The sequence below is a fragment of the Dermacentor variabilis genome, unplaced genomic scaffold (assembly GCF_050947875.1).
Source record: "Dermacentor variabilis isolate Ectoservices unplaced genomic scaffold, ASM5094787v1 scaffold_12, whole genome shotgun sequence".
Classification (NCBI taxonomy): Eukaryota; Metazoa; Arthropoda; class Arachnida; order Ixodida; family Ixodidae; genus Dermacentor; species Dermacentor variabilis.
In genome coordinates, this window is record NW_027460280.1 from 35,176,176 (window position 1) to 35,320,354 (window position 144,179).

The 144,179-nt window shown below is 44.8% G+C and overlaps 3 protein-coding genes across 6 annotated transcripts; 2 read left to right on the forward strand and 1 right to left on the reverse strand.

Annotated features, from left to right (window-relative positions):
* The first annotated feature begins 29,927 nt into the window (after positions 1-29,927).
* On the forward strand, positions 29,928-64,374 carry Pus1 (Pseudouridine synthase 1). The gene is made up of 12 exons (XM_075677067.1): positions 29,928-30,083; positions 34,347-34,514; positions 34,639-34,727; positions 41,875-42,113; positions 50,045-50,173; positions 53,623-53,701; positions 57,154-57,199; positions 57,280-57,444; positions 57,996-58,115; positions 62,724-62,794; positions 63,501-63,627; positions 64,253-64,374. Exons 1-12 carry the CDS (start codon positions 30,078-30,080, stop codon positions 64,355-64,357), a joined length of 1,344 nt encoding a protein of 447 aa, XP_075533182.1. The 5' UTR covers positions 29,928-30,077; the 3' UTR covers positions 64,358-64,374.
* A 2-nt stretch (positions 64,375-64,376) lies between these two features.
* Positions 64,377-70,302, reverse strand: LOC142566231 (uncharacterized protein ZK1073.1-like). The gene is made up of 14 exons (XM_075677072.1): positions 69,955-70,302; positions 69,463-69,513; positions 69,292-69,358; positions 69,098-69,215; positions 68,636-68,698; positions 68,486-68,546; positions 67,982-68,068; positions 67,834-67,914; positions 67,711-67,755; positions 67,519-67,637; positions 67,286-67,324; positions 67,054-67,186; positions 65,371-65,422; positions 64,377-65,303 (listed from the first exon to the last, which is right to left on the reverse strand). The coding sequence occupies exons 1-14, from the start codon at positions 70,018-70,020 to the stop codon at positions 65,260-65,262; spliced, it is 1,026 nt and encodes a 341-aa protein (XP_075533187.1). The 5' UTR covers positions 70,021-70,302; the 3' UTR covers positions 64,377-65,259.
* A 34-nt stretch (positions 70,303-70,336) lies between these two features.
* On the forward strand, positions 70,337-105,802 carry Ublcp1 (Ubiquitin-like domain-containing C-terminal domain phosphatase 1). Of its 4 annotated transcripts, none has more exons than XM_075677071.1 (7): positions 70,337-70,630; positions 71,736-72,035; positions 76,325-76,423; positions 85,066-85,202; positions 96,142-96,255; positions 96,356-96,514; positions 105,254-105,802. In XM_075677071.1, the coding sequence occupies exons 1-6, from the start codon at positions 70,474-70,476 to the stop codon at positions 96,488-96,490; spliced, it is 942 nt and encodes a 313-aa protein (XP_075533186.1). In that variant the 5' UTR covers positions 70,337-70,473; the 3' UTR covers positions 96,491-96,514; positions 105,254-105,802. The 4 variants fall into 4 exon arrangements, with proteins under 4 accessions (XP_075533186.1, XP_075533184.1, XP_075533185.1 ...); XM_075677069.1 differs by having other exon boundaries at positions 96,356-96,491; positions 105,254-105,426; XM_075677070.1 differs by lacking the exon at positions 105,254-105,802 and adding an exon at positions 101,623-105,244 and having other exon boundaries at positions 96,356-96,486.
* The last annotated feature ends 38,377 nt before the right edge of the window (positions 105,803-144,179 follow it).

Consider the following 144,179-nt stretch of genomic DNA (forward strand, 5'->3'; position numbering starts at 1 on the left):
GGCGAGTCCGCCAAGGGGGACGTTCATCATCATCATCATCATCATCATCATCATCATGTACAGCCGCCGCCTCAGGATCCACCTACTGACGCTGGCCAAACACTTTCGTCCTAGGGCGCTATAGGGTAGGGCTGTTTCATTCTGATTTTATTCCGATTTCCTTACGTCAAATTTTCGCAACCGCTGATGCAAGCACGGACAGTGACCCGCAGCATGGTGCTTCTAGTTTTCCTTTCGAAAGTACGTGTCCCGCAAGCATCTTTATTGTAGGTTTGTTTACTGCCCAAGATCACGAAAAAACGTGCACTGGCGCGGAGTCATTCTCGACACTTTCGACGGTGCAAAGCCACACCCGCCAGGGTAAATTTCGTCCGAGCTTGCGCACACTCATACACGTGCCCAACTCCGGGGAGCTGCATGCAGACCAAGTTCCTGATTAATACGCCTCACATTCTGGCGCAAAAATTCAGAACCGAGCACTGGGAGACCTGGTTCGCCAGCTAGGAAACAGGTGCACAAGTGGCGCTCCTCGACCAAGCACGTCAGGCTGCTGTGGCCAATGAAGCCCTGGATTAGGGACTCCACCCACCCGCTTCCCCAATCCTTTCCTTTTACAGTAAATGTTTTTCAATTCAACTCCCGAAAGGCACAAGGACACCTGCCACCTCAAGTGACTACATGGCCAGTATGCCTCGCGCGCCAGCTGCCCCCGGCATGCTGTGCCCTGTACCGCGCCCGTTGCCACGTGCGCTGCACGTGCACAGCCTTCGCTTACAGGGCCGCCGTCACTACTCATCATCATCATCATCATCAGCCTGGTTACGCCCACTGCAGGGCAAAGGCCTCTCCCATACTTCTCCAACAACCCCGGTCATGTACTAATTGTGGCCATGCCGTCCCTGCAAACTTCTTAATCTCATCCGCCCACCTAACTTTCTGCCGCCCCCTGCTACGCTTCCCTTCCCTTGGGATCCAGTCCGTAACCCTTAATGACCATCGGTTATCTTCCCTCCTCATTACATGTCCTGCCCATGCCCATTTCTTTTTCTTGATTTCAACTAAGATGTCATTAACTCGCGTTTGTTCCCTCACCCAATCAGCTCTTTTCTTATCCCTCAACGTTACACCTATCATTCTTCTTTCCATAGCTCGTTGTGTCGTCCTCAATTTGAGCAGAACCCTTTTCGTAAGCCTCCAGGTTTCTGCCCCGTAGGTGAGTACTGGTAAGACACAGCTATTATATACTTTTCTCTTGAGGGATAACGGCAACCTGCTGTTCATGATTTGGGAATGCCTGCCAAACGCACTCCAGCCCATTCTTATTCTTCTGATTATTTCCGTCTCATGATCCGGATCCGCCGTCACTACCTGCCCTAAGTAGATGTATTCCCTTACGACTTCCAGTGCCTCGCTGCCTATTGTAAATTGCTGTTCTCTCCCGAGACTGTTAAGCATTACTTTAGTTTTCTGCATATTAATTTTTAGACCCACTCTACTGCTTTGCCTCTCCAGGTCAGTGAGCATGCATTGCAATTGGTCCCCTGAGTTACTAAGCAAGGCAATATCATCAGCGAATCGCAAGTTACTAAGGTATTCTCCATTAACTTTTATCCCCAATTCTTCCCAATCCAGGTCTCTGAATACCTCCTGTAAACACGCTGTGAATAGCATTGGAGATATCGTATCTCCCTGCCTGACGCCTTTCTTTATTGGGATTTTGTTGCTTGCTTTATGGAGGACTACGGTGGCTGTGGAGCCGCTATAGATATCTTCCAGTATTTTTACATATGGCTCATCTACACCCTGATTCCGTAATGCCTCCATGACTGCTGAGGTTTCGACTGAATCAAACGCTTTCTCGTAATCAATGAAAGCTATATATAACGGTTGCTTATATTCTGCACATTTCTCTATCACTTGATTGATAGTGTGAATATGGTCTATTGTTGAGTAGCCTTTACGGAATCCTGCCTGGTCCTTTGGTTGACAGAAGTCTAAGGTGTTCCTGATTCTATTTGCAATTACCTTAGTAAATACTTTGTAGGCAACAGACAGTAAGCTGATCGGTCTATAATTTTTCAAGTCTTTGGCGTCCCCTTTCTTATGGATTAGGATTATGTTAGCGTTCTTCCAAGATTCCGGTACGCTCGAGGTCATGAGGCATTGCGTATACAGGGTGGCCAGTTTCTCTAGAACAATCTGTCCACCATCCTTCAACAAATCTGCTGTTACCTGATCCTCCCCAGCTGCCTTTCCCCTTTGCATATCTCCTAAGGCTTTCTTTACTTCTTCCGGCGTTACCTTCGGGATTTCGAATTCCTCTAGACTATTTTCTCTTCCATTATCGTCGTGGGTGCCACTGGTACTGTATAAATCTCTATAGAACTCCTCAGCCACTTGAACTATCTCATCCATATTAGTAATGATATTGCCGGCTTTGTCTCTTAACGCATACATCTGAAACTTGCCAATTCCTAGTTTCTTCTTCACTGTTTTTAGGCTTCCTCCGTTCCTGAGAGCCTGTTCAATTCTATCCATATTATACTTCCTTATGTCAGCTGTCTTACGCCACTACTAGCGGTTGCCAAACTCAAGCTCTTCGCGGACATTCTACCTGCAGCAGATATGCTAAAAATTATTTTTGCGTGCTAAGACGACATGACCTCCGACCAAAGAAGACCGCTTCCTTGTTATGCCTCAATGACGAGGCAACATTTTCGCATTTGGCTAGAGGTCTGTGTCGTAGGATACCCCGAACCGCCCCTTCCCATGGACCCCGAACCGCCCCTACCTGTACGCCACGCGCAGCGACGTCCGCTGGAGACCATTTATGACCTTAACAGACTGCCATTGTACATATCCTCCACTGTACAAAGCCTCCACGTCCATCCTAGCCGTTAGTGTTGTCCGTGCATTTTTTCTGTTTGCTCGCGTTCTCTTCCCGTTTTTTTTTTCTGTGGTTCTTTCTGTTTGTGGTTTTCGCTTTCTTTCTTTCTTCCTTTTACCGCAAAGAAAACTGAGGGGGAGTATACAGTCTTTTTGGTTTACATCGCATCTCTCTAAGACATAGAAAATTTCCTCGAATGACGTCACTGCAGACCAATTATCGGCCCAGGCGGACACCATTTGCATGAAAAACCAAAGCAATCCATTTATTGATTGCATGAATTACGTAATTTAACTTCTTAATTAGATACCTTACGGCACATGTTGTCGTCGCAAAACATGCCTCGTACCCACAGGGGGGATTGACCACATTAGGCTGATTGAAAAGTGCATCCAACAAAATATCAAGGGGGGGTGAAGGCAAAACATTCAAACGAAGCATAGGCAACTAAATGACAACGAAAATTTTGAGAGGTCATATGCATAAGTTTAGGAAAAAATGAAAATAAAAGTGTCTCACGGTCGGTACCCTAATAGCGAAGCCTTCCTAACGCTTCAATGAACCTGTTAGAGCAGTAATCATCGAACCATGGCTTGTGCCTAACAGACGGGCACCAAACGACAAAATGTTTGGTGTAGTATAACCGCCAACTAATCCAAGCTTACTAGTTGGAAATATGAGGAATGCATTGTTCATCCAAGACAAAATCCATCCATCACAAAATATGACTGGAAGTCCCTATTATCTACGTTCTCTCCAGCTAATTTATACCACCGCTGTGTTCAGGTACTCCATAATCATAGAAACAAATGTATCCGCTCTCTAAAAATCAGATTACGTCGCGAAGAGAACAAATGGCTGTCGCCACAAATATTAGCAGCAGTCAAGAAAAAAATACCTCATGTGGGCCAATCAAAGCCGGCTCCTAACCATCCTGAGCTGCTGCTTAAATTTAAGGTATGTAGAAATCGAGTGAATTCCATGATTCGGTTGGCAAAGCGAAATCGCATGCGCGGCAATATCACTGAGGCTCGCTCGGACATGAAAAATACCTGGTCTCCCGAAAATGCATTAAGAGCTGTATCTAAACGTGGTGGCCATTAGGTATCACTTGTTTCACATTTTTCTGTAAAGATAGCAACTATTTAAAATGAATTTAATAGATTATTTTCGCGCGTCTCTGGTACTGCTAAACCGTACCCTGATTTCTGCACTCTAAGAAACAGCGTCTGCCCATCTACTCACCTTCCTTCTCTTTCAGAATGTGATCTCAGATGAATTATTTTTAATTTAAAATCTAATAAATCACCTGGCGATGACGGCATTTCTGTGGACGAGTTTGGTGCTGTTAAGTGCTGCTAAGTGTGCACTATTTACATCGCTAAACCATATTGTAGCTCGTGGCATTATCCCTGCAGAAATGAAAAAAGGCCATAGTAATTCCCCTGTTCAAGGTAGGTGTACGAAATAAGTACGAAAATTACCGGTCAATTTCAGTTCTACCGTGTATCTCTCAAATATTAGAAAAACATCTGCTGCACTGTAAACGGAAATAACTCCGAGGTGGGAGTATACTGCTTGTCCTATAGCGACCCCCCGGTTCGGAGTTTTTTTTGCTCCGTATGATCGGAGTAGAATTTTTACTCCGTACGAGCGGAATTTTCGCGTGGAATTATGGGAGTTTTTTTTCTGTCTTTTCTTTATTTTTTGCTTTGCTATTGACGGAGTTCTTTCGAGGTGCAATGGGAGTATAAAAAGAGCCATCGCGTGAGTTTGCGCGAACATGTTTACATGCAGAGGCTGCTGGTCAAATTTCGAAATATGCACACGAGACCGCGTCGAATTCGACGGAACAAGTCAATGAAAGCACATATATCATGACATACATAAACATTTCAGAAACACCCAATGCAGAAATTTGAAAGACATCACACGTACACGCGATACTCAAGAAGCAACGGTGCCAGTATATATAGCCACGATATTGTGTGCCTCGAAACCGCCTAGGGAGCAGCTGTGCTGTTTTCAGAATTACGACTCACATGCTCGTTCATACGAGATCTCTCTCTCTGAAATTAACAGAATACCTTAAGCAACACAAAACTGTTAATTCAAAATAGTGAGAGAGAAAAAGTTAATGGCGTAATTTTTCAAAATTATCATGCCATTCTGTGAGTGCTGAAGCGACTTCGCACACTGCCGGCGTTCGCGGCCAAAAAGTAGTGCGTTAGTTACAGTAAGCAAGAAAAATGTAAGTGCATGTGTTGCATAGCAAAATTAAATTTTTGCGATATAGTGTTAGCGTAGCAAGAAATTATTACGTTTGAGCATGACCCGCAGCAGCCGACATAATTAACACCGAGAAATGCGCAGTCATACATTTTATACACCGCACTACTTGCTCTGCGTCCGAGCAATCTGTCTCGGTTGCGAAAAGGAGCTACATCGCTGATCTGTCGAGTGAATCCCTAAACTCGGAGCCAGCAGGCATGCGTCTAAATCAATGTCTCGGATAGAGCGTAATGTTAATGCAATATAGGAAGCAACGACGTGACCAAAACATATATGCGCGATAACAATTCGATTCACATCGCTCAATAAGAAGCTTTATTTTCAGTACGCATACTTATGTCCTACCGTTTTTCTTCGGGCGAGGATATCCGTTCACAGATACATAAAAACAGTTGCTTGCACTCCGGTCTTTCTCACTGGCAACACAGCACCGCAACGAACTTGGGTTACGCCATTCATGCGCGACTAGCACGGATGTCGTCGCTCGAACAGTGGCTACTGTTGCCATTGCTACGCGGTCCTTTCAAACACTACACTGGACGTTGTCAGCATGTACTAAAAGGTCATAGAAGTCGCATTTCACGTACTGAAGAACACAAGACAGGGTGACGCAGCACGAAAACACAGCCAGAACGTGAGCCGACATCACGAGCCAGTGAGCAGCTTCGAGGTATACCTAAGCCTTTTTCCGCACTTGAAAACGTGGTTCTTGCAATCATCGTTGTCAGCAAAGCGATCACAGCTAATGTACTTGATGCTGAGATACAGTGAGCTTCAGGCATGCCAATAACACTTTCTGGAAGGAAATACGGGAAACAAATTGACGAAACGCTGTCGCGGAACGACACTTCACAGACGTAAACAAACCGTCAGCCATGAGCACTGCCCGCTCCGCCGAACGCGCCCGGTCGCTGGCGAGGCGCACAGCCTCATGGGAAGCGCCACGTGACCAACCTGTATCGGCGGATGGGAGTTTTTTTAAAACTCCCTGTCGGAGTTTCACGGGAGAACAAGATTTTTAAGCGGAGTAAAATCGCGTCATGTCGCCTTAATACTCCCACAGCTAGCCAGCGGAGTGAAACGAGGGGATGGCGCTGTTTTGCTCCCAATACATCGGAGTAAATATTTGAGAGGGGAGGTTTTAGGGCACATCACCTCTTAAAAACTCCCAGGTGGGTTTATTTTCGTTTACAGTGTGCAAGTCATGTCTAACTGTCTCGATGCCAACAACATTATTTCAAGTACGCAGTATGGTTTTATGCTAGGTAAAGGCACACAGGCTTTTTGGAGGATATCTCAGACCTTATAAATTCAGCTTTCGAAGCTAACCAGGTTGTATGCGCTCTCTTTCTTGATGTTAGCAAAGCTTTCGACAGTGTATGTCATAGTCTTTTGTTAACTAAACTCTCACTGGTTGGATTTCGTGGGCCTTTTCTAAAACTGCTCATTAACTTTCTAGACGATAGAACGCAATCAGTCTCCATACGACAGTACCGGAGTAATATAGCCTTGATAGCAGCTATACCCGCCGCGGTTGCTCAGTGGCTATGGTGTTAGGCTGCTGAGCACGAGGCCACGGGATCGAATCCCGGCCACGGCGGCCGCATTTCGATGCGGGCCAAATGCGAAAACACCCGTGTACTTAGATTTACGTGCACGTTAAAGAACCACAGGTGGTCGAACTTTCCGGAGTCCTCAACTACGGCGTGCCAATCAGAAAGTGGTTTTGGCACGTAAAACTCCATAATTTAATTTTTTTATAACAGCTGGAGTACTTCAGTAATCGATATTAAGTCCCCTCCTTTTTAATCTATGTCAATGACTTCGCCGCTGCTATTCCTACCTATATATTTGAGTACACAGACGACACAGTTATTTTGTCTCAACATTCCCATTTTTCAGATGCAGCATCGCTTTTGCAAGATGCAACGAATAGTGTTATGAATTCGTTCGATAAAAATGTGATTAATGTGAATGTCTCCATAACCAGCTTATTTGTTTCAACAATCCCTTGAAGAAAGTTTAAACCTTCCACTACTGGCGCACCCTTCATCTCGTACTCCTTGTACCTATACGCCCGTTCATTTGTTTCATCGGTTATATACCTGGGTGTGTTGATTGATAGCGGCTATACTCTATACACGAACACATCACGCATTCAAGAGGGCTATACCTCGGTAGTTTTGGATGGCACCGAATCCCTGAGAGACTCTGCTGCAATGCGCGGAACAAATGCCGCTTACGGAGAAATTCTCGGTGTTGCTCTTGCAATTCGATACGTCATCCGTGTTCCTGAGGAAGTGTACATATTGACGGACTCGCAAGAGGCATGCCGGGCGTTCCTATCAGGACATGGCATCCCGAGAGCGGCGCACCAAATTCTCAAACAGATCCCGCAAAATACACCAACCACATCTCCCCGCATCCACTTACTCTGGACCCCTGGTCATACCTCGCTGCCGGGTAACGAACGCGCACATGCGGTTGCCCGAGAAATTTCCCTCCGGGCGACTCGGCGTGGTGAGGCGACTAGTTCAGAGTGGGGGGATCCCTTGCTCCGTTACAAAGACATACTCCGTCATTATACACGCATTCGTCGCACCCACGCCGCACCACCGCCTTCCTTCTCGCGGGAGGAAGCAGTGGCATTACGCCAGTTACAAACCGCAACTTTTCCAAATCTTGTCTCTCTCAATAAATTCTACCCACACTGTTATGCAGATCGTTGCCCTGGCTGTGGCAGCTCGCCCACAATCTTCCACGTCACGATTGAGTACACTGCAAACCTCTTTCCTCCCTTGCCAACTCTCATTCACCCCCTACGCAACAAAGAGCTGTGGGACGATGCCCTCCGCGACGGACCTCCCGAGGTCCTCCGAGCTGTGATACAACGGGCTCGAAACATGGCCGGAATCATCTTAGGGACCCTGGACTGAGGGTTCCTCAGACACTGCTCTCGCCATTCAAGTATTATTAATAAAGATGTTTTACTCTCGCCAGAATTCTCGCCTGGCTTACGTAGGCTCAAGGCTTCGTGCAGTTTCTGGTACATTACACGCGTACATTACATTAGATACATTAGGTATTATATGCCATTATTCGTTCTTAAAATGATTGTACAAGCACTGGGTTATAGCATGCCTCGCTATATGGTATTACGGTGTTCGGTCACTGCGCGATTCAATGGAAAATAGAATAAACTCCATCATTAGATCTATTCAGAAAATTATTAGCTACGATATAGAACTAGCCTTCGTCACTAGCCTTTTCAAAACCCTAAAGTGCTCAGATTTTAACGCCCTTCTCATAGAAACGACTATCCTGAGGCAATTTTGGTCACACAAGTATAAAGTCGAATATGTTCTTGCACTTTGTCTCCGACCTAAAGACCGTTTTCGGGTGACTCGCTGCTCTACTAGATACGGTCAGCGCACTCGTAATTACTTCATACCCTCCTGTCTCAATCAACTACCAGCAAGTGCCTTTCGAGCGAAAACAAAATGTAAACTAAAGCCAATTCTTCGTCGCGCTATTATCTAATTATCCTAGCCCTTGACATTTTCTTTCAGGTTTATTCCAATCATACATAATTGTCTGGTATCCGAGCCTTAAGATGGCGACATATTGTCATGGCCATTTTATTATATAGTAGCTGACGTGTAAGAATAGATCGTGAAGCGAGTAATTTTATTTTGTTTTATTTTAGTGTGATGGTACCATGCTGTTATCATATCTACATTCCTATGCTGTTTTTTTTAAATGCTATCGCTGGTTCTGAACATGTAAAAACGACGGTTTTTTACTATTACATAACTGCATGATCACTATTTGGTTGCTTTATATCATAAGTGCTACCTCACACTACATTTCAGCGTAAGTTACGTGGTTTGTTTTTCTTTTATTTCTCTCCTCATTGCTGTTCGGGCTTTTTTTTTTTCTTCGTGTTCCTGCTGAAAGCATTCTTGCATATTCTGCGGTGTCCGCAATACTGTAGTTTGCAAACGCTGCCTGTCGGCCAGGCACTTCAAGCCCAATGCGGGTTTGGGAGGCATATCATGTGTTGATGCTGGTGAAACTCTTATGTTAATAAATTATCGTCCGTATTACTCTTATTACTATTATTATGTGTAAATTGTAGCAGACAGAAAGCATACCGTAAAGCGCTTATCCAATCATTTGACCGTTATCCAAGGACTGCTCCATTTTTTGTGGTGTAAGAACTAGCTGCAGTCTCTATTAAATTTTAAGGAGATTCTCTAGCTGTAACGAACGTAATTAATGAAGGTAAAATGAGACATTCACCCAAACGTAGCTAAGTGCTACAAAGGAAACCCATACGGGTTCCTCGAAAGAACAGTTTTGCAGTTGAAGAAAAATTCGTCCTGGTCCGGAACTCGAACCCGTGACCACCGCCTTTCCAGGGCAGCCGCTCTACCAGCTGAGCTAACCAGGCAGCTAGCAGACGGCAGGCGAAGTCAAATTTATCAACAACTCAGAAGCAAAGGCAAGAGTTTGACGTAATAGTTCTGCGGAAATCCGCAAATTACTTCTCTCCACCTTGCGGATTTCCGCAGAACTATTACGTGTAACGAAGGTTACACACGCTAGTTCTTCGTTCTTTCCTCGGGCGCCGTACAAGCAATGGTTATGCAGCTGCATAGTCATCGCACATATCCACCGGGTAGGAGAGCCCCAAGTGTGTGGTTCTTTCTTGCTCCGAGTTTTAACGAGAATGCTTGCGTGCGTGCGAGTGAGCAAGAGAGATCGATATGCGCATATATTGTCCCAGTGGCGTCGAGGCTGGTGAAGCAACTATAGAAACGGCGGAGCGATGAAGAAAAGAACAATGTCCAATACCGTCTGGCACTCACCCTTCCGGCCTCTTGAAAAAAATTTTTTCCGTGCCCACAACAATTTAGTTGCGGCTGCTTCTCTAGCAGACAAAGCCCTCAGGCGAGGAGTCAATCGGACATCCGCCGGGTAGCGCCTACCACCGGCGTTAGGAGTGATATCCTGCAATTCATCTCGTTAAGACGATCGATTACAACGACTGGCTGCTCTAGCAATGGATCGTCGCATAGGTCGTCGATGTGCTTAGAACCAGCGTGAAGAAGCGAGTTCTACGAGCAGCAGGCCGCTGTTCCAACCAACCAGCCTTTGCAACCACGACACTCTCCCGCCTCTGGGCGACTACGGCACATTCCTGGAAGAGCGCAGGCGACACCGCGCGGGAGAGCCATAAATCCGGCGTCGGCAGCAGCTGAAGCGGCAAACTGCCACCGCAAGTGCTTACAGAAGCGCACACCTGCGCAGGCCACCCGGAATGGGTGTCGAGCAGGACGGTCGAACCCACTGCCCTGAAGACCATCAGACGACGTCGTGTCAACACGAAAGAGGGACGGCGAGCCTACGACAGTTTTGCCGTGGTCCGCGTAGAGGAGGCCGAGACACCCCTTACAAAAATTTTTATAGAAAGTCCATAGACAGTCTATAGACATTTGTCTATGAAGTCTATAGACTGTCTATAGACATTTCTTTAGACTAGTCTATAGACAGTCTATAGATTTATGGCCATACACTTTTTATAGACTAGTCTATAAAAAGTCTGAGTCTATAGACTGTCTATAGACATTTCTTTAGACTAGTCTATAGACAGTCTATAGACTTATGGCCATACACTTTTTATAGACTAGTCTATAAAAAGTCTGAGTCTATAGACTGTCTATACACAGTCTATAGACAGTCTATAGACTTATGGCCATACTTTTTATAGACTAGTCTATAAAAAGTCTGAGTCTATAGATTGTCTATAGACTGTCTATAGACTTATGGCCATACACTTTTTATAGACTAGTCTATAAGAAGTCTGAGTCTATAGACTGTCTATAGACGGTCTATAGACTTATGGCCATACACTTTTTATAGACTAGTCTATAAAAAGTCTGAGTCTATAGACTGTCTATACACTGCCTATAGACAGTCTAGAGACTTATGGCCATACACTTTTTATAGACTAGTCTATAAGAAGTCTGAGTCTATAGACTGTCTATAGACTGTCTATGGACAAGTGTATAGGCTTACAGTTCTACTTTTGTAGACTGAAGTCTATAGAATGTCTACAGATGAGATTTGTCCGTAGACATTTTATACACTTCAGTCTACAAAAGTAGAACTATATATACAGTTCTAATTTTGTAGACTGAAGTCTATGGAATGTCTATATACAAATGTATATAGATAGTCTATAGACATTCTATAGACTTCAGTCTACAAAAACAGAACTTTATAGTCCGATACACTTTTTTTCTATGACATTCTGCAGACATTTGTTAACAAATATGAATTTTTTTTAATCTATAGGCACTCTATATACACAGACATCTTATAGACAAGTCTACAAAGAGTGTATAAGGCCATAACTCCATAGCGGCTATCTACAAGTTAGTTTACATTTTTGTTTACATGCGGTAGCAAAAAGTTTTGAATGTATTTATGCATGTGCACCTGTTCCTTTTCATCTGCACTTATGCATTACCGTTAGTAGATTAATAATGCTTCTGAACCAGCTGTACTTTCATATATGTTGCACAAACAGAAAGAATTTATATAGTGCTGAATCATGCAGTGCGAAAAATAAAACAAATGCGCCAGCAATGCATTCACCGTTTGTATTGCTCGATATAATAGATGAATTCCTTAAATTCATGTCGTATGCTATTATGGAAACAGATTAAATATTTACACTACTCCTTGGCAAGCATGGTCGCCAGGCTGGCCTTGACCTTTGTGTCATTAGTCCCAAAGGTGCTGCAGGTGTATGCTGCAAATAAGTAGATGCAGCAATATGAGGCAAAAATAACAAGTGTATATTCTTTGTGTGTTCATTAAGCAGCTTAATATATTTGCTCAAACCATCGAAGTCAATACTTAATGCGGTTTAACTATGACTAATGGCTGCTTGTCAATACAAATCAGCACCTTTATAGAATGTTTTATTGCATGGTATGGTGAACAATTAAACAGTCACAACTGCTGCTCGTGCCAGCAACAGTATGTTCCCTTTTATGACACGTTCATATATGATGCATTATTGTACTTATCCCAAATGGTCTCTATATTTATTGCTGAAACGTTACCCAGTTGGGCTGTCTGTACATTTTTTTTTGGCTGGTAGTTAAGTATGCCCGTGCAGAGGGATATTTTCAGAAGACGTGACTGGAATATTCACAGTATCATGCCTAAGATTGTAATTTATTTTGCTTAATACACATTTAAATGTCTTTCTCATACTTTTAAATGAATGGGTGATTGGCCATAACTTCAACGGAAGGCAGATGGGCTGATTGTATCGATATGGTCACTTAATTTGTTACAGGTAATGAGGCCTCTTGGGCGTGCTAACAGGTTTCCAAGTTAGGTATACCACATGAGCACCCGAAATACCACACGAGCACTTTGTGTCATGGCACGACAGATATGCACCTCCTAGGAAACAGAACTGATAGTATAGTTCGAATGAATTCTATTACAGTAAATTATTTAAGGTGCTTTGAAAGATGAACATTTTTTCTAGGCTATCGAGGTTCAGGACGTTTAGTTAACGCAAAAAAAACACATATTGAGTAAGAAATGCCTTATCAGTAAGCTTGACTTTCTTTTATTTTTCAATAAATGGAACCAATTTCCTTCAATTTTTATCAGGTGAAACGTTTTAAAAATATATTTAACTCAGAGATTCTCTGGAAACTTTGTATGACATATAACAAGACAGCATACCTATGTGGCCATTTTAAAATTTCCCGATCTTTTTCCAAGCCTTCCCTGGCTGTTCTCATGAAAATTTTCTGGCAATCTATGACGCCATGCAGCTTAAGTGCAATAAAAAAAATATTGTGGTTTAATGCTTGCCAAGTACTGCCAGTCCATAATATTTAGATAAAACTAATAACACGTCAGTCGCTTGACATGCAGTGTTAGATTCAACTGACTTGAATCCCTTGATTAATAAAGCTGACAAGGGCTTCGGCAAGTTCGTAATTGATGGCCACACGAGTACAGCACGGAAGACACAGAGACACACGTAAAGCAAATGCAACAATGTGAGGAAATACTATACAATGAGTTATACAATTAGTTATTTTTACGCTTCAGTAGTACTTTTCAATATAATTTGCTCTCATCACTTATGCCTCTAGTTAACTTTGTTTACCTCTGACTAAAGACTACATGGCAATATTAATCAGTACCATTATGATGTTTCGTTATACTACAGTATGATAAGCAGTTAGACAACCGTAATGGTCGCCGGTGCCAGCAACGGTACGTTTCGTTTTAGGACAGGTTCATGTGACACACAGTGTACTTATAAAAATAAAAGAAATGCGAGAATCCCAAACGATTCCTATAATAATACTTGTTGAAACAAAGATACCCGGCTGGACTGTGCACATTTTTCAGGTGTTAATACAATATGCCCGTGCCGAACGAACATGCTCAGCATACTGACTGCAGTTTTGAACAATCACGTTAAGATTTGCAATTTACTTCCGCTTAGAACAGTCTGCAATGTCTCTTTTCTCATACTTCGAGATGAATACATTTGCCACACTTTCAGTAGAATGCACATGAATGGGGGCGTACTGATCAGGTTACTTATCAACTAAAACATGTTACGATCTCTTAGGTGTGTTGATAAGGGTAGAACAAATGCAATGCCCACTGAATTATTTGAATAATCTGTGCGTTATCTACTTATAAAAGACCACCAAATTGATAATCTGGCTCTTTTTTTCTTTTGTACAGCGCATATTGTATGCAGTCTGTCCAAGACGACGGCGCTACATGCAACAGTAATGAAAACCGGAACACTTATTACGCACGACAATGGCTTCATACCATGCACGATTAGCACAATGCGAATCTGCGCCAGCAGCTGCCTTGTGATTAAGAGCACGTAAACTACAGAACGCCGAAGCATCGGAAGCCGCTTAACGCTTTTCATATAGCTCGAAAGATAACTTCTGCTGCTAAATTGTTTAAAAAAGAGACAAAAAACAAATCTTCCAACTACCGTCAAACGCAATGCCTTCAGTTTGAAACGTGTAAAGGTGTTCCCGGAGCGACTAATTTATTGTTCTCTAATTTTTTCGGCTAAGTTGCGGAGCTGCAAGTGACTAAGCTTATCGCAGGTTTCATGCTCCAAAAGCGTTTGTGGTTGCATATAAATAGATTGGGTGAATCTAGAGATTTCTACTAGATATTTCTTCAAGTCTCGTGTTTTGTTGCTGTAACTTCCCAAAATTATTTAGATTGGTTGCCAGGAACCTTAAAAATACTGCTACTTTTAAACTATGCGAAAACGGCAGCGCACACACTGCTGATGCATGCCCCGCAAACACGGCCTTTCATCCTAGTACGCTAGCAGTTATTCAACTATGCCTGTCTGTTTGAAAATTCTTGATGCTAACACAATTTCGAGATATATGCGTAAAGCGTGTCACGAGAATTTCGCTACACATACGGTGCAGCATTCATCGCGGCCGGATCAAGCGCCACTAAATGAGATCTACCACACTGGCTGCCCAACACACACAATCCGCTTAGTGGTAGCTCAGTATCAAGTTAAAACATGGTGTACTTCCTTTTTTACGCACCTAAGCTATAATGATAAAATCAACAAGCACGAGCGATCGCTCGCCGTAAAACATTCCGTATAGTAGAAGCGAGAACAGGAGCGCGTTATCAAACCATGTCAACGACAAACCGACACTATACCCGAGTCGCCTGCGCTACGTGCAGCCGGTTCGCGCTACGAAATGCGCTCACATAATCATGAGGTATTGACGCAAAACGTCTTTGATAAAGCTTACCATTCAATGTAGTTGACTTGTGATGCCACAAAGAAGACACGCATACACAGACACCAACGTTCAGGGAGACACCGCACACCGGCACAACCGTTTACGTGCCTGGCGCGCTCGTTGAGACGGCGCACCGCCGCGCATGCGCAAGAACTCCGAGCATGCGCAGGAGCTCCGCGCGGAGGGCGTGCGCGCTCGGAGGAGTGTGAGCGCCTTTTCCTCCTTCATTTTTTTCTTTGTCTCTTTCTCTCTCTCTGATGCGCCATGCGCGCCGGAACGGGTGGCTTTTCTTTTCCGTTATGCATTTTTTTCGTGGACGAAGGATATGCGCTGGCAGGTTGTAAGACAAACGCTGTGGGCTATCGTATCAGACTGGAACGCTAACATGAATGCGCTGTTTGTAAAAGCCGTTACGGTGCCCTTCAGACGTTTTAGACGCATTATTGTCAGCGTCGATGAGTAATACAGCGTATTTGTAGCATATCTTCCAGCGTACCGCTAAATGTGATGCCCGCACGTATGTTAGTGCTAATTTTCTGTTCCGATGATAGGTCAAAGCAATCAGTACAGCATTGAGGTACTCATATGCGTGGCTGCGCAGGCATACCGCCGGCGAAATACTGGGTGGGCTCAGAGAATTTGGCACCTATTTTAAGTGAATGAGAAACGTTGATGAGTTTATAGTGCAGGATATTAGGCAACAAAAGTCGCCCGATGTTAGTGACGCAGCCGAGATATGAAGACAATGTGAAAAGTATCCGAGAATCGGACGACACACAACGCGAACACCACATGCGCGACATCGGTTCATGGCACATTCACAAAGTCCGCGTTGTCAGCTACAAACATTACGAGTGTCTTTGCTGTTAGCTTGATGCCTGTTTCGAATCCACTTGTATCTGAAGCTGGCGTTCATAACATATATTTTAACAATTGGATCGGCGTTTTGCTTCCGTTATTCTACTGCCGCAAAAGTGATGCGACAACTGTGAAGACTGTCTTGGGATTGCCGAGAGTGACTACGTAGATCATATGTGGTCAACAAATGCGGAGGTATACACTATGTGTATACTAAAGTCTACAAATAGGCTCTATAGCAATCTCAGCAGTATACAACTTTAGTGGCTTATATCAAATGCAGCTATGTATTATCCACCGGTACCTGCGCTTGGTTACAGCGTACACGGGTTGGGCCCAGATTAACGATGTTTGTCTATTATTAATCTATAGACATGCAAGACCACGACAACTCAGAGGTGGTGAATTCACCACCTGGTCTGCGGGCTTTCGCCACTTATTCACCCCCTTTGCCACATCTTCACCATCTGACCTTCACCACCTGGTTTTCGCGAAGTGTACGTCCGGGAAGCAGCCAGGTTTAGGGCCTTCGGGTGCCTGGAAGACCTTGGTGACTCGGACGGTGCCTGCTCCGCCGCGATCCTCGTTCGGTGCAGCTGCACCGAACGCAGACTAGCAGTCTGCACGGTTTGCCCGCCGCGCCGGGGTTGCGGTGCCGTCGTGCATGAACCAGTGCCATATCATCGCGTTCGCAGAGGGCGGGGGGTATGGGAACTAGGAATTACATATTATCGACTTTCTTCTATAGACATTCAATACACCAGGAGTAGAGAAAAAAATAGAAACCTTGTCGACTATTGTCCATAATATAGAGAGTCAACAGACAAAGTATGGACAAAAATAAATAGAAACTGTATCGGCTTTCGTCTACAGGTAGCCCATATAGAGGGGAAGTAGACAAAGAAGAAACAAACTCCCTATCGAATTTTTTCTATAGACCGTCTATAGACTGCGAGTAGACAAAAAGAAATAGAAATCTTATCGACTTTCGTCTACAGAAAGTCTATATACAAAGTATATGGACAAAAATAAATAGACACTGTATCGACGTTCGTCTAAAAGTAGTCCATAGAGGGGAAATAGACAAAAAGAAACAAACACCTTATCGACTTTTTCTATAGACCGTCTATAGACAGCGAGTAGACAAAAAGAAATAGAAACCTTATCGACTTTCGTCTATAGAAAATCTATAGACAAAGTATGGACAAAAATAGATAGAGACTGTATCCACTTTCGTCTATAGGTAGTCCATAAAGGGGAAGTAGGCAAAAAAGACACAAACACCTTATCGACTTTTTTCTATAGACCGTCTATAGACTGAGAGTAGACAAAAAGAAATAGAAACCCTATCGACTTTCGTCTATAGAAAGTCTATAGACAAAGTATGGACAAAGATAGATAGAGACTGTATCCACTTTCGTCTGTAGGTATTCTATAGAGGGGAAGCAGATAAAAAGGAAACAAACACCTTATCCACTTTTTTCTATAGACCGTCTATAGACTGCGAATAGACAAAAAGAAATAGAAACCCTATCGACTTTCGTCTATAGAAAGTCTAAAGACAAAGTATGGACAAAAATAGATAGAGACTGTGTCGACTTTCGTCTGTAGGCATTCTATAGAGGGGAAGCAGACAAAAAGGAAACAAACACCTTATCGACTTTTTTCTATAGACCGTCTATAGACTGCGAATAGACAAAAAGAAATAGAAACCCTATCGACTTTCGTCTATAGAAAGTCTAAAGACAAAGTATGGACAAAAATAGATAGAGACTGTGTCGACTTTCGTCTGTAGGCATTCTATAGAGGGGAAGCAGACAAAAAGGAAACAAACACCTTATCGACTTTTTTCTATAGACCGTCTATAGACTGCGAATAGACAAAAAGAAATAGAAACTTTATCGACTTTGGTCTATAGACAGTCTATAGACTTTATATCAACAAAAGTCCAAATCTATAGAAAGGAAAGGTCGTCTATGAAAAGTCTATAGACTTTCTATAGACAGTCTAAAGTCATTTTTGTAAGGGACAGCCGCCATCCAAGACGATGATGATGATGAAGACGAGCTTTGCTGTCCAGGAGGTACTTCCTCGCGACGCAGCGGAAATAGAAAACAAGCGCAAGAGGAGAACCGCGTGGAAACAGGCGGCTCGTACACCGATGACGTCGACAGCAAGAAACAGTCCTGGTTTAAAATTATAAAAAGGAATAATTATTTTTGCCGCGGCGATATTTTCACCACGGGCTGTGCTCAAGCGCTATTACTCTTTGCATCAGGAGTCTGTGGCGGCGGTCGGCCACATTGAATGTGTTTATCGAAGTGCTTTTAGTTGTGGATAATTGGCGTCAAAATGTTTTCGTCCGTTTTAAAAGTACTCTCAAAAGTTCCTTAACGCGTTTAATAGGCACAAAATTTCTTTGAACTTCAGAAATATTGTTCCAGATCGTCATTGCTATCATTTGCGAATGCCATTACATTTTACTGTGTAGCACCACAAGAGACCGAGTGGCATTCGATGCATCGAATGCCATTCGATTCGAATGACATTAAATCTTCCCGTGTGACAGGGGTATTAGTGTGTATGGAGAGACTGTTCATAATTTAAATAAGCGAGGAAGTGCGATTGACGAAGCCTCCCCTGATAGATTTTCTCAAAGCCTGCGGCAATAAATCGACGCATGAATATTTCTCTGTCAACAGCGTCACGCGAGTGCGGGAAGATATACGTTCTTAATGGGTTTCTTATTTTGCAAGCTGTACCGTAAACACAATGAGCGCCGCGCGTATACCGTGGCCGCCTATGCTGGAGCCGCGCTTTTTTCGATATGATCGCCGCCGGCTTCACTCACTCCTGTAGGCGGCGGCTGGGGCGGCCACTCCAGAAGTTTTATACGATGGACGTTCTGAAAATAAGTTTCGTCATTTTTTTAAGAGAAGATGGCACACCAGGTGAAACAGCCGCCATAAGAAGCCACGCCCGTTGTTGGTTCAACGACGGAAGGAGCGTCAGCGGAAAAGTGACGCATGCGCAGGTCGCCGAAGAAGAGAGTAGCAGCAGACCGGCGGCGCCCAAGGTTATTCGAGTACAAATCACGATGACAGACAGACGTGTGCTGGCAACGTTGTCGCTAATGGAAGTGTGTGCTGTTTTCCGGTATTAATGGACACCTGTGACTAGTGTGTCCGTCATCCATTAACGCCTACACATCGTGTATGGTGACGAGGTCATGTCTCAGGCCTTGCATCGCAGGGCACCAAGTTTTACCAGAGTGGGTTCTTGTCTGTGTGTCGGTGGCGACTATGTGAAAAAATAGTGCATGGTGTATAGTTCATGATGTCACGGTATTTTTTTTGCAATAAAGTTTCCATGTGAAAATAAATGACGAAACTTACCTTCGGAAGGTCCCTCGTATAACCGCCTTGACTAAATCTTCAACAGAAAAACCAGTTGTTCGGTATCAAGCTCCTAGATGTGAACCCATACTTAATGGGTTATCGTGGTTTAAAAAATCCGAGAACGCCTAAGCAAACCTTATGAGCTGTGAATGCGAAAGTATTAATGTCCAGTTGAACGCCACAGAGCCGGTCCTTCGATTTTTGCGCTGCGAGTAATGTACCATAGTGGTACGTGCTGCACGAGCTAAAAAGCAGCAGCGGCCTGCGATGCCAACGCCGCATGCCATCGATGTCCTGCGCGATGAGATCTCGAGGAAGCAGCAGCGGCCACCAAGGCCGGCAGGCGCACGCAAAACCTAAGCACAGTGGGGGTGAGAGCGAAAGTACGGACCGCGCGCCGGCTTCCGAGAGCGAGAGCGAAGGTGGCGTCGCGGCGATGCCCTCTCCCCTTACGCAACACCTAGCGAGCTCGTGACGTGGCGTCGCAGCCAATGGGAATTCATTTATTTATTTATTTTTTATTTCAAAGTACCTTACAGGCCCCAAGGGGAGCATTGAGTAAGGGGGGCGTCATTGAACAAATGACAAGAGAAAACAGATATATGAGCGCTAAAAAATGTGAGAGTTAAAAATGTTTGTAATGATCACATGCTTCCAAAACAGTGTTAAAAAACGCTAAATCAATACAAAGAGTTATCGGGAAAGGAATGAAAAGTACATTTCACCCTAACATAAAAGGCGATGTAACACTTGCGCAAAATAACGTACATAGCGCGAATACATAAAGCAAACAAAATTGAAACCACAATAACAAGAAAAAGAAAGTCACGTATTATATGACATGACATATGTTCATGTGCCGGTTCACTGCTTCAGACAACAGAAGCCGGATTGTTTGCTCAATGTGCCATTTTACGCATTCGCATAAAAAAATTCGTTGTTCTCTTTCATATTGATGACGACTGCACGTGATGGACAATTTTCTGCAGTGTCGATGTTAGTGAAGCCTAGGGCAAGCCAGGAGCCGTAATCGCCACGTCAAAATAAGAATGATGGTTCTGCTTGCGTGGCGCAGACCGTAAGACGTCATAATTGACGTCCACAGCTGACCTTACGGGGTCCGGCCCGGTCCTTGAAAGGAATGTGCATCGGTTGGTGGCAGAAGACAAAGTTTATTTTCTACAAAAGACGCAGGCGAGCGCCGTATGTCTTCGAGGGGGCAAAGCCTCGGTCCCTGTCCGGTGGCCGAGATGCTAGGGACGGTGGAGGATTCCCGGAACTCGACTCGGTGTGGTGTCGCTTCCTGTTTCTTTCGCGCTGGTGCTTCCTCCAGCCGAGGAGCGGTGTGCGTCACTTGCACAAAACACTTTCCTCCCTTCTCAGATGGAGTCGCCGTAGCGATCCGGGGGGCGTCGTTCCCGCCTCGGTCATGACGCTGCAGTCGTGTTCAGCTGTCTCCACATTTGTGGGATCAGGGACAGTGCCGATATCTTGTTCGGTCGCTGATGACTGCGACGGCTCCAGCCTTCCTGTGAGAGTGGCCTCCGATGACATCAGGTTATCTGCTTATATCCCAAATATAAATGGGAGCGGGCCTCTGCTCGTGGTTGCGTACGTAAATGTCACGAAGAGGAGGTCTGCTGATCCCGGATCCCCAGAAGTCGCTCTTCTGTCCGCAGTCTTCCTCGATCTTGTGAAGTTCGTGTCTCCCGAAGCCACCTACACAGGTTCGCCGATCCCATATCGTGAGGACTGCCTTCTTGATCTCACCGCTGCCAACCAGTTTGTTGCGGCTAGGGTGGTGTTCAGGGCATGAAATCCACCAAGCCCATGGACCACCACGCCAGGTTTTAGAAAATGAAGGAAAAAGGTTTATTTCGCTTAATTACACGGCTCCAGTACGGAAGTCCATTCCATGCAGGGGTTAGTTAAACGTCTCAGTTCACATCAGGACCCTCTGTTCTCACTCTCGAAAAGACTCTGCTTTTAATACCGTCGTCTTCGCTAGGTGAGTAGACTAGGGAATCTGAAGACTGTCCAGCAGCGAATCACCATCGTCGCCATCGCCAATCACCATCGTCGACTCCATTGCAATACCACGCCCATGCTATTCATAATCCGCAGTAACTCCGCCTCGAAGAAACTGGTTTGGAATCTGTGGAAGAAAGAAATCATCCAGCGACACTTGGTTCGTTCGACGTTGCCATCCCTTTCATCTTCCCTCAGTCTGCCAGGTGAAGGGCGGCTGAGGGCCTTTCGTGGAACCCTGCAACAGCCGGTTTACACGCTTTCTTCTTCAGTCAGTCTGCCAGGTGAAGGGCGGCTGAGGGCCATTCATGAAACCCTGCAACAGCCGGTTTATACGCTGTCTTTCTTCTTCGCTCAGTCTGCCAGGTGAAGGGCTGCTCAGGGCCATTCGTGGAACCCTGCAACAGCCAGTTTACACGCTGTCCATATTCGCTTAGTCTGCCAGGTGAAGGGTGGCTGAGGGCCATTCGTGGAACCCTGCAACGGCCGGTTTACACGCTGTCTTTCTTCTTCGCTCAGTCTGCCAGGTGAAGGGCGGCTGAGGGCCATTCGTGGAACCCTGCAACAGCCGGTTTATACGCTGTCTTTCTTCTTCGCTCAGTCTGCCAGGTGAAGGGTGGCTGAGGGCCATTCGTGGAACCCTGCAACGGCCGGTTTACACGCTGTCTTTCTTCTTCGCTCAGTCTGCCAGGTGAAGGGCGGCTGAGGGCCATTCGTGGAACCCTGCAACAGCCGGTTTACACGCTGTCTTTCTTCTTCGCTCAGTCTGCCAGGTGAAGGGCGGCTGAGGGCCATTCATGAAACCCTGCAACAGCCGGTTTATACGCTGTCTTTCTTCTTCGCTCAGTCTGCCAGGTGAAGGGCTGCTCAGGGCCATTCGTGGAACCCTGCAACAGCCAGTTTACACGCTGTCCATATTCGCTTAGTCTGCCAGGTGAAGGGTGGCTGAGGGCCATTCGTGGAACCCTGCAACGGCCGGTTTACACGCTGTCCATTTTCTTCGCTCAGTCTGCCAGGTGAAGGGCGGCTGAGGGCCATTCGTGGAACCCTGCAACATCCGGTTTACACGCTGTCTTTCTTCTTCGCTTAGTCTGCCAGGTGAAGGGTGGCTGAGGGCCATTCGTGGAACCCTGCAACAGCCGGTTTACACGCTGTCTTTCTTCTTCGCTCAGTCTGCCAGGTGAAGGGCGGCTGAGGGCCATTCATGAAACCCTGCAACAGCCGGTTTATACGCTGTCTTTCTTCTTCGCTCAGTCTGCCAGGTGAAGGGCTGCTCAGGGCCATTCGTGGAACCCTGCAACAGCCAGTTTACACGCTGTCCATATTCGCTTAGTCTGCCAGGTGAAGGGTGGCTGAGGGCCATTCGTGGAACCCTGCAACGGCCGGTTTACACGCTGTCTTTCTTCTTCGCTCAGTCTGCCAGGTGAAGGGCGGCTGAGGGCCATTCGTGGAACCCTGCAACAGCCGGTTTACACGCTGTCCATTTTTTTCGCTCAGTCTGCCAGGTGAAGGGCGGCTGAGGGCCATTCGTGGAACCCTGCAACATCCGGTTTACACGCTGTCTTTCTTCTTCGCTCAGTCTGCCAGGTGAAGGGCGACTGAGGGAAATTCGTGGAACCCTGCAACAGCCGGTTTACACGCTGTCTATCTTCTTCGCTCAGTCTGCCAGGTGAAGGGCGGCTGAGGGCCATTCGTGGAACCCTGCAACATCCGGTTTACACGCTGTCTTTCTTCTTCGCTCAGTCTGCCAGGTGAAGGGCGACTGAGGGAAATTCGTGGAACCCTGCAACAGCCGGTTTACACGCTGTCTATCTTCTTCGCTCAGTCTGCCAGGTGAAGGGCGGCTGAGGGCCATTCGTGGAACCCTGCAACATCCGGTTTACACGCTGTCTTTCTTCTTCGCTCAGTCTGCCAGGTGAAGGGCGACTGAGGGAAATTCGTGGAACCCTGCAACAGCCGGTTTACACGCTGTCTATCTTCTTCGCTCAGTCTGCCAGGTGAAGGGCGGCTGAGGGCCATTCGTGGAACCCTACAACAGCCGGTTTACACGTTGTCTATCTTCTTCGCTCAGTCCGCCAGGTGAAGGGCGGCTGAGGGCCATTCGTGGAACCCTGCAACAGCCGGTTTGCACGCTGTCTTGACGGCTGGATAAGTGCCAAGGGATGGGTGGTGATTTGACTCGTCTAATTAACACGCACTTATCAATTCGTTGTCGTGGTTTCCTCCCTTCCATCCTTTTCTTAGGTTTCTAGGTAATGGTGGCGTGAGCGCTTTTAGTCGTTGTCCACACAGCGTTGACGTCTGGATAGGAGGTGCAGTAGTTTGACACGTGGCAAGCGTTCAGTTAACACCCTTGGTGGTGTTGAACCCATTACGTATGTGCAGGAATTAGCAAGTGAAATAGTTTTAGCATGGGCGAATCACTAGTTGAGGTAAGGTAAGAGCACACGGATAGTGAGTAAGTAACAATAGCAGCTTTTGTAGTCATTTGGTATAATTTACGTAAAGCAAATATTATTGCAATAAATTTAGCAAGAAATATAGGCGCAAAATCAGGCAACATTAAAGAAAAGGACCAGTCGGGTGCAGGGCAAAATATTCCAATGCCAGTGTTTTCCTCGCCACTGCGATGGATCTGTCGCAATGATAATGTTTGTTGCTAAAGTGCTTGGATGGTCTTGTAATATGCCGTTCAAGATGCCGTAAGGAAGTAGTTTTGCGTGGTTTAAGAAATTGTCGTCGAACCTATTTAGCGGGGAACTTGAATGGCGTATTGCTGGGAATCACATCGCGAATTTGTACATTAAGTGGATCAAGTAATGTTTACACAAACATAACCTGTTGTATATGAAACCTAGGCCAATAAACGAGAAAAATATTTCTAGAACCGAGATGAAAGTTATTTGAGGACGGCTGAATGGTGATTGTACAGTGCTAAGAAAGTCTGAACCGTCAGAAGGTGCAATTGGCATAGAATAGGTGGGATTCTCGCTTCCAGTTATAATACAGCATTTCCAACGCATTTTGGAAGTCCTAAGCACAGACGTAGTGCCTCTAGTTTTAATAAAACTAGTGTCCGAAGCTTGTATGGTGGCACACTTGAGAATAAAACACAGCCAAATTCTAATACCGGGCGAACGTACATTTGGTGTACCATCAAAAGTGATTTTCTTCGCATACCTGATCTTCGATTGCTCAGCTTGCGCAAAATTTCCATTGCGCGAGCTCCTTTTGTCGCAATATAGCCAATGTGAGGCAGCCAGTTTAGAGGTCCGTTATAAATAACTCCAAATTACTTGAGTGACTCTACTTTTGGGGTATCTTCTAGGCGATAATTAAGTGATGTGTGTACTGTGTCATTAACGGGAAAAACAAGGGTAGCACGCTTATTCGTATTCAAGTTTAAAGGAGCGCTAAAGGGAGACACTAAGTCGACGTGGACTGTTTAAATACCATTCCAGAAACCTCGCAACGCCTGCTTCGTGGCAGGAAAAGACCTAGTTTACAAGAAAATTGCCTCTGAAGGGTCCGAGTATACCTGTATCGCAATCCAAATCTCCCGCCACCCAACCGGGGAGTGGTGACGTTGCATACGCCATCTCCGCCCTTTGCTGCTGTTGGCGAGTAAAATGGCGCCCAACATGCGCCCAACAAACGACAGTCCGGTCTTTTGCACAAAACGCAAACGCGCGGCCATTGAGAAACCGAGCCAAGACAAAGCGGTGGATTCCCCGCTGCAGCTGCTTTTGGTCAAGTGGCGTGGACCGTTCGGGCATCCCGCAACATCACATGAAAGTGGAATTTTCTGCTACGTGCAGTCTGTGCGAGTTTCGCACAGACTGCAAGTAGTGTCCGCCTAAGCACACACTGAGTGCACGTAATGCACTGTAGTCCACTCATTTTGTTCAGCCATTCTCAGCCTTCGAGCACCATGCCTATAAATAGTTCTACATTTTCAGAGTCAGAAAGAGCCATTGGTTTGTGATACTAGTGGATTAGTATTATCATACTATACCATAAATTCCGGCTATAGCAGTGCACTTAATAAGTATATCTAGCTGACACAGTGCAACAAATGTACGATTCTATTTCCCTCGTCCCATCAGTAGGCCATGGGTAGGTTCCACTGCATGTGCATCTTGTGTGCCAGCAGACTGGCACTGCTATGCAAATGCATGGATCCATATGCAAAAACCACATATACCATTTCCACGACCGAATACAGCCAATAAATGCCACTATCACCTCAGGTAAACTGCTCTCTAAACGGTCGCATATAGTACTAATGGCAGCAGAACTGAGTGCAAGTGTGGGGAGAGTGCATATTAAGCAAGATAAAACAGCATGCAGAAAGGCTGTTTCCTGTCTCTACACAGACACAATCTTGCATAACTGCTCATAGGTGCTTAATAAGAGAGCAGTAAAAAAATGGTGTTTCATAAACACAAATTTGCTTCAGTAGGGTTCCTATGAATATGACTGATGGAGCGGGTCCATAGTAAGTGCAACCTCGTTACACATAATTTAGACATTTTAATTATCAATGCACCAAAAATAAAAATTGTCCTGTTAACATGGTAATTAAAATACTTATAAAATGGGTACAGGGACCAAATAGCTTTATTTAGAGCATCACTAAATGTAGCAGACATTATTTTCAAATACGGGGCCAACAGTGCAGAGAAAGAACAGGCTAAGACTTGGACAGAATTATAAGCATAAAAGGCAGCAAAGGGGCATTCATAACGCTCTCTTCATTATATCTTTCAACCAATGTTCTAAAAGACATTTTGTCTAAATCATGGCTGCAAAAAATTTTACCATTGACACACCACACACACACGTACACACACACACACACACGTACACACACACACACACAAAACTGATTTGTGGTGCTTTCGAAAGTTACCATTTGGAATTACAACTGAACTGTGGCTGGCCTACCATAAAAAAATCGTTGTGGGCCCTGGAGCCATGTTTTAATTAGAAGGCCCACCATTTCACGACACTTTCATTTCAGGGATCGCCAGCCGTTTGTGCGCAGGGGCGAGTAAGAGCGGGCGCGAGAGAGAAAATCTGGGGGCTTTTGCTCCTTGAATATTCAACTCTGCCTAGGCATTACGGAGGAGGTTTCTTAGCGCGCGCTGTATGCGTTTGCCCCTAGGCGTGCCGGCATTGCGGAGTGGGGCCGAGTTTGTTTACGATCGGTCGCAGGCTGCCGGCGCGGCGAAATAGGTAAAGCAGCGAACACTGACAACCCCTCTTGGCAACGGCAGTGTCGGAGTGACTGTCTCGCACATGCGGCGCTCGTGCTAAGTCAGTCGTGCCGGACCATAGCTTTATTGCCCCTTACGGCCATGTACCTTGGATATAACATCACAGATGTTTTCGTGGGAGCAGTAGAGACCGTAGTAGAGGCTGTCCCGCTTATATTCAAAATCTATAAGCCAGAGCGTCTTAGCAACCGCGTGTGAATGCAAGTGGCTGAAAGGCCGCCGGTGACGCTCGACGCCCCTGCAACCGCTATGAGACTGCGTCGCGCTACTCTAACGCCACTTACGCTAACATTACCTAAGCTAACGTTGACCTAACCTAAAGTTAACCTAAGAAAACGTGGCCGAGACGAAAAGACAATCATCCGCACGGTGTAACCACTGTGAGAATACACCACGCTACCCTAACGCCTTTTACGCTAACGTAACCTAACCTAAGGTAACCTAAACCTAACCTAAGCTAACCAAACCTAACGTGGGGCAAGCGCGCTGTGGGCACGGGACGTTCATTTGAGGCCATGCCTCCTTTACTATAATTTTATAGACAAGAGAAGGCCTGAGCGCTCGGCGAGTGACGTCACAAAGAGGCCGACGGCGTGCTCGGGGATACGGGTTCAACGAAGGGATCGCGCCCTTATGGGCAACACCAGAGCGCTGTTATTGTCGCTTTTTACCCACAGTTGAGAAGATGGCCCGCAGAGAACAGAGGGTGTTCCAAGATTATTTTTTTATGCAAGACTATTTAGGCGCTGCATTATTAAAAAGTCCGTCCACAAAAAAAAATGATATGGTTCAACCTTAGGATTGAGAACGAATTTCGGGTAAATGATGACAGGGAGCATGGCGTATATTGAAAAGTCAGTGCTGCCCTCTTTTTCGGAGTAGCTTCTAGATTATGCTCTAAACGAATAATTTCGCTTTCGAGGCATTATTACATACAGTACCGCAGTCCACATATTTACGACACCTCAAATGAGTTTAGCAATGGAGATACAAAACAATCGTGCAACTATTTACAAAGAAACAGTTGCCTTATTCCGCAGAATTACAGCTTTTCTCTTCTTTGCCTTAGCATTGGCACCCAATATTCTGTCATTGATCTTGCGGAAACATGAACGCGTGATTTTTCGGCCCCGATTTCCCCAGCAATTGGGCACGCAGCACTTATTACGCATATCCTGGCATGAACGTAATCCGCATTCCGCGGCAATGAAGGCAGCCGGACACAACCGCAGAGTCAGTTCACACGCATGCTCGGAAACATGTCGCAGCATGCCAGGACTTTTCTAACCCCGAAGCTATCCAAGGAGCGGCAGGGTTCCCAGAACTAATCGAATTGTTATCGCCGTCATCACCTGTGCACTCAGTCTTCCGCGTCTCCTTTTCAACACAGGTGCGCCGCTCGTAGCTTCGTAGCACGCTGCACGGAACTTCTATGTGGGCCTCTTTTGCGTGACGTAGCTCAAGGGGAGAGGGTACGTGTGGGTAAAGTCGATCGAATTTGGTTTATCTTATGCTGCATTTTTTAGGAATGGTCGATATTTCGCTGACAAACGTCGATGTCTATATTGAACAAAGCTAGGTGTGGTTCACATAGCTTGAATGAACTCGATGCCGGTTCTACGTTCGCACTTGTAAGCGCAGAAATGTCCAGCAATGCACAGTTCGTCACTAAAATTCGAACGAAGTCCCGCTCGGGACACGGGCAAAATGTCCAGCACGAATGGCCTAAGGACGTCCGCAGGAGGTTAAGAAATGGATGTTAAGAATTAATCCGATAATGATATCCACTGGATGTCCCCAAGACGACTGCTCTTGGACATGGATGTCGGGATCTTATCCGGACGTCCGAGGGAGTTTCAATACACATTGGGCAGCTGCTAGTCCCACTCAACCGTATTCTAGTACACTCTAGACACCGCATACAAAGTCCTGCATATTTCGCTGCGTACGTTTGAAAAAGATTTTACGCTCACCGTAGTACTGTTCTTGCTCAACTTTTGCAGAAAGATCTAATTTTGAAGTTACGTCGTTTAGTGTAACACTGGGCATAGTTAATTGCCTGGTTTTTAACAGCAGAGCTGTTTAAGCTTTCGTTCCGCCGTGGAGCGTTACCAGACAGCTCAGCCCAGCTGCGAGCCGCCTCGCATTGCCAAGCAACCACCTGCGAGAGCACCAAGCCACGTAACCTCCGCGTACCCCACTGACCCCACGCGCGTAACAGGCGAGGAACAGCCGGCGCGGTGACACACCTCTCGCCTGACCAGGAAGAGCGTCGTACTGCCAAGCGAGAAGGGATGTGTCGCTGCCGAGCTGATCCGGAACACAGCGCCGAAGCTGCGGCTCAGAAGAGGCGACACCGAGGACGCCGACGCGAGAGTCGGTGCCTGAACGCTCGACGTCGCCGAGAAAGCGATTCCGGCCTGCAACTGCTCGAAAACTTCCAACGTCAAGCCCGCCGCGACAACTTAGCAAAACCTAGCATAACCTCGCAAAACCTAGCAACAACTTAGCCAAGCCCATAGAGTTACTATACTGACTCTATGGCCAAGCCTACCATAACCTCGCAAAACTTACAAACTTAGACAAGCCACGTAAAAGCTAGTGATCACAAGCTCCGCTGTTCACGCCAGCCTTGCACCACTAGTGCAAGCTACGCACGTTTTTTTAAGAAAAACAAGTGCAAATTTGCTTGCACATATGAGGATGCCAGTTTCTGCCGCGACGTCGCAAGCACAAACTTGTTCGCCGCCTGCCGGCAGCTGCAGAAAACAGCACTTCAGGGAGGGCTGCTGGGCGCTGCTAGATCCTGGAAGCATAGGGTTTCTCGCCTGGAACCACCCTGTCTGGAACCACGCAACTGCCCTATGTGAAACGCTGCTTTCTGCAGCTGCCGGCAGGCACCGACACAAGTATACGCTTGCGCCGTCGCGGGAGCTCGCATTCTCTTAGGTGAAAGCAAATTTGCGCTTTTTCTTTAAAACCAAGTAAGCAACTGTGCCTTGTGCTATACTAAACGATGTAAACTCCAAAATGAGATATTTCTGCAAAATTTGAGCAAGAACAGTTTAGCAGTGAGCACAAAACTTTTTTTTCGAAGCGATTGCAGGCACCAAATGTGGCACCGGAAGCGATTGCAGACACAAATGTGTCAACGTTGCAATGTGCGTCATTGTCGCCATGGAGTTAAAATTTACTTTCTTAATGCTCAGCATTAATGCTTACTTTACGCATGCTCATTAAAAATTATTTTATATTTTAAATAAGTGGACTCACAGTTCAACTTGAATGTAAGCAGTGATGGTTATGGTCCTGTTTCAGGCTTCCGTCATAGCTTCCGTCTGCTTCTGTTTTTCCTCTATCCGTTCCTCCTCCAAACCGCATGGCGAATGGTTGTGCGCGATCGTTTGGACGACAGTTCTGCTTGACGTTTGCCTCGTTATCCTGGTGACCACGGTTCTAGGCTGGTGAAGGTCATATGAGTGTACGTTGATATATGTAAAGATTTGATTTTCTCTGGCACCGCATCATTGGGATGAGGACTGCTTTGGCAACCGTGCGGTGGGGACTCGTGTTCATCCGGATGCTGTGGATATTCGACGCTCATTTTTGCGTGTTATGAGCATGCACCTGCGAGTACAGGAGTGCCTTTTTAAAATCCATTTTTCAGTATTGTTTTTCACGGAAATGCTATTGGAATGCTGGGTCGCGAAACTCGTGTGTGCGATGGCGTACGGGTGAATACACGTGTCCACACGGGTAGAAAATACGTACGGGTTCCCGGCGTATTATAAAATAACGTTTTCCGCATCGTGGAACAATAAGGCTACCTGCGTCGGCAAAGTTTTCTGCCTCTTGCTTGCGGCATGCATGTAGAATGAGACCTGTTAGAGTTGTAGTCTAGCTAACGCAGTGTTAACGCACTCTTACACGAGTGGTTTTTCATCGTTCAATTATTTTCGTGGATGCCAATAGCGATCTGCTCTCTTATAGCGACCTGGTCTTCGCGTCAGTACAGTTAATATTAAATGCGGTACAGCGGTGTCGCGACAGCACGTCTGTTAATACCAAGACACGTAGACGTAGCCTACAAGCTTACTCACCGGAGCTTGGCAGGAGAACATGTTCGACGCACAGCAGAGCGCTGGCTCCGATCATGAAGACAATTTGAACTTGGTCACTTGAGTAGAGCGTATTTGACTGGTTTCAGAGCGCCGCCGCAGCGCTTCGAAGGTCGTCTAATACAGCAGTCAAGCATTACTGAGAGCTTACGTAGGTGGGCACAAATAGAGATAATGAAGCCTGATTGGCATTATTTGACCCATTTATTCTCGTCATAATGTGACTTTAAAGTTATCTGACACAACTTGTGCACAAACAGAACACACTCTGAAATGGCAAATTGAATATGCCAGTACACTGACCACTGAGTGAACTTACAGTACTAAGAGGGACTGCGTAATTTCTGCACCTAATTGGCTGGCTAAGACAGCTTTCACATCAAACAAGTTCGAAAGTGAAGCTAACCTTGAGACAAATTTCCAACAGAAATTTGTGGTGCTGTGATTCATAGGCAAGCATGTATATCCTGGTGAGCCTTAAGATTGAGATTATTTGTTAGGTGCTATTTAAACTGCCTGAAATAAACACTTGTGAAGAAAGTAGCCAGTAGCAATGATCCACAAAGCTTGGCTATCAAAAAGGTTAAGAAAGAGAAAAATGGTGATACTTCACAGCAGCACAAAGCTGCGAAGGAAACCCATGCAATTTCTCAGAAAGATAGCATGGCAGTTGAATAAACATTAATCCTGGTTCGTGGGTCAAACCTGGGACCAAAGCCTTACCAGGGCGGGTGCTCTATCATCGGAACTAGCCCTGAGGCTACCGGATTTCAAAGTGAGACTGAATTGGCAACTCAAAGCACAGGGAAACTGAATGTGGCAGATGAGTTCTGAAAAAATCCACGAGGCAAAAAATTTGTTGGTTCATGCTACTGTTGGATGACAATTTTGCCCTTTCATAAAGATTCCTCCACCTTATGGGTTTCTTTGGAACTGAACGACCATTCTAAAAAATGTTGCCTTGAGGTAAAATGCAACTGACGATTTGCAACATAGTGAGTGCCACCTGGTGTTTTCTAACCACATACGCTTGTTCACAGGCTGCATTTCTCCCTCTGCGTCCCTCCCTCGCCTTCCCGGGAGGAAGTGCAAGCACAAAAGCTTTTTAAAAATTAGTGCGAAAATTCCAGACCCTCATAGTTACCCCACATCCGCAGGCTCTGGCAAAGTAGAGGAATGTGCCAAGTTCGCCGGTGGTATAGGGGAAGATGTTGAATGGGAACTATAGTTCATTCTGCTGGTCTGTGGTCGAGGTTACATGGTTAGAAATGCCATTGCTTGCACATGCACAGCAACATTTTTGCAAATGGTCAATTATGAACCCTTACAGCGGTTCCTCTTGCACAACTAAGCCGTTCACAGTATGCAAGCGTGACTTTTAATATCAGGTGGCCGCATAGCTCTGCTTCGATAGTATTAGATTTATTGACAGGTCTTATCTAGTACCTTGAAGGGGCCATGAAATACCTTCCGGGAAAAATGTGGAATGGCATTATAATGAGAGCACTTGTTAGCAATCAAGTGTTGCCCCCGCAATGCCGTTCTTGCTTTCCCCTCATTTTCATTGTTCCTTTACAGTGTGGAAAAATGTCTGACAGTCTATAGTGATGCGCATCAGGCTCCTTCCGGCTACACATAATTGTGCTGAGTGTTCATATTGGTACTGAATACCTATGAAGTGCTTAAGTGCTAAGATTTTTTTCGTTTCAGGAGGCCTTGCTACAGCTGTTGAGCCATAGTTGGCTGACATTTAATCCAGCATGTGTTTCCTCTTGTTAAACAGGTTGTTGACCTACCATGAATCACAAGTGAAAATGCACCAGTGAAGTGTACATGACGAATATGTTGGTCCATGTTAAAATGGCCCCACAATGCATGGAAGAAATCGAGGTCGTGGGTGCGATCTCTGCTGCGACAGCCACATTTTGATGGGGGCAAATTGGAAAAATGCTTGTGTGCTTAGATGTAGGTGATGTTATAAAACCCCAGGTGGTAGAAATTAATCCGAAATCCCCCACTACTGTGTGCCTTGTAATCATATGAGGCACGTAAAACCTCAGTTTTGTTGCTTGTATAGAATGCATAGACCTGAAAGGCACCCAAGTATGCATACACACAAGCAGACAGATGAAGACAAACTTTCGTGATGACAATGTTGTTTGCCAAGAAGTAGGCTGCTTCACAACTTGAATGACGACTGCTCTTTGAGGTGAGGGGCGAAAAGTTGTCTTGCCACTTTTGGCTAATGAATATGATCTTTTATTCAGCAAAGTCAAGTTGAAAAATAATCGCATTGCTAAGTACCTTTAGTGAAAACAGGGGCACTAGTAGTAACAATGTGTACCCACCGCGGTTTCTTGGTGGCTATAGCGTTGTGCTGCTAAGCACGAGGTCGCGGGATCAAATCCTGGCCGGGGTGGCCACATTTCGATGGCGAAATGCACACATGCCTGTGTACCATGGATTGAGTGCATGTTAAATAATCCCAGGTTGTTGAAATTAATCCGGACACCCCCGTTATGGTGTGCCTCATAATCGGATCATGGTTTTGACATGTAAAACCCCAGAATTTATTTTAATGAACAATGTGTAAATTCAGCTAGTAATCATCCTTTTTTTTCTGTGCCCATATAAGCATTAAAAGTAGCAGGAATTTTAAAAAAGTTGTATACAAGGGCAGGTTGTTTGTTGTTTCTTGAGCAATTTTATAGGCTCTCTGTTGTGTGCATGGGAATAATTTTGGGCTTAGGTGCTAATGACAGCATTGTCTCTCTAGTAACTGGGCAGGTTTATTTACCACGTCCGCAAAGTTTTGGAGGGGTCCTTCAGCATGGATGTTCATGCTTCTGTTAAGTTTTAAAGGGGCCCTGAACCACTCTTTATCAAAGTGGAGAAAGGCTTTTGAAGTGAAAATATGCTATTTGAAAAATACTTTGCCACAAAAAGTACTTCAATGCATTCAGCAGAAGCAGAGTTGTGGGAAATCAAATGCGGCCTCCGCTCTGCTCCCGTTCCTTCTTCAATGTCTTGTGCATTGAAGAAGGAACGAAGAAGAATAGGCTACGGCGTAGTGGGGAATGCTCACAATGCTCCACCTTCTAAATGTTACAGTTGAAATTTCATTTTGGATGTTAACGTAGGTGCCACAGCTTCCGCCTTTGGTGCCTACGACACGCTAAACGTAAGCCAAACGTGGTTCTCCTCAGTGCACCGCAGTGCGCTCAGCCAGTGGACTCGTGGTGGCACCCCGGAGTGGCAGCAGTATCTACGCCATGTAGCCGACTGCAGCTTGATGTCGGCTATTGGCCAATGGCAGCTGTCTAAGGGAATGTTGAAATAAAGCATCCGATAACGAAATAAAGCACCCAGAAGAGAGTGAGGAGGGCAGTAGCTCCTGTTGAAATGAGAGCATTTGAGAGAAAGCTTCACACACCGCGTATGACAGCAAAACTTGGCTGAGATGTTCACAGCAGCGTATGCTACCCACGGACTGTTATTTCACCAAGCCCGAGGGGCAGTTCAGGGCCAGTTTAAAGGACACTGGCAACTCAGTTTAGATGGGCAGTTGTGTTATTAATAGATAGAGTTGTGTTATGGTTGGCTGATTGAGATGCTCTAATTTGCAGGGGACACTGCGGCACCTTTTAGGCTTGGCATTTGGGAAGAAAGAATCGGTTAGGTGGCCCTTCATAACCAGCATCATGTCAGAACTGCAGAACGTCATAGAAAAGAAACATGCATTGGACGACAACGGTGAAGAAAAAGATGCCAAGCGGCTGAAGTCAGATAGTGAGGTATTGTTGCCTTGTCTTTATGGTCTACGAATTTCTTGCTTTTACACGAAATCGATACTTGCTCCTCTGCTCTGTACTGTGTTCTGAGTTACAAACCCTATGTTTCTTTTCTTGTTCACCCAAGGCACAAAATGCAGAATTCCTAAGAGTGAAGGCAAAGAAGATGGCCTTGTGTATGTGTTACAATGGAAAGGACTATCTAGGAATGCAAAGGTAACTACTGTATTCGAGCAAATTACCCATGGCATACACTAATGGATTTGCACCCATGTATACTATCATTATTTGCTGCAGACAGTGCATGTACTTTGAAACTGACACATTTTGTTGAGTCACTTGGTGGGTCATGACAATCAAGCAACACTTGAGGCAAGGACACAGGAAGATGGCGCAGCACTAGGTTTGCAAGCTATCTCAGATTTGGTGGGACAGTCCTGGCTTTTGAGTAAATGGGATCCCAAGTCGACCCAATTGGTGCAGCCAAATGTTCTGACTTTTAAATTCTTCTTTCTTTTTCTTTTTACAGTGAAAGCTATATATGACTAACTTTCCGTAGTTTTATCGGCCTCCAGCAACAGAAACAAACTGAGTGAGTTCTAACGAAGCCATGTGGGTGCAGTGTGGTGGTGCAGATATAAAAATGCGGAACAGATTAGAACGCTCGCCGTGAACAATAGCGTGACGTCAAGATTATGGCAGTATATAAGCAGGAGAGATATCAGCGTTAAAAACAGCTGCAGTATCGATGGGGTGCACATGTATAGTTCGTACACCCGAAAAATAACATGCGTACGAAGAGCGCCGGAGCGAACAGCAGTGAGAATGTAAACATTGGTGGCGTGAAACAAGAACCGACTAAGAATGTTCCCGCGATGCTGAATGAAAACGACAATTGCGAGCCCGGACACCTCCGAACGAGCAACGACGCCAGACACGCAGCGCAAAAAATGACAACCATTCCACTCCGCGAAGATGGAATGGCAGCTAAAGCACTTTGCTTTCCATTTCAGAGCTTTGACTGTCATCAGCTTTCGCTGCCATTTCATCTTCACATAGTGGAATGATTGTCATTTTTGACTGATTAACAATCGATAGATAATTTCCTTTTTATGCCTGACAGCTTGGTTACGCAGTCTTCTCTTTTGCCTTCTGTTGCATTGTCATAACTGCAAAGGCGTTTTTGTAGAGGTGAGCGAATATTAACATTCTTGAATATCAATTTAATATGAATAGTAAGTGTCAAATATCAAATAGTTAAAATCATACTCATATATTTAGAGCAGGAATATTTATTTTCGCATAAGTAGGTACCATACCTCTAGTGACTAGTGCAAAAAGACAGCGAACTATTTAGGAAGAAGGATCAGTTTTAAACATAGGATCCCTAATTGTTATTAAAAAGAACTGCACGAATATCCTCTCTGTATAATTTAGAGCCTGATTGCACACAAGCCTCTCAAGAATAAATGGCTGCTTAATGACTAACATTCAGTGCTGATACCATTTTATGTGAGTGTTGTTCAAGTAAACAGATGCTTCGCTTGCTTCTTGTGACGCTTTTTGTCTTGTCTGGTTCTCCGCTGATTATTATTATTATTATTATTATTATTATTATTATTATTATTATTATTATTATTATTATTATTATTATTATCTTGAAGGCAAGGCTGAAAATTCGCGTTATGGCTTGTGCGTGAGTAAGGAGTAAGTAAGTAACTTACAGTGTGTGCAGTCATCGACAAATTGTTGTCCTTCTGCCTTTTCACATCAGCTTCTTGTTGTTGCTTCTGGCATTCAGCAACAATGAGTTGCACCTGGCTTCCCTCAAAAATCGTAGGAATAGCTTCCTTTCGAAATTGATCAGGGTACTTTCTTTTCGTGTAGTGGGCCATTCCCTTTATGTTTGCTGCAGTACTTATCAAAAATTGGGTGCTGCTCAAAATGTCGCACTCATATTTTGTCTTTTGCTGTAAGCAGTTGCTTACTTCCAGGAATTTTCTGTCGCGACTGCTGCAGCAGTGCGGATTAGATGGTGCTGTGAACAGAGAAGACTTCTCCCACCCTTTGCCATATCCGTACTTATAGCAGGGCACAAAACACTTCAGGAATTAATTTTCTGTTCCACTTTTTCAAGCACCAGTATCAACAGACTGTTCTCTCAGGCATGATTAAACATACCGCACACAAAGTAAACAAAGCGCCAAACACAAACAGTACGTAGCACATAATCTTCACTTTCGCACTGATGTTCTGATGTCAAAAACAATGTACTTCTGCTGTATGTTTACGTACCACTTTATTTTTTGTCTGCTTTCTCTAGGGAAATGTGGAAATGATTTGCATACATGCAGAAAAAGCAGAAGAATGTGTTTGCTTGAATTTTTTATTTATGTGCACATAATTTTTTGCTTGATTGCTGTCAAATGGAGATGCCTTGGTTCCAAGCTTGTACTAGGCGACAAGCTCGATGCACGCCGCCGTCGCCGTTCTTCGCCACTATAGCGCATGCGCATATGGAAGGGACCTGTGAAAGGGTTTCCACATGTCTCTGCAGATGGCGCTGCGCAAGAGGGTAGTCAGCCGGGCTCGGAAAGAGAGAAAGCATGTGCAAATACTAGGAAGTGGAGTGGAGGGTGAGAGCAAAGAAGTGAACTAGACATCCGGTGTCCCCATTTCACGATTTGTCCTGAGTGAATGTGTTACACGGCAATGGAGTTGGCACTCCTGTCTATCTTACTCTGTGGCTGTGAGAGACAAATTTAGGGACTGCGCCTATGTACTATTGAGGAGTACACATTTAGGCCCATTTGTCCCTAGCCGAGCTCCACTATGTAACCGCAGATAAATATTCCAGAATAAGCTCTCCCTCCTCCATTTGTCTTTCGTGGTGTAGCGGTCACAGCACCGTGCTCGTGATTGGAAGATCCATTGTTCGGATGCGTGTTTGATTGACTTCTCCACTTTTTCTTCTTTTAAATTTGCATTATTATATTATTTCCCCATTTCACTTCTTCAGCAGTTGTTGTTTACCTATGCTTCAACACCAGGCCTGATGTGGAGAGTTCCTCCAGTGACCTGGCGCTAAGCGGGGAGGTGGGGGCTTAGTTTACTGTGAATTTGTTATACGTTACTGTGAATTTGTTTTATATTATGCTTCCCCATAACAGACTGTTGACCGCTGTGATCTGGTTCGAACGGAAGTTAGGCGCCTGTTCTCACATAGTGCACATTTCTATTTGCTAGGGACGAACGGAGCAAAGGGTGACCTCCTCTGTAGTACCTAGGCGCAATCCCCATTAGGCAAAGGCGGCGCAGCTCTTGCATGTCTATGCCCTTGACAAAACGGAAATATGTGTTGCAACATCCAGTTAGATGTAGATGACGGAAACTAGAAATTATATTGTGACGCCAAGTCTCGTGCTCATGAGTGCCATTTAAGGTACATGTGTCTCATCCAGGTGAGGGCAGCTTGACATCTTATAAGTACCTAACTACTAATTTGAAAGTAGGGCATTTTCTGGTTCCAAACACTGACATCACTTGCCTGATACATGTTCACTTTCACATATTAGTGCATGACTTTGAATAGTGGCACAGGTGAGGACACATGGAATGAAGCTACAGCGCGAGCATGTCTCTAATGCAGTGTTAACTCATATTCATGTTCTGTGTTTAACTTGCTTCACAAGTGTAGGTGAGACAACTTATGATGGCTCTACTTATAGCGAATGATACATATAGTTTGCCTGCACCCTCCTTAGTGGCTATAGCGTTGAGCTGCTGAGCATGAGGTCGTTTGTTTGATCCTAGTTGTGGTGGCTACATTCCCATAGGGGTGGAATGCAAGAATGCTTATTGAAATGAATGCACATTGAAAGAACCCCAAGTGGTCAGAATTAATCCCGAGCCCTTCACGTTCACATCCCTCATAACCCACTGTGAAGTTTCATGACATTTGACCCCGCAATTTAAAAAAAGATAGTTTGCATGCAAGCAATGACACCGTCTCAGAACGGGCATATACAGACATAAGAAGTTTGATATGAATGCGCAAGACCTCCGTACTTGCCCGGGAAAGCAACACTTGGTTTAATGTGCCTTGTTTCTTCCTCAGCTCTTGGATTTTGCTCAACCACTGGACAGTGCTTGAGGTCAGATTAATCTAACCAGACGTGAAAACATAAACAGTGCAGCCGTGCAGTTAGCACTTTCAGATTTTGCCTTATTCTTGCTATAGTCACATGTGTTTCTCTTTGCTGAACTGTGTGCCAAAGTACTTGGCTGTCAAACACTGTCAGTTCACCACTTTACTCTGCAGTGTATAAAGAATCATACACCAAGTTCTTCATTGACCTCAAGAAGAAAGGCTGTGGAGTTCTCAGTGAAAATTACTATCGTAAGCAACTTTGTTTAGCCCATAAAACAAACTTATCTTTTAAGGAAATTTCAGTTTGCTAAAGCTTCTGCATTGTTTCTACAAAGCAATTGGTCTGCACCAGAGCCCTTAGTGATGACCATTTGGCTTCACTGAATATTCCAGAAGCCATGGTTATTGTGTCCACTTTCAATAACAGTTGCGTCACCAAAGTGTCTTTAGGTGAACTTTAAAATAAATAAAAATTCAGTCATTGGGGATATCAAAACATAATGAAGTAATCATGTGTGATGCTCGGGTTTTCAATAAGTGACCTTGCCTGTACTTGGTGTCATTTTATATGTGATGCGATAAAGATATTAGACTGGGACAGCACAGGTAAATACTGTGGTATTTTATGGGCTTCCTTTAACGTATCAACACTGCACATTTGGGGACTATAAACCCACTTTTATTGCCCAATTGGTTATTATAGAAACAAGGTTGAGCACACCTTCTTAAAGAGTCATCTTTAGAAAAGGCAGTTGTTGAATGTCAGGGTTGTTGCACACGTCTCTCCATATCCAAATTATGATCATGGGTGCTTCTATTTAGAACTACACAAAATGATTCAGAAACATAGTGTCCTTCTAGTGGACTGTCCATTTTGGCCGCCAATGATTGGCTAGAGCAGTACACATGTGAAGGAGGCAGGGTGGGGGCACAAGCTTTGTTCTTACTCGTGCCACAGCCCAGCCAATCAGCTATTCAGTACCAGCCGAAATGAACAGTCAGTCCACTAGGTGGACGCTAACAGAATACGTCCCTAGCTCTACCATAAACTATCAAGAAGGTCTGAACAATAACTGAAATAAAGCATAACACAATAAAGCAATCAAGTAAGAGTTAATTTTGGTGCCACTAACCAAAGGCTATCAAGACACCAGTAAAGGTTGTTTTGAGGATATCTCAAATATACAGCTCACAAGACAGTGCAATGACATGAGAAGTGGTAAATCAACTTTAGACAAGCAGTTAGCATATATCTCTGGCACTTGTTTTGGAAAAATCTTCTAAGCCAGCTTTCAATAACCATGTAAACCTTCCTCTGAACTGAGTGGTGATGCCAGGCAATGTAGCTTTACTGAGGCTGGCTTTGAAGAGCACTTGTCTGACTTTAGCCACCAAATACTAATGCTGACCATAGTCTCCCATTCTTGCATTAGTAAAATGCTGCAGTTATAGTGTCGTAGATTCCTAATTGCCACCAATATTTGAATAATGATCTCAGTAGGGGGAAAGACTAGGAAATCTAGCATGAACACAGACATTTTTTCGACCCTGTGATAAAAGCATGCATCGACTGAATAGCCCATCCATTGTGCATGTTCTTTTTAAACCCATCATACGTCTGCTGATAAGCAACTCACCGTGCCTACATTTTTTGGTTTTGCCAACTCCTCAGTACGTGGGATCCGCACATTTTCTTTAAATTGTAGAACAGTGCATTTTTTTCCTAGCCTGCTGGTATCAAGTGAGAAAGAGAGCATCATTTAACATAAGAAAAACAGATAAGCCAGCCAGACGAGTTTGTCTCTGGCCTACTGCTTTGTGTGAGAAAGGGGGTTAAGGGTATGGAAAAGCAAACAGAGAGAGTGCAGATGATACAGTACAGTGAACTATGGGCATGGTGCATTGTACATATGTATGCTACATTATGCACGTCACAATACACAGGCACCTGTCAAGTGGGGCTGCTATCTGTTGAAAACGCTGAATGCTCTTGCTGCTCATAGGTAATTTTTAATGTCATTTTGCACCCCCAGAATCTTTCTTTCTAAAAGAGCTCTGTCGTTCCAACAAGGCAACATGGCATTGAGTGTCTGACATTCCATTCTGTGCTATAATCAGAGAAGTTGCAGAGGATGCACAAAATTGTTTCTGGAATCTCTCATGCCTTACAGTCAAGGTCATCTTCACGACTTGTGAAAATACCGTTCGGTAAACTTTACCCCAAGTCTGATTCTGTCCTGTGAAGTTTTGTCACTTCGCTTTGTGATTGGTGGAATCCTGGTTGTTAAGTCTGGGCATAATGTGAAAGTGCAGTCTTAGTGATAACAGGATTTTGCCAAGTTCAGAATAGAGGTGCTTCGTATTACGCAGAAGAGCAGTGGCACAACGCATCTGTATGTGGAAGCTTTGCTGCCTCATCTGCAAACTTATTGCCTAAAATTTGGTATTCACTCGAACAAACACTATAATGGGGCCCTTTTTGTGTCCTTTGGCATACAAAAAATCTGTGTCTATGGCAAGTTGCTTGTTTGCTCCTCTCCATGTGACATCCAACTCCTTGCAGGGACGACTTAGAATCTGAAAATATTGTGTCCATTGATGCAGTACACCGATAAAGATTTGTCTTAGTACCTCTCGGATAGTTGTTAATTCCATTGTTGTTGAAGTTTGACTGATTCGGCCAGCATAACATTGCACTAGCCCTGATTCACTAGCCCTGCAAAATACCACGTTGATGTTAAAGATGATCTGTAGTCTACTGTAGGCTTCATGACTGCTGATGTTGTGGAAACATGAGGGGTTCAGCTGTCTGCATACACAGGGCAAGTCTCCAAGTGTTTCTGGAGAAATAATGTACTCTAGAGCGCCCCTAGGGCTGTGTTATCCATTGAGCTGTGTTCTTCGTTGAGCTGTGTAATCTATAGCACAGCCAGCAGATTAAACATATCATTGAGAGATGACTTGCTCCTCCTCTCTACTGAATTTTGAATATGTATACCTCCTTGAATGTTAAAGTATTGTTTTTCTATGAAAAGGAAAATTACATTAACTTCTGTGATCTGAAAGTGGAACTCAAAAGATTTATTAATAATATAGCTTAAGCTTTTATATATAGCATCTTCTACACATGGCACTTATGACAAAACATTGTCACTTGCTGGTGCCAACCCTAAAGCACAATTCCTGATGAGTGATTTGTAAATGCTTTGACAGGAATCCAGGAACCAAGACAATAGAGGAAGACCTGCTCACTGCTTTGTACAAGGGGCAGCTTATACAGAAGGAGCACATAGACATTCCACAAAATGTGAAGTTTCAGCGTGCAGCTCGTACAGACAAAGGAGTCTCTGCTGTGCGACAAGTGGTGTCCCTCAAACTACCCACCAATATCAGCATTGATGAAATGGTGACCAGAATCAACAGCCACCTTGTGGATCAGATAAGAGTCATTGGTGAGTGGTAAACAGCCTTATCTTCAGCATCGTCAGTTCCAGGATTGTGATGCCTTTTTCTCACATTACAGGGTGTCTAACCGGAAAAACCGGTAATTCTTAGGGATATTGAATAGTCTGGATAAACTCGGGGAAAACTCAGGGAATTTTTGCTTCAATCAGGGAAAATTAGCTGTCATTTTATTGAAAGGGAACGAAAGTCGCCCTACTGCTGGCTCGAGTAAAAGAGAGGAATCGTAACGAGTTGTCCTTGACGCCGTGTGGTCGGCTGGAGAAGGTGCCAGTGTACAGTCAACACCCGATTTTCGTAAAATGCCCGATAATGCTGACGGACACGCTCTCCTGGAGAGCGTGTCTCTAGCCTGCTACTCCTCACTGGGGAAGGGGAAGTGGGAAATACAGGGAGAGTCAGTGTATAAGAACGTGTGTAATTTCAGACGCGAGAACCCTTCGCTGTCCGATTTTCCGGTCGTTTTGCCGTGACCGCAGGACCGAATCGGCATTAATTAAAGCCAACATCGTCGTTTTATCTCGCCGCGTCGAACCAGCGCTCTCGCACGCAGGTCCGCTGGCAGCCGTAGCCACCACCGCGGCAACGCTAGGCTTAGCTTCTTCGACGTTCGCTGTTAAGGTTCTTGCCGTTCGGTGCCGTGTTTTTCATTGAAAGAATTCGCCGCTGTCAGTAATAGCACCGACTCTGCCTCTGTAATCCTCGCGATTGTCTTCGAAGCTGAGAAAGCATGGCGCGTTGCATAAAGCCGGTTCCCGAAAGGCAGCTTCGCCTCAACACTGCAATGTTACGCGGTGAAGCGTACGTGAAGTCTTGCGGTGAAGCTTAAGCGTGGGAAGGGGGCAATCGTCACAGTACGTATTCCATAATTATACACGCGTGCACTCGCCATCTACTGTCGCAGTACGAGCACCGATATGCTTAATAAATGTACTGGCAGGTCTTCAGAGCGTTTTGGTACGTGCCTATGAGGATTTGAGTCCTTAAGGGCAGTAAAAGACGCATTCATTTTTTTCGGGCAGCCTGATTTGGTTTTTCGGACGTTTTCGTGGCCCCTAGGAAGTACGAAAAATCGGACGTTGACCGTACAACTGCCCAAGAGGATGCTTCAAATGGACCGTGGGGCGAACACCCGGCGGAACGAGGACAAGAACAGAAATGACCGTCGCATTAAGGAATGATCGAGAAAGGAACTGTGCCGCCTCTTCTTTGAAGGAGCTTGAGCTCAAAAAGCAAAGTTTTCGCTGACGCAAAGGTGCAGGTGACCTTCATCCAAACCAAGATAAACTCTTGAAAGCAGTGAAACACAAAACAGGCATTGTGCATGGGCTAAGAGTATGTGAGGAGAGTTGAGGTTGACTTTCCAACTGCTGAGAAGATCTCACTTGTGACAAAGTTCCGGCCTAATATCAATGATCTTGCTGTCACTTGATAGAAATAGCTCATTTTCGAAAATATTTGCTTCTGTATGCATCTTTTTATTCGTATTGAAAGTGTTCCAACTCGATTTACAATGGGCTTTATAATTTTTCTTCTTCGAGGATATTTTATTTGCTGTTCATTTTAATATCCCCTACCTTCAGTTTTCTATTTCGAATAAAATAAGCACTACTCCTTAGTATTAAAACTAGATTAAGTTTCTTTTTTTAAATGCTTACTTGAGAGTGGCAGCATCGGGCGATGTGGTGGCAGCCTGTCTTGACATAAAATAAAGTTCTGTGTCGCTCAGGGATAACCTGGAAAACTCAGGGAATTTGAAAATGTCAACTTGGTAGACACCCTGACTTTAGCAGCTAGCAGCTGCCCTGCATTCAAGCGGCTGCAGTAGTATTCGTGTTAGTTAGCTTTGCCAGCATTATAAGATGCTCAAGTGCCATTGTTCTGATGGTTTTTAAGAGGTCAGCTGTAGTTTTAGTCAAAGTTTCTACAAAAATTACTAGAGGGCACTCTGGTGCTGCAATTAATTAGCTACCTGGTGCTGCGATCATTCACCCACCAGGAGATTAATGGGTAGTACATAGATTTGGCTAATCTTCGTGCTTGTGGCTTCAGACATTCTTTTGACATTATCTATTAGACTTATAAGCTTACAAGCACTCACATTTCTTTAAATGCATGAAGGCAATAAGCTTCGGTGCACATGCATAATCATTGCAAATTGTTGGACTTATAATGCAATACAGTCACCTCTCGTTACAACGGACCCTGATAATCCAACAAAAAACGTCCGTTTTATCCAAAGTCCATAATATCCGAAACGCTTCACTTCCGAAACTTTCGTCACTGTGCCTGACAACTTTATTGCAAAGAGCACTGACGAATGTCCAAAGTAAAAAACAAAAAAGTAGCATTCTCACCCAAAAGGTGAAGCATTGATTGTGATAGCAAATTAAGCAAGATAAGCGCGGCAGCAGGTGCAAGCGAATTGACCTTCATGCTGTCTCTCACTTCAACACGAACTAAACGTCGAAACCACGGCGCATACGAAGCTACTGGCAGCACTGGGCGCACTTTGTCCATATCGCAGATCGCTTTGAAGATAGTGCGCCTGCTTGCAGCGTACGCTAAACTAAAACCAGGCACGTACGCAGGATTTTTTTTCGGGGGGGGGGGGGGGGGGGGGGGGGGGGGGGGGGGGAAACCCAAGGTAACATATCTATGCAAATGAGGTGGAGGGTACTTTTACTAGTACAAATGTGAATAATGCCCACCATTTGCCATAAAGACGCGTAAAGCCGCAAAAGAGAATTGAAATAACGTGTATTTCACAGGTACGCCTGTGAGATACACTTCTTCTTTACTTGGCAAACAAAGAACCACGTCAAATGGACTCGCGCATGAAAGGTGCACGGGAAGAACCTTGCCAAGAACAAGTTAACAAGCAAGAGTGCAAAATAAAGATTTCTAGTAACGTTTTTTGAGTTAGCCCTGGAAGAACTTCAGATAAATGTATATTTGCGCAACAGTCACAGTTCTTTTGCATCCCTCGTTTACTGCTCTACCAAGTAGCAAAACCAACTCGTGTCGTTCTTTTTTGGAAGTTGTGTTACAATGCGTGGTCACCAGTCTCGTACAACCGCATAGAGCGCAGGACGCTGCGGTTCTAGACATACTGCGCCCACCTTGGAAGGTTATAACCCCCCGTCCTTTAGTACAGCAGGGAAGTGGCTACGTCAGGTGGCTCGATTGATAACTGTAAAAGCGTAATTCAAAACACACGGAATTATTCTCCAGTTCCGGCGGCGTTTTCTCTACTTCCATTCTAAATAAGATGTTGATCCATAAATATTTTCGCAAAAAATTTTCACTTTTCCTCCCTGTTTGGCTGTTGCCTTGGCTTTCTCGCTTAGTAGATCGCTTAATTTCTCATCTCATTGCGACTCTTGTTTCCAGTTGCCAACTTTGCTTGAAATGTGCTGTACAAAAAGGGAAAAGCCACACAGGGTAACAGGTGACAGTCATATTGTTTATGGGTTTAAGGGTTATTGCAGGGTCTGATGATGAGCACTTTTTTGCAATATCTTATTTTCCACCTTATCTAACCCATACCGCTGATATATGGTTCCGAGGATCTGCCAGCGTCGCAGTGAGGTGTCACTCGAGGAAATAAGGAAGCAAAAAGAAAAGTTAAGCGCAACTGGCGTTTTCCTGGCCACAACTTGTTTCACGAGCTTACAGACCAGCCGACTATGAACCGAATCCCTTTCCTGGCCCCTGGATTAGTCTAAACAAAGAACATTGAACTAACGAAGCAACAGGGATGCGCGTGATCGTTGAATCGATGGTGACATAAATATTGTGTTGAGCATTATAAATAAATAAAAATATTATAATTGAAACAATAAACGACGCCCTGCCTGCTGCAGTAGATAGTGACAACTGAATTCATCTTGAGTTTATCGTGCAGGCACCGAATCGATGACAAAACTGGCCTCCACACCCCAGGAGATGCTGATAACTACCGCCCTCCAAAAGGAGTGAAAAAATTGACAACTATTCCACTCCATGAAGATGGAATGGCAGCGAAAGCTGACGACAGTCAAAGCTCTCAACCGAAAGGCAAAGTGTTTCACATCCACTGCCGGACGGCCTGAATATAGTGTAATATCGGGCCGACCCGCGGCGGAGTGAATCAGGTGTTAAGAACTCCCCATACCTAGGCCGATGCCGAAGATATTGCAATACCGGGCCCACCCGTGGCGGGGGTGAAGCAGGCGTTAAGCGCTCCCCACACGTGGGTCCATCCCGAAGTGCAATGCCTGGCCAACCAGCGGTAGAGGTGATGCAGGCATTAAGAACTCCCCATACCTAGGCCGATCTCGAAGATATTGCAATACCGGGCCCACCCACGGCAGGGGTGAAGCAGGCGCTAAGCGCTTCCCACACGTGGGTCCACCCCAAAGTGCAATGCTTGGCTGACCAGCGGTGGAGGTGAAGCAGGCATTAAGAACTCTCCATATGTAGGCCGATCCCGATGATATTGCAATACCGGGCCCACCCGCAGCGGGGGTGAAGCAGGCGTTAAGCGCTCCCCACACATGGGTCCATCCCGAAGTGCAATGCCTGGCCGACCAGCAGTGGAGGTGAAGCAGGCATTAAGAACTCTCCATACGTAGGCCGATCCCGATGATATTGCAATACCGGGCCCACCCGCGGTGGGGGTGAAGCAGGCATTTTAGCGCTCCCCACACATGGGTCCACCCCGAAGGTAGTGTAATGCCGGGCCAACCCGTGGTGGAGGTGAAGCAGGCATTAAGAACTCCCAATACGTAGGCCGATCCCGAAGATCTTGCAATACTGGGCCCACCCGCGACGGGGGTGAAGCAGGCTTTAAGCGCCCCCCACAGGTGGGTCCATCCCGAAGGTAGTGCAATGCCGGGCCGACCCGCAGTGTGGGTGAAGCAGGCATTAAGAACTTCCTATACGTAGGCCGATCCCAAAGATATTCCAATACCGGGCGCAACCGCGGCGGAGGTGAAGCAGGCGTTAACCCTTTGAGGGTCGATTTTTTTCGCCATATGCGACTGCCCAGGGTCGATTTTTTTTTATTGCAGATTCCGATTCTTCTTAGGGACATAATTCGGAAAAAAATTACTGTAATTTTTCTAGGGTGACTGTAAAGTGAGAAAAAAATATTTTGCGTTGGTATATATGCACTCTTCATTCATGAATAACAACAATAAAAAAGGAAATAAACTTATCCGAATTAAAAATTTGATGCATATTTAAGCACATAGTTCAAGGCTTTAAAAATCCGCACACAAGAATATTTCGCAAGCCTCAAATGTTCCTGCTCTTACACTAATACAAACGTCCATAGCGTAATCGAACTGCATAGGTGCGCGCACTCAAGAAAACTGCTTGTGCCCATCAAAAAAAGCAACACGTGTGACAAACTTCTGCTAATCTTCATCTTATCACCAACAAGCTAGGGCAATTAGTTTTCGCGAGCCTTAAAAAAGAAAAGAAAAGGAAATGCATGCACAGCGGCATCCTTCTTATGCGCACCCCTGTGATCACTAAACGAGCGAGAAACAAGCAGTCGCCCTTTGAGCGATTAGGAACGAGATAGCCATCAGTTTTGCAAGTGCAAAAAGCCAAAACCGCCCGCGAAACAAAATCCAAACAGCCGCCCGGCCGCGCGCTTGCCAATGCGCGAGCGGTAGTATATAGATGCGTGGGAGCAAGCTAGCATTAAAGCAAACCATGCAACGAAAACCAAGAGAGGGAGTCGTGCGAAAAAAATTCCCTGTATCCCCACATAGTGGCAGCACATGACAGAAAAGGAAAAGCTAGGAAATTGGCGCGCTTTTTAAATGTACAGACGGCGCCGTAAATATATGGCATTGACCATTTTCGGACTTGTTCGCGGCGCCGTATATTTACATTATTGACCGTCAAAGGGTTAAGCGCTCCCCTTACGTGGGTCCATCTCGAAGGTAGTGCAGTGCCGGGCCGACCTGCGGTGGAGGTGAAGCAGGCGTTAAGCACTCCCCATATGTGGGCCCATCCCAAAGATTCCAAAGGGCGCGTTATAGGCTCCCGAGTCCACAGGGGTATGTGCCATTGATCTTGGACCCTTTTTCCACTATCACCAGGATTGGCCCACATCATGATTTTTTCTGTTAACGGACACCGAAAAAAACTACGGAAGTTAGTCATACACTGTTTTCGCTGTAAAGGGCAGCAAAATGTTGACCGCCAAGTAGATTGATTTGTCAAAGCTTTAGGAATGTGTCTAAGGAGTGGTGCTTTGGGCGGATAAGGGGGCGGGGCCTGGGCCCCCCCGGGCCCCCCCTTGGGTACGTGCCTGACTAAAACTGTCTACTAAGGCCGGAGTTCCCTCTAGTTTTTTTCAGAACCTTTCATTTTAGTCAAGTTCAAATGTATTGGAGGTGTTATATATTTTTCTGAGCAGCTTGACACGTGACAACAGGAGTACAACAAGGGGTACTGATGTTTAAAAACTGACCAGAACATGTCTCTTGTATTTCCTAGCCACATCTGCATTTGTACATCCTGACCACACTACAGGTCAAGTCAGCTATTCTTAAATGGCAACTTAAATGAGTATGCTTTGGTACACCTGTGTTTGGCTAGAAATTATCTTATTCAGTAGATGCACCACATGGTGATAGTTGTGAGCAGATCTGATATGCAATGCAAATGTAATATTAACCCTTTAGACGAATGTTGTCTACAAGCAACATACCAGAAAACGTGTTTTTTTCTTGCCGAGTTTTGGTATGGAGTACAAAGTTTCTGGCTATATGTCGTTGGCCAACACTGAATGACAGGCAGCAAGCATCATTTGTTGGTTTATAGCAGCAAGACAGGATGAGGTAGAAGTTCAGCATGCAACTCGCTTTCTTTTGAAAGCATGGTCAGATGAGACAGATCTATGCATGATCTCCGGCTGTAGTGGTGTCATACATGTGATGTAAAGCAGTTGAAACGTGCGCCTATGGTTGTTTAACAGAGCTAGTGGCTTTATTCTTCAAGGATTGTAGCAGCAGAAATTGTAGAACACAATTTGCCAGTACTCTGAGCTGCAGCTATGTCCGTGTCTGTTTGTTCCTTTCTGTGTCCGTGTTCTACAATTTCTGCTGCTACAATCCACCTATGGTTCACATATAGCAACTGTCTGTACAAATTCTAAACAAAGCCATAGGCGGCTTGGAGTGGAACCCACTTCAAGTTTTCTGCCTGGTGTTTTCCCACTATTGCTGAAAAAGCTTACACAAAATGGTAACATGTGTTGGTACCTAGCATGTAAAACAATCAAGATTGTAGCAGTGAAGACGTTGTACTATATACAAATTGATCATAACCACTCACAAATTTTGTAGGTACTACACAGCTCTCTGTTATTGCTGGAACGAATTGCAGCGGCTATTCATCATGAAACAAATGCTCTAAACACTACACCTCATGAAAATCTCTGGTGCCTCCCTATTACAGAATGTCTAGCGCCGTCCATGCTAATTATTTGTGTGCTGTGAAAACTTTTGAACTGTTATGCAACAATATTTTGGTACTTGTGGACAGCCTCACCAGTATCCAAGATGCAAAGCATTTGGCAGTTATGAACAAGTACAATGCAGGCTAAAGTGGTTGCTCAATTGGGTTGCGTTTACATTGCGTGACCATATCTACTATTGGACTGTGTTCTGAAACCCTGTAGAACTTCAATTGCTCCAAAGCCCCGAACATTGAAAAGTACACTGCTGCACACCTTTCTGTGCAATTGAACTCTAACTGTGCAGAGGTCGCTGTGAGCCCTACAACAGGGCCCAGCAATAAACTTTGTTTGGAGTGACTGCAAAACTTTTTACGAAGGCTGTGCCCCTCCACCTTGTCCACACTGCTGCCTTTATGTTGTTTTCTTGTGGCCCTAACAATGTTGCAATTGCCATTCTAGATATCAAGCGAACAACAAGGGGCTTCAACTGCAAAAACAACTGTGATTCCCGCACCTACAGTTACATGTTACCCTCATATTCATTTGCACCACCAGGAGTTACGCCTGATGAGTCCTACCGCATTACAAGTATGTTTTAATTTCACTGTGGCATTAACATTTGAGGATGGATGAATGTTTTAAGCAACAAACAAGCTTGCAAGCAGAAACAGTGGTAACAAACTGGGAAGTTAAAGGGCCCCTCACCACATCTGGCCATTTTGAGCTGACAAGCACAGAGCATACAATGTGTGCTAATGATTGTGTTTGCAAAGTATTACATCGCTAGGTGCCGCGGAAAGGTCTGAAATTTCAATCCGAACGCCGTTTTTCCTTTCCCTCGCGGCAACTGCGCTCCAAGCCAGACAGTGACGTACTCGTGTCCCTGCGCCTACATACTCATGTGTGCAGTGTGGCGTCAGTCATCGAGACACGTGACTTCGAGAATTACTCAAGGCAACATCTGTTATTTATGTGATCTGTTGCTTGAATTGACGAATTGAAGTTTAGAGAAATAATAAAACACGCAAACGGAATGTCTGCGTGTTTTTTGTTTTACTTCACACCGAAGCAAGCGAGATATACTTCCGCTTCCTCTGCTTGTTCCCACGGTCGTGCAGTCACGTGCACAGGTACCGAAACTATGCCATTTTCTACTGTGTTCCAGCGCGTGATCATGCTCTGCGATCCGCTTGTGTCTGCCTCAGTATTCGTGTAGCACTGAATTATACTGCTAGTCATGTGTCCTTGTGCACAGCACGCAAAATCATGCGCTGCGCGAAACGATAACAGCCAATAACAGTTCGCACGCAACACCGTCAGCGGAAGTGTGCAGCGCCGGAAAAAAATAAAAAAGTCGAGGAGAAAAAAAAATGAAGGCGGGCCCCATGACGTCTGCGTCGTGCGATCCTCAAGGTCCAGTATGGGAGAACGTACGGAAGGAATTTCACTTGCGGAGGATAGACGGGGTGAGTGGAGAGAGTGTCTCGCTGGGCCGTGGAGCTAGCCTGCTGAAATCATGGGTTCGCGGCACTGAAATATTTCTATCTCGGCTGTTAATGAGCCAATTTGAAAAATTTTTTGCGGCAGAGTGCTCCCTAGAGGACACGTAACAACTTCCAGTGTATAACCAAAATTTGCTATGGAGCCTGGTGAGGGGCCCTTTAAAAGGACTTAGTGGGTATGGCGTCTCTCTTGTGTCAGTTGCGACAAACACAATGAAGATTAGCAGATATGTTTCTTATTCATTTTCACCCTTTTCATAGAGGCACAAGAGCCACATAGTTTTTTTTCTTTAATATGTATGAAGTTCGAGTGAAGCTTGCTAGGGCCTTCTTCCTTTTGTTTTGCAGTCCAGAAGAGACTTGTTGCTCCTCTGACTCTGAGCTTGCTGAAGTACATGTTAGTAGCTGCAAGGAGATTTGTAGACAATTTATAAATGATTAGGTTTTTGTTTGTTGCTGCTGACTGATGAATTTTTAAAAATAAGAAAGCAAGAACATTCTCCACCAACTGTGGAGAGTGTTTAAGAATTTTTCGCAACCTTTCCTCAAAACTTCGCCTGTGCTGAAAGTATCAAACAGGGGAGGAAGAGTGCTCTTGTGACTGCTACTGATTATGCCCCAAAACATTTGTTTGCACTGGACCATGTGAAGCGTGGGCAGAATTGTCGGAATTTGCATGAGCAAACTGAACTCATTGAACAGTCAGAATTCAAGATGCGAGGAGAGGAAGAGACACTGTTTCTGGTGGAATTAGAAATACACTAAACTGGGAGGACACAGTGTATGAAAAGGGAAATTTTGAAGTACCAGCCAGGGTTTTGAATAATTTTAAAGGGTATATTAACACCATTTTTATAAACCTCTTTGTCACATTTAATTATTCTGGGCCAGTTTTGAGAAGTTTGTTGGCTGATACATGCACTTGCTTGGAAAAAATATATTGTTTCTAAATTAAAGGATGCCCTGCAAAGCTTATGCATTACATTGTCCAAGGAAGACCCAATGTAACTGGATTTGTTTGTCTTGTTATTCATTTAATTTCCTTTTTATTTTGTAAAAAAAAAAACAATTCTTTAACTGACACTAATGCTTCCATCTTACACAGTGCCTAAAAGCTGAAATTAAGCTGAAACTAAGAAAGTGGCATTCTTGAATAATTTTAGTTCATAAAACAGCTTGGAGTTAAGAAAGTTTTGCATAGCAGTGGAAGGATAGTTTTTCTTACTTCAGATTTAGGTGGAAAAACACAGTAAGAAAAATGAGCTTCATGTTTCAGAAATGTGGCTCTTCCTTACCACTGCATATGTGTATGTTTTTTTAAACAAACCATTGGCCTATTTTAGCCTATTGTCCAGAATGCAGCACTTTCGCCGACCAGTACCTTTGAGCTTTTCAACTTGCAACAGAGCATCACACAAGCACATCCACCAGCTTTATCTAGTGACCTATCAGAAAGTTGTTCTTATGGCTTAGCAGTTCCACTATTGCAGGAAACTGTCTGAAAACTGATGTCCTGATGAAATTCGGTCAAATGCAGCAGGAGCTTCTCATCACTAAAGAGTATAGAACTTCAACTATGATGTTGTATGAGTTTTACATAAAAAATGTTAACCATACACTTAGCTGCTGTGGCACACAGCAGCTGTGCAATAGTGCCCATTAAGGTTTGTGTTTAAGTGGGCACAGCCTTTCTGTCTAGCTCAATGACTGTTGTTGAAAGCAGTGGTCAGAGGTCTCACATTAACAGCATCAGAGAAGGAATGATATGTCACTCTCTGATGATGGGCTTGGTAAGGGTTAGACTTCAGTGTCCAAAGCATACATGGTCGCTTCTCTGTGCCTTTATTTCTCACTGTGGTCAGGTGGCGTGCTTTCCCAGTCGAAATTTAGTATCACTAATATAGTGCCTCCTTTATCAGCCACTGGACTCTTCTCATAGCCATTATAGTTGCCATCGTAGTGGCATCTGCAATATATATTTTGGCACATAGAAAAGTCTGGAATTAAAGCTTTTTTACAGTAGTCGACGTGTGGCACGGGTGCTTTTTCTTGCTGTGCAAACCTAGTTTCAAAACTGCAGTTTCTCCAGTGACCACTCAGTTGACACCGGCTGCTAGCCTTTTGGAAGCCACAAAACGTGGCTGAGCTGAGGTTCCTCCCCACAGTTTTTATTCATCCCCCAGGGGTGCACCTTATATATGGCAAAATGTAAAGTTATATTTTAGGACAATTTTCATTAAATTTCAGTCTGTGGCAGTTGCATAGGACTATGCAATACATGCTAAATTTGCATTGAGCTCAGACAATCTTAAATGGGATTATGACAAAGCTGTAGGTTGTGTAATGCTGATTTACATCGCATGGTTTACATGAAAATGTGGGGATTGTGGTTATTGGGCAGTATGCACTTTATGTTGTATTTGTAGATTTATGGTCACATACGTGTTAGCCAAAATGATGCCTGCCCACTGCAATCTATACAAGGGTGAAGAACTACCTAATTGCTCTTTGCATTACCTTTTCTTTACTTTTCAGGTGAAAGAATAGACGAAGTAAATAAGATCCTAGCGCTGTACAAAGGTTGCCATAACTACCACAATTTTACGTCTGGAAAGTAAGTTTGAGGTCAAGTTGTGTTGATGAAAGTCCATTAATATAAAACCATCCGTCCTCAACCATTCCTAGCCCCATTCCGTGGCCTTGTTGCTAACCTTGCACCTTGCATTGGTTACATTCTTGTATATATACAAATACGATGAAAATCACGAAGGCAGGTTATGCTTTGCTTGCAACAGTTTGTGAATCAAGTTCATCTTGGTGCGACCTCATGCTCAGCAGCAGGACGCCATAGCTGCTGCGCCACCACAGCAGGCAGCTGTTTCAGGATTAAAACAATCTTGGGGTACCCACTTTGGGCACCTTTCGTTCAAGTACTGAAGATTTTACCTGAATGGCATTTACTTCTAACATGTGGGTCATTCCATGCCAACTGTCCCAACCTTGGCACTCGACCATCAGCGATTTCTTTGAAAAAAATTGAGGACTATCTGTTTAAAGCAAGAAGTCATTCTGTAAAACATTCTTGCAAAAAAAAAAAAAAATTTCAGCCCTGCTAGGAACATGTGAAGTTTCTTAAAAACTCGAAAGTAGGAGTCGTAAAACGCATTGTCAAAAAATTTTCACTTCTTAAATTAGGCGAGCACACAATTTTCCCTTGAGAATGAAGATAGGCTTTTCACTTTAAAAAGGTGTTATCGATCTTTATGTTTCCGTGAGTTTTTTATACGGCACTAAATATGCAAAATTTGGTGCATATTGGGAATTTTTTTGCAGAAGGATAACTTTTACCAAAAGGTGAAATTTCATAGTAACTAATTGCCAGCAAGTTGTACTGTAAGCGAAAAATAATTTGCGACGAATATAACGTGAACTGGCCTGTACAGCTAGCGATAAAGTTACAAGAAAGTTAGTTTTAGCCTATGTTCAGTCGTAAATTTAGCATAGAGGTGAACGGGATAAAAATATGCTAAATGGTGTATTTATTAGAAACATCCATTGTCTACAAACTGAGAAACTGTTATCAAATTACTTTTTGTTTTAAGCAAGAAAAAAAAATTTTTGAATTTGCTTTATACCGGCACACAATTCCGGCGGTTCGTAACAGTGCAAGTTCAAGCTTCGCGCCCATCTGCTCCGGCGAGCTGCAGAACTGCTGATTTGAGGTGCAACCTTTTTACAGTCGATAACTCGAACGAGCCTTCCCATTTTTTTCTTCATTTATCGAAAACTGGATGTTAAATCCTGCGCTTCACAAAGGTCATCGGACTGCCTCATTCGGTCTGAATTTAACATTTAACTACAAGAAAGACAGAGAGGGCGAGCAACTAAAGGTATTTATTTCTTTCCATTATCTTTTTAAATGCAGTACTTTGAACTTAAGCATGCCAAAACATTTAATGACGCTTCAACATCACTCCTCTAACATCATTGCCAACATGGTTGTAAAAACACGATTGTGTTGGCTGATGTTTGCTACATATTTGCCGTAATAAATCAACAAAGTGTTTTCTTATTCACAAAGTTTTCACCCATTTCTATATATTAGTGTACGTAACTGCACTCTGTACTCACCGGCGTAACTTTCCAATGCCACATGACGACGCTATGCAGGCCGTCAGTGTACGGCGACATCCAGTTAAATGCGCTCTATTGGGGCTCGCGTTTTTTATTGGCTAGGCTAATAAATTCTAATAAAGCACTCAAGTAAAAACTTGGGGAGCTGATTATCTTGTGTGGATGTTCCTCCATCAACTCAGGAAATTTTGCGTCTGTGCAAGTTTTACTTACCGCTACGATGCTTTCCTATGAAGGGAAACACATGCAAGCACAGAGACCGGTATAACGCAAATTCAAAAATTTTTGTTCTTGCCTAAAACAAAAAGTAATTTGATAAAAGTTTCTCAGTTTGTAGACAATGGATTTTTCTAATAAATACACTATTTAGCGTATTTTTACCCCGACCACCTCAACGCTAAATTTATGACTAAACATAGGCTAAAGCTAACTTTCTTGCAACTTTGTCGCCAGCTGTACATGCCATTTCACGTTATATTCATCCCAAATTATTTTTTGCTTACAGTACAACTTGCTGGCAATTAGTTACTATGAAATTTGACCTTTCGGTAAGAGTTATCTTTCTGCAAAAAAATTCCCAATATGCACCAAATTTTGCATATTTAGTGCCGTATAAAAAACTCAGGGAAACGTAAAGATCGATTACACCATTTTTAAGTGAAAAGCCTATCTTCATTCTCAAGGGGAAATTGTGTGCTCGCCTAATTTAAGAAGAGAAAATTTTTTGACAACGCGTTTTACGACTCATACTTTCGAGCTTTCTAAAAAACTTCACATGTTCCTAGCGGTGCTGAAAATTTTTTTTTCGCAAAAATGTTTTACAGAAGGACTTCTTGCTTTAAATAGATAGTCCTCAGTTTTTTTCAAAGAAATTGCTGATGGTCGAGCGCCAAGGTTGGGACAGTTGGCGTAGAATGACCCATGTACAATGTGACTATTTCCCTGTTAAATTGATATGATGGGGCTGTACTATAAGGAATCAGTGCTGGCCAGGAAGCGCTACAACAGTTTCAGTGTCTCACTAAAATATGCTGATGTCATTCGATAGGGATGCCACAAAAATGGTACGATATCTTGAACGACGAAGGGTGCACGCTCATATTTAATGCTTGGTAACGTTTGGTTTGTCCAGCCAAGCTCTGTCCTTAGCAAAGCGTGTTTCGAGGCGCAAAAGCACATCTACATTCTAGCTCGCCTGTGCCCAGTTAGGTCAGACGCTGGACACATGTGCTTCAAGATGAGCGGTCATTTTGCTGACGCAAAATCGAAGCACATCCTACAGAAACTGTTTTTTGCACCCACTAGGCTGTGTGTTATGGTACTGCTGTTGGCATGCGAAGTTTCAGCGCTGGTTGCCGATTCCAAAATCGCAATCCAGCTATGGGAGCTGCCATAATGTGGTAGCTGTAGATGAATTTCACTGCCTAGGGTTATTTTTTAACATGAGCCAAGGCTTGATGCACGAGTGTTTTAGCATTCTGCCTCCATCAGAATCTAGCTGATGAGTGTAATTGAATCCAACCCTGCACTCAGCTGTGGAATGCTATGCCCATTGAGCCTCCGTGACGAGTTATTAGTTGGTTTTGTCTATTCTATGCATAGGTGTGGTACTATCATTGTGAAATGAAGTGTAAATGGGAAAAAAACAAAGTAGGAGACCTCATCTGCTTAATTACTCAAAACTGTGATGTGCGATTGTGGTGAAACATTGCCAAATGTGTTATATCCCCGAACTAAGCTACTGTAAACCAATTGCATCAATGTCACACTGACAAACACAAAAAGAAACATGTGCTTTGTAGTTTTTCTCAATTTGCTTTCTAGTTTTTATCACATTCACATTTTATTCCTGCATTATAAAACGTGTTAAAAACTGCCCTTGTTTTTGGCTGAAAAAGTTTGTCCAACTCATTTTTTTTTTTCTTTCTTCAGGAAATCTGAGGACCCCAGCGCAATGAGGTTCATGATATCTGCAGAGGCAAGAACTTTTATACTTTGTGCATGCTTGCTTGTTTCTTCTGTCACCTGCGGTTGACTCTCGATTCCTGTCTATTTCAGTGTGGCCAGCCCTTTATTCAGGGGAATCTGGAGTTTCTGCAGATTCAGATCAAGGGCCAGAGTTTCATGCTGCATCAGATACGAAAAATGGTTGGCCTGCTCATTGCAATCATGCGTGGGTACACAGACCAATCCACCATTCGTCGGGCATGGGGCCCTGAACGGGCAAGTGAACTTCTGGTTTCTCACAGCTTGCCGTCGGCAATTTATGTGTGGTAACTTTCATTTTGCTACTATAACTATCTATTACAACCTGGCTATTAGCATTGGTGTAGTAATGATCGATTCGTTCAAATGTCTGTTTCAGTATAATGCTGCTTTGGTTCTTTGTGCAGGAGTGGTACCTTAATAACCAGTGGCAGCATACTTCCACAATGGTGGGGCTACTAGAAGTGTGGCATACACAAGTATCACATGCCATTTGAATGATAGTTTAATAAATCAATCAGTGACTGATAGCTTCTGTGTGTACTGAAAAAAAAAATTACAGTAACAATAAATTAGAGCTTTGGACTGTTTTTCTTTTAACTTTTGTAGTACCTCGACTGTTCAGTGAACTTGCACTGAAGAAAGTGTGTGCACTGTTTCTGTCAATCTGGCGTTTATGACTCCTTCATTCGCGGGTCTGGGCAATTGTTAGGAGGGAAGAGTACAAAATGAAATTTGTATGTACATAGTGTAGGTTTCATACCTTTCATGCCTATTTGCCAATTCAGCTGGACATTCCCATTGCACCACCGCTAGGCCTGATGCTGGAGCAGTTGCACTATGACCGCTACAACAAGCGCTACGGTGGAGACGGCCTGCATGAGCCACTCTCTTGGGAGGCAAAGCAGGTGTGTTTGCCGGATGATCCCGACCACGGCGGCCACATTTCAATAAGGGCGAAATGCAAAAGCACTTGTGTACTTAAATTTAGGGGCACATTAAGAAACCCCAGGTGGCCAAATTAATCCATAGACCCCCACTATGGCGTGCCTCATAATCATAATCATAACCCAATTTTTTTTTTCTTCTTTTTCTTTTTTTTTCTGTGTATGTTGTACGTGTGTTGCCATATGTTCTCTTGTTATGACAAGAGAGACCTGGACATATTAATTTCCCACATGCAGTGTGTTTATGTCCTCGTACCGCTTTGCTCATTACCAATTGTGTGCTGATACATTGAAATACTACTTATTACTTACATGACAATACCTCTGAATTAAGCATAAGTATTGGTCGAATTAGTGCATGTGACCCTGATGCTTTGCGCATGCACAGTCCTCTTGACGACTATATGTTTAGCAATCAGACACCTGCACAATAGCAATAGTTTTTCAGATAAAGGGGATGGCTGGATGCCTCTCAATTACATAGAAAAATAGTATTGAATTTTTTTAGATGTTACATTTGTAGCATTAACATTAGTTGTATATTTTTTTATTGCAATGCTTATATTGTGTGAATTTATATGCTGTGTGTGTGTGTGTGCGCGTGTGTGTGTGTGTGTGTGTGTGTGTGTGTGTGTGTGTGTGTGTGTGTGTGTGTGTGTGTGTGTGTGTGTGTGTGTGTGAGTGTGTGTGTGTGTGTGTGTGTGTGAAAGTACTTTTTACACTATTGCTGCCGGTGTAAAAGGATAGCCACCTATCAAACTGCTAATCCCATTAGTTTGTATGGCTGCACCTTCCTTGTGAACTTATTGTTTCAGCTCAATTGCAATTGCACTTGAACAAGCTGTTCCAGGGTGTCTACCAACCGGGCAAACCGGGAATTCTCAGGGATTTTGAGTAGTCTGGAAAAACTCAGGGAATATATTTGTGTCTCTATCAGGGAAAATAACCTGTAATTTCATTGAAAGGGTCGAAAGTCGCGGTAATGCTGGCTAGAGTAACAGACAGGAATGGTAATGAATCGTCTTTGATGCCATGTTGTCAGCTGGAGGAGTTGCCAGTGTACAGTCAACGACCGACTTTCCGGATGCCCAATAATTTGCACGGCTTCGCGAAACCACTACGCACCCATTAGAGTCAATGTATCAGAACGTCTGAAATTTCGGACTCAAGAACCTTTCGCCATCCGATTTTCTGGCGCTTTTTGCCGTGACTGCAGGTCCGAAAGGTCATTAATCAAAGCCACCACCGCTGCCATTTTGATTACCTTGCCGCCTCAAACCGACGCTCTCGCATGCAGTTGCGCTGGCACCCGTAGCAACGCTAGACCTAGCTGCTTCGACGTTCACTATTAAGCTTCTTGCCGTTGGGTGCCGTGTTTTCCATTGAAAGGATTCGCTGCTGTCAGCAATGCCACCTCGTGATTGGCTTAGAAGATTGAAAAGCACGGTGCATTGCATAATGCCGGTTCCCGAGAGTCAGCATCGCCTCTGTACAGAAATGTTACTTTGTGAAGCATACGCAAAAGTATTGCAGTGAAGCATAACAAGCGTGGACACAGTATGTATTCCTTAATTATACACACATGCACCCGGTATCTTCTGTCACAGTACGAGCACTGATATGCCTAATACGTGTACCGACAGGCCTTCAGAGCGTTTTCGAATGTGCCCGGGGCGGTTTGAGCCGTTCAGGGCAGCAAATGACATGCATTTATTTTTTCCAACTGGCCGATTTTTCGGACATTTTCGTGGCCCCTACGGAGTTCGAAAAATCAGACGTGGACTGTGCATTTGACCAAGAAGATGCTTCAAATGGTCCATGGGGCGAACGAGTGGCGGAAGGAGGACAAGAACAAAAAGGATTTATGCACTGAGGAATGAAAGGGAAAGGAAGCGTGCTGCTGCTGTTTTGAAGGAGCTTGAGCTCAAAAGACAATGCGTTGGCTGATGCCGAGATGCAGGTGTCTCTCATCCAAATCGAAACAAACTCTTAAAAGCAATGAAACACAACACTGAGGTGTCGTGTGCGGGCTGAGAGTATGTCAGGACAGTTAAGATTGACTTACGAGCTGTTGAGAGAGAATCTCAATTGTGACAAAGTTCGGGCCTCATACCACTGAGCTTGCTATCAGTTGATAGAAATAGCTTGTAGTATTCGAAAATATTTGCTTGTGTATGCAACTCATCTTTATTTGTATTTGAGAATGTCTGACTCCATTTGCAATTTTTTTTCGAAGACATTTTATTTGCTGTGCATTTTACTAACCCCCTCTCGTCTATTCTCTTCTTGAATAACATAAACACTACTCCTTAGTATTCAAACTGGATTAAGTCATTTCTTAAAATTTTTTTTTCATATACTTCCTAGAGAGTCACAGCATCGGGCTACATGGTTTCAACCCGTCTTGACATAAAACATTGTTCTGCGTCACTCAGGGAATATTGTAAAGGCGCTCAGGGAAAACCTGGAAAGCTCAGGGAATTTGGAAATGCCAACTTGGTAGACACCCTGTGTTGATAACAAACAGCAAGTACACCTCCGCCTCTCAAGCAGTAATGTTGCTTGCTTAGAAAGCTCTTTATTTATTTATTTATTTATTTATTTATTTATTTATATCACATATTTACAAAATTCAATATCCAGCCCGCTGAAGCACCAGTGCTTTCGCATCATTGCATAGCACAATGCTTAGTATGATGTCAACATTCGTGGCATAAAATGCATAACTAAGTTCACAACATGTGCAGTTCCTGTGATTTCTTAGATTTCCCTGTTGTGCATACGAATCTCTATCCTCCATACGAGTTGCTGCACTAATGTGATGGTGAAAGAACACAAAGCCCTGCTTTCAACAGGTGCAAGCAGGAACTTGCCTTTGCATTGCAGTGTGCACCTGCTTGCCAGATATCGTACTCCTCTTTGTTCTACAAAAACTGAAAAATGCAGAGAGATTTGTGAGGAATTTCATACATAGCAATATTGTGATGGTGGTAATTCACGTGCACAAATTTTGATACTATATTGTCGCAGTTCACTGAGAACGGGAGCTTTAATTGCAAGAGGTCGTCCTGTTGCACTCTATCGGCAGACCGTAAAATAGGGAATATCTTCTTCTATTGAGCCTACACGCACACTCGAGCAAATCGTCTTTGTTGTCGCCATCGAGGCTCAATGTGGATAGGGGCACAACATTGGCCTCCCTCTAGAGCGAGCGTTGTCCTGATGCGCGGTAGTCCGTGCACAAATGCAGGTTGTCCATGTCACTCAGAGAGATAAGGCTTCATGCACACCACATGGACAGTTTCAGGCACATGCTGGTAGCGCTTTGAGCAAGATGGGGTGCCAGAAACAACTTTGTAGATGATGTCACTAAGCTGGCACAGAACTTTATACGATCCGCAGTATCGCCGTAGAAGTTTCTCAGAGAGGCCTCAGTGTCTGATAGGTGTCCATACCCAAGCTTTATCACCAGGTTCATAAACAATAGATTTATGGTCGAGGTTTTACCGGTGGGCATCACGGTCATGCTGGCTGGCTGTTCGGACACGCAGGAGCTGTATGGCTTCCTCGCCGAGCTCTGTAAAATCAGCGACGTCAGCCTCTGTGTCGCTGCAATCATGGGGCAGCACAGCGTCAAGCCTCGTTGTTACTTCTCGACCATGGAGAAGACTGAACGGCGTCATTCCTGTAGTTTCCTGGCGTGCTGTGTTGTACGTAAATGTGACATATGGCAGTATTTTGCCCCAATTTTTGTGCTTCACATCAATGTATATACCCAGCACGTCACCGAGGGTCTTGTTGAGGCATTCTATAAGCCCATTTGTTTGAGGATGGTATGCTGTTGTCCTCCTATGAGCAGTGCAGCTGAGTGTGAGCACACAGCTCAGAAGCTCCACTGTGAAAGTAGTTCCTCTATTTGTTATGACAACAGCTGGAGCACCATGTCTCAGGACGATGTTATCACTGAAAAATTGTGCCGCCTCATCTGCCGTGCCACTTAGAAGTGCCTTGGTTTCCATGTATCTGATGAGGTAGTCTGTCGTGACTATGACTAATTTATTTCCACTGGCAGACGTCGGAAATGGGCCAAGAAGGTCCATCTCAATTTGGGCAAATGGCATCCCCGGCACTGCAATGGGTTGTAAGAGCTCAGTGGGTTTAGTGGGTGGTAAATTCTGCTGCAAGCTTTGGCCAGTAGTATTTGTTTCCAATTCGTGCCAATGTCCGTGTGTAGCAGAGGTGGCCTGAGGTGGCTTCATCACTACATATTGAATATGTCGCGGGCAGCTATACTCCATGTTCATCCAATATCTAAAATTTATTTTCATAATTTTTATAGAGTTGTTCTTGTTTGATATGTAGCGCAACTCGATCATTATTAACAGATTTCAGTGTCATAAAATATAACTAGGCTTTTGAGGTTGACTTTTGCATATTGGTCATGTTTAAGTGGCTTTTCATTGTTACACTCCTTTGTGTGAAAAGTGGACTGTTTGCTTGCCTTGTTGTGGATTTAGATTAAGGTTGCAGTGACAAGCAGTGAGCATATTTTCTTGCTTTGCAATGCAGGACTTTATCCAAGCATTCAAGGAGAAGCATATCTTCCCCACAATTGTGGAGACAGAGAAAAATGAAAAGTCGTATCCTTTCGGCTGTGCTCAATTTCTTGCACATCTTCAGAATTCTTACCTCAACATTCTTTCCCTCATGTAGCTGCAAGTACAAGCATTCAGACAGCTGTGCCTTTGATGCTTGTATAGTTCGCACTTTCGGCGAGACATGTCAGTAACTGTCAAATATTTTGTCAGGCTCTTGCATAGTATATCCTCAATGAATTCTCGTACTGTGTCCAAAATTTATTTTCTAGCCAAACAGAAATTTACTGTTTAGTAAATCTTAATTTGGTCTTCATATCCTTCCATGCAAATTTATTAGAAGGTATAACTTCAGAATGCCTGCTTGCATTCAGCTGTCACACCTAAGGGGCTGGTTCAACTTATGCTGTGTAACTCTGCTATATATGGAACTCTACCAAGTACTAGTTTCGGTGGCAAAGGTAGGGGCTCCCTGGGCACATTGTGCTGTTGCCGTGTCTGTCTGCTTGCTTCTCTCACATGTAGCTCACACTTTGTGGCTACTGTTAATTTTGCCAAGGTAACAATTCTGATAACAGCTTTTTATAAAAAGCTTAATTTTGAAATTCTCTTCATGTGTGTCCTCTGGGACCCCTCCCTCCACTTTAGATTTATCTAAGGCTAGTCATATATACCTTGTTGTAAGCGCCTAGTTCATGTTTGAATGAGCTGTTTATGCATGGCTTGTATTTCCGATGGCTGTGCCTGTCAGAATGTTGAACTGGATGGAGAACTTGCCACTCCACTCCTACAATGTGCGTGAGCCAGGACCTCCAACGCTTGAAGATGCAGAGTTATGCAATTTGGCTGGCAGTGATGATGATGGTCCATACAATGAGGTAAGTTTCTCTATATTGCTGCAGTGCTCAAAATATCAGTATGTTCATGATTGTTGTAAATTTTATTGTACTGGATTACATTGTGGCCAGGCTTATTAAACCATGTCTTATAAAAAACTCCCGAAGCTTTTCACTTCCCCTGCCCCCTACTCCCTCCTTTTTTTTGTGTGTGTGTGTGGATGCATATATACATTAACGGTAATATGTGTGCAGTTAATATGCATATGCATATTATACATTAACTGTAGTCATAAATACTAAGAGCTCTGTAATGAAAGTGCTTTTAATCTGTGTATGCATATATACATAATTTAACTGGAGTCATGGACTCTAACTCCCGTATTCTCAAACCATCCTCGATTTGAAGTTCTTCCTCCACTCCACTGAGTGTAGCGCCACCCCTCGACTAAAGAAGATGCTACGCTTATCAAGAATTGGCATAGAATGCGGTACAGTGGCCTCTTCTGTCGGGGGGCAATGCTGCCATCAACTTTCTTGGGTCAAGGTAGAGTGTTGAGTGGAGAGACATTCTAGAATGTGGGGGTAAGAGCTCTGTAATGAGTGTACATTTGTCTGTTGGGAAATCTTACTAACAGTACACTGTTTTTGTTTTTCCTATCACTAGAAAGAAGCTCAAGATGGCAGCTTCAAAAAGGAAAATACTGACAATACAGAAGAAAACTGCACTAGTGCAAAGGAATCTATAAAGCTCAAAAGTCAAGCTGTATAATAAAATAACCACAGCCATGTTGGTCTTATGCACATTTATTTTATTAACATTTTGCAGGTCCTAGTGGTGACCCTTTACAGAAATTGCAGTCACACATATCACTATTACAGTACACTCATTTGGATGGTGCACTTGGGAATGCAGGTCACTTGTCTGTACCGTAAAGGCAAAAAGAAATAATTAGGAGGTGCACAAGGAGCAAACTCCTGAGAAAAATAACACAATCTATGCCCACAAAGTATGCACCACTACTACTAGACCCTTAGTGTTGTGGTAGGTTGCTGTGTAATACATGGCATGAAGTGTTCCAAAATGCTAGTGCTGAAAGTTTCATCTAGTATGTCTGAAAACATCACAAGCTGTGTCCTTTGTAACCTCTGGTGTCACTGTGGGTTGAAATAAAAGCACAGCATGTTTGTGTGCTAATATAGTACAGTGCAGAACAAAGTCCTTTTTTATGCTGTGTGACCCAAGAAAAAAGTGTCTGCTGGCAGGCTGTGCCTGTCTCATAACTGCTTGCAACCTTCAAATGTAATGAGCTCTCATTACATTAGCATTCTTGACAGCTTTTGATGCCCAGGATACAAAAAGAGGAGGCCTTTTAGCTAAGACCAAATACACTTTCAGTAAACAAGTATTGACCAAGCCACTTGCTCTATAAAGTCAAACAATGAATGAGCTCTAAGGAAGTAAGCTGCATTAATGTGCACTGCAGTAAACATAATCCATTGATTAGATTTAGTCTCCCTGCTGCTCACAGCCCTTCTCACTAGGAAACTGTTATGGAGGAACAACTGTGAAACAACATTGTGACGAACATTCTTGAATAACACCAGCACCTTCTGTTTAAACGCTTCAAGCAGGATACGTGCAAAACTTGTTGGCAAAATCCACGTTTCCGTCTATTTCAGTAGAGATGTCAGGGTAGTTATTGGCAATGAGCTCACTGCAACACCAACATGACATTTTGTCACTGTCAGCTCCAGTAGCAGGATGCAAAAATAAGTACTTACGTAAGCCTAAGCCTTGGCAGAATAACACAAGGCTATATGCAAGCTTCTCGGGCTGAAACAAAGATACATCATCAATTAAAAAGCAAGGAACAGCATCAATGTGTATGTTAAAACAAGCCAAGATTCAAAATTTTTTTCGACGTGCACAATAAGCCCTTAATGAATTATTAAAAGTACAATATGAGAAAGCAACTTCTGTTTCTGACATTCTGTGCTGTATGTTGTGTAAATAAAGGAGCCAGGTGTACATGACCCTTCTGGCTATATTGCTGGCTTGCTTGCACTAAAATTACCTACAAAGGTGACATGTATGGCATACCATGTTTGGGTGCTTTACTTTGGAAAAGTCTGAGTAAGCATCATGTGCGGTTAAACCAATTGTAAACATATATTTCTCGGCAAATGGAACAGCGATGTCATCTGTCACCGGTGTGGTGATGACGTAGTGCACTCCATTTTGCCCTAACAATGACCGACAATGCCACCATTCCTTTCCTAAGAAGGCCTCTATTCTTTCCCTTTATCACTGCAGGCAATGTATTCTGTATGAAAGAGGCAAGTAATGCACCCAAACATCATGCATACTTGGCAAATGCCAGCTCTGCACAATTTGAGTTCAAACAGGCCAGTGATTTTGCCAGAAAAGTTGTCCATACCCGACTCCCTTATTCATGCAACATTCAATATTAGGTCGTGTGTTCAATTCCTCGCTGTGAATTTCGATGGGGGCAAAATGTAGAATCTCATTTACTTAGATTTAGGTGCATGTTAAAGAACCCCAGGTGGCCAAAATTGATCTGCAGTCCTCAACTATTGCATCTGTCGTGGCCCTAGTGTTTCTTTGGGACGTTAAGCCCCATGAATCAATCAGCATTCAGCATATAAGGGGCTTGTAAGGTATGAAATATAATTGGAATGCCCTTTCAGCTATCGTAATTATTCAGTTAAATAATAAATTGCGTAGCATATTGACTGGGCATCTTTGGCATTTTACAGAGTACCATGGTGTTTTCTGTGCTTGAGTTCAATGCTTACGTATCGGCCACTTTTCTGTGTCCAATAACATCTACATTAGCAGTGGCATGCCGAAACTCGATGGTGAATTCACTGCCATTTTTTGCTTAAAAGGCGACTGCGGGTTTCAAGAGTTTCATGTATGTCAAGCTTTTAATGCATGTTCCGATGCGTGTCCTGATCAATAATGCCAAATTACACAGCTGTCTGGTGTTTTAGTTCTCTGAAAATAAATTTTAAATTTACAAGCCATGTTTGCATGTACTGCATCATGAAGATTCCCTATTCATTCATTTCTGCTTGACAAATTGATGGTCATTCTCCTACAGTTACAAAAAGATGTCACTCTTGTGCTCACCCATTCCACACATTATGCAAAAGCTGTGTGCACTAACAAACGTTACTAGTATGTGGCAACATTGCTATGTCACCTATGTCAGTGCTACACAGCACATCATCGGCACAGTGTCAGTTCTGTTTCTTTCAGGTGCATATGTGTGTGTGTGTTTATTACACTACACAATATTTTCAGAAATAGCTAAGGGTATTGAAGGGAATGGGTTATAAGTACCACAATACAGCAATTATCTCAGTATGGTGGGAAAACGACCGGGTTTGCCCTTTGAGATGCAATTCTACTAAGGTGAGTAAATTCGGCAAACCACTTACTGCATCACTGAGGATGTCTTCAACATCATCAAGTTTGAGCAAGGCAGCCTTTGCAGGATCAATTTTGCTGTAAGTGTTCTGTGTTGTGTCTGCATGTGCTTGTGTACTGCTTGTCACCAGCAGTATGTCAGTTCTGTAAAGACAATGGCATACTTTTAGCAACTTTGACTAATGCGTATATAGAGAAAGTGATAAGTAGCAGTATACTATAGTACTGAAGTGGCATCCTTACTTAAGGTTTTTCTTCAAGGAGCTTGAGATGTCACTTCGACTATATTCAGGCCCCCCCATCCCCCCAAAGGAAAAAAATAATGAAGCACATTTTATTTTTCAATACTATTCAGTGGAGTGAAATGCATACATCACTGGACTTCACAGGTGATGCCAAGTGCCTTTTAGTTTTTTACACATGCTTCATGCCATGCTTAATACATCTAGTTATCACTACAAAAGCACATAACATACGTGAGGTAAGCTTGTATGTAGAAACTTGAATTCTTGCGATTGACTTTTTGCCTCACGCTTTCAGCATAGCTGAGTGCAGAGTTTCCCTGAGCCACTTTACCAGATGTTTCATCCGTGTTCTGCAAAAAAAAACATTTGATATTCCACCTGCATTATGTGCATATACATGCATCTAGCTGTTTCTTTCCTCACCACAAGCTGTGAGAGTCCACTCTGTTCCAGCAGCTTAGAAAGAACCTGAGATTTGATGAAACACAGACGTTAAGACATCCTTGCTGTCATGGCAGCAGCTGCAAGTGGCTCTGCTTTTTTTACCTTGCCAAACTTGTGAAACACAAGAAAGTGTTCCATAGGTGGTGGACCAGATTTCTTGCCACCCTGATACCAGTAGACAACCTGCATAAGCAGTTGATTGAATGTAATGGGTGTCAAAAATAATCTGCCCAGCACAACTTAAGATTACCTGGTAATTGAAGAGCTCCACCAAGCTTGCTTCTGTGCAAGAGCAGTGAATCAAGATGGATCCCAAAACAAGGTCTGGACAACTCGTCTGCAGTAGAATAAATGATATGCTTAGTATGTGACACATATGCTAAATGTTGCAGCATGTGCGCAAGCACTGCAGTATGCTACAAAGCAGGAGTACTTCTGCAAGCTAGGACTAGAATAGAAAAAAAAAAAGAATAAGTTTCGACATGTTGGCAATCCATTTTACCTTTTAGTGCACGAAAGACACAGGAACAGTTTAGATGGATGTAGACAAAGTGCTATGGCTCGCACTTTGTCTGTCTGTCTAAACTGTCCCAGTCTCTTTTGTGCATTAAAATCTAACATAAATAAAAAGAAATGGTAATCATTTCATTCAACTTTTTGGTGGCAGCTTCAACTGCGTGGCTAGGTTCATGCAGGTATCCATGCAAGAACAGGCTATTTACGCACAGCTGTACACGTTTGCACATTGCCTTACCGTAAATCTAGCAAGGATGTTTGCCCCTGCTCCTTCACCAAGAGCAACGCAGTATGGAACCCTATCAAGATATCAAAGGCAAAGTACATTTGTCCTGCTGCATGTGATGCCATTGCAAACCAAAAACAAAAGCTGAATGACAGCACATACTTGAAGTAGTGCAACACATCAGCCAAATCCTGAGCGAGATCATCCATGGATGGAAACTTGTAGCTGTGCAAACCAAGCCAAACAACTTTTAGTTAATGTCGTAACAACAATTAGCACATAATAAAAAGCCAGAGGCAGCATACTAACTTAGCACTGCAGCCTTCTAGAGCTGCCACCACACCATAACAGAACTAGTTCTAGCAGTAATCCTACCTTAGCAAAATGTGTCGTATCAGATGTTGTGTATTAGTTGTACATGTGCGAGTTCAAGATGGAATTCCTCCTCTTTGAACTAGGCAATAGTAATTGAGACCGCACTCAAAATTATGCAGCTCCTGGACTACTTCTGAATTGAGAAACTTTGCGACAGTGTTAACTTCATGCTGAGCAGATTTGGCAGTTTGCATTATGTGATGTGCTGTGTGAATTGATGCTGTTAAATGACAGACGAAGGATACTAACTCTTCTGACAGGTCTGAAGCATTGTATGCCTGTCCAGGAACTTCAATGTGAAGAAACACAGACTTCTCACAAACACGTGTCATGCAAGGATGGGCTGCAAACTGGACAAAGTCCAAGTCTGAAAAAAAAAGGAAACCATTTTAATCATACTGTCTAGGTGCATTATACGTTTACATATTTACTTTAAAACTTACAAGTTGAGCCCACATCGTGCACAGTCAGAAAGATTGGTTTTCTCGGGTTTACAGTGGAAAGGTCACCCTGGAATTTAAGGTTAGCTGATTAGCCATAATTCATTTCTGTCAACAGTATTACTTGAAAGGTGCTTGAGTGTCAAGGACATATACGCGTTTACGGTCTCGTACCTGCACGTGTACATTTAAGCTTCCGCATCTCGGCGTTTTCACGACGAAAACCTGGAGAAAGCAAATGTTTATTGAAAAACCACGTGACTCATCCAAATTGCTCTTTCATTTCTTTTACCTGTATTTCTAGAAAGCGGTGCAATTGCGCAGGTATCAACAAGGCACTACGCGAAACTGGCAGTTCATGCGGATGAAGTGAATCGCGTGGGCAACGCAAAATATGCCCCCGCGCAGTTGCGCAGGTATTGCAATATGGCTCGTGCGCAGGAAGGTGAAAACAAGACCCCTCGCAGTCTTTCCTTTTAGTTTAAATTTTTAACTGACAGATTCCTACAAAGCTGAATGCATTCCACGTCACAAATACAAGCGACGTCAGCGCGCTTTGCAGGTTGCGTGTGATCTCATAACCGAAACTAGGAACCACTGCAGAAAGTGGCTGCCAATGCGCAGTTGCACTTTCCGCTGTACTGTATCATGCTTAACTGCACTTGCCTCGGTGTAGCAGTCCTCGGAAATTTGCTCCTGAAGTGACGGTATTTTGCTGCTGTCACACATCATCTGCTCTTTTCTCTTTGCCCTTCAAAAACAAGAACCAGACCTGCTGCGCGGATGCGCGTGCAGTAGCTTTGGTTGCTGGGCGCAGTACCGCTACCTTGACGGATTGCGTTGTTTGTTTTCTTTTGCGTAGCACATCAAAAATTTATATGCTGCACACTCTCTTTGGGTGCAGACATAAATTGCGAAGTGTTATAGAAGTAAAGGGGAAAGCCAGACGTCGTCGAAACGGACATCTCCGTTGACGGAGCTGTTCATCGCATGCGCGTTGGGCGACGCTAGGTGCGTACTGCGCCTATTGCGCGTTCAATATTATCATCATCGCCGGCGAAATCCACAAGGTTCTGCCATTCTGCTCAATGGGTCTCTGGCCGCGTTTGTGGATGTCTATGGTCACCGTTATCCTATCGGTTCTGTCATTCCGCATGTGAGGCCAGTCGATCGAGACGGTGAAAGATGTCGACGGTGAACCTTACAGTAAAATGGGCAGGGAAGGAATATTTGATTCCGGACTTGCCGCTGCACGCTTGCGTGATGGACTTGAAGCACGCGATTTTTGAAAAAACGGGGGTGCTTCCTGAGCGACAAAAACTTGTCGGCGTCAAGTGTAAAGGTAATTGATGTTGGTTATGTGTGCGTTCTAAATGATCTTTAAGTGCAAACTGGGATTTTTTGCCGACGTTTGCCAACCAGCTTCGGTGAAAAGACTTGATTTCGTTGCTGTATGTTGTGAGCTTGCGATCTGTAATTTCTGTAGTTTCGAGCTTCTCTTGTGGAGTCTATTTTTTATTTCTTTCTTTTGAACGCGTGGTCGCTATACATCGCCAAACAACAATACGGTTCGAACTGGATCAAACGAACGTGTAAACTTCTTTGTCTGCGGGAAAAAAACGCAGTTCTTGTGAAAAATAGAATGCAACTTGTAGGAGGAACTTTGTATAAAGTATGGCTTGATCTCGTGTTCTGTGCACGCTATATTCTTTCAGGTTGCGTTAAGTTCAAGCGGGGATTTTCTGCCGGCGGTCAATATCATTGGTCGGCAAAATTTTTGCTACCTCTTATATGTTCTGTGCCCTGTCCTGCAGTTTCGAATTGCTCTCCTGGACATTTCCTTTTGAACGCGTCGTAGTGGCAGCGCTACGCCGTGAAACGATATCGTTAACTTTTAGTGTATTGAGCAGTTAATACTTTTGTTCGCTTGGGCCTTCAAACGTATTTGTCAGAAAGTTAAAACACAGTTATTGAGAACAATGGATGCTATTTGCGGGCCAAAATATTTGCGAAAGTAGCATGTAGTTCAAGCTGGAGATTTTCTTGTCGCGTTTGCCAGCCTGCTTGCGCAGTACACTGCAACTTTAGCTCCCTTTGCAGAATTTTACCTTGTCGCAATTTGCTTTCTAAGCGATTCTTAATTTTAAGTATTTGTCTTGATCGACAGCAAAAAATTCGTCATGCGGCGCGCTTGGCATATTGACTCGGAGTGCTCGATTCTATAAAGTTTTATGTAATCGGAATTAGTGGCTGAAGTGTTTCTAAATGTATGGGCTCGAGGCGCTCGTGTGCATCGTCCTGCAAAATAATCGTGGAGAGGCCCGGGGCTTTCGTTGCCTAAACTAGTCTTACATAAAATAGAAATGTGCTCTGCTCGCTCCAGCCATATTTATTATTCCCCTGTGACCCTTTTCTTTCTCTCCCCCCCCCCTCTTTTTTCCCCATAGGAAAGCCAGTAGCAGAATCGGTGCGTCTTACAGATCTCAAGCTGGAGCCCAACTCCAAGATCATGATGGTTGGGAGCCTGGAAAAAAGTATTCAGGATGCATCTACTCCACCAGATGACCTTCCAGATGTAATCAATGACTTGGATGATGATGAAGATGACAAGGATGTACCAATTGAAAACCGCGAGGAGTTCCTAAACAAAATTCAAAAGCGAATCAAAAGCTACAAAGTCAAATGGCTTAATGAATCAAGGCCAGGGAAACGGCTGCTTGTGCTTGACATCGACTACACCATCTATGGCAAGTCCAACAAAAACAGCTTCTGAACTTTCAGTGTTCTTATTTTTGCCTCATTTGTTTTGAGAAAAAAGTAAGAAATGATGCTGTCAAATGTAAGGTACTGTCTCTAGGAAACTCAAGAAATTGCTGCATGAAAAATGCCACTCTTAGGGTTTTACTGCTTGGTATGTGCAAGTTTGTGCTCTATCTGGTATTGTGTTGGGCAGAACAAACATATCTAACAGCATGGTTTCAATTGCTGTAAAGTGCTCTTAGGCCATTGAAGGATAGAACATATGGCAAACTGCATGATGTGGGTCATAATAATAATATATATGTATAGGTTATCATCACAGTTTATATGGCTTAGTTTTTCTTAAAGTATTTGCAGAACCCATGAGTGAGATTTGCATTAAACTGGTCTGTTGTGATGTATCTGTGTGCATTGTTAAACTATATTGGTGGAAGCATTAAGTCTGATGCCCTGTGAAAAGTCATTTCCACAATGTGGATATCACAGCCCACTGTAGATCAGCATAGCAATAGCCCAGGGCTAGATGTCTCTATTGTGTTGCATAATCAATATGCATGAAAGAGTGGAGATAGGTCATCAGTCTGGATAAATTTAAAAAATGACGCTGAAATAAGTTAAATTGAGAAACTCACATACGGTCTTAATTCACTAACTGTCATATCCTAACTGTCATATCCCACTAACGACGTCACCCTCGTCCCCGTTCAGCCATCGGTGAGTGAGCCGTCGGGTCACGCACCAAGCGCACACAGTGCGCATCGCGTCGGAGAGACCCTAATAACAGCCTTTAGCAATCGCAGGGTCCTAGACGAACTACCGGCGAGCGATATCGGCTTCGTACAGCTAAAGACGAAGGACCCCGGTCCTGACGAAGATTACACCAATCAGATCGAAGTGGCAGTATCCAAAATGTCCCGCGACGCAAACGCCGACGAACGAGATGAGCTGCGCTCAATTCTTCATCGTCACCATAAAGCGTTCACCACGAGGAAGGACGCGCTGGGGCTATGCGCTCACGCTGAGCACAGCATCGATCTCAGGGACGATATTCCCGTCGCGTCAAGGCCGTACAGATCCTGCCCCGCGGACCGCCAGTTTATGAGAGAACAGGTCAATGACTACCTAGCTAAGGGGATCATCCGACTGAGCCAGAGCCAGTACAGCGCGCCTACCATTGTAGTGGATCAACCACATCACCCCACCACGCCCAGACGAATGGTCCACGACTACAGAAAATTGAACGAGAAAACCATCAATCCGCCCTACCCGATGCCAATCATGGAAGATGTCATTGACGACATCATGAGGCACGGTTCGAAGTGCTTCACTGTCTTGGATGTGAAGTCGGCCTTTCTCACAGTGCGAGTGAAACCTGACGACATTCACAAGACCGCGTTCGTGACGCCAGACGGAAAATACGAATACCTACGAATGACCTTTGGATTTTCCAAAGCTCCGCAGACCATGCAGCAAATAATGAGCAACACGTTTGATGCCTTGAAGGGAACATCCCCTTACATGGACGACGTCGGCCGGGGAGCAACTACGGTCACTGTAGCGCTGTCATTACTCGACGAGGTGCTGAGTAGGGTCATCATCAACGGTTTGAAGATGGACATCAGGAAGTGTCAGTTTGTCCGAGACCGAGTCTCATTTCTGGGCTACGTTATCTCCGCAGACGGTCGAACCCTAAACGAGGCGAGAGTCGCAGCCGTGGACAAGTTTGAGCCTGAGAGAAGCGCCAAGAAGTTGTATTCGTTTCTGCAATTTGCTAACCATTACCGCAAGTTCATACTAGAGTTTTCGAAACTCACACACCCACTGCGTCAACTGGTCCTGAAGGATGTGCCATTCATCTGGACGGGAGCACACCAGGAAATCGTGAACGAAATCAAGAGAGCGCTGAAGAATCCTCCGCTACTGGTAAACTTCTGTTCAGACTGCCCAACGCAAGTACACGTCGACGCATCACAAACCGGACTCTGAACGATACTGACCCAAACGCAAGAAGGAAGAGAACGGGTCATCGAATACGCAAGTCGATCTCTGAACAAGCATGACAGAGGGCGCCTTGGACACCGAGGAATTGACATCGACGGACACGTGCGCCTGAGGACAGTCGCAAATTTTGGGTGGGCCGTGTGAGCGGCGCGCACTCTCATAACTTGGCCGTCACGCATTTTACGCCGACCTGTCAGGCAGCGTGCTCCACCGCCGCAATCCCGTAGATCACGAGATGCCCCGCATGGTACTTTGCTCCCCGCAAGAGACCCTTGAGTAAACACGAGGAAAGACTCATCGCACCGATGCCCTGCTATAGTTCCTGGGACTGTAAGAAGAGACCCACGAGTAGACACGGGGGTTCGAGCGAGGCGAGAGAGGAGCCGGAGGTCAGCCGAGCCGGAGAGACGGCACGGGGAGACGCACGAGAGACGCGGCCGAGGAAGGCAGCAACACGCTTCACGCCGACGCTCTGCAGATAATAAACAGTTTTCATTTGAGAAAGAATCCAGCCTTTTTCATTTGCTGACAGTACGTTTCATCACATTTATTGTGCCTTCAGAATCATGGAAACCGAACAGCTGCAGAACAAATTGGGAATTTTTAATTCTTCAATGAGTTTTTCTCAAGTTAACAGAATGTAGACTCTTGTGTGAGAACTCTTTACAGAGACATCAGATATGAGAATCTTAACTATTTCGTGTCTGGCATACTTGGAAAGCAACTATCCTGACACTTGGAATGTATACCTAATGTAATATGTTGTGAAAACAATGAACTGAACCTGCTACAGAAGACTTTAGGTGAAGAAGTGAACCCACTATGTGAAGGCAAACTGACACTGCGAGGGCAAACATCCAGCTGTCTGCCTTCCAACCCATTTTACTAAAACACTATATATATATTGCCGCTAGTTGTCACGCGCCAGCACTGAAAAAGAAGTGACTTGAACGCGCGCTCGGCAAGAGGTGGGCACTAAAGAAGAAGCAGAGGCTGAGGACGCCAGCTTGAGTTTTTTGTGTACGCCATCTTGTACAACTGTCTGTCTCGCCGACGCCGGGTACATCTTCAATTGTCTTTTCGTGACAATATATATATATATACACACACACACACCCACACATTACACTTATTATTCACCTTGCAGCCCAAGTCCAATCATAAGTGCTTCACGATGTCTGCCACATATTCAAATATAATTTCAATCGGTGCTTTTGATTTTAATGTACTACCTGTGCATGCTGAATTGTGCTTGTAGTGCCTAAAGGGAATATGCAACATTCTATTAATTCGATTAGAGTTCTTTTGGAACTTCACACACTTTTTGCTATGTTCATTCATATCTAACCTCTCTCAAGCTTACTTGGACCCCTGGGTATTTGAAATTGAAATTGATTTATTGATAATAGATTACACATTATAAAGAACAATAATATACAGAAGTGCAGTATATGTGCAAGAACAGACAACTTGGGTCATGGGATAAGTGCAACTGCGAATGTGCCACTGGGTATGTCTCTAAATACACAAATTCGGCAATTGGTTATGTGCAACTGGGCATGTGACACTAGGTAGACAAACATTCTTGGCTAATCCTCTAGAATCAGTATGTGCCACTGGCATGGTGCCCGGATAGCCAAGCAGAACAAGAGGCTAGAAGTGAAGAAGTTGGCAACACAAAATTGAAGAAGTCAGTTACTGAGTAGCAAAAAAATGCAGCACCAAAAGCAGCCGAGTGTGCAGGAAGGAGTGAAGATAACATAATGAGACTGGAGCGTGCATTGAATGAGGAATGTTGAGCTGCAGAGAAGTGAAGGTGGTGGTAACAGAAAATTGAACAAGTCAGCTACACAGAAGTGAAGAATTTGACAATACCGTCTGTTGCTACATTGCTTCAATGCTGATTGCATTACCGTTGGTATTCATTGCCAGATAGGTTCTGTCGGAATTTCTCTTTGTGTTGCTTAAGCTTTACTCTCTAAATACTGTGTTATCACCTTTTTGCATTGTAGAACCGAATTTGTTTTGTATGTTCTGCTACCCCATCTGCTAATTCACTTATTCTAATGCAGTGTTCACTGCAAGGCTGATTTGCCAATTTCATATCTGGAGTTTATTTCTTGCCAACTCTGCTTGTAAACATGTAGAAGTTGCTCATATTCCTTCTGAATGCATTCCCATGTTTTACCCGACTGCACATGCTCTGGAATCTTTTCATGTTCAGATTGATTAAGTACCGTTATGAGCCCCTAACATTTTCCATCCTTGATTGCAGATCATCGAACAACTGCTCAGTCCATAGTCGAGCTGATGAGACCATTCCTTCATGAATTTCTAACATCAGCATATGAGGACTATGACATTGCATTTTGGTGTGAGTATTCTCAATGTAGTGTACACAATTATAGTGCCTGTAGAAGTTGTACTTTTTATGTAAGCTTTAGCATAAACAAACTTAATTTGAGGAACAATAACAAAATATTGTTACGGGGCATTTGGACAGGACCATTTGTGCAAGAGGCAGATGAAGAGGAAGTAGTAGACTGTCTCCTGGAGCTGTGACATTTTTATCAGCCTGCGCGATTACCACTAACTTTCCCCATGTAAATAGTACATACATCTTCTTCATAACATTTGGTGGAGGTGCTGGGTAATGACTCAAAACAGCTTCGCAACGGCCACCGCTTCGGTTCTTCACTGATGTCGCAGGAGATGGTGCCTAGTTTGGCAACGCCTGCGTCGACTGTCGTACTCGCGCATCCGCGTGATCCAGGAACCTTCTGCGGCACCAATGGTGCTGACATCAACGCTGGAGATGTATGGGCGGGTGAGCAGCCACAACAAATGGGATCCCACAGTGATGCTGACGAATATAATTTTTTACTTAGTGGGAACTGCACGAGTGTGGCTTCAAAACCACAAAGAACTCTAACTGGGATACCTGTAAGCAGAACCTGCGAGATCTCTTCGGAAAACCACTGGGTTGGAAGATCGTCGCCAAGAAAGAGTTGACATCGAGAGTTGAAACGTCCACCGAAGGCTATGTTACCTGTATACAAGACGTGGTGGCACTCTGCCTCAAGGCCGACTCTGCAATGTTGTAGTCTGAAAAAGTCGGGCATGCCTTAAAAGGTATCGCCCATGACGCCTTCAATTTAGTCATTTGTAAGAAATGTACTTCGGTTAATGACATTATCACGGAGTGCAAGCGTTTCGAGCTGGTGAAAAGCCATCGTATCTGTCAATCATTTGCACGGCTTCCTAATATGGCTGCAACATCGTCTTGTGATGACCAACAAGACTGCCCTTCGCGGCAGCAGTAGCCTTCAGAGCAGCTGATGAAGATTGCGCGCCACGAGCTGAAAATCATATGTCCCGCAACTCTGTACCCACCTGTCAACGATACATGCACTCCTATGGTTCCCCTTTTTCAGGGTATTGTGTGCCAAGAACTCGCCAGTGTCGGCTTGCAGTCAGTTTGCACCGTGGCCAGTTCCCGGCCAATGGAGCGTCCATCACTGGTGCCTACTCCAAATCAATGGATCCCTCGAGGTTCTCGCAACATGGCAAAGTGGCAAACACTGGATGACCGACCTATTTGCTTCAGTTGTCACCACGTTGGTCACATTGCCTGACACTGTGTCAACCACTGGTCCTCGATGCCATTCTTGAACAGCCCTCCTCCAGATGCCGGTTTTTGCCATAATCCAGCCGTAAGCCGAGCCGAATGTGCACACCACTGATGGTACAACTGCATGGCGGTGTCGATCACCGTCGCCAAGCAGTCACCAGTCCCGTTCGCCGCAAAGTTGCCACCCGTTTTCCTGGTTACCCCAGTCCCATCGCCTGTCGTCGTCGTTCTGACCTGGCACAATATAGTTGATGTAGAAGTTGACTGTATTTGTCCCAGCGCTTGTTGATGCTGGAGCCCATATCTCGGTGATAAGCTACTGTCTTCGTTGCCGCCTGAAGGGAGTTCTTACACCTGCCGCATCTCGTGCTATCCGGGTTGCTGATCGAGCAACGCCTGTTATCCTCGGCATGTGCACTGCCCAGATAACTGTTGCTGGTTTCAACAATTCCTTTTTATTTGCTGTTCTGGAACAGTGTTCCCATGACTTGGTCTTGAGCCTCGACATTTTATCAGACCATTCAGCGCAGATTTACTGCGTTGCTGGCATCCTCCAACTCGAGCTGCCTATTCACTGCTGCCCTCCAAAATCAGCTGAGCCTCGTTTGCTCCGTAGACTTCATACAGTTGTCACCTCAAGCCACCATGTATATGCCTTTGACGTGCTTTCCATCTGTTCCTGACTGTAACTATGTGCCAGCTCCTAATGTCAATGTTCTCCTGCTACACACAGTTACTGTACCTCATACCATTGTGACTATTGCCGATAACCGTTGTTTGGGATCCGACCGCTGGTACGATCTGTTGGGAACTCGGCGCTGACGCCCGTGGTTGTACCTGGGTCGCAAGCCCCAAGGGTAGCGTTGGCCTGGCGGCCTGGGGTACAACTGGAAGCATCCGAAGGTCCCGGCAAAGCAAGAGTCGACTGGTAACAACGAAACAACTTGTTTATTTTAACATCGCAAAGAGTTGGTGGTCAGGTTTGACCGAAGTAGAGAGACGGGAGAGCACTTCACTCAGCAGAAGAAATCGGAGCCCTCCTTTTGGCGTCCGGGGGCAGCTGTTTTTATACGCTCGTCTTTTGAGGGGTTCCTTCTTGCCCTCAACTGCGAGAGTATAAAAACAGCTGCCCCCGGACGCCAAAAGGAGGGCTCCGATTTCTTCTGTTGAGTGAAGTGCTCTCCCGTCTCTCTACTACGGTCAAACCTGACCGCCAACTCTTTGCGATGTTAAAATAAACAAGTTGTTTCGTTGTTACCAGTCGACTCATGCTTTGCCGGGACCTTCGGATGCTTCCAGTTGTACCCCAGGCCGCCAGGCCAACGCTACCCTTGGGGCTTGCGACCCAGGTACAACCACGGGCGTCAGCGCCGAGTTCCCAACAGATCGTACCAGCAGTCCGATCCAAACATCTGGTGGCAGCGGTGGGATCCCACCGCTGCCACCAGATGTTTGGGATCCCACCGCTGCCACCAGATGTTTGGATCGGACTGCTGGTACGATCTGTTGGGAACTCGGCGCTGACGCCCGTGGTTGTACCTGGGTCGCAAGCCCCAAGGGTAGCGTTGGCCTGGCGGCCTGGGGTACAACTGGAAGCATCCGAAGGTCCCGGCAAAGCATGAGTCGACTGGTAACAACGAAACAACTTGTTTATTTTAACATCGCAAAGAGTTGGCGGTCAGGTTTGACCGTAGTAGAGAGACGGGAGAGCACTTCACTCAACAGAAGAAATCGGAGCCCTCCTTTTGGCGTCCGGGGGCAGCTGTTTTTATACTCTCGCAGTTGAGGGCAAGAAGGAACCCCTCAAAAGACGAGCACGTGACTGTACAATGGGCTAATGGTGACGCACACTGTCGTAGCGATGCCGTAGCACCATGTCGAGCACGATCTCGTAGCACCCTGTCGTGGCGCTGCCGGTCGGACACAATGACTGTAATGAGAGGATGGTCCCTGCTTTGGCATCGCCTGTTTCGGGCATAATGACTGGAACGAGATCCCTGCTTTGGCATCGCCTGTTTCGGGCCCAATAACTGGAATGAGATCCCTGCTTTGGCATCGCCTGTTTCGGGCACAATGACTGGAACGAGATCCCTGCTTTGGCATCGCCTGTTTCGGGCCCAATAACTGGAATGAGATCCCTGCTTTGGCATCGCCTGTTTCGGGCACAATGACTGGAACGAGATCCCTGCTTTGGCATCGCCTGTTTCGGGCCCAATAACTGGAATGAGATCCCTGCTTTGGCATCGCCTGTTTCGGGCACAATGACTGGAATGCGAGGATGATCCCTAGGCGGTCGCATCGCCGCAGTCGCGCCTGGAAACACCTGGCGATGAGTGTTGTGGCGACGACGATCGGGCCAAAATGTCTGCCGCCCCGCCGCAGTCGCGCCGGCAAACCCACGTGTCGCAGGCGAAACGCAACACCGTGTATTTCTTCCTGTTTTGAATTTTGCTTTAAGTACGCAAGTTATCCCGCTTCGCGATACCGCCATCTCTGTATTCGATGTTCTGTGCTCGTCTGCAGCCACCTGCTGTCCGATCTGTTCTACGTCTGATCCATCCCGGCCACGGCGGCCGCATTTCGATGGGGGCGAAATGTGAAAACACCCTTGTACTTAGATTTAGGTGCATGTTAAAGAACCCCAGGTGGTCAAAATTTCCGGAGTCCGCCACTATGGCGTGCCTCATAATCAGAAAGTGGTTTTGGCACGTAAAACCCCATAATTTTTTTTTCTTCGATTTCAGTGCTTCAGAGAAAAGTGCTTTGCTCTGCGGACTTAAGTGGTCATTAAAAAACACTTGGCTCGAATCTTTGCTTTTGCTGAGGTCTTTCCCAGCCAGCAGAGCTTTTTTCACTTTTCTCTGCAATATGGTGCTTTTGTCTCTCGAGACAAACTGAACTGTTACGTTATGTGCTCTCAGGTTATTAGCAGTGGGTACTCTGTGAATGGTATCAATGTCTGAAGGGGCAATAGGGCATTCAACTTTTGTGCCAACGTCGACTACTAGTTGCACAGGGTTCTCGTCTATAGCTTTCGGTCTATCATGTATCTCAATGTTGTTCATGCACGAATATTGTTCTAATCCACCTTTTTCTTGTTCCTGTGCTGCCCTCTTATGCATGCCGCTGGAAATGTTTTGGAAGGATGCCGGGGCTTCCGCCGGTTGATCTGTATACCTGCGCCCATGTGGAGTGTGTGTCAGTTGTGCGTTTCGTGGATCACGATTATTTATTAAGGGCTTCTCCTGGGCAGCAAGTCGTTCACGCATCGACCAGTGGGTGAACAGGCCTGAGTACGCTGTTGTGCTAACAGTGCGGCTGATAAAGGCACGCTGAGTCCCATCTGCCGACATGGCTGCCTGGGAGTTTGTTGTCACTGATGTCTGCGCTTGCACCTCGCTTTTTGTATTCCTTTTACACATTCATTAAACATTTAGCATATTCAAGAAGCCTTCGAGCGCAGCCTTCCGCGTCGTATTTGCCAAAGCGGTGCATTTGTTTTCATCGATATCTACAGCCGTAGATTGCTGTTAGCTTTGGATATTGTAAAAACGGCACATCGCTGATATAAAATAATTTCAAAACGTAGCAAAACAAACATATCTGTGCATGTAAGCCGCGTTGTTCCACCCTGAGCCACTTAGACGATGACAATTGTGATCCAGACACATATGTTACGGGCTGTTATTGCTGATTCTCGCTTTTTTTCAACATCGTCATACTTCCAGTTTGTGCATGCCATAAAGTATTTTAGTAAACAATGCTCGGCATAAGCCCTCACTTATAGGCCGTGTAGTTCTTTCGTGAAAATGCTGACACCATTGGTAACTGAGCAAGGCGGTTATTTATGCTGCTGTGCCAAATGCATCGCCTCATTGTTTCCCGTTTAACTCAGAGGTAAACAATGCATCTTTCAAATTAAGAAATGTGTCAGCATAAGAACACGTACAGACCTGCCATCTACGGAGCGAATGTGACCGGCGGCATTCGGTAACGGCGGCCAAACTACAAAATGTTGGCACAGCGCTGTGACCCCACTCGCCGTTTATTGTGTGCACACGAAGCGAAGTGAAGAGTACTTGATATCAAATTGCTATAGGGCCACAACTTAAATATAAGAGCAGAAGTTTCCTTAGTCCTAACTACTTATATTTTTTAAGTTCATGTCCATCACTAGCGGGTGTCCGAACTCGACGGGACCTGCAGGACTAAATGAAACTTTGCTAAACAGGATCAACATTGGCTCAAACTTTGTGTGCACGGCTTGAGAGAATTGAAGCTTGTACATTTCAACTTCGAAAGCATGTCGACGCATTTTGAGCGCGAATAATTATATATACAAGCGAATGTGCTGCAGCTATCGCATTATTGGTTCGACGGTGGATTGCGTGGGGTTCGGTCGAGCGATCATGATCGGCACACTGTTTCTGTCGGTGCCGTCAACAAGAAAGCCCATCGCGCTATATGACATCTCGTACCCATCGGTTGCATCGGTTTCAGCCTACTACATATAATCAAATGGTCTCAGTGACACAGTGCTGAATAGTCGGCCAATCGTTGGCATCAGCGTCTTGTCGGTTTCGTATCGACCCAGTGTTACCATGCCTTAAACGAGTATGTGACGTCAGGTACACGCTGCCAGCACCAGCAAGAGAGGGCCAACACTGCAAGAAGTCTGCATCAGCAATGTGATGTTTCTGAAGCGTTGCCCAAGTGTAACGCAGGGGTTTATCAATAAATTTGGTAGCCGTCAATGGAACGTCGCAACTACGTGGTTCACGGTGCAGTCCGTATGTACGCATTTTTTTTTCAGGAACTTTCCCTCAATATCTGGCAGGGCTGCCGTGCGCGTGTCCCTTCCAAAACGTTTCGCGACTAATCCGCTAGGGCAGGGCACCATGCACCATCGCACCATGAAAAACGTGTGCTTGTGTGCTTCAGTGCATGAAACAACGTTTTGTTAAAGGGACACTAAAGTGAAAAATTATTTCTTCTGCATCAGTAAATTACCGTTCTACAACACCAAAAACACCACTCTTACAACAATAAGACGTTTGGTAAGTCAGAATAAGCGCAAGAACGAAATACGGTTGGCGACGCCTACTTAAGTACCTGCACCTGGGGGCTGTGACGTCTTATCTTTGATGGCATCTTCTAGGGCCTACTAGTTATACATAGTGGTACAGATTGATTACATTGTGTTCTAAAGGAACCAAATATTAAACATGGCAAGTTTCGGGAACCTTTATTCAGCCAACGCGAAAATGCGAAAACATACTTTGGAATCCCTGACGTCACGCTGACGTACCGGTACTAGGGTTTCGGCGCGAAATTCAAATACTCGTACTTGGACCTTCATTTTCTCATCTAATAATCAAACAATTTTTTTTGAAATGACTGCCTGCAGGCTTCTCAAACAATGCTTCGTTAGTCCAAATTGATTTATTGTTTCCCTTTAGTGTCCCTTTAACAAATTAACTGGAATCCCAATGCATTTCTCTGCGAAGTTCGGGAATTTATATCTCGAAACTGGTATCATATTGAAAATTCGTTCCTAGTGGATCCGCCTTGCGAATTCCACGGCTAGAATTTGTAAATTGCAAAATGGGCCATAATGTAATTAGTTAAAAACATAATTAGGGAATTTTTATTGATTAGTCAATTTTGCATCTAAATTTTTTGTGCAAGTATTGTCTGCCACTTCGAGTCGACCAGCTCATGGACTATAATTGGGATATCTGCCACAGGCAACTTTGAAAGATTTTCGAAAGTGTTCACTGAAATACCCTGCATACAAGCACATCTCACTGTAGTTATTGGCATAGTTTTATTGCAAGTATATGTTTTACGCACTTATACAACGATGAATTTTAGGCCTCTCTACATCCACGTTACATCTACTTACTGCTATTCAACAATCCAACGATTGCTCAATACTATTTCTTGATGCTCTTTGGCCTGGCCCTTATGCCATTAAACACTATACATCACCATCATCATTGTAGTAGTCAAAACATATACTGCGATACATAAAATGATAGCCTGATCACTGGTGTTTTGAATCGATGTAGCATTAATAAATACCCCGACAATTTTTGACAATTCTTATTGGAAACTTCAAAACAATTTCAGGAACACCAATGAAAGTAATAATTTCCTATTTTTAGTGTAAGTACTGAGAGTAAAAAAAATCTGAAGTGTACAAGATATGCATCTGGTGCCTAGTTCCCAAATTTTCTAAGTCAGATCACATGAAAAGATTTTTGTGAAGATTTGTTGGCATCGGTACTATCCATAGTGATGCACATGCTGTGCAGGGAAGCAGTAGCTTTGCAGTTGTGAAAACAGGGAAGTGCCCATCATACTGGGAGAATTTGTTTTTACTCATTCCAGCAGATGCCTGGTTTCTTTTTTACAACATTCTATGGGCTTATGAAGCAATAGCTTCAGGTCAGCAGGCATGCAGAAATCTCCTAATACTTAATTATTGCATTCGGTCAGCTTTTCTGTGCAGGCAAGGTAGTCTAGTGTGCGTTCAAGTGGCACTGGAGCCTCCACATGCTTTGTTTAGTTCCTGTACAGTGCTGTGCAGTAATGTGGAGTGTTGAGCAATATTGTGCAGTAATGAATAAGGGCACATGCTCAGGCAGTGTTCAAAATGCGAAAGATTAGCTAATCAAGCTTCGGTTGAAGGTCGATCTGAAATCTGCTGTGTGCTCTTGTGTGAGTGAAAACTCCTTACAGTGGGAAGGAATACTCGTAATAATTTGTACATAAGCTGTCGAAGCAGTGATGGATAACAGCAACCCACAGGGAGTAGGAGGGGGGGAGAAGGGGAATAAAGTTGCACTTGATATTAGTTGAACACAGTTATCAAAATAGCATGCACTCATGAGCATCTACTGTTGTTTGAGACATTGTCAATGCAGCCATTAACATCGGATTGGAAAATTGACAACCCGAGGGAACCTTCTGTGTCTTCACTGCTGCTGTGATTTAAAAATTACTTTGCCAAGTTGACTGAAGCACAAATGTTGCAAGAAGTGCTAGGAACACTGGAGGCTAGTTTCGATGATACCTCCAGGCTTTAATTTCCAGACTCCCTGATCTGGCAAAAATTGTAGAATTTGACCAATAGTTAAAGTTCAGTCGTCATTTCAGATGTTGCTAGGAGAAGAATTACAACGGAAATGTTCCACAATGCACAGAAAAACTGTCATCAACTTAATCAATTTCTATAGGCCCAGTAACGAAAGAGTTAAGATATTCGAGAATACAGGTATACTGCTCCCTTTCTCACTATTTTTCTGCATATGCTGTAATTATGTAAAAAATGGTGTTTCTGATAAATTTGTACATCTAAGTGCTTGTTGCATCATTTTCAGCTGCAACTAACATGAAGTGGATTGATGCCAAGCTTTGGGAGCTTGGCGTGACTCGCCACGAACAGTACAAGATTGCATTCCTCTTGGACTCTGCAGCCATGATAACCTTGCATACTTCAAAATATGGTGTGATCGATGTGAGTACACTGCCGGTATATTTTTGCTGCTCAAGAGCAGCACTCAATCAGTTTATATTAGTGAAGTATTCTTTCAATGGGGGGGGGGGGGGGGGGGCTCTTTTCCCTCATTTGGTGGAAAAGAGGTTAAATATTCTTTAAAAAAAATTGAATGCCAAACTTTCCTTTATTGAATTTTGTGCCAGTGCATCAGCATTAATTCACAAATTTCAGAATATTTTCTGATTTTTATACTGTTTTGGTCAAGAAAAAGTACTTAAAATTTTCAATGTTGAGTCTTTGGTTCCTATAGAATGCAATGTAGTGCTAATTCTCTACCGATGTCATTAACTAGGCCCAAGTAGATGCTGTCAAATCTATAACATGGGACTTATTCTGCAACGATCACTTCGACGATACTATCGCCTTCGCGTGACGTAGTGCTCAGCCAGCCAATCAGTGTGCACCTGATAGAAATACTATCACCGAGGCGATACTGCTGCCGAAAGTGGTTGTAGCAGAATACACCCCCATTACGGCAAGTTGGTGCAGAAACTTGGAGCAGCATCACCACTCGTGTCTTTTCTGCATCTTTGGGTCTTCTTGCTGTTTTTCTGGCTAGTGAAGCCTTGTCTGCCATTGCGAATGGCCGCTTTGCCATTGCTGAAGCGTAGTTCACAATTAAGCTTAATGGTCCCCTTTAGCTCTTAAATTTGTATGGATGCTTGCGGTACTTGCTAGAATAACTTTGTATTGCAGTGACTGAACTTGGGTTGCTCTATTAAAAAATAAGAAGGAATTTCAAGTGTAGTAGGCAAATTGCACTTCTCCAACACCCAAAAGGTCAGTTGTACTCAGAGCAGAGGCTTGCTAAGCTGGAGAATACACAACACCATAAGATGGGTGGCAGTGCGTCCTTGAAGTTTCCATACCATCAACTTGTGACATCATGAACGTTGACAGCATGTCTGCTTGGGGGTCGAAAATCATTCATCAGTAAAGAAAGATTATATTACTTCCAAAATGTACCAAAGACTTAACCTAGAGCCTTATGAGAACTTTTTCTGCTCAGAAACACAGAAATGCAATGGTTGCAAACCCATCACATCGCACCGACGTACCAACACTGTGGTTTTGGTGTAAATTTCAAAATAGGGAAGCATACTTCTTTTTTTAATTTGATCAACCTCCGTCTGCCTTGTATGAGTGTAAGGACAGTTCTGGAAGAATGAGCTTTACAATTCCAAAATGACTTGGTATTGCTGTATCCATTTGAAGGGTCCTTGAAACAGTTTTTGTAGTATGCCTAGACACAGAGGGTATCTGTGAAGGAATGCTTTCTTGCAATAATCTTGTGTCAGTACGCTACTATGAAACAGGTACGAGCGGTTAAACAGTAGCCTCCTCTCAAGCCACGGTGTTCCCCCTTAACTTTTACATAGTGCAGCCATCGTTATGTCCCACCTCCTTCATGCGGTGACGCAAGTATTGTCTACTTCCGGTTGTCTTGAACAGTGTGTGTTCCCATGTCTCTTTCCTATCTAGTTGCAAGGAGCAAACCTTCACAATAAACTTCACGCAGCAAATAGAGAGGTGGCAGCACAATGTGTAATGTTCACTGGTTTGCGCTACATAAAGCAAAGAAATGCGGACCACAGCAAGCGTTTGCCACGTTGCTGCAAGTGTATTTCCAATGTACAAAATACAATGTAGCTGTTTACAGTGCTATTTCGGCTTGATAATTGCCTGATAACATGTAAATATACTCATACATTTAGAATTGTCTCTCTCATAAGATTTCTTTGTAGTCATCAGCGGTAAAAACAAGTGCTGCCACAGTTAGGCTAAAGCTGCTGCTAACTTGTTAATGTGGTGAAATGGGTCATTTATAATGTTTACTCTAGAATTAAAAGAAAATAAATTAGGAGAAAGAAAAAGTCACCAGCATCAAAAATCGAACCCACATCTTTGGAGTGGGAGGAAGAGATGGCACCACTGTGGCTAAACTCGAACTCGGAATGAAGGCTTTCTGGTAGACATTTTGACACGTCAAAAGGCACATTCAATTGCCTTTGCAACTCTATTTTCCGATCTAGACTTGGTAGGATATTTTTCTGCTTTCATTCCAGACAATTTATTCACAAAACTTGGCTGTCTGACAAATGAGGAACCTGTGGTAGTCAATGAAAGCGCCTTTTTTTTTTCTTCAACACTGCAGGTGATTGCTGTGTTGATCAAGAAGGCTGGTGTTGATTGATGTGCAGTGCTCACATCTTCCACAGTGTGCAGTTGCTGCAGTTTACTACCGGCACACATGTACAGTACAAGGCCCCGCAGGGGCGTCTGCGTCAGCAGGCGTTTGGCGTGTTGCGACACCACGTACACGAGCACACGAGGGTTGGATCCTCCCGCGTGTAGCTATGCGCGGCTTAGCCGTGTCTGGGGAAAGGGGGATCCTGGGGGTTGAGCCGATGCCGGGTGTTCGGACCTTTTAGGCCCCTCAGCAGACGCAACACACCTCTTTGGCCTCTGCTTCACATAGACAGCACACCCGGACTGACCCACTAGGGGAAATCGGTAGTTGCCTTTTCCTGTCTCTCTCTCCAACCTTCGTCTTTCTCTCACTTTCCATCTTTCCTGTCGCCTTCTCATTTCTTTATTACTTCCGAGCTTCCTGGCAGCAAGGGTTAACCTTGTGTGAGTAGCCAACCTAGGTTATGTCATATTTGGTTATAGTGGCAACATACAGCTGGCGTTTGCAGGCCCTGTTTTTGCAGGCCCTGCAGCATCCCCTTGTTGGACTCCATGGTGGGTGGGTGGCGTTGCTGCCGAAAACTACACGTCTAGACGTGGCTACTTCCTTCCCTCCACTACCTGATCACCCTCAGAAAAGAGAGCGCATCGAAGATGTTTTCAAATTTTTCGGATGCCAAGTTCACACCTTCCCTCGTTTTCATGTAGTACACTCAGAAAAACCAGGCAAACCAGTGCGAACCGTCTCACCATTCCTTGTTTCAAAGTCGTTAACTGAAATTTTTGGTCCAGGATATAAGGCGTCGAGGATGGCAAGTGGTGATCTCCTCCTGGAGCTCCGCGATCAGAAGCAGTATGAGAAACTGCCAAAACTAGTGTCATTTGGGGAAACCCAAGTAATTGTAACCTCGCACCGTAGTATGAATACCACCCGTGGCATAGTTTCAGATGATGATCTTTTGGAGTTAACTGAAGCGGAACTCTTGGAGGGCTTCAGTGAACAGAATGTGATCAATGTTAAAAGAATTAAAATGAGGCGAGATGGCAAAGAAATCCAAACCAAGCACTTGATAATTACCTTTGGTTCGAGTATCCTGCCCGAGTCAATGGAGGCAGGGTACATTAAGCTCCGTGTTAGGCCATGCGTGCCAAATCACCTGAGATGTTTCAAATGCGAACGTTTCGGCCAAAGTTCGCAGTGCTGCCGAGGCCGTCAAACCTGTGCGAAATGCAGTGCCCATGAACACACCTCTGAAGTTTGCGAAAACTCTCTCCACTGTGTAAACTGATGTGTAGCACGCCGCGTACTCGCGGTCGTGCCCATCCTGAAAAAAAGAAAAGGAAATTGTCACAATCAAAGTCAAGGAAAACGTAAGTTTCAAGGAGGCACGCAGGCGGGTTTCATACCTGCCCAAGAACACCTTTGCCGATGTGGCCCGTCAGGGGGCAGCACCACAACGGCTTCCGGCAGCTGTCCGACCCACAAGCAGTGAGTCGGCAGTTATGCCACCTGCCTCCGTGCTCCGTCACCCCAGAAGAAGGGGCCATCCACCTCCGGGCAGGTGGCCTCAAAGGCCTTGTCCAACGTGCCGAGGCCTTCACGTCAAACAAAGCGCTCGGAGCGTGTGTCCAGCGCCTCGCAAGAGGTGATGGACATAACCACCAGCAAGACGGCGCCACCAGCGCCTGAGGAGCGGCGAGGCTCTCTCGATCGCTCCAAAAAAGACAAAACTCCAGTCACGGCACCTGCAAAGGGCCCGTGAGCTAATCCTCGTCTCTTAAACTCAGCACTAAACATAAGTAGCATAATGGATACACAAATACTACAATGGAATGTTAGAGGACTTCTCCATAACCTTGACAATATTAGAGAGCTCCTACACAAACATAATCCAAAGTTGCTGTGTGTTCAGGAGATGCATCTAAAACGTACACAAACAAACTTTCTTCGCCAGTACACCATCTTCCGCAGTGACCGTGATGAGGCTAACACCTCGGGCGGCGGTGTAGCAATCCTTGCAGACAAGTCTGTAGCTTGTCGCCACGTAGCCTTACAGACACCCCTCGAGGCTGTGTCAATGAGAGGGGTTCTTTTCAATAAGTTGGTAACTGTCTGTACCATATATATATGCCCAAGCTATCACCTCCAAAAAGCCTATTTCTATAACCTCATAAAACAGCTCCCGGAACCCTACATAGCATGTTGTGGGGAGACGCGCGTTGCGATGCAAGAGGCCGACCATTGAAAACTTTATTCTGACCTCTAGTGCCTGCCTGTTTAATAAGAAGGAACCAACATATTACAGCATTCAACACAATTCATATTCATCCATAGACCTAGCAATAGGCTCCGCTTCCCTTCTCCCTCATCTGGAATGGAATGTGATGAATAATCCATTTGGAAGTGACCACTTCCCTATAACTTTAAACTCAATAACGCAGCATGAAAACCCTCCTCGTGTTCCGATTTGGAAATTAGCATCGGCTGACTGGGAGCATTTTAAAGAGACTACGCATTTATCGCCCGATTTTATAAACAATTTTAGTATAGATGATGCTGTCGCATGTTTTACCGCATTTATTTGTGATGGTGCTGAGAAGTTTATCCCGCAAACGAATGGTGGTTCACCTAAAAGGCGTGTTCCCTGGTGGAATGATGACTGTAGAAATGTGCGAAAGAGGCAGAATAAGGCATGGGGAATATAGCGCAGATCGCCGAGTACAGGAAATCTAATTGAATTTCAACACATAATATCCCAGGGAAGACGGATACAACGTCAAGCAAGGAGAGAAATCTGGGCGAGATTCCTTTCCGTACACGCAGGAGGCGAAAGTTTGGAATGGCATAAGGAAGGTAAAAGGGCAGCAAATAAATCCGTTGCCTCTGGTGAGCGATCAAGGGAATACCTTAGAAGAACAGGCAGACTCCCTAGGGGATCACTTTGAGCATGTGTCAAGCTCAATTCATGACTCAAGTACAGAGAAATAGAAGAACGTAGGGAATTTGAGCAGAAATCCCCACAAAACGCACCATACAACCGTCCTTTCTGCATTGCCGAGCTGAGAGCTGCCTTGACCGTATGCAACAGCTCTGCACCGGGACCTGATAGAATAATGTAAGACATGATTAAGAACATACACACTGACACACAACTGTCACTACTTGCACTTTTTAACACTATTTTGGCTGCTAGATATCTTCCACCTGCATGGAAAGAAGCGATCGTGGTCCACGTCTCGAAGCAAGGTAAAGATCCTTCGTCACTGGCAAGCTACCGCCCGATAGCTCTCACGAGTTGCCTTTGTAAACTGTTTGAGAAAATGATTAACCGCCGACTCGTACATATCCTTAAAATAAACAAAATACTTGATCCCTACCAGTGTGACTTCAGAAAGGGTCGGTCCACAACCGACCATCTCGTGCACATTGAGGGGAATATTCGTGACGCGTTTGTACACAAACAGTTTTTCTTATCGATATTCCACGATATGGAGAAGGCGTATGACACAACGTGGCAATATGGGATCTTGTGAGACTTGTCGGGAATGGGCATTCGTGGCAATAAGCTAAACCTGATAGAAAGTTATCTGTCCAATCGTACCTTCCGCGTGAAAGTCGGGAATGTACCCTCACGTCCATTTATACAGGAAACTGGTGTACCCCAGGGAGGTGTGCTCAGCTGCACACTCTTTATAGTTAAAATGAACACACTCCGCGCTTCATTACCACCAGCTATATTTTATTCCGTCTACATAGATGACTTACAAATAGGTTTTAAATTCTGTAACCTTGCAGTGTGCAAAAGGCAAGTACAGCAGGGATTGAACAAGATATATAAGTGGGCAGACGAAAATGGGTTTAAAATCAACCCCTACAAAAGTTCATGTGTTCTCTTTACAAGAAAGAGAGGCCTGGTTTCAGACCCGTGCATGGAACTGTGTGGACAAGAAAGACCTGTCAACAAAGAACACAAATATTTAGGTATAATACTTGACTCTAAGCTTACTTTTATCCCACACATAAAACATCTCAAAGCTAAATGTCTAAAAACAATGAACTTACTCAAAATGCTATCACACACAACATGGGGTAGCGACAGGAAGTGTATAATGAATATTTATAAGAGCCTCATTCAATCACGGTTGGACTATGGCGCCATAGTATACAACTCTGCCGCCCCGAGTGCACCAATGATGGTGGATCCTGTCCACCACCTGGGTATCCGTCTGGCCACAAGCGCATTCAGAACTAGCCCCATTGAAAGATTATATGTAGAATCGAATGAGTGGTCACTCAATCTGCAGAGATCTTACACCAGCTTTACATATTTCTTTAAAGTGCACTCTAATCCTGAACATCCATGTTGTGAAACTATTAACAATTCGACATGTACTGCACTTTTCCGTAATCAACCCTCTGTGAGACAGCCTTTGTCGCTCCGTGTGAGGAAGCTTAGCGTGGAAATGGATGTCCCATTCTTCGAACACCGCTTAATGCCTCCAGCGAAGCAGCTACCGCCTTGGGATTGGCAGGTGATAGAATGTGATATATCTTTTGTAAGAGTTACAAAATACGCACCAGAGCTCGAAATACGAATGCATCTCCATGAACTCCAATTGAAGTACTGCTGTTCGGAATTCTACACCGATGTGTCAAAATCGCATGTTGGTGTGTCTTACGCGGCTGTTGGACCCTCTTTCTCTGAAGCAGGTGTACTGACCCCCATACAAGCATCTTAACTGCTGAAGCCTACGCAGTACTGTCTGCGGTAAAACGCATAAAGAAGTTAAGACTAGAGAAAGCGATAATATTCACGCACTCGTTAAGTGTTGTAAAAGCACTGATGTCCTTAAGAAAACACAAAAATCCTCTTTTTATTCAGCTTTACTGGTATTTGTGCAACATTTATTCAGTTCGCAGACATGTAATAATATGCTGGGTTCCTGGCCATAGATGCATCGAGGGTAATGTGCTGGCAGACCAAATGGCCACATCAATTACATCGCAAGCTCTCAACCCTACCACTGCTATTCCTACCACAGATCTCAAGCCTTTTTTGCGAACTAAACTGCGAAGCCACTGGCAACACTCATGGGACAGCGAAATAAATAATAAGCTCCATCTGATTAAGCCAAAGTTAGGTTTCTGGCCCTCCGTTAGTAAATCATGAAGAATTGACGTCCTATTCTGTCGACTCAGAATAGGACACACATATGGTACTCACAATTTTCTATTCACTGGCAATGAACCTCCAATCTGTGGCAGATGTGGTGAGAGGCTCACTGTCCTCCACGTCTTCATGTAGTGTCGGAAAGCTGAAAGAGAAAGAAGGAAACATTTTCCTATAGCATACCGCTATTGTCTCCCTCTCCATCCTCCTATGTTTATTGGTAAAGAACCCCTTTTTTCCACCAGAGCTGCACTAGGTGTCTTGAAAGGTGTGGTCTTGCATGTTATTAGCCCAAGGGTTTCGTAGCGCATCCTCTCACCAGAGGATGCTGCTGTGATAGTAGTCCTTGTAAAGCACGCGCCTTCAGGTCCTTGCGTTTAAAGGGCTCTGTTATAGCAGTAGTGCTTTTAAGAATTTTTAGCCTGTGACCAATTTTAGCATATTGCAATTCTTTCACAATGTATCTTTCGCGTCCTTGGCACGCTTCATAGTCATTGTCATAATCCTATTACTTATATTCTACTGTCTTTTAGGCCCCTTTACAGCCCTGTCACATCCTTTGTTCGTAATTTATAGCTTCGCATTGAACACATTCACATTGGCCTGGCGCTCTTTGATCATACTCGGCCCTTGCGCCACAAAACACTATACTCATCATCGTCATCATCATGTGCAGTACAAGGCAAGCGTACTACAGCGCTGGTGCCATTTATATTCCTGCCTCCAAAGAACACGTCGCTGCATCTGTTTTATTTGAGAGCCTTTCTGCGCCCCATCATCTGCTGTCACCACAGCTGTAGCAGGCAACACCCGTTCTCAGGTGGAAGTGGTCCATCGGTGTCCTGAAACATGTGCAGTCTACGCTCATTACACTGGACCTGCGTACAACAGACTCATATATATTGAACCGTATTTCAGCCTTAGTTTATCCTACCTATTTTATTATTGCAACAAAGTTCACCTTTAACTAACTGCACTACAATGGACTGCACTACAACGGACTATGGGCTACAGTGGACAAAATTAGCAGCAGTTTTTGTCAAAATCGGGCGTATAAAATGGACATTTGCCGTGCCGACATCGGCTGACAACTGACTTGCGAGGGTCAGCCGACGATTGCGGCTCAATATCGCGTGCAGGAGAAAGAAAACGCGTCGTATTCATTCGCGCGCGAGGCAAGAGGGAGAAGAAAGCAAGAGAGTTTTACTCCAGTGGCTGCTGCTGCTACTTACGGCGCGACCGCCGTATCTTGAAAGCGATCCGCGATGTGGACAAAGTACACCTAGCGCCGGTAGCTTCGTATGCACTGTGCTTTCGATGTTTAGTTCGCGTTGAAGTGAGAGACAGCGCGAAGGTCAATTTTATTGCTGCTGCTGCACACTTATCTTGCTTAATTTGCTATGACAATAGATGCTTCGCCTTTTGGGCGAAACTGTGACTTTTTTAAATTTGTTTTTACTTTGAACGTTCGTCACTCACTCTTAGCAATAATGTTGTTAGACATCGCGACAAAAGTTTCGGAAGTGAGGCGTTTCGGATATTACGAACTTTGGATAAAACGGACGTTTTTTTATCAGATTGTCAGGGTCGTTGTAACGAGAGTTGACTGTATATTTATTGCATTTGCGTATTTGCTTTTTAAGGCACGCAAATCTCTATGCGTACATATGCTTTTAAAGATAAGCTTCATGAAGTGACACATTTCTAGCATTCTCGATGTTGTTGTGTGGGTAGTTAATGAATCACTTGCCTTAGTGAAATCATCACTCACCACATTACATAGCATGGAGAGGGCAGCTGAAAACGCAGGGGAGCGATGCCGACGTGATTGGTAGCGATGCACATTTTTAAAACTGTGTGATAAGTTACACGCTTTTCACGGAACGCTTAAATCTGTCTACTAATGATCAGAAGGACCTTCCATACTGACTCAGTACATTTGTACACAATCATCAAAATTGTTTCAGGGTGCCTTTAAAAGCTACTTTGTAGTTCTTTGCTAGCAGACTTGTTACCACAAAAATTCTTGCTTTAAAAGCACACTAAAGAGCAATATTTAATTTAGTCTGGTAAATAATTTTCTTTGAATAAGTGATTTGCACTTATTTTACAGAAAATGAGGTTATTAATGGAGAAAATGAGGGAAAAGGTTTTTTGTTTTGAATTTTGCACCCAAGCCACAGTGCCAATACGTTATTATGACTTCACAGTTTTTTAAATTTTTACTTTTATTCATTTATTCATAATACCTTACAGGTACATAGGAAGGTATTGAGGTTTGGAAGGCATTGGGGTTTCTACAGAACAGAAAGACTATTTGCATCAAATAAGAAAATAACAAATGTTACTAGAAAAGTTCAGTGGAACATCATCATACAAAGTTATGAAGGAGTGTATTCAGGTTATCACAAAAAGTTTCGAGGTTTGACATGAATGTGATGTAGTCCAGAAGATTGTTCCAATATGCAATAGCTTGAGGGAGGGATGGTGAGTTAAATGCCTGGGTTTGACCACATGTGCATCCAAACTGAGCATGTTGTGAAAGTGTCGTGACATGCGCACAGGTGCATGAATCAGCAGACAGTGAGATTTATTGATATAAATGTACCTGTGAAACAGACATGGAAGCGCAATCATGCTTCGAGTTTCCAATAATTGAATTGAGATGTCTCTTTTTTATTCGGGTAATGCTACAAAGATGGTTCTACTTACGCGAGATGAATCTGGCTGCTCTATGTTGAACAGCTTCCAACATGCTGATAAGGTATCCCAGATATAGTGACCATCTGGATGAAATGAATTCTAGTTGCATATCTTCCCAGGAGCCTGTGCTTGTGCTCCTCCTGGGAAGCAGTGCCGCGATGGACCCTGTATTGTGAAACCATACCGCTGTGTTTCGCTGATACGTGCCGTTGCCATTGGCAGGGTGTACGTCATCATTGCCTCTGAGAAAAACATTAAGCTGAAGCATTCTGTTGGTGGGAAAAGGACTTGCATTATGTGTGTGTGTTTTGTAAATGTGTGTTTGAAATGCATGCGATGTGGCGCACAACACTTCCTGGAAGTCGTAGGTTCTCATAGGTCGACGAATCACCAGCCTTTACCCTCTTGACATTACCTGGAGGACCCTATTGACATCACAATGCACTGAGAGGCACCGGAAAGGCCAGGAGAGGAGCATGGGGTTGCTTGTTGAATTTGTGGCGTCCCCGCATCGTGTAGCCCTGCCACGTTCGGCAAAGATGATTGTCATGGCATTCTGTACACGTGGCACATGTTCATTTGAAATGTGTAAAAAAATCTTGGAGCTTCACTAGGGGCCCTTTAATGTATTTTTCATAAAGTATAGGCCTTGTACAGTATTTCCAGGAATTTTAATATCTTTTTACATGAGCATAACATAATGCATGACTGAGCAGGATGAAATGACTAAAATCTGCCTTGTTGCAAGTTTGTAATACAATTATTGTTTTCTTTTGTGCAGTTGGGGCTTCTGCGCACTATGAGCATTTAGCATCATAAATGCTGTGTTTCAGATCAAACCACTGGCACTGATATGGGGCCTTGTTCCAGTCTACCGTCCTGAGAACACCGTCATGATTGACGACATTCGCAGAAATTTTCTCATGAACCCACAGTCCGGTCTGAGGGTAAGCTAATATTACCATGTGTTATTTTAAATAAATTCTGCTGCTGTATCTTCATACCTTTCATTCTCACGCCTGTTGAACGATAATTCTGTCCTGCTAGGTGAAGCCATTCCGGAATGCACATCGTCACCGATCTACTGACCGTGAGCTACTACGACTGGCTCGGTACCTGAAGGACATAGCCTGCTCAGTTGATGACTTCACAGAACTGAATCACCGCAACTGGGAAACGTGAGGTTCAGTTGTTCTTCCCACTCTGGTTAGCCCTGGCCCTCATGTCAGTAACGGTTGAAGCACTGTTAATGTGAATATGAGGATTGTTTACACACACACTGGGGGACATGTGCACACGCACACACACAAACAATTTGCAGTGTAGTGTCAGAGCCTGATTAAAATGTAGCTGAGGTTAAACGTTTACAAGTATGCAAAAAGCTGTCGTGTCATTTAACAGAGAAGGAAAGGTGCGTGTCCACTTGTGTTTTAACCCTTTCAGGGTCAATGATGTATATATACGGCGCCGCAAACAAGTCCAAAATGGTCGATGCCATATATTTACGACGCCATCTGTACGTATAAAAAGTGCGCCAATTTCCTACTTTTTTTTTCTTTCCTGGAATGTGCTGCCACTATGCGAGAATACAGGGAATTTTTTTCTCGTGCCTCCCTCTCTCACTTTTTGTTGGATGGTTTGTTTGCTCCGGCACATCTTATACTACCGCTTGCACATTGGCGCGCATGCGGGTGGGCGGTGGTTAGTTTGGGTTTTGTTCTGCGGGCGGTTTCGGCTTATTGCGCTCATAATACTGATGGCTGTCTCGTTACTAATCGCTCAAAGGGCAACCACCTGCCACTCGCTCGTTTATTGCTCACAGAGGTGCTTATACGAAGGATGCCGCCATGTATGTGTTTCCTTTTCACTTTTTTTTGGAGACTCGCGAAAACTAATTGCCTCTGGTTGGCAATAAGATAAAGATTAGTGGAAGTTTGTCACATGTTTTGTTTTTTGACAGGCACACAAACACACAGTTTTCTTGAGTGCGGTCTCCTACGCAGTTCGATTACGCTGTGGACGTAAATATTAGTGTAAGAGCAGGAACATTTGAGACTTGGGAAATACTTTCATGTACGAATTTTGTAAGCCTTGAACTATGTGTATAACAATGCATCATATCTATAATTCTTATGTTTATTGCTTTTTCTTTATTGTTGTTATTCATGAATAAACAGTATGTATATACCAACGCAAAATATTTTTTTCTCACTTTGCGGTCACCCTAGCAAAATTACTGTAAATTTTTTTTCGAAATAGGTCCCTCTGAAGAATTTAAATCTGCAATTAAAAACATCGACCCTGGGTGGTCGCATATGGCGAAAAAAATTGACCCTGAAAAGGTTAAAAGAATAGAGGCAAATTCCACTATAGAATCACTCTAACGAAGTGCATTGGCATCTCAACTCCTGTGTCTTCAAACTGGTTAAGATGATGAACATGATGTGCACTTCAGATGTTTAGTTTCCATCATAAAGCTTTCTTTTTTTTTATGGTGTCCCAGCCTGTGCACAATTTTTCTACCTGAGTGTGTGTTTTTAAAGGGGCCCTGAACCTCTTTTTATCGAAGTCGAGAAATGAAGTCAAATGAGACTATTTCAGAAGTACTTTGCCGCAAAAAGTTCTTCAATGCATTCAGCAGAAGCGGAATTATTGGCATTCAAACACACCGTTCACGGTGCTTCTGCTCCTTCAATGATTTGCACTGCGAAGGCTGTGGCGGAGCGAGGTGCGCCCACAACACTCTGCCTACTGAATATCACCATGGCACGGAGTTCAAATTTGATTTTGGATGTTCACGTGGATGCCACTATTTCCAAATTTGGCGCCTAAAACGTGCTAAACGCGATTGACATCAGCGAGCCGCGATGCGCTCAGCCGTGGACTTGTTGCGGCACCCCACTGAGATCGCGGTATCTACGTTACGTAGCAGACCGCACCTACATGCAACTGCAGCGTTTGCTTTGTGCATGACAGTGTGTACTCGCGCTCATATGCTCCTCTCTGGCTGTACTACGTGGTGCAGACAAGCCATTGTCCTGCACCAGCTTGACTGACGGATAGTAGCCACTTCCAACTTGCGCATTTTGAAGCTGATAACGACGCTAAGTCTGCCAAGGCATCTAACCAGGAGCGGCCAGAAGTGAGCGTGCACCGGCAGGTGTACGTGTGGTCTGACTAAGTTTTACAGGGTTCGAGGCTAGTTAATTGTTCGTAACTAGTCGAAACTAGCGAGGCCAGATGGCTACGACACCGATAAGCAGGGTGGCCAAAGTTTAATTCCTGCGTGGGTGGCCGCTACTGAGCATGAACAGACGATAGTTGGCTTCTTCCGGAAGTACTGTATGTAATTATTATCGAAATTCAAAAGCAGATTTTAACTTACTTCAGCATGTTTATGAAATGGTGTCTACAGATACGCACAGTAACAGTAGGAAGAAGCACATTGATCCAAACACCTTTCTTGATTGATGTCAGATATTGGACAATATCAGCCGTGTTTGGGAATCTGCCATATTACGAAATAAAGTGTCCAGAAAAGAGTGAGGAGCAGGCTTCTGTTGAAAAGAGAGCATTTGAGAGAAAGGTGACTTTGTGCTCTGCTTGCAAGATCCACACTCTACGCACGACTGCAAAACTTGGCTATGATGTTCACAGCAGCGTGTGCTATCCGCTGACTGGGTTTTTTTGCCAAGCCCGAGATGTGGTTCAGGGCCGCTTTAAGGAATTCTGTTGTCTAAGCTTTCACGTTACTACGATAGAAAATGCTTGATAGCCATTGGCTCCTCTTAAAATGTTTTCTCAGTCATTTATCACTGATAAGTCATGCTGGATGTTCCTGTAGTGAAGCAGATCTTTCCTTTATTGTGGCAGCTAATGCACTGAAAAATATTTATGTAGGCGAAAGTTCTCATTGCATCCAAAACCTCTGGTTGCTCAAAAATGTTGTGGACCACTGGCTATTCACTGTGCTACTTGCATCAAATTTCCTTATCCTATATTTATTGTGCCACATCTGTGACAAGACAAATTTTTGCAGGAAAAGGCATGTAAATTAAATGGCTACTTCAGCTCAAAAAGCTTACCATGAAGGATCCAAAAATACGGGCCTGACCATGCAGCCTAGCTACTTGTGGATTTTAGTGTTTAGCTCCTTCAAGCATCAAATATATTTTAAAAAGTGCAACCATTTTCGCATCAAAAGCACCACACTCTGTAGGCACCCCATGTGACCTGGTGCCTGCTGTGCCTCCGAGCAGAGGAATTTGGCAATGACCTTCAAAGCAAGAGCAATGTGCCCAGTGCCGAAAGCATTGAACGTTCAGCTCTGCTTACTTCTGTCACCAGAAATTAGCTTTGTTGAAGGCTTTTAGTTCCTCAATATTCACTTAGTTGCAGTGATATTAGAAATAACTTGCATCTGCTAGTATGACTGCGATTCATAGTGACCCTTGTGGCCCAGCTGACTAGTTTGACTCTCCGCAAGAACGCCCATGGAATTAGACTTGCATATGAAATACATGCAACCAACCAAATGATGCTTTAATATTTTTTAACTTTCATACATACTACAGCAGTATCTCCTGTACTTGTTGGCTACCTAAAGCTGCAGAGCTTCTTTGCTGATATCAGGCCTGCCAATGGCAAACGGCAGAAATAAGTTTGCCTCGAACTAAAGGAAGCTGTTAGCTGTGCCCCCTCTTCTGAACTATGCCAGAATGCACAATGATTCTGGCAACTGATATGACTGTTTCTAGAAAATTCTCGATTGTTTTGCAGGGAATAGAATTACACTGCTATGTTGGAACTACATTTCAGAATCCTAGGTTGAGCATTGTGCCTTGCACCAAACAATTTTGAACCCCATATATATTAGACTACTTAACCCTTCCAATACTGCAGGAAATGGCCCAGGCAGCCATGCTTCCAATGCAAGGATTCAAGCAGCCCTTAGAAAAGAGAGGCCATATATACAATGCGGCTAACATTGAAAAGTGCTGCCATGTAGTATTGAGTACTGGAACTAGAAGCAAGCAGGATATACTTGTCATTGGTGCACACTGCGAAGTATTTTTATGCTTGTCATTGGCTATATGATTCATTTAAATTTCTATGATGACAATACTTGTCAACAACAGAGAAACAGTCAAGCAAGAGATGCAAGTCATCCTTAGATACAGGATAACAGACATATCACTTTCGCTGCCAACAGTGCTTTATTAAGTAGGAAAATAGTGTCAATATTGAATTACTGGTGTCAACTCGTGAAACATTTGCCCCCATGAATATAAACTCATCTAGAGTTTCCCCTCCAGTAACAGGCTCTGAAGCAATGTGGCTCTTGTTGTGCTCTGTCCCGAGGGAAGATGATTAGAAGTGAACCCCCCCCCCCCTTTTTTTTTTGACAGCTACCACTCTGCTGGTGTCCTGTGATGCACATACCCTTCTTTTCTTTTCTTGATGTTTTTTGGCCTAATCGTAGATGCCATGAAAGCACATTGCCTTTTAACAGACATTTATACAAGTTATTTTATACACAGCTTGCACCTTTCCACAAGGCATGGCTCTTATTTATTTACACAGGCAGTGCAATAATCTGTGTTTGTGTATCTGTCAAATGCACCATATTCACCCTTGCTTAACATGCTTTTAACCCTGAATTGCACTCATTTTTATGGCTTAAATTGTTTTAATGTTGCTGTTGCATGTACAAGAGTCATCCAGAAAACAAAGGCCGTTTAGTTATACAAAACGAAGAACACAGTATTTATTGGAAAAAACAATTCTGTTTACATACATGAAGCTTCCTTCACTTCTCTACGTAATTACCTCCTACATTTAAATATTTGTCGTATCTAGTCACGAGTTTCTGAACTCCTCTGTTATACTCTTCTGCCGCCAGTTTATTAAGATAGGTGGTCATTGCATTCTCCTACACTTCCTCACTTTAAAAACATTTACCGCCTGGAAACTCTTTCAGCTAAGGGAAAAGGTGGAAATCGCTAGGTGCAAGGTCCAGACTATAGGGTGGATGATCAAAAATTTTCTATCCGAACTGATCCAGCAATTCTTGAGTTGCAGCAGCAGTGTGAGGGCTGGTATTGTTGGGAACAAGCACAATTCCTACAGAAAGCATTCCTTGCCTGCTGTTTTGGATGGCTCGCCGTAGTTTTATTAGTCTCAAAATAATGATTTTCATTGATCGTAGTGCCTTTTGACACGTAATCCACCAAAACAACACCTTTACGATCCCAAAAGACGGTTGCCATGACCTTTTGTGTTGAGTGAGTCTTTGAATTTTCTCGTTTTTTTAGGTGATGAGGGATGATGCCACTCAAGTGATTGCTGCTTGCTCTCCGGGGTGATGGGAGACACCCAGGTCTCATGACCAGTTACGATCCAATCAAGAAAGGCATCTCCATCAGTGTGATATCGGTTTGAGAATCTCAATGCTGAGCCCATTTTCTGAGTTTTGTGTTGGTCTCTCAGTTGCTGCGGGACCCATCTGGCACAAATTTTGTTGTAGCCGAGATGCTGCAACACAGTTTTACCAAGCAAAGAACGACAAATGTTCGAACACAATGTGTGATTCGTTGAGAGTTACGTGCCTGTCTTGCAAGATTCTGTTCACAACAGTCTTCAGGTCTTCTTTGATGAGTGGGGAGCGTTCAGGTTGAGTTTCCTCGTGCACATCACACAGTTCAGTTAGGCAGTTCATTTTGGCCATTATACGAACTGCACAAGGGTGACTTCTTACAACCTCCACTCACAGTGTTATGAAAGTACAGCTGTTATGGAAGCCAGTTGACCCTGAAAAGGGGAACGTATGTATGTAACAGAATGTTTTTTTTACAATAACTATTGTGTATTTCATTTTGTGTAACTGAATAGTCCTTATTTTCTGGATGACCCTCATATGCTGGTCATGAAGAAACATATTTACCTTCAAAGAAGAAAGATTTCTATTGAGGATGTATATATTATCCAGGTGTCACTGATGCTGTTACAAAAGCATCTTGAGGCTGTTAGAACTAGTTGAAAAAAATATTTGTTACATTCTGCTGGCTTAAGGTCCAAGCACAGAATGGATAAAATACAAAAAGAAATCAGCAAAACAATAATATGTAAAATGTTTGAAATTCAACCAAAGCCTAGTGACATGCTAAAATGTACATTCTAAACAATTCCAGTCAATAATTGTGCATGAAATAAAAAAATAAAGTTCTCTTAATGTGTCTGTTTTAGTTACTTAAATCTGTCTGCTTGGCAAAATATGAAGTCAAGGTACAGTGACAGTGGTGTCAAGTATGTCTGGTTACAAGGGGTGCTGCTTACAGGGAAGTGTCAAGGACCAGCATTTGGCTAATTAGTTGGCAGAGAAATTCAAAGCATCATTTTCTTTCTTAACACTAAGACAAGGAACGTCATTAAAGTCCATTAGTTTGAATGGATAGACAGATGTAGAGACTATGTACGGGGCATAAAGATGGTGCACATTAAAAGCAGCAGGACTACACACTGTCTCTTGCTGTGTCCCATCTTTGCGTTGTTTACACACATGTAGTTATGCACCAACCAGCCCAAATGCATACCAAGTGTAGAAAATTCATTGTACACAAACTGGACAGCCTGACTGAATCCAAGACACTATAAACCAAAACTCACTGTTGTTAAGTAGTGGCTGTCAATTCTGTATGAAAGTGTCCAGGGCTGGAAATAACAGGCTATTATAAATCACTATAAATATACTGCTGCAGTATCTTTCATTGCAGAAATGTATGCGACCTCCAATGTTAGTTTTCATTTATTTAGTATTAAAAATATGGAGCACACTAAGATTTGCTGGATAATGCTTTGTAGAAAGCATAAATACGCTTGCTTTTTGTCTGGCATCTATATCATTATGTATCAGTGCTTCTTGTTGCCAGCATTTTGGCTGATTTTATTTTCAGTAGCACCTATGGAAGCAGGTTTCCAAGAGGTAAAAAAAGAAAACAACATGCATTATGGGACAGCATAAGGCTAGGATATTCTAGCTGAATATTAAGAGAGAGAAGGATGTTCTAGGGATGCTCGAGCTGAATAATAAAAGGGGGCATCTGGGAAGGGCATGCAGTGTTCAGAACAGGCACATGGTTGTCTATTAGAATAACAGAATGGATACCATGAGAAGAGAAATGCATATGGTCGAAGTAGGGAAACAGGTGGAGTGATGAAATGAGAAAATTTCCAAGTGTATAGGGTGGGTACAAGTGGTGTTGGACAAATATACTTAGAGAACATAGGAAGGGGCAGTTGTCTTCTGTTGGTTTAATTAGGTTGGTGAGGCTCCATCACTGATCAGTTCATGTGTGCCTTGTCCTGCACATTTAAATCGCTGTATTTAAATATATTGCAGCTGCTTTCCCTGTTTCTGAGATCTGCAAAGCGGTGCCTGTTGTGAGCATTAATAGCTAGAATGTCGGCTGTGCTTTGGATTCACTTCCCACCAAAGTGCAGATTATTTTAAACGCTGCAATTTACAGTAGTTTTACTGAGACTGGTTAGGGACTGTCACGAAGTGATATAGCTAGGAATTTTTGGACACGACTGCGAGAAAAACTTGGAGGATGCTTAAGAGTGGAACGCGATAGCATTAAAAGATCCCCGACTGCTTCTTGCGCTTCCCGGCAACTGCAGCTTATGTAACTATAATGTTTACTGGGAAACGCTGGCAGCGAATGCTATGCACAAAGCTGAGCTTTCTGGTAAAAACGTTGCTGCTTGCGTGGGCCGATCCTGGAGGTAGTGCGCAGCTGCATAAAAAAAATTGCATCATTTTCAGGTTTCTGTTATTTCTTCACGCTTTTGAAATTTAAGTGAGAAGATTTAACATAAATGGCATACACTATCGGTGTTTTGTTACATGGCATTTGTTTGTGGGCTGTCATTCTCAAGGTTTCGAGAAATAACGTTGTCAAGAATGTAAGACAAGGTATGAGCAACTTAGTGATAGAATGGTGTTGCAATATAATGCACATATACCGCATGTCATATAGCAAGGTGTGGCATATACATATACCTAAATATATACGAAAACTTTTACTCATGGACAACTCTGCCAGTGCTGACCCCGGATTTTCTGCGACACAAGGCCCTTAATGCTATTGCATTAAAATGCATCACTTCGGAATGAAATATATGAGAAGCCTGTTAAAAAAGCTGGTGCTGTTTTACATGACTAAAACTGAACAAATTTAAGCCTTGTGCCAACGTTGCACCAGGTGTACTTGTATTTTTCTGACCCTGGCAAAGATAAGTGACCTTGTTCAAATTGCAGACATTTCTAAGATGTTTTCATTTTTTTTGTTCATTTTCTGATAATGCACACATTACAAGAATGACAAAGGGTTCACAGGACGGCATAGACTTGAGTTCATCAAGAGTGGGCAAGTGAGGAATGATTCAGCCTGGAGCCAACATTTCAAGAAGGAGCCTTCTCTTTGTCTTGGCAACAACAGCTTTATATAGCTCATTCCCCCTGCCAAGGTCAAGGAGAATAAGTGGGTGGAAAAGATTAAAGCAAAAGCTGGGTAAGGGAACTGGAAATGTTCAAAAGAGGGAATTAGTTGTGCTAGTTAGTGGGAAATGGAAAGAGAAGGGGGGGAGAGGTCAAGTGTAAGCAGGCATTGTCCATCCAGTTTAGTTTTTACAGGAAACAGGAAGTAAGCAGGATAGGCTGTGGACAGTTTAAAAAGTTTAAAAAGAGAACTGAGTAGGTTCCACACCGACTTATGCTCTTTGACCATGGGAAAGGAGTGAGCTATATAATTACGTTCAGAGAAAGCGTTTGTTGCCCTAACAAATGTTCACTTCAGACTGAAGCTTCACTTGTGAAAACCAGCAAATGAAAACCATATTGATTGAGCATGCATGTTCACAAAGCCGCTGTTCTTACATTTGCAGCTACATGCCAAAGACACTGCGGTCATCTGAAGCAGAGCCAGCTGAACCAACACTGCCTGCAGTGGTGAAATCTGAAGCTCCTGCATCCGATGACGGGAATGATGAACCAAAAGCGTGAACCATATTGTGTGAAGCAATTGTGCATTGAACAATGTTGTTTTCATTTCTTTTCATTGATGAACTACTCACAGGTGCATAGTAGCTTGTTCTGGTGAGCAGAGTCCTGGTGTGAAATTATTGAAAGCTTCAATCTCATATGTTGCATTTATAATCATGTGCATCCCCTGCAGACCTCAACAGTGAAGTTTTGTTCAATACCATTCCACGGTGTGCAGTTATGTGGAGTAATACTGTGATTGCTCGTTGAGGTTGCAGTGTGTGTTTGTGTGTGAACATGTGCTTGTGTGGTTCATTTGCAGTGAGCACAAGGTGTGCTCTTTGCAAATGCATTTAAACCTTCTGAAAGCCATTTTAGCTGTTTCTTATGCTCCAAAGGCAATGGGTGCCCAACACAAGTAAGTGTGGAAATAAAGTTTTTCTTTTTTTTTTCTTTTGCAGTTCTGTTTTTTTCTTGAGTTAGTACTGAAACTTAAACATATGGGCAATGTACAATTCAAAGAAGAGTGCATTATGGTGAATAATGTCAGCATTACTTTGTCAAACCTGTTTGGTAAAGGAACCACTTTCTTGAAGGCAGTTGCATGACCTCGGATAAGGCGATTCTAGAGTGAAACATGCAAGGCTGTTTTTTTATTAAACACCTAGTGGGGAAAAAAAAAAAAACATCCTGCTGAAATCTTTTCAATTTGCAGAAATGGGGTATACAAGCTGTCCAGAAGTTACGTCTCTGCTTGGAGACATACCATGCATAGCGAATTGGCTATGACTGCATGACATGGGTGGTAATTCCATAGATGAACCTAGAGGCTGACTTGTTGCTTTTTACATTAGTTTTGCCCAGCATGTTGTAAAGTGTAGGTTGTAAAAATACCACAATTCCTCCGCCCTCCCTCCGTATTTTTACTGAAGAACATTTTGTAGATAAACCTACTTGAATCACACCTATTATATAATGCATATGTGATGTAATGCCAGCAGTAGACCAAACATGACGATTTATTGACGCTACTTAGCATGATCATGTACAGGGGGGTTAACTGTTACAGGGAACACGCGAGCGCGTGGCCCATGCTCCGCGCAGCACCGTGTAAGGGAAGTGGTGAAAACCAAGCGCGTGGGCTGCTACCAAACCGCCCATTCACTTTGCTCGCTCCTGACCGCCCTGCCGTGCAGTCACGTGAAGAGCCCCCTGCTTCAAGAAGAAACATTTAATTTCGTGCACTGCCACCCATGAGACGTAGAAATCGTATAAAATTTGGGGGACGCTTAAGCTTCGCCTCGTAGACTCACGCGATAGCATTCATTCGAAGATCCCCGGCTGCTTCTCACACTTCCCTGCAACTGCAACTTATGTGACCGTAATTTTTTCCTGGAAACGCTGGCGCCGAACGCTATGTACGAAGGCGAGCTTTGGGGTTCTTTTGTTTCAAGGAACCGAGCGGGCCGCGCCGCTCCTAAGACAGGCCTCAAACGGCAGCTGGAAAACGCTGCCGCGTCAAGAGGGGTTTGTGTTTGAGTTTCCACGTAACAGAATTATGTTTTCTCGCATATTCGAATTACAATCCGATGCTATCATGGCAGTAGGTTGTGTGTAAGTCGTACTTTACGAATTTTCTGATGCATTTTACTTCGAGAAATTCAGTAACGCCTGTGCGCCACGCGGAGGGCCTGCGTGGATCGGGATGCGTGGTTCGAGATGATTTTCTCAGCCGGTGACGCCGGCGCCGACGCTGCGTTTTCTGCGATACGGGGCCCTTAACGCTATCGAGTTAACCCACTTCTACTGTAATGCGAATAAGCAGCCGCGGATGTTTCGGAGAACTGCATTTTTGGTCACGCAAATAACGTCGCTATGCTGCGTCTCGTGCGGGCATTCCGCGGACGGAAACACATTCATAACACCGTTGGTAACTGCAAATTCTTCTGTATTTGCTTCTATACGTTTGTGTCACTCCCTTATCATTTTGGAAGAAAAGAGCGATACTTTCGAATGGCTATATGCATGTCCACGTTTCCTGATTCGCCAACGGTAGCTTTACACGGCGTTTCGTGTCTTCCAGCAACTCGACAGGCTGAGCGCGTCGTAGCCAGACATCACTGAAACGTCCCGTGCACAACAGTGCCGAAAAACTGCGGTGTGACTCGTTTCCTGATTTCCTGATTCTTGCGGTGAAGACCCACCTCACCTTGTCGAGATCGCATCAGCTGGTTGGCAGCAATGGGATACTCCACCCTTCGTCCTGGCTTCAGAATTGTCAGCGCTTGACTTTCTTTGAGAATTTGCAAGGTTTTAGCTCGTGTGTTTTCTGAAACGGCAAATTAGTTTCTGTACGTGCAGGATCCTGTCGAAAGCTTCCTCCCGTCACAGTAGAGTAAGAAAGTCCTCGTTTGGGATTGACCATGGATTTCAGCTAACGGAGAAAGCCAGAGTTTTTATTACCATGTGAAGAGCTGGAAATTGAGGTCGGGAAAAGTCCGATAAAGCCGCAGCTTATTGAGGCGATTGAGAAGTGCGGCGCAATTGAGGACGAAATTTTAGAAGCATGGGAAGAGATAGAGAAACGAGCTGAAAAAGCTGGAACAAAACTGTTGTAGCGGGTGACAGAGTGACGGAGACGGCCCAAAAGCAAACGCACAACAACCTTTATTTCAGAGACAACGAGCTATATGTATAGGCTGCTTCCCTACGACGTAACACAAAAGAACGAATCATGTTTGACACGTATTAGCACAGCACTTCCAAGCACTTCAAAAACTCTGCAGAAGAAAGACAAAGAGCTGAGAAAGAAAAGCAAAAAGATGAACAAAACTCGATAGAAAGGCATATAGCTGAACTAGAGGAAGCTGCAGAAAGAAAAGAACGAGAGGAACGGAGAGCTCACGAACTAAAGCAAAATAACTAGACATACATCAGCGGGATCTGGCCAGGCAATCGGCAAATAACATCTCAATAAATTAAAGACGTTCAGGTGAAGCAGGAGTAAAAATAAGGGATCTCATGCCGTCGGTCAAGGTAAACGATGACATGGGATTGTTTCTCGTTACTTTTGAACGAACCTGCGAGAAAAACGGGTAGGCGCTAGAGCGTTGGCCACAACAGATTCTGACCGTTCTTCCTGGCGAAGCAACCGAAATAATTGCAAGGCTAACGAGAGACGACGCACATGACTATCAGAAAGTCAAAACTGCGTTGCTAAGGAAGTATCGGCTCTCAGCGGAGGCTTTCCGGTGTTCTCGGGAGACGGCTAGAACACCGGGCGAGTATTTTCAAGATTTTACTTATAAGCTGAAAGTCAATTTGAGTGGCTAAAAGGGGAAGACGCGTTCAGTTGTCACGACAAGGTCGTTGAGTTAATCTGCATGGAGCAGTTCTGTGGGTCCTTGAGCGAAGAGATGCGCCTGTGGATTCAAGATAGGTGGGGCGAAAAGGGCTTGGCACGTGCTGCACTGCTAGCAGATGAATTCGCTGCACGTCACGAATCCGAGAAAACGCGTGTCAGACCATTCACTAAATTCAGCAAAGAGGAAAACGCGCCCCATTCACTACGAAAAAGCTGGAGGTGAGACAAAAGACGTGCAGCCCGATAATTCAGGAGAGAATAACAAAGACGAAAGAAAAACAGAAAAAGCGTTTGAGGCTAGAAAACCGGTCGTCTGCTTCCGTTTCCAGGAGCCTGGACACCTTGCGATCGGCTGTCGGAAGCCTAGAATTTTTTCTTTGGTGAATGGCGACGATGACACCTTGGCCCTCTTAGAACCCTACCTTCGCGACCTAGTAGTGAATGGAATGTCGTGTAAGGTGCTTAGGGACTCAGCTGCGACAATGGACATTGTACACCCTGCGTTTTTAAACCTGAGGATTTTGCCAGGGAACGTGTGGGCCCAGCAGGTAGTCGAGGAGAATAGTGTTTGCTTGCCCATAGCGTGAAGATTGAAGGGCCGTTTGGGCTATTGATGACTGAAGCAGCAGTACCGCCCAATCTGCCGAAACATTATCTCTACTTATTTTCAAACCACTCGGAAATGCTGTTGAAGAAAAAAAGCCTGAGTTTTGGCGACCATACGGTCGAAGCTCTCACGCGTTCCAAGGCTAGAGAGATCGCGGCGGAGATAAGTCAGGGCAACGAAGCCAAATATATGTCTCGTGACATAGACACTCAAGAAGCACAGCACATAGCTAGTGAAATCAGTGGGAAAGGCGCCAGCGAGGAGGCATCCGGATCAGTGAGAATACCGCCGCAAGGCCTAGCGAAGGAATTGGTACTGGCACATTTCGGAAAACTCTTTAGACTTACTCAAGGTTGTTAAAGAAGTAATCGCGCCAGAAGAGCGCAATTTTGTCGCGAAACTAGAAAGAGTGACTATTCCGGAGGCCGTTGCTTGCGGAGATGAGGCTTGTTTAAGCAGCCCCAAAAAGGTCAAGGAGGCGCTGAAAAACTCCCTCATACCTCCGCACTTGAGCGACGTTCCGGAAGCGTCAAAAGGGGAGAAGAATGCCATGGCGGCCAAGCAGGGCAGGAACCCGACGCTCAAGGATTTCAAAGGCACATTCGGTCACCGCCTGGTATGACAAAAGATTTTCAGACAGAGACAGCTCAAGTTAAAACGAGCGAAGTATTCGGCATAGCGAGAAATCGAGAAAAACGCCACACTCCAGCCCGTAATACAAGGGAACCAGCCATCGCGCACAACTTCAAAAGATTCGTTCTACCGGTTTAGAAAATGGAGGCGTCGCCTAACAACAAAACAGGACGCGTCTCTGCGAGTAGGGGTGCTGCTGAAAGGTTCATCCCAGGCTGAGATATGCGTGTACGAACAGGGGCAGCCACACAGTCACTGCCAGCGTTTTTAGATCTCTTGGTCACTGCAGTGTAATACGCGGCGAGAGTGAGGGCAAAGGGAAACTGGCGATTCTTCCCACGTTTACCCACGTTTACGCCATAACCGGGTGCGGATACGTATAACATGTTCCCCGAGGCCAGGAGCGATAGGTGTAATCTTTGTGGGGCGAGAGGGACCCTCGACCACATAAGATGGGAATGCCCGTACTCTCCCGGTGGGGGGGGGGGGGGGGGGGCGCACAATATTGGTAGTAGAGACACCTGGGAGACCCTGCTGAGCTCGGACTCGGAGTTCCAGCTCCGGCTCGTCCAACTCGCTGAAGAGGCTGCTGGGACCCAAGACCTCCCAGCCTGCATCTGAGCCGGCGGCACTCGCCCCCTGACCTGCGTGTCTGGGGGTGGGTAGATCACCTTATCCGTTGGAGAATAAAGTTTATTCTATCTATCCCACGTTTACGGCCTCCTTTTCAGGGACGAGAACGCAAGCCGCGGGCACACAAAGTGGCAGGCGACGACAGAGGGCAGTGTATGCCTGGCCCCCTTTGTTGCCTCGGCGAAGCCCAAGGGCCTGTAGACAGTGATTCAATCGAGTGCGCATTAAGAGGTAGTAATTGTCGAATTGGGGGGCATCCAAAGTTTGTTTGTAAATAGAGCGCGATGCAAAACTTTTCGTTTGTTAGTTCTTAAGTGCTCATTAGTTTTAGTTTCAAAGGCATCACGTTACGCTCAGATATTTTTTTTGTTTGTTGTACGAGCTAGTTACAAAAATGCGCAGCCGGTGTTGCAACTATGCTGGCTCGTGGTCGCGCTGATTTTTGCAGATAAGCCTTGACATTGGAGGTTTAGAAACAAACCATTTTGGGCAATTCAATGCTTACACAGCAGAGTACGTGTGCTTATCGGTCACCATTGCAGACATTTGATTTGATGAAGCGCATTTGGAGAAGCAAACATTTTTTTTTCGCGCGTAGATAGTGCTTTTCTTTTCGTTTTGAATGACAGTTAATGAATCACTTTAATTCAGAGTTGAAGCGGTCAGCAGAGCCCAGCACGTTTTGCATTAGAGGCGCTGATGCTGGAAGTTAGCATTGACCGAACGAGTAACTCACTACGCGGCTTTTATGCGTTTGATAGTTTTCAATGCGTTCTCAGTCTCTCGATAACCGTGGCTTTCTCGGGAAAAGAAACAACAACAAAAAACACGTTAGGCATTAGTTTGGTTGAAATAGGCACTGAAGTCTGTTTTTCTCCTTTGTTAGTTTTCAGGACTCTCGAACGAGGGCTGCAGGTACGATTCTGATGAGGTTTTATGTAAAGAACGTGTGAACCTGGCAGTTCTGTTAGTTGGTTGGTTGCTCTTTATTTGTTGTGCCTTGGGCTGGGGGGGGGGGGGGGGGCTTGGCGTGGTTTAGTTCCAGAAGTTGTCACCTAAAATGCCTTGGAACGGTCGGCGAAACGAAGCAGAGGCACGGGGTCTACCGGTCTCTTCGAGGTGCTCAGATTAGAGCTGTGCATGGGCCGCAATTCTGAGCCCGCGCCCGGCCCGGGCCCTACACTACCACAGGCGGCCCGACCCGGCCCGACGCTAAAGAAGCCTGAGTTCGCCCGGGCCGGCCCGACCTGCAATAAAGCGACGCCAACACAAAAAGAAACAATATCAGGAAAATCAGTTTGTTTAGATGACCTTATAATGTTGAACTCTTGCATTCCATATGACAAAATCGTGAATATATACAGATGAAGCGCGCGCACACAATTGTTATTCTAAGTTAATTTGCAAAAACAAGTTGTCCATTGATGAAGGGTTAAGGCAAGCGCTTCCGGGTGCGCGTCTTCGGAGCTTTGTGAAGCCTCGTCCTGAGAATGCCACAAAACACCCGATCGTCCCCTTTTTTGGGTGCCGACAGCGGCGAGTTGAAAAAGTTCACCCGTTTCTAAGGTGCTGCTGAAAGAAAACAGTGACCTTTCTAGCATAGGCAGTGACGACGTGTGCTTCCTGTCGACTTCGGTCAACGACCAGTCTTCAAGCAATACCACTGCCCATTGGAAAAGCCCCCTACACGCCGCCGCTTGGCTAATTTGTATGTGTGGCAAAGGCGACCCCGCGTGCGCCGTACACAGACTTCGCTTCCCAAACGCTTCCCTTCTCAGCCTTTTCACTGGGAGGCGCCTGCAAGCGGCGGCTTTTCCACAGCGCCGGTACTTGGTAGAACCGAAAACGCATTCCGAGCCTCCGCTAGCTTTCGTTTGCCTTTTGTTAGCGTTTGTACTTTTCTCCCGTCTCTGCAGATTCCATTTTTGATGAATAAATACATTGCACTTCCTGCTGTACCTACATGCGAGACGACAAGCGTACTTTCGCATAAGGTACGCAGTTGAGATCGGGGAGCCCGACCGGTCCGTCCGAGACATAGAAAGCCTGGCCCTGGCCCGGCCCAAGCCCGAGGGAGAGAATCTCCAAAGGGCCCTAGCCCGGCCCGCGGGCCGGGCCGGGTCCGGGCCGGGTCCGGGCTTTCGAGCCGGCCCGAGCCCGTGCACAGCTCTAGCTCAGATACTGCAGCCCCTTCGAGACCTCCTGTGGCGGCGGACGGGCTGTTATGATCGACCTAGCTGTCAAGTGTGAGACCCGTTCAGGCGTACGTTCCCACGAGGAGATGATTTCTCTCGTCCCCCCCCCCCCCTCAAAAAAAAAAAAAGAAGGCTGTTAGGATAAGCCTGGACTTCGACCTCTCAAGCGTGGGAAAGATCAAGCGGGCGTTCCCATGTCGACATAATTGCCCTGTTCCTCGAAGAAGCGTCACCGCTTTATGCCCTGAGCAGACACAAAGGGGAGTACCAAGAGGAGAAGACAAGGGGAAGAGCTTTTCGACTTCACAACCTGACAAAGGCACCGATACTTCCACAAGTTCCTCAAGTTTTCCAAGAAGACATTGATGACCACAAGACCGCGAGGTGTTATTTAAGGCTGTCCTGTCCCCCGTATCAATCAGGTGATAGAGAAATGTGCTAGAGAAATGTGCGGAATATAACCAACCCTTATATATAGCTTTCATTGATTACGAGAAAGCGTTTGATTCAGTCGAAACCTCAGCAGTCATGGAGGCATTACGGAATCAAGGTGTAGACGAGCCGTATGTAAAAATACTCAAAGATATCTATAGCGGCTCCACGGCCACCGTAGTCCTCCACAAAGAAAGCAACAAAATCCCAATAAAGAAAGGAGTCAGGCAGGGAGATACGATCTCTCCAATGCTATTCACAGCGTGTTTACAGGACGCGTATTCAGAGGCCTGGATTGGGAAGAATTGGGGATAAGAGTTAATGGAGAATGCCTTAGTAACTTGCGATTCGCTGATGATATTGCCTTGCTTAGTAACTCAGGGGACCAATTGCAATGCATGCTCACTGATCTGGAGAGGCAAAGCAGAAGGGTGGGTCTAAAAATTAATCTGCAGAAAACTAATGTTTAACAGTATCGGTAGAGAACAGCAGTTTACGGTAGGTAGCGAGGCACTGGAAGTGGTAAGGGAATACATCTACTTAGGGCAGGTAGTGACCGCGGATCCGGATCATGAGACTGAAATAATCAGAAGAATAAGAATGGGATGGGGTGCGTTTGGCAGGCATTCTCAGATCATGAACAGCAGGTTGCCATTATCCCTCAAGAGAGAAGTGTATAACAGCTGTGTCTTACCAGTACTCACTTACGGGGCAGAAACCTGGAGGCTTACAAAAAGGGTTGTACTTAAATTGAAGACGACGCAACGAGCTATGGAAAGTAGAATGATGGGTGTAACGTTAAGGGATAAGAAAAGAGCAGATTGGGTGGGGGAACAAACGCGAGTTAATGAGATCTTAGTTGAAATCAAGAAAAAGAAATGGGGGAAGGGCATGGGCAGGACATGTAATGAGGAGGGAAGATAACCGATGGTCATTAAGGGTTACGGACTGGATTCCAAGGGTAGGGAAGTGTAGCAGGGGGCGGCAGAAAGTTAGGTGGGCGGATGAGGTTAAGAAGTTTGCAGGGACGACATGGCCACAATCAGTACATGACCGGGGTAGTTGGAGAAGTATGGGAGAGGTCTTTGCCCTGCAGTGGGCGTAACCAGGCTGCTGCTGCTGCTGCTGATGATGATGATGATGTCGCCCGTGTTAAATGTTCAAGTTCAGAATTATGTACTGTTATGATTGGGGGTTCAATCCCATCGCTCGTGATCCGTTGTCAAGATTGAAGTCGGGCATGAATTAGAAGGTAGCTGGCCCACGCCGTCATCCAACTTATCCACGCTGAGGACGTTGATGAAGGGAAGGACTGCTTTTCATCGAGAACGAGGAATATGGGTTTATTTACAGTATTTATATCAGTCTAACATGACTGCTTGAGAAAGTACATCAGTCTAGCATGACTGCTTGAGAGAGAGTGTCAGTCTAACATGACTGCTTAAGAAAGTGTATCGAGCATCCGCACAACAGCCGTTTATAAACACTCGGTCCTCCCCCGATTCCTAGGTGGCGGAAACGTTCTTCCAGTTATCGTAAACACGCCGCTTCTCCCCGGGACGGCTTACACACACACACACACACACACACACACACACACACACACACACACACACACACACACACACACACACACACACACACACACACACACACACACACACACACACACACACACACTTCGTAGAACTCGGAGCCGACCCGCGCAGTGCGCCCGGGCAGCCTTTGTCTTGCATCTTGGTCGGCGCGTGGGACGGGGTGTCCGACGACGTTCCCGCGGCAACTCCCCCACTCATAGCAGATCAGGTCCGCGTTGGGGAGTTCGGTAACAATAGTTGGCCCGCTGAACTCATTCAGTCACAACGGCGACGAGGCTAGAGCGTAACGGTGGCGGTTTCAGCGCAAAGCCTGCTTCATCAAACGCATCCTAGCTGAAGCGACGGAGAGTGGAGGACGCGCGTATTGTTCCTGACACAAAGTCGACTTAGTCACGCCGTGGCTAGAGGTTGGCGGCGGCGCTCCAGAAAAGTTGCGGCCACTGTTGCAACTGGCCGGCAAAACTTGCACTGCAGCTGGCCGTACTTAACGGTACCAAGTAGGCCCAAATGAAGTTTTACTAGTGTTAAATGGAACCGCTCGAGACTCGAATAGAGTCACAACCATGTACCAATAAAGTGAATAAATTCTTTTCTACTTTTTTTTATCATCACGACGCCCGCCTTCATAGTCATTTCGCGATTCTTGCGGTGAAGACCCACCTCACCCGGTAGAGATCGCATATCACACCCCCTGCCGACGGCGTCGCGACCGTAGAGATGCTTGGAGATGCGCGTTTGACATCGTGCACCTGGTGCAGATGGGTTGATCGTTGGCCCAGAAGTGTATTGACAGCTACAGGAAACTGCACGAGAATCAAGGTACGTGCTTATATATTTTTAAGTCGGCGTTACACAGTGAGGTTTGTTCTCTGTAGCATAATACGATTGTGATGCAGGTAAGGCACAGACAGGGTGTTTACGCGACTTTGTGTGGCGCATGCATATGCCTTGATACATGGTATTCCGGCAAGTGAGTTGGCGCTCTGACTAAGTGCTCTCCCTTATCACGCTCGTCAGTCTTCCTTTTCCTTTTTTTTTGCGCTCGCTTTTGCTTTCCAAAAGAAACGTATTTCATCATCGTGGTCACTGCATGGCTACGTTTTCTGGTCAAGCGCTAAGTTCACAGAAGTCTTCATTACAGACATCGCCGTGGTAATAATAATCTTGCAGTACATTTTCTCCGGCCTGATGTACCGGCCAAATTAATTGTTCGGGGTGCTTGCACGCGCGTCATTTTTGCATTGTGAAGTTTCCGCGATACCAAAAGTCATAAACTAAAGTTTGCACGCTGCGCATTCCTGAAAAAAAAAAAAAATCTGCGTTGCCTCGTCAGTCATGTGGCATTCATTCTAGCAGATAGAAATCGAATGCTTTTTCTCGCTTGTATGCTTTCTTTTGGCATGCTGCGCTTGAGCGCGCGGATGTAATTTTTTGCGAACACTTTGGCACACGAGTGTGCTCTCTCCGGGCATCATCATCCCGACAGAGGCTGGAACGCAAAGAAAAAAACAAAGATAGCCACAGGGGCCACATGTGCTTTTGTGTGGCTATTTGTTCAGCACAACTTCTCTTAGTTTCTTATAAAGCGATATTTTAAAGCTGGCGCGAAACCTCTCGCACGCAGCCATAGCAAGGGAGTCGAGGGGTCGGAGGTGGGCGCCAGGTTACTCCGCCGCGCGCGCCGATCCAGGAGGCCGTGGTATTGCGCGGCGCTACGCTTTCCTTCTCACGCTTTCGCCATACCCTCCTCCTCCGCTTTCCTCCCCCTGCACACCGCATGCGCGCTTCATTTTTCGCTGTGCTCGTTCGCTCGGTCACGAGGGGTGCCGACGCTCGCCGCAGGAACGGGCGCATAACGGCTGCGCTCTAAAACAAACCCAATCAGACGCTTTTATAGACGAGAAAACCATGGCCAGGCGGCGCTACCAGGCCCCGCACACTCTCAAGTTCAACAAATGGCCACAGAGGGCGAAAAATCAATCGAGGCGCGTTTCAGCGTAAGCGCGCAAGTGAAGCTACTGTAATTTGGTCGAATACTTTAATTGGTGTTTTCTCTGCTAGGGGCGCTGAACATGCTGATTTTTTTAATTTACACAAACCATTGACATGAACAATCGAGGTGTCTAAGGATGTTTTTTTACCTCAGGCAAATAGGCAGTTGATATTTTTTAATTTGATTGTTGAAGCTGCTTTTTAGTCATAGCGTCAAGGTTTTTGTACTTGATTAACCAGCGACAGCCGACAGCCTATTGGTATCGATGTGTTTCCTGGCCGTTGGCGTTCGAATACTACGGCGGTAAAACATTTTCGAAAGCATGCTGGTTTCGTCTGCGAGTCATTACACAGACTTGCTGTAAAGAGGTCTACTCTTGGCAAAAAATAGTGCCTCATTTTGTTTAGGCGTTGATTATCATAATGAATGCGGCGGAGGTTGACGGAATACGCTTGAAGGTACGTTTTTATGCCGTTGATCTCCATAACACCGTAAGTACGCAAACCGATGTCACAGAACACCCGATGCATCATTGTGTGTTCTCCGTCATCGCTTGTTTGCTGTACGCCTACTAATTCTTCACTTCTTCAAGTGTTGCATCCTCCTTTTGTCCTTGTTCTCTTGTGCTTCACTTACAGTATGTCGTTCCGTCAGCTGTAATGCGCATTTGCAAAACCAATACGTTTGACAAGACGCAGTGGTTATCATAATTTCACTACACATGTACTAAGCTGGCACATGTGGTTCAGATACAGATACCTGTATGCGGACTTGCACGACGTTGATGCGGAGATTAGGATAATTATGACACCCGTAAGGAAGAGGCAGCTGACGGCCGTAAGCTGTTGCGTTCTTTTCTCCAAATTACCCGGCCTGGTAGTGCTCTAAAGATGCTGTATAAAAGTGACACGCGGTGACAGGGAAGTTATGTTTAGCAGCCGACTGTACGTTTTGTAGCTTAGGTCTTCTTTCTTGTGCGTCTGTGCTACCCTTATTAATGAGCCATTTCTTGACTATGTTCTCGACTATGTAACCGCGTTTGTGTGGATTTGTAGACGTGTGCTTTTTGTTGTACTTGTAAAATGTAAATAAAATATTTTCAAGCTTACTCAATCTTTGGTGTGTGCGTTTATTCCAGTCGAGGCCATCGTGCCACCTGGAAACCGCACTCTGTCAGTAGCCCTACACGAAATGCAACAGCTGGAGCGCGGCGGCACAACTCGGGGTAACGGCGGCGTAATAAACGAAAAACCGCTCGGGATGCCCTTAAAAGTCAGTTCAGAGTGTGCCTTAACTCGATATGACTCAGCGCTACATATATTCTGCTGCGCCGTGATCGTGCTCCCGCCAGTTTGGTTGCTGTGTGGCAAACGTAGCGCCTACATACATATGTAGGCGCTACGTTTGCCACACAGCAACCTAACTGGCGGGAGCACGATCGATGCGCATCAGCCAGAACCCAGTAGGTAAAGCGACCATACTGTGCAAAACCCCGTTTCCGTTTCCTGTTGTACAGCGCCACCCGTGGTCACATACTTTAGTTCACGACGCCACCGCTACGCTTATTTCCGTAGCACTGTGGAAGGTACAGTTTCCCTTCTCTAAGTTTGTATAGGTGTTCTGTGGCGCTACTGCGCCCCCTGACAGCGCCCCAATGTGGAAACGCCAAGCAGCGCGGTCGCGTCGTGGCGCAGTGTCCGCTTTGTTTACATTGTGCCGTCCGCGCTTTTCTTCGCTGCTCGTTCTCACGGCGCTCCGTTTTCGACGGCGGCAGATCGCCTGCTTGCGCAACAGCGATGCAAAGATTGCCGTGCGGTTTCAAGAAGGTTGCCGACGCCGACAGCTTTTTTTCGTGGCGGCAACCTCACGATAGGGGAGCGTCTGCTCCCGAACGTGTACGGCGTTGAACAAATTGTGGACGGTGATGTGAGAGTGAAAGCCAAGTGCGTGTCACAGGTGTCCGACAAGATCGTAGACGACGTCGAGTTAGAGGTACGCACCATGTTCAGAAATTTAGCCACCTTTATTTGAATTACAACATAAGTCACACTGGCAGCAGGAACTTCTGTTGTCATACTACTCGATGACTGCAGATCCATTGGGCTGCTTCTTGACGGTTCCGTCACGTCACAAAGGCATGTTCTGGAGTCTGTTTCACACGTGTCTTGCTGCTGCTCAAGAGCTGTGTCGCTGCTGTACGAAAACACATGTCCCGGTGGTGCTGACTGCTGAGAAGACTGTTGTGATTGCCATTGGTCTGTTTGGCGCCGCTTCCATCTGCATCGCATATAAATGAAACAGTATGTGTGCCTATTTGTTGTGGGGATTAAATTACTCCCATTAATATGTTTGCAAAGGTAACGTTCCTGTGATTGTGTGCATATATTATTCTACAAGAGTGGTACCACTACAAGTTATGATACTTGCACACTTAGATACTTAGAAAGCATGGGCAAACAACAAACATAACGCGCACGTGTCGAGCGGCTGCTTTCCGATCTGCCGCTTCCCGACGCACGCGACGACCGCGGCGTGCATTAAATACGGTCTGCTACCACACAAATGTAGCGCGCGGCCTCTTTCGTTACCTGCACAACTAGTAATTTAGGTTGCAGCGTTTGGAAAAGGGAAATAATTCTCTTGAGCTCGTCCATGCCGATCGCGAGGGAAGGCACAGAGCAATAAATAAATTCGGGGGTTCTAAGTGCCAAAACCATGCCAAAACCACGAAATCATTATGAGGCCCGCTGTAATGGGGAGTCTCGGGAATAATTTTAACCTCTGGTGGTTCCTTAACGTGCATAAAAGTCAAAGCACACGGTAAAAAGGGTGTTCTTGCATTTTGCCCCTATCGAGATGCGGCCGCCGTGGCTGGGAATCGAGCACGCGTCGTAGAGCTTAGCGGCGCAACACGCATGCATTTACCGCTAACAAACGGCGGATGCCAATACAATTCAACAACGCGACACGACTAAACAAAGGGCCGTGCACTAAAAACAGGCATATGACTATTCCGCTTTCAAGATATTACACGCGAATGCGAAAGTATGAGACTTACTTGACTCGGCGCACTGCAGTTATCCATGCGTGTCGTCTGTCCTTCTCGCACCACTTCCCAGGAAATCTGTAGAACTTCACGGGCGGCGTACGCCCTTTCGTGTTTTCGAGGCTGCTGTGGCAATCAACAACACATCAGTATTGCGTGCCACCTTTCCTGGCTAATGAGGTCGCACTCGGCATCGCAAAAACCACGCGCACGAGCGCTCCCGCCGTACAGAACACGGGCGCGTGCTAGCGCAGCGACGACCCTCGGAACTTCCATCGGTCCGCTAGGGGAGCATTCGGCGCTGGTGCCGCGCGGGCAAACTTTAGGTTGCCTCGTCTATGGAGCGGTGTCCTGCGAAATTATTTTTTTCGTGCGTTACTTGTAGCGCGCGAAATACGAAAAGTGCCGCGTCCATTGCGCGCGCGCGTGTTAGTGCACACTACCCGTGCGCCGCGACGCCAGCGGTCCCAATCTTGGAAGCCATGGCTCATTGCCTGAATTGGCAACGCCTCGTTATTGCGATAAGCTGCAATCTTTACGCCTAACACGCAGCTCGCGATAAGCGGAATCTAACTCCGTCAGCTTTCCACTTTCAGTCGGTCGCTGAGTTGGGTTGTTTTAGGACGCAATGACAGTTTTTACCTCGGTAGCCACGCCCTGACTTTAAAAAAAAATATTGGTAGTTTGTTTAATATTCTCTAATTAGCCGGGTAACTTCATTGAAGTAAATCAATTCTGGGATTTCATGTGACAAAAGCAAGATAGGATTATGGCGCACGCCGTAGTGGGAGACTCTGGATTAAATTCATTCAAACGACATAACTGCTCAAGCCACGTTTTATGGTCTTGACTGAATTATTCCTTGCTGTTTGTTACAATGACAGCGCGTGAACATCATTCACCAAAAATTTTATTCACAGCGTATGCCTTTTATCTTAAATGTTCTCAGACAACTAAAAAGTGCAAGAAAATATTGATGCTCACAATCTGAAAGCATGCAAAGTAATTTAACTGTCGCCTCTTTTTACAGGCAGCGCAGTGGTGCCTGTGATGCTGCTGCAGGCACCACTGCGTGGTAAAACAGAAATTTTTGGCGCACTCCCATATATCGCACCCGCGAGTAGTCACAACACCTGCGTATAATTAGAACGTCGTCCGAAAAGTTCGGGCGCAACGCTGAACCTTGCTGTCGCTGTGAATGCTTCCCGAAACTTTCAATTTCTCTAACAGCTTCCAATTTTTTTCGAAACTTTCTTCTGATCCTTTCTGATCTTCTCTTGCTCTTGCCACTTTTTCCTATTTCTCAACGCACATTTTGTAGAGTGAATGTGAAACAACTTCAAAGGGCAACGCTCCTACTTTTGCCTTCAATTCAGCATATATTTCTGCTTGTAATTTGACATTTATTTTTGACTTTTATGCAGCACAAACTTTATTGCTGAATTTAGCGTTTGCCGCAGTTTCAGGCTCTCAATGCGGCATTGATTACCACTGCAAGATGCATGAACACTTTGCTTCGTGTATTTTGGTGGTAATTAAATCATTCGGAGCTCGTGCTTCAACGCCTGTCCCATAATTTTCGCGATTTATTGCGCTTATTGTGTGAAACAATTGATAAATTATATTCAGTCGTCGATCACGCAGGCGTCGCTGATTACGGTGAAAACTTTCCTTTATATGGTACCATACATTCGTACCTTTAGGAATGGAGTAGCAATTTTTCAGAGTTATAGTAACGAACACAACCTTCGAGCTCTCTGACCTTTAAGCCATCTCTGCCCACAAAAGCACAACGTTAAGCACGTGTGAGCAACTTTTAGCGACAGAGTGAGGAAATAGAGAGAGGCGATACATTTGACGGTCAACTTCGCTTCTTTTCGAAAGTGGGAGACAAGCAAGTGGTGGATTTGTGATCTCCCCCCTCCCCCCTCCCCCCTCGCCCCCCCCCAATCTTGTACTGCAAAAAAAGAAAGGAAGAAAAAAAAAGCGCGCATATATTCAACCCTCTTGCAGTGCAGGAAATCGCGACTTTACAAAAAAAGAAATTCTTTTGGCGTAAGACACGAAGAATTACGCACAGTAGTCTCGAGTCATGGAGCACCTCTCTTTCGTTTGTAAACACAAGATGAGATTTCCCATAGATTGACCTAAATTGACAAGACGCTTCTTTTTCCCCTCGGTATCGTAGAAATGAGATACGTACGTGATCAGAAGTTTCTTGGGTTCGCAGGCTCATTGCTGAACCTGAGAAACAGTCTTTAGCGAAGGCCATGGTCCGAGAATGAGAGCGTATAATTCCCCAACTGCTCTGAACTCCACGCACAGGCTCAGCACATGCGAGATGTCCTCATCGGGCTCACCACAAGCACATGGTAATATGACCCAGCGTACCTTATATCTTATCTAGGATGTGGCTGGTAAAGGCTACACCTAGCGGAATTCGATTAAACGAAGTTTCTACGTATCTCAGCAAGTCTAAATTTTTTTCAGAGTCCACTGCATACAGAATCGATCTCTTCGATGCATCATCGAACCATGTTGTCAGAGAACATTCTGTGAAAAGTTTTTAATTTGTCTTATGGCTGGAGCTGAGTAGAAAAGCACATATCGTGTACATGGACCCGTTTTGTCATTTCGTCTGCCTATAGTCGATGCTCGATGATACAATACATACTTGGGTGATCACAGAACTAAAATCGTGACCGCGAGGAGCTGCGTTGTGCAGATATCTTGCGATTGAAAAAGTGACACTTTATATGAGGCTTTGGCGGGACGTTACACAGAAGCCAGTGCCGACTTCTAGTTTTTGCCAGACAACCTAGTGTTTTTGGAAATAAGCTTCATTGCTTCCATTATTGCACGTAACTATGGTAGATGTCGTCAAGCGAGAAATCTTGATTATGTATATACAGAAGTTGTCTATTTGTATCATGTGTGCTGCTTATGATGAAAACAAATAATAATAATAATAATAATAATAATAATAATAATAATAATAATAATAATAATAATAATAATTATTATTATTATTATTATTATGGAATCACAACGGCGCACGGTGAGCTATTCTGAACACAAGATTAAATCTGTGAAAATCTTGTTTCCTGGCTGGATGCTTGTAGCGAAGACGAAGTAAAACAAGCTGTACAGCTAGCAAGGGAGGAACTACGCATTTTTTCGTCATGCATTCTATCTCTACGCACAGCTGTGGTTCCGACCCGCCGCGGTTGCTCAGTGGCTATGGTGTTAGGCTGCTGAGCACGAGGTCGCGGTATCGAATCCCGGCCACGGCGGCCGCATTTCGGTGGGGGCGAAATGCGAAAACGCCCGTGTACTTTATTTAGGTGCACGTTAAAGAACCCCAGGTGGTCGAAATTTCCGGAGTCCTCCACTACGGCGTGCCTCATAATAAGAAAGTGGTCTTGGCACGTAAAACCCCATAATATAATTTTTTAATTTGTGGTTCCAGATCCCCATAGCGTTTGTGAGCGGTGTAAGTGGCTCTCTCTCGGACAGTGTACTTGACGTCGCCTTCGGTACACCAAGACAGACACGAAGTCTTCTTGCCAAATCGCGCTACTTGTTCTCCGCGTAATGTCATCCTGGACAACTAGTATCCGAGGGTTGCTTGTACGAAGTGCGCATGGGGCATGACCAAGGGCCGGTCTGTTATATCGTGACGCGCCGTTTCGTGTTTCCGGCTCAGCAAAGCTTCGCTTTCAGCGATTCCAACAGTGCGTGTAACAAAAGCGAGAAGCCACGCAGACGCTGAGCGCTTCCGCTGGAGTGTTTAATGTTGCCTACTCGGTTTTGTCTGTATCATTAGGGCCCTGCACTTAAACGTATACACTACGCACTCGGCGAAGAAGCTGCGCTTACTGGAAAGCATCCGGCGATTTCAAACACCGGAAAATTGGAAGCGCCATATTTGGCGAGAGCGGATAAAGCCTCCAGCGGGAGCGAGAATTTTGCGGTTTGTCTAGCTCCGAGAGGTTAAGTGCATATTTGGTTCGCGATTTGTTAATTACTGTCCCTGACGTCGTGGACAGGGGATAACTGTCTCCTATAGGCCCTTTTCACCGGCTATAGGCCCTTTTAACCGACTAGAAAGAGATGGCGCTAGCGCCGCGCCTAGCCTAGGGTCCCTAGGAACCCTATCCAAGCCATTAGTTTAGACCCGCCACGTCGTCGACGCGGCCGTCGCTCGCGGCTCGCGCGTTCCGAAAGGGGTGAAATGCAAAAATGCTCGTGCTCGTAGATTTACGCGCGCGTTCAAGAACACCGGATGGTCGAAATGAATCCAGCGCTTTAGCACCACCGCGTCCCTCATGAACCACTGTGCAGTTCGAGGACGCTAAATCACACGTTAAAAAAGATGAAAATGAAAAGAAATCTGCTAAATATGCTGAACGCGTTCACCCGTGAGCAAGGCTGCTTTTTATAGTTATCGGACCGACAACCATGGCATTTTCACATAGATCTTTGTACTAAAAGATTATCAGCTCGCAGATAGTATATTCTGTTCACAATGGAGAAGCACCGAACGTAAGATGTACACTCGTTAATAGGGTCCTGATAAATCTGCTTTACTGTAGCTGCTGCCCTCGGAAGTTGTCTTCTTACTCGGCGCCACAACCCCGGAATAAAATGCCGAACCGTCATGTAACTCAAACCAGGGTGTTGCTGTAGCGGAACAATTTTACGATTATTTTGGCTCAAAGGCAAAGTTCTCGGGACAATACGGTGCCAAGAAAGCAGCGCAAGATTTAGTATATGTACACTAGCTCCCGCTTGTAAATATTATTATTCTGGTCTACAGAAATGTCCAGCCCCATTAACTCTAATTCACTGAGACTCACAGTCACGTATCAGATATGAGTGCACTCGTCAGAGAGCATGCATACCAATGAGTGGTTTACATATTTTACGTGATAACGTTGGAAGCTAAACGTTTCTTCAGGAGCCACAACGTAAACGAGTGAAGAAGAAAATATTTTCTGTAAGCTACTCCAAAACTTAAAAACATGAAGGTTTTAAGCTCGGAGGGCGGCATAAACAAATCTAGCGCGCTTAACATATCCACGGGCAATTACGTAGAAAGTAAATAATGAAATGACATCGCACCAAAAAACGCTGTACATCTGACAGTCGAAAAGGTGCACATTCTGACATTTTATGGGTAACCAGCGTTCTTAACCCTGCTCGAGTATTTGGACGTTTCAAATATTTTTTCATCAGATGTAAATTTTACATCTATCGGAATAAACTTTATATAGAGGCGAGCCATGTTAACTTTGGCACCAGGTGTCATGCACGGTACGTCATCAATAATATGATGCCGGACGCTGAAGTTTCATAACATCGATGCCATTTTCACAGTTAACAAATAATAACCAAAACGTCCAAGCCCGAACGGCTGTTATCATTATTAGGGTAAGGAACGCTGGTCATATGCTTCTAAAATCTGTGCTACATCGAAGTTACCAAAGCGGGTAGACTCGTCGACACAAGACGAAACACGTGAACCGACTGCACGAAGCTCAGTTTCTTTTACCTTAGTGAGCTCCACGCCGTATATGCCTCGTCTTTTGTCCTCGTGCCGCTTTACACTGCACGAGCTGTAGCCGCTTCTGCATTGAGGAACACAGCAGCGAGAGATCGAATAATGAGCACATTTACGCGATAACGCAGTAAGCGTGTTGAAGTATAGGCTTTAGACCCATTCCCATATCAGTCCTGTACGTATACAGGACTGATCTAACCCATCTGTTTAAATACACACCAAGCCACCAAAGTGCGTGCGTCTGCCCCTGCGAGCGACATTTGTGTCGCACAAGACGAGGGGCACCCGCAGTGTTGTCCCAAGCGCAGCTGCGGCGAAGCGTCCACAGACCACGGGCACCGCACAGCATGTATCTCTCGTTCCGCGACAGTATTTGTTGAGTACAGCTGCGCGATAAGCCGTGGGCACCGCTCGTAGATGTTCTCGCCTGTTCGGGCCGCTATCCGAACAAGCTAAACAAGAAAGGAAATAAGGACGAACCGGACGCCGAGTGGCCATACCAGTGATGACGGTGGAAAGCGCACATGAAAAGACAGCGCTATATACCGGATGTCCCAAGTAACTTGAGCCAAACTGTAAAAATACGGACGGAACGTGGCTGGACGAACCAAGGTAATGTTGTTTGCCGTCGATTGGAGTTACTGAGATTACTTTTTGCATTCCACTCAATTACATAATTAGTCTTAATTAATAAACATCTCAAATATTATAATTAGGTGAAAAGTGTCAATGAGAAAATTGTAGAGCGTCATGAAAAACTCCCGATACAGCTTTCTGTTGCTCACAACAGAATACAACAGAAATACACACAAAATTGCCGCTCTAGGCACTCGAACAACAACAACAACAACAACAACAACAACAACAACAACAACAACAACAACAACAACAACAACAACAACAACAACAACAACAACAACAACAACAACAACAACAACAACAACAACAACAACAAACAGTGATCGCACGTGAAAGGTGCAATAATATGAACTCTTGGTACATTTTTAGTTTTGAGCGTTTGCTGCGTTTATGCCATTTTATGCTGCATTTCTCTTCTATTTAAGAAATTATGCGTGTTACTTTTATGTTTATTATGCAGCAACGAGTCACCAGCACCATTTTTTGGTGACATCTTCATTTTTTTGTTATTGAAATAAAAATAAAAGAAAAAGATCTATACACCCTATAATGGTGACGTCTACTTTTTCCGTAGTAGAAACAATAATAAGAAAAAATATTGTATGATATTTAGCCAAGTCAATAAAACTCGTGACATATTGCGGTTAGTTCATTTGTCTTTATTTTTTTTTTTTTTTAGTACTTGCCGTGCTGCTTAGTGGCTATGGTGTTGGGCTGCTAAGCATGAGGTCGCAGGATCGAATGCAGGCCACGGCGGCCGCATTTCGATGGCGGCATTTAGGTGCATGTTAAAGAACCTCTGGTGGTCCAATTTATTCCAGAGTCCCACACTACGGCGTGCCTCGCAACCAAATCGTGGTTTTGGCACGTAAAACCCCATGATTTATTGTTTTAATTTTAATTTGTTTTTCAGTGCGAAATAAAAAAAAAAGGCAAAAGCGAGAGATCAGCTCAGATGGCGCGACTCCCCCACCATCATCTTGCATTCCATACTTTGTGTACTTTATGAGACCCAACTTCATGGAATGATCCTACTAAAGAAATACGTGAAGTCGCATTGACGTAAACCGGGGAACCTGCAGCTAGATTTTGCTAAAGGAAGTGTGTGAATGGAGTCAACCCTGAGTCGCCATTTTTTTTTACGCAAGTGTTCATGCCAGCGATTATTCAACATTAAGCTACACGACTAGCACACGGTGCACTGAGGGTGCTTAGGTGGCCTATTCTCCCACTACTCACCAGTTAATAAACGCGCGCACACGCACACGACGCGCAGTACCTCGTTCACTTTCTCAGTAGGAAGTGCAGAAAATATTTGTTCCGTTCAATGGAGCACTTCAGCCGAGCGTTTCGTGCAAACGCTACAATTAGAGCTTTGGCTGCAGGTGCTGTGCAGCTAGCCCTCTCACAAGCTGGCACGTTCCTGAGACGGTAAGGGTGACTGTGGAGCGTTAATGCTATACTGCACAGCTCTCGTTCGTTAGACTAACGAATTCTTCACTCGTGCGCGCGTGTGTTTCAGCTGTGTTCTCTGTATTTCACAGATCACAGGACACAACTAGCGTTGTGTCCTGCGATCTTCTCGTTCTAGTCTTGCGTCTTTTTAGCGATAATTAAAGAAATTTTTCCTGGATTGGGCATCAGCTCGCCCAACTTTCTTCACTACTTAAGGCAAGGAGGCTGTAGGCGGACTGTATAGTTTCTCGAAGCGTAATGGGCACATCGAAGCTACAGGCAAATTTGTTGTTCTATCTATGAATCATATCATAAGAAGCCAACGAACACTGACACCGTCAGTGTTTGTCAGTGTCAGTGTTGTCAGTGTTTGTTGGCTTCTTATGATATGACTAATAAAATCGGGCACCTCGGTTAAACCCCTTTCTTCTCGTCTATATATAAATGTAGTTCGAGTGAAATGCTAAAATGGAGTCCATGTAGTTCTTGCATCATTCTTAGTCAATGAAAACTGATTCAATACATAAAAAGATGAAATGAAAGAAATATATATATATATATATATATATATATATATATATATATCAAATAAGGAAGACGCAAGTGACTGAATTCATAAATAACGGTGGTCCTGTGTTGAAGGCTAAAAATGTCAGCACTCTCTAAGCGCTCCTTTTGACTCCTTGTACTACAGCAAGTGGAATCAGCAAGAACAAGACTGGTGTCAAAGCTGCACTCGCGCTTTCTCTAAAACACATTTTTATATGGAATAAATCAGCTCTGCAAGTAGTTGGTCTTGTAAGCGCTGCTATTAGAGTACGTCTGGGTACAAGCTAAACGCATCTCGTAAGTCGTGCACCTCTATCGGAAACATTGGTGGCACCAGAGATCGTGATGGACGGCACTACGAGACCGAGACGAGACATGCCGGCGGTATTACAGCACTGAAGAAAAATAAGCGAGCATTTTAGATGACGCTACTCTGCAACCGCCCGCGATTGGCAAGCTGAGTAGTCTGCACTTGCAACGTTGGCTTCCGTCTTGCTATTCGTTTCTCTGCTCTGTCTTTTTTTCTTTACTGGTGAAAGCGCTTGCAGTATACCTCACAAAAGAACTTTGTTGTTTCCTGCTTAACGTTGGCCCCACACAGGGGAAGAGTGCAAGGACAGCCTCATGATGACCCGAAGATAAACTTCATTTCGTTTCTCTTGCATTTTGTGACGGTTACTCAAAAGTACTAATTCCAACGCACAACGCGAGCGGCGAGTTCCGAGCCACTACGCCACACCAGAAACAGCCGCAACATGTGCAGGCTCAAGGACGCGCCTTGCGCTGGCAGAAAACGGCAAGAATGGCGAGACTTTAATATTCCATGCGTTCGCGTCTAACAACTTTCGTTGTGGCACGCGGAGAACAAGTCAGGTTCGGCCAGACGGTGTTAATGGGGAGCGCGAATAAATTTTTCACTCTGCTCGCTTCAAAAAATTATTCATTCCCAAAATAAAATGAAACTGCAAAGCTTCTTCTTGCAGTGCCTGTGACCACTTTATCGAATCATCTCCTTCCACACAGACCTAAATGCATACCCGGCTCAGGACCACGAAAGCGCCCGAGACGTATAACTTACCATTGCAAGAACTCGGCTGCCTTTGCGCTTCTGTATAGAAAAAGAATTACCACGAGCTTAAATGTCGTGATCATTCGATTTCTTTCTTGCCTACTTTTCCCTGTCGACTTACTGAAAATATGGGAATCGTTCACTGGCATTTTATGTAATGAACCACAGCATTTTTTAAAACCAACCAGAGTTTTTACCAGCTTCAAATGCATGTAAAGTCGAGAAGTTTATGTACACAACGCACTTAGGATGCCCACAAGGAAATCTTCAGTAATGGGTGCTCCTGCATCAAAATTAGTCACGGGAGCCCGAACTACGTATGAATAATATAGAATGCCTCTAATTTGTAAAATGGCACCTACTGGCGCCATCGATGCAGCTTTAGTTAATGACGGCCTTTTTTTTTATTGTCAACGGTAAGCTCTTGCTGCGCCACTGTAAAAAAAGAAATAGCGAAAAAGAACTCGCAGTTTCGCCCGAAATGCGAATCATCTATTGCGATAGCAAATTAGCAGACAGCCATGCGAAATAAGGAGAGTACTTTTATCGGCTGTGTCGCCTTGTAAACATTCGCTTGCTAATCAAATTAATAAGCATGGTATCAGCGCGCACAGCAAACATGAACACATCACACTCGGTGACCGCGGACACTCACTGTCAAAACGCTGGCGTGAGGAAACGCGGCAGCAGCAGCGAGCGAAGTGGCCTTCGTGCTGTCTATATATCTATGCTGTCTATCGCTTCATCGCAAAGTGAGTTCCGAGAATATCCAGCACGCACAAACTACGAGCCACCGACACACCTAGACTCTGCCCCCAACGCAGATCGCTTTCAAGATAAGGCCGCGCGACCGCGCGCAGCCGCCACATGCGCAGTTGCATCCAGAGTAGAACGCTACCCCCACCCCCTCCCTGCCTGCTCCTCGGCGCCTCGCAACGTTGGGTGCTACGCGCGCGACGGAAGACGGCGCGCTTCCTCTCTGCTTTCGTCCCACTCGCGCGGGTGAGATTGAGCCACGATCGTCGGCTCCCCTCGCACGCTTTCACTCGCACATACAGCGTAGAGCGCCTGGCGACAGTGTTATCGCCCTTGGACTTTCTACGGAACGTCAAGGAGACGCCGACGTCGATGGCAGAAATGCGCTTGGAGTGTCCATATAATTGCTATCGCAATAAAATAAAATTCTTGTTCCATGGTCGGAATGGAAGGCTCGTATGGAAGACTCGTTTGAGATTTGCGACTTCTGTAATCAAAATTGATTCTTAGGGCGGTGTTAGCCCGAGCTTCATCATGCGACGCAGTATATTTTTAAAGCTACGATTCTTGCTCAGTTGAGGCTTCCTGGAACTTTCCACAGGCCTTTTGCACTTTTTCCCTTTAAACTTTAACTTTCGCGACTACAGTGGGGTTACTAATTCTGAAAGTTGGCGTCGTGCCGCCCGTTTTTTGTGGTTGGAGCTCTGGGATGCATTACTGCCACTGAATGTTATCCTCCTTATGTGTGGCCGCTTATGCCATGCCCACATTTCTTCTATCAAGCCGCGCGCGCCTGAATTTTTGTTTGTTTCTGTAAAGGATGCTCCTTTGCATTGTGACTAAAACTGCGGTGAAGTATTCTAACTTTTGGCAGAGAAGGATGGTGGTAATTTATAATTTGTTGCAGCAGCATTATGAAATGGTGGTTTTACGGCAAAAATTTAGACGAGAGCCAGCGAGATGCACAGGACAAACACTGAATGCCCTCTGTTCCAGTCACTAAGATGCGCCAGTTGGTTACGAGTACTAGGAAACGAAACAGTTGTCTCGCACTGTGTCCCGTCTAAATTTGCGCCGTAAAACCACGTTTCATAATACTTGTAACCAACTAGCCCACTATGATTGCAGTAGCGAAGGGAACCAAACGATTAGAACATACCAGAAGTTCACATTGTTCGGTAACATCATGACACGGCGATAGCTGCCGACTTTATTTATTGTTTACTTGTTATTGTCACCGGAAAATTGCACCCTTTATATGTCCTGCCACCCTGCTCACTTGCCGTTTTGCGGGCTAATGCGTAGCATCACTCATCCCTTCAGACTTTTTGTGTTAAATGTGATAATAGGGCAGAGACGCAGAAAAAAATGTGCATATCTGTTTCGCACAGCGACTGCAGCAAAGTTTTATCGAGTTACTTATTTGACGAACTTTTCCGTAGCCCAACGGTTCTAGTTCGGCACGTCAGCCTTTAGTCTTTTTTCCTAAGCATTTTCAACCTGGTGGCATACGTTGCAGAGCGCAGTCAAAGAAGGTATCGATCGTCGGCCGTAGTCAGAGAAGCGGGACATTTAGGACACCGTTTCAAGTTCTCCATTTTGCAACGATCATTGTCATTTTTCACTCTTTTCGCCCATCGTCAGTGACTCGCACGAAGCGTCGCCCCCTGGAATCGGCGGGATGTATGTTGGTCTCCAATCCAACGTGATGGAAGGTGTCAGGGCCGCATTAGAGCGGAAACCTACAAAGAGGGACTTTCTTTAAGCGGGAAAGGCTAAGGGGATGGAAGCAGGCACACGGAAAGATTTAAGCTTTTTTTCAAAGTGAAATTGGCGCTCTTTGTCGGACATCACTAAATAAAGCTAAAATCGCTTCACGTTCCAACGCCTAGATCAGCGTCAGGCCTTGAACTTTTTCTTAACTCATCTTCAGAACGTTGGCTTGCTTGGTCAGAACTGGGAGATTCTTCCTTTTAATAATGAGTAAACTGCAGTTTTATATTGTCCCGCCTGTAAAGTTCCATGTTCGCCGTTTTGTTTACAATTTTATTTCGTTAATTTTTTTCTCCGCTCTTTCCGCTAAGTATTTTGCGTACGCTGTTCACCTCCCTCATGTAGATGGTTGGACTAAACGCCATAGTTGAAGTACTGCTATGGTCTACTGACATGATCTCTACCTGGTGGGGTGGGTCTTCACCGCAGGAATCAGAAAATGACGATGAAGCCGGGCATCGTGACGGTGTAAAAAAGTAGAAAAGATTATGTTCACTTTATCGGTACATGGGTGTGACTCTCATCTGAGTCTCGAGCGGTCCTTATTAATACGTCGGCCAGCATGGCCTTAAATAACCTCTGGCGGTCCTGTCGTCGTCGCCGTCTTCTTCCGGAGCCTGTCATTCCCTTTTGCCCATCCTTGGTGTCAGCTCGGGGAAAAGGGGTGACGTCGTCTTCACCTTCGGTTTCTGCTTCTATCCTTTTGTGTCAGCTCGTGGAGAACGAGGAGGCGTCGATTCGGAGAAGAGGGCAATTATGTTGACGTGGGGAAGCTCGTTTGAATGCTTCTCACACCTGACAGGTCGATCATAACACTACCTAAGACCAGCGGTAATTAATTAATTAATTGCGCGCACGGGTACCTACACAGCAGACGACGTATACTTCAGACGCAAAATCAGAGAACGCACTACATCATAATGAATTTGCAAAGTCTTGGTGAAATAAGTGGTGAAAGAAGCAGCGAATTCGAGGAAGAGTATACGGTGAATTCTATGTTCAAAAAGAAATATTCTCTCGCAGTTGGTTTGGCACCACTTCCGGGCGATTTTCGCAAAGTAAATTTCTTAGTCCCTTGGTTCCCAGCTCTACACCAAGCCATCTAGTTTCGCCAGTCGCTTACCCGTCATAACGACATGCAGACTGCTCGTTTCTTTCTCCTCATTTTTTTTAAACATCTGCTGCAGTTTTTTTGTAATATTCCCGTGGCCTGCAATCCCGTCAGTGCTTTTGGCCTGCACGGACTCCGTGAATTCTTGTTCCGAGTGAGCCGGTGTGCGGCCGGCAGTGCTGCTCAATAAACGTTTCACCCTGTGGGATGTGCCAGGTTGCCGAACAAAAGGTTTTCGCCTGTTGCCTCCCTAGGGTAGCGTGCCACCAAGAAGCTTCGCCTGACTGCCCCAGTTTGCTAAGGCTAAACGCTGCAACTTCCGCTTGTTATCTCTCGTATGTTTCCCAGAGTGGTTAGGGCTATTGTATACACCGCCTGTATGCTGGATCGCTTATTCGTTCCCTTTATGACCTTTGCGTTACATGCTAAGTTTGATGACGCGTTGTCACTGGAGAAACATAATTACGTCGACAAAAAAGGAGGGGTGGGGAAGGGGGAGGAGCCAGAGTGAGAATCATGTGGCTACTCTGCAACAAAACACAGGAAAAAGGGGTTAAAAATGCACTAGGTAGAGAAACGGGAATAAAGGCGATATTTTTTTATTGAAGCGTTGATGCGGTACTCCTGTTTTAGTCAGCCGATAAGCGGATTGTACGTGTTATCGGACAGACGGGCAGCGATGGCAAAAAAGGGTGAGCTATAGCCAAATGAGGACGATGAATCGACTCGAGCTGTTGGTTGGCCATATTGTATATTATGTTTCAATTCACCACTGTGTTCCTGCAATACATTCTTGAAAACAATCCCCCTAAATATATTTTACTTTCTTCCCAATTGCAATATCGCCAGTGGGTACTCACCGAAACAGATTGGGCCGATTGCAGCTGATGACCGCAACTTCTGTACGTACGTTAGGAAGAATTTCGATGCCTGCAGATTACGACTGAAAAAGAAAGTAGGCGTAGATGTAGGCATGTGTCTTTGTGTCGCACGAAACAAGAAATGTGTTAAAATATGATTGAAAATTCATCTGGATCCATAGCTAATTAGGCTAGTGAGGGATCCCAATGCATGCTGTTTTGATCGCACCGATGGTACGACCTGTTGGGAACTCGGCGCTGACGCCCGTGGTTGTACCTGGGTCGCAAGCCCCAAGGGTAGCGTTGGCCTGGCGGCCTGGGGTACAACTGGAAGCATCCGAAGGTCCCGGCAAAGCATGAGTCGACTGGTAACAACAAAACAACTTGTTTATTTTAACATCGCAAAGAGTTGGCGGTCAGGTTGACCGAAGTAGAGAGACGGGAGAGCACTTTACTCAACAGAAGAAATCGGAGCCCCCCTTTTGGCGTCCGGGGGCAGCTGTTTTTATACTCTCGCAGTTGAGGGCAAGAAGGAACCCCTCAATAGACGAGCACGTGATTGTACAATGGGCTAATGGTGACGCACACTGTCGTAGCGCCGCCGGTCGGGCACAATGACTGTAATGAGAGGATGATCCCTGCTTTCGCATCGCCTGGTTCGGGCACAATGACTGGAAGGAGAGGGTGATCCTTTGCGGTCGCATCGCCGCAGTCGCGCCTGGAAACACCTGGCGGGGAGCGTTGCGGCGACGACGATCGGGCCAAAATGTCTGCCGCCCCGCCGCAGTCGCGCCGGCAAAACCACGTGTCGCAGGCGAAACGCAACAATGCACTGGACTTAAATCACAAGTTTTAAAAGATGGTTGATAGGATACAAGTTCATTGTATTCTGTTGTGCTAATTGTCATGCGTGTTTGTGGACCGAGAAAAAAACTAATTAGGAACCCGAATTTTCTCTCCCTCAGCTTAGTTCTTTTGCGCTATACCATTGCATTTACCTACACCTACTTAGGACGAAAAAGAAAAGAAAGGCAGGCAAAAACATAGTAAAGTAAGTTTGTCTTACAAAATGGTCGCAAAGCTGTGAAACTTCTGTTTTACCTAACCCGACTATCCTGAGCAACGCAGAAAGGTAAGATACGTTGGCCCTCACTTCATATCTTAGTTTGAAAGAGGCGCTTCGTTATGAAGGAAGCTGCAGTGAGTTAATCTGATCCTCGACGCTTAGGAAGGGACTTGTAGGCGGCCTACAACAGCACGCTTTAACCGTTTACTGTGAAGTACGATTCATGGACTTAAAACAAGTACCCTTTACACACTTAAGTTTGGGTTTCAGCAGCCACGAGCGCTTTTCTTCAGGCGTAACTGACAGCTCACTGCAGTTGAATTTCCTGCCAGACTTACAGCACCTGCGAATCCAGTACATCTGTTAACATCAAGTTCAGTTCGTTACCTGTGTGAATAATTATTTGTGAAAGACACTGCTTCTGCGCCCGTTTACAGCTCGCGGCCGCCAGAGGCGCTGATTGTTTATGCGCAGAAATGTTTTCTTAGCGAAGTCAGAGAGGATATCCACCTTCTTGCAGATGTATGAGGAGGAAGGGGCGAAGCTGTGGGATTTAGGTTTACTCTAAGGAAATCATTGTTTGGGATACCATCAGCCTTAGTGAGACTAGAAGAACTGGTGAGGCTTATACATTGCTGAATAACGGACATGTCCTCTGCTATAGAGGTCTCCTAGATAAGAAGCAATATGGGGTAGGATTCATAATCCATAGGGACATAGCGGGCAACGTGAGTTCTACAGCTTTAATGAGAGGGTAGCTGTAGCCGTAATCAAACTTAATAAGAGGTATAGATTAAAGGTAGTACAAGCCTGCGCTCCAACATCCAGTCACGATGATGAGGAAGTAGATCAGTTTTATGAAGATGTTGAATTAGCAATGAGAAAAGTGCAAACTCAGTATACTGTAGTAATGGGCGACTTCAATGCAAAAGTGAGGAAAAAGCACGCTTGTGAACAAGCAATTGGCAACTACGGCGTCGATTCTAGGAACGCTAGAGGAGAGATACTGGCAGAATTGGCAGAAAGGAACAAGCTTCGAATAATGAACACCTTTTTCAGGAAGCGCAGCAACAGAAAGTGGACCTGGAAAAGCCCTAATGGTGAAACAAGAAATGAAATTGACGTCATAATTTCTTCTGATCCCAGCATAGTGCAGGATGTAGAAGTGATAGGTAGGGTAGACAGCAGTGATCATAGGCTAGTGAGGGCTAGGATACACCTCAAGTTGAAGAGAGAAAGAGCTAAATTGGTCAAGAAGAAACAGGTCAACATAGAGGCAGTAAGGGTAAAAGCAGACAAATTCAGACTGGTACTTGCAAACAAATCTGAAAACAGTGAGAAGAAAGCTTGGCAAATGAAAAGCCAACATGTATGCACGGAAAGATAAGCAGAGTAATATCGTCAGCGATTTCGATCATATTGTAAAAGCAGCAGAATAATTCTATACTGACCTGTACAGTACCCAGAGCAGCCGCGCTAACTTCATCCGAAGTAGCAAGGAATAGGATACAGAGACCCCTTTCCTAACTAGCGATGAAGTTAGAAGAAAAATCGGTAGGAGAAGATGGAATAACAGTCGATTTAATCAAAGGTGGAGGTGATATCATGCTTGAAAAGCGTTGGGCCCTTTATACGAAAAGTCTCACGACTTCAAGGGTTCCAGAGGACTGGAAGAATGCCAACATTATACTAATCCACAAAAAAGAGTGACGTTAAAGAATTGATAAATTATAGGTCCATTAGCTTACTTCCAGTATTGTATAACATATTCACCAAGATAATTTCCAGTATAATAAGGGCAACACTTGACTTCAGTCAACCAAGGGAACAGGTTGGCTTCAGGAAGGGATACTATACAATACTCTGCCAGAGGTCGTATTGCTTTAACACTTTAGAAATTGTGTAATCCGTTCTGTTTGTTCATAACCGCAATTGACGCTTTTTTAGGTATATGTTATTATGTAGCTATAGTCGGATACAGCTTTAGAAAAAAGGGGGCGTTCACTCCTCCGAGGCGGAGGCACACGAGCACCCACCAATGGGCGCGCACTCTGGACCAACGTCATCAGCCGGACGGCCGGTGAGCCCGCCGACGGAGATGGCCGCCCGCGCTTCGAACTGGGCGAGGTCGCGTCAGCTCTGTGCTTCAGCCCCTCGTCAGAGTGAATTCCAGAACTGTTTGTGATGGTCTGTCATGCCGGAAATATTACTACGAGCTTGCAATGCGGCATTTGTGCCGCGTGCGTTTATTCTGAGCCGTGATCCGGCGAAGGAACATTGCAGCGAGCATCGCTGGCGCTGCGCTATACGCTTTGCCTGAAAACAGGATCCCGCGGCGACCGCTACGAACACACATCCTGCGTGTTTGTTCCATGTTGTTTTATTTCGCTCCCGAGTGACGTTACGACGAGAAAAGTTTTCCAAAGACTGGTGCCTACTGTTAGCGGCGGATGTGTTCGTGTACTGTGTCTCTGCGTTTTTCGTCGGACGGGGTGAAGTGACGGAGCAAAACCATTCTCAGGAGAAATCAGAAAAGTGTAGGCCCATGAAACAAACCTACGAGTGTCTCAACAGAAAATATTTACAGAAGAAGCTTTCAACGCAAAGATTTGTCACCATTAACTTAGCGTGAACGATCATTGTCAGCAGTGAGATAGCCGAGCGTCTAGCGACGGTGTTCGAGCGTTGTGTAGCACCGTCAATTGATTGCTGTTCACCAGTGCTCACTGCACGCGCAAGCTGTAGAATGCGTGCTGTGAAATTGTGAAAACACAAAACCAAAAAAATATAAATTTTATGCTATTTAAAACCAAGAGTATTTATTTAAAACGATGAATGAAGCATTTTTGTACCTCCCTGTCTCGACCGAATTTTCGCCCCAGGTTTGTAATGGTTGCGATAAATGCATTGGTTTATATAAGTACTCTTTCAATAGCAACTGATTCATTTTAAGCTTGGAAAACGAGTAGTAGATACGCCGTGTATATGTAAACAAGCGCAAAAGCCATGCAGAGCTGCTCTTTCTACTTTTGTCACTTGCAATGAAGCTAAAGAGCAGACGACGGGCAGCATTGTAGAAGGCACGGAATTATTTTTCTAGGGCGAGAATACGGTCGAGACAGGAAGGTACAAAAATGCTTCATTCATCGTTTTAAATAAATACTCTGGGTTTTAAACGCTGAGTATCGCATGAGAACTCTACTAAACCAGTAATCAAAATACAAAAGTATTTATTTATACCGAGAATTACGCGTTTCAGGAGCAACATTTTTCGAGCGGGACTATTTTAGTCGCGGAGGCAATCGGCTGTCACGCTTCGGTCATCTGGGCAGAGCCTCCCCTTCTTCCTAAAGTTGTATCCGACTATAACAAAAAGATGCCCCGCTGCAGTTTATAACTGTGGGACCTATTTCTGCATAGCATCTTCTGTATATACAAGGTGTCTTTCTTTTTTAACTACGCCAAATTTTTTAAATCGGAAAAATATAAATCACGGTAATGTTATGTTTACCATTCGAGTGCACAGATTGGCGGCCTCTAGACACACAGCAATTGGAGCACTTACGTGCGTAATTAGCGAAGTTACGGTAATTAACTTTCTAATTATTAAAAATAGGTGGCTGCAGCAAATGAGTACTTTGGGGCCCGTCCTCGACACTGCCTATCTCAACGATCAAATTTTGAATAGCAGATTTCATGTGGGAGCCACGCGAACAATTAGTTTCACTTGGCAGGCTCCTTGAACCGAAGCTGGCGGGAAAAAGAGCGTCTGTGTCGTCGTTGTCGCCGGCCCCATGCCTTCCCAGAATATGGACAGTTGTCCGATGTTTTAGTGATCCAGTTACGCAAAGCCATCCATGCCGAGCTCTTGCCACAGCTCGAAATGCTACGAAAACATCTGTTGCTGACGAATTCTGTCAATTTTTAAGACGGAGATGTGCATCATCTTCTCCTCGAGTGCACTAAATACGATCCACAACGAAGGGTATTGCAAGCAAATTTGATGCTTTTAGACAGAAGACCATTCACTCTAAAAAAGATACTAGTTCCGTGGCCAACAGCGGGCCTTCAGAAAAGAAAACGTCTTGCTTTGAAAAAGTTTTTTGAAGAGAAACATTTTGGGGAATTATTAAATTTCAATTTGTCCTAATAAGTTAAATCAGTTATATAAATGTACTCAAAATTGATTGTTGTGGTGATCGTGTTTTTTATGTTAGTAAGGTCTTGATGAGGGCTAGTTAGTTCATATTTAGAACTGAGGTTAAACAGCGCGAATAAAACAAGGACACGAGGAAACAAATACCACAGACAAGCGCTTGTATTACAAGTTACTTGTGTTCTGTATTTTGCAGTGCAATCACTTGTGTTCTGTATTTTGGCCATTCAAAATGTTTGACTTTATATATGCGTATGTGCACTGAACTCATGCACAAAACTTGGTGATTCATGTACTGTTAGACTATACTCTTTTTATACATCTGGTGTTATACTGAGCGCCGATCTTTGTGCGCATATTTGCTTCCTTTCCTAAGTGCCAAGGAGTAGCAGGTGCTACCATAAAGTCTCTCCTTTAATCATTTAAAAAAAGAAAGACAACCTTGTATTCCCTAAAGCGAGCAAAAGACAGATCAGAACGAGAGCAGCAGGTAGCGTTGGCGATGTTTCAGCTAGAGCAGGCCAGGCAATCTCGAACTCGTGCCTCCCCGGAGAACTGGCGATGTCGCTGCACCGCCAAGCATTCCTCTTCACTACACTTCAAAAACACGTCACGAGTGAGATCTATACGCATTTCTGTCTAGGGCCCTGTAAGGTAAAACTATTCCAATCTATTTTTATTCCAATCTCCTGACGTCGAAATTGCGTAACCACCGACGCAAGCAACGGGTGGTAGCCGCAGGGTTGTTTGAAGAGCCCAATCAAACGCTCTCCTCGTTTATAGGAGGTGCTTTCTCTTTGTGTTGAAAGCGAATAGCATTGCTGACATTGAGCGGTTTTTCTTACCTGATTGGGTGAGAAGAGGCGAGGAGCACGCTCAAGTGGAGAGGGTTTCGGTGGGGCCAAGCCAGAGCAGGGAAAGTACATAACCGGATGAGGAGAGTGGCGCCGGCGTTTGCAATTGGTCCGCTTCCCGTTGCTTAGCTTGCAGTGGCTGGTCAAAAATCGCGGCGGCGTGCAACGGAAGGTTAAAAATGGCGCTAAAACGGATCCTCAGCGAAGAAGAGTTGGCAGAGCATTGTTGTAAGCGTGCCGAAAGGGCTCGATGACGTTATACGGCCACGCTAAATGTTTTATTATACGCAAATAAGGCCATGCTTGTCGGCATCTCCGAGTAGCCAGTGCCAAAGCGACCAGCTGGCAGCATCTTCTATTCCTTTCGGAATGGGACAGTCTGCGGCTATTCAGAAAAAAAAACAATTTTGTTCGGTATAGTAACGCATTTTTGAAGCGTATGCGTCACTTTGATGCGCTGAGTTCTCGCGGTTTTGTGACGTCGCGTGACAGACAGGCGAAGTAGGTGCAGCCTGAAAAGTTGTGACCAATACAGAGGGCTAATGTCAAAAAAGGCGTCGAATCAGAAATAATTTTTTTCTTTTGTTCGGTCTAATCATGCATGATTAGTGTGTACACGTCATATCAGGCGGGGAGTGTTCGCGGTTTTCGTGCCTTCGCATGGCAGGCAGGTGAAGTGGAGGTGGCACGAAAATTTTCTGACAAATCGTGTAGGACTGATTGCAGAATGGGAATAGAAGCTGTTCGGAATAGCTTTACGCTATAGCGCTCCTGGATGTATTTAATAGCGCGATTGAAAGCATGCGAGCGTTCAGGAAGAACTACTTTGGGGCAGTATATAAAGATCAGGGACGGAATTCACTAAGCTGCGCCGTTCGTACGTAATTTTTTACCCAAAAAGTTCTTGCGCTAAAATGAGGCTGCAGCAATCGAAGTGGCAGCGCACTTGCGGCGTCGGATGAGAGCGAGAAGGAATCAAAGCTCGGATTAAACGACAAGAAAGAAGCGCAGTCAATTGATAGCATGATCGCACATCATGCATCTGTAGTTGAGATGCTATGTTCTGACCGCAAATCACTGCACACCCCTTTTCGACAGCTTCGTTTTCCGGGACATCCACTACAGCTCCGACAAGCGGAACCGCGCTCGCCCGTTCACCGCACCGTCAAAAGAACAACAATGCTCGTATTACAAAGCCGCTAAATGCCTGCATTTCAATACTAATTAAGGAAAGGGGAAAAACGAGAAGAAAATTGCTTAATAAACAGTTCATATGGCATCGAGACAAAGCCAGCGGCACTCGCGCGTCCATCGAAATGTTAGGCGACCTTGATGCACGCAGTTGCGGTTCTAGCAATAGGCTCAATATCAGCCCCTTCGGCAGCCGCTAAGGAGAATGGTCGGTGATGTTGTCGAGCGCCAGCCGACGACGAAACGCGCGCTCCCTTCGCATAGGATCCCTATCGAGGGCACGGAGACCTATGAAAGCCGCCATGAAAGACCAATGCAGGAAGAAGTAGTAGCTACTAGTGCAGACACATAAAACCGGTTTTGCGGAAAAACCGATTATCCGGTTATTAGATCTTTCAAAACCGGATAACCAGAGTGATCGGTTGCTCGGTCGATTATTCGGTTAATAGTATCCGGACGTTGAGATATTCGGATAGCCCGGTATTTGTTTTTCTCTACTTGCGCCGAAATTACCTCTCTTTCTCTCTTGCATTCTTATATTTGTAGTTATTTTTGCAACCACTTGGGCAAACTCGATATCTGCTCTGCTTAACCTTCTTACCTTTGCTTTTTTAAATTTATCTTTCGGAATTGCTGTGTCCGAATATTCGAATATCCGGCTAACTGGTTATTTAAACCGGATATCCTGAATATCCGCTTCGTAAAATCCAGATAACCGGATAACCGGTTTTCGCGGCCGGATTCACTTCCCTCCGGTTGAACCGGATAGCCGGTTTCACGGATATTTGCAAGCACTAGTGGCTACCGACACGGCCAAGTTTATGAGAGAACATTTCGCAACGCCCCATCCGTACGAGCAAGATTCACGGCCTACCACACTTTGAGTCCATATCAGCGTCCATCACTTCTTTTTCGCTTCTCCTCAAATTATAGAGCACGGCAATACCTCGCACCAAGTCATGAGTTAGTTTTGCAGGTTCAGGCTGCCACATTCCGACAGAGGCCAAATGCACAAAGGCGCGTACACTTCAATTTTGGAGCCCGGTAATGAATCACAGTTCTGTAACGTCAAGGCCTGGGGTCTCAAACTACGGTGTCTGCCAGAGCCCGAGTGGAGCCTCACAGAAGTCAAGGTTAATGACTCGACATCAGCACAATTATCAGAGCCAACGTTTCCATAAATTTTCTGCCTCACCCCATACCTCGAAGGCTCGGGCTCGGGGCATAAGCTCCGAGTCTTCGAGGTATACGGTGAGGCGATCAAAGACTCTGTGTTCGAGGAGTTTTCTGGCGCAGGTAAGGGAGATGGACCGTAGGTTGCTGATTTCTAGTGACTTGTTGGGTTTTAGTATCATAGTGATTTCTGCGTAGTTCCATACTGCCGGGAGCTTGCCTTTTTCCCAGCAGTTATTCATGTAGTCGAGGAGTCCATTTAGGGCCTTGCCTGGGAGGTTTCGTAGGATCCTGTTGGTGACCTTGTCCTTTCCTGGAGATTTGTTACGGGTCAATTTGGCAAGAGCGGTGCGGAGTTCAGGAAGCATGAAAGGGTTATCGAGGGTGGGGTATGGTCAATTGCCTTTGCCTTTGGTTTGTCTTTGGATGGAACTTTGTAAATTGGAAGCCTGAAAAAAGATCCCTAATGCACTTAATTCTTGTCACCATACAGAAAAATTCCGTACATGTTCTTTTATTTCTTAATTTGCGTAGTTTTCTTATATGACTCTGTTTTGTTGGAAGCGTCGAAAAAGCAATGAGTCTTCCTCTGTTTTTAATTTATGTGTCTTTCCCCTCGAAATCAGTTTGTTTGGCACTTACTTCTTTCTGGCCGTGTCGAAATGTACGTGGAGCAAGGTTCTGTCGAGTTGCTTACCCAAAACCTTTTTTTCCAGCGAAAATGTTCAAGGGAGTTTCGCAACCATTTTCGAGCTGCGGCGTGTAGCGGCGCGCTCGGTGTCAATCAGCAACACAACCTGCGTCCGGGTCCTGCATTCTGTTCTTTGAAATGTGATTATCAGTGGCTATAAAATAAATTTACCTTGCTTACACCTCACACAGATATATATGGCCTCCCAGATACGGTTAGTCATGCTGTTCAACTAAAAAAAGATTAAAAACACACGGTGACAGATATGATCTTAAGACCTACCGTATTCGGCCTTCAGAACTGTGACGATCGAACACAATAGGTTTTATAATTGTATCTTGCATCGGCGTTATTTTTTAATCTTTTCTTTTTTTCTTTGAACAGCTTGGCTAGCGTTATCTGGGACACATGGTACAACACCTTCTTTGCGTGTTTGTTTTTTAGTACCTAATCCGTAATATTTAATTCTGAGGTCGTGTTTCGCTGCTTCCACGTTGGGGCTAAGCTAGAAGTTTGTACGGCTACGGCGGTAAAGAAGAACCAGCAACGAAGAAAGCTTTATCTAAAGAACTTTACTGACTGGAAGTCATCGCTGGCTTCTATACGTATGCAACTTCAGCAAAGGAAACGAACGTCTATAACGTACCGCATGCACACAGGCAATTCGCGCCGAAACACCGACTACAATTTCGCTTTCTATTAGAATGACCCTTTGCAATGCTTACGCCCTTTTCTATCAAGCGCAATGCGGAGTGTTAAAAAATTGTGGCTAGAGTATGCACACATCTGTTGCCAGCTTTCAAAAAAGACGGTAAGAAAGTGAACTCAAAAGGCAGAGGCTATGTTTCAAGAGTTTAAATACTTCACCGCCTGAATGATAGCAGTCCTGATAAAGAAATAAAGAAACAAATGTTGTTAGCGGTTGAAATGTCTTTAAGTCGATGAAACCTTTCAAAAGATTACCCACGCTCTAGACGGGAAGCTTAGAAACACCGTGATTGCAAATTAATGAGCCGAACTTCTCACCCCGTTCAGACCAGCCCCGCGAGTACTTTGCTTTTCTCTTCGTCCCACTGGCTTTTGGGACGAGGGACGCCGAACATTAGCAGCCTCTTACACACGCCCGAGACTTAAAATTCAAGCGTGAAATGAGGCCTTGGTTCATCTTAGTTGCTGGTTCGTTCGAGCTGAGTACGGCGGAGGTGTAGCAGAGCCATTGCTTTCTCTATCCTTCCATCCCTAAATCTCAGAGTGCGTGCTGACTGAAGAGTGACGCGATTTTTACACTCATTGCAAGAGCAGTAGGTGTGTGTGAAAATAGGGACCTTTAATTAAGTGTGAATTGGATTAGAAAAGCCAGCAGAAGTACCAAATAGATGCAGACGTAGAGCGTAGACGTTAGTGGCACATACCCACTCTGGG

What these genes read in the sequence shown, in the direction of transcription:
- Pus1 (XM_075677067.1), top strand. An exon ending in GGATCAGATAAGAGTCATTG is followed by an intron (nt 42,114 to 50,044) that starts GTGAGTGGTAAA and finishes TTGCCATTCTAG; the next exon opens with ATATCAAGCGAACAACAAGG. An exon ending in TGAGTCCTACCGCATTACAA is followed by an intron (nt 50,174 to 53,622) that starts GTATGTTTTAAT and finishes TTTACTTTTCAG; the next exon opens with GTGAAAGAATAGACGAAGTA.
- LOC142566231 (XM_075677072.1), bottom strand. Translation starts at nt 70,020, where the DNA reads ATGATGTGTGACAGCAGCAAAATACCGTCACTTCAGGAGCAAATTTCC. An exon ending in ACATCCTTGCTAGATTTACG is followed by an intron (nt 68,069 to 68,485) that starts GTAAGGCAATGT and finishes ATTCTACTGCAG; the next exon opens with ACGAGTTGTCCAGACCTTGT. An exon ending in TGTTTCACAAGTTTGGCAAG is followed by an intron (nt 67,756 to 67,833) that starts GTAAAAAAAGCA and finishes ATCAAATCTCAG; the next exon opens with GTTCTTTCTAAGCTGCTGGA.
- Ublcp1 (XM_075677068.1), top strand. Translation starts at nt 70,474, where the DNA reads ATGTCGACGGTGAACCTTACAGTAAAATGGGCAGGGAAGGAATATTTG. An exon ending in CAAAATATGGTGTGATCGAT is followed by an intron (nt 85,203 to 96,141) that starts GTGAGTACACTG and finishes GCTGTGTTTCAG; the next exon opens with ATCAAACCACTGGCACTGAT. An exon ending in AATCACCGCAACTGGGAAAC is followed by an intron (nt 96,487 to 105,253) that starts GTGAGGTTCAGT and finishes TTACATTTGCAG; the next exon opens with CTACATGCCAAAGACACTGC.